General features: G+C 41.3%; 1 protein-coding gene across 1 annotated transcript; it reads left to right on the top strand.

Moving 5' to 3' along the window:
• Positions 1–50,664: 50,664 nt before the first annotated feature.
• On the top strand, positions 50,665–106,287 carry LOC120514906. The gene is made up of 7 exons (XM_039735545.1): positions 50,665–50,785; positions 51,170–51,490; positions 86,157–86,177; positions 92,533–92,568; positions 94,865–94,951; positions 98,966–99,027; positions 104,838–106,287. The coding sequence occupies exons 1-7, from the start codon at positions 50,749–50,751 to the stop codon at positions 104,937–104,939; spliced, it is 666 nt and encodes a 221-aa protein (XP_039591479.1). The 5' UTR covers positions 50,665–50,748; the 3' UTR covers positions 104,940–106,287.
• Positions 106,288–141,448: the final 35,161 nt, after the last annotated feature.

Here is a 141,448-nt window from a genome sequence, read left to right as displayed (position 1 = left end):
AGTTCACACAGTGAGACACACAAACACACTCACTATGCATACACACTACAGGTGCCATCATTGGCTTTCCTGTGGATTGGACTGTTGAATCTTCACAATGGCTGTGCATGCTGGGGTCTTTGGCACATGTCGTCCCAGTAGCATGTGAGGCGTCACCAATGATTTACCCTGCTCCTCTCCTTCTCCCTGTTCCAGTCTCGGTTCAAGAATGTCGAGATGACAAAAGTATTTTTTTCTGAGATGTTCGATATGTTGAAAAAAATTGCCTGTGGCCAGCATCCAGCATAATTTTTTGTCTAAATTCTCCACTCATCTTTTTGTAGCATTATAGTCCATTATCATTTTTAGCCATGGAGTCTCCTCTCCCTGTGCAGGTCACATTGTGCACCAAGGATGTGTCATTTGTTTAGACAAACTTTAATGTCTTCACTGGCCTATTCTGTGTGGCCAGCAGTTGAGATGGGAGCTCTGGCTTGTTTTTCCTTATTGTGCTAAGCATTGTTACCTTCCTCTTGAGGAGCTGCTGTCCCAGTTTGTGTAAAAGTAAGTTATTGCATATGGTGTTGTGGCCATGCAGCTTATGTCATGCCCAGGGTAAGCCTCATGTCTTAATTTCTCACAGCAGTTCCTCCATCTGACTTCCCTTTGTTAAGGAAATGACATCCTCTGCTCTTCTGTATCTCTGTGCTTCCCCTTGAGCAAGTTATTCATAGCTTTGGACTGGTTTATCATTTTTATGCAGATGATGCTTAGATTTGTTACAGTGTTAAAAGTGACAGTTCATCACAGCTTTCTCAGCTCACAACCTACCTCAGTGAAATTAAATTAAAATTAAAACCTGACCAGAGCAAAACTCTTTAAAATTAAATTGCAACATAACTGAACTCCTGCAAAGCGGCACTAAAGTGTAACTTAAGAAAACAAACTCCTCTTCAGCCATTCTGGGTGATGATCTAATCACACCTTCTTTTACTGCAAAGAATCTCGGTGTCACTTTGATTCCTCCTTTTCTTATTTCACCCATGTAAGTGTGGACGAAGGTTCAAGACAACAGCAGGCAGACCCCAATTCAAACAAACAGAATTCTTTTATTTCTTACACTTGGTGAGTAGAGGGTCTTTGCCTTACAGAGCTCTAAGTGCAAAAAGCCCCCTCAAGGGGGGGTGACTTGCATTTTATAACAGAGATCTTCAAAGCAACGGTTAGCAAAATAAGCTCAGTTTCATCCAAGGTCACAGAACATTCTTGCACAATTTGTTGATTACAACGGAAAGCAGAAATTCTAGTCTTTTCTTATATTTTTAATTAAGCTTATCAGAAAACTTGTCATACGTTTGGCATTTTAATTAGACGATAATCTAGACACTGCTAAGGCAAGCCGGGAAGAAGCCAAAAACTGCATTCCATACTGGCAGCCCTACTCTATGTAAGCCCGCTTATTTATCTGTTATAATAATACCTAGCCGCGCAGAGAACATACAGATTTTCATACAGAAGCTAGCAATAGACTTTAACTTCCATTCCACATTAGTCACGTTAATAAACTTCCACCTGTGTCACATTTCTTCTGTTTGCTCCTTCCTCTCCTTTTCTAATGCTGAGATTCTTGTCCCTGCTTTTATCACATCCCACATTGATTATTTTAAGTCACTACTGGCAGGTGCCCCTTCTTATCTTATATTACAGGTCCAGCTGATTCAAAACTCAACTGCAAGAGTCCTGACACGGACCACCAACAGCGAGCACATCACAGCCATCCTGCTGCACCTTCACTGCTCCCTGTGTCTTACAGGACTGAATATCAAATTCTGTTCTTGACCTGCCCACTAAGGTCCTCTCATTCTGTGCCCCCCACTAACCTGCACTCTGTGGGTGACCCTAACCCTAACCCTAACCCTAACTCCATTCATTTGCTTTAACTCATTTGTTTGGGAAGACATTAAACAGACCTGACATTCTGCCCCTTCTTTCAGTTCACCCCCTCTGTCCAGATTCTTAGGGTTTGAATTTTTGTCACAATTTATGTTATTTGTTCAAGACTTTTTTGTAGCATTATATGTTGTATTTTAGTCTGCATTATTGTATTTTATTCTATTTGAATGTTCTGTATATCCTGTATTTATTTTTATTTAGTGAGATATTATTTGTAGCCAATGTTATATCGGTCCTGTTGTTGCTTTTGAATTTTGGGCATAGGAAGGGTGCTATATAAATAAATTGTGTTCTTATTAGTATTTTTTTTTTTTTTTCGATGGCCCATCGTTTATAATAATAAGTGACAAACATTAGAGTAGTTCTTCAGTGTAGAATATGTATTGCCGTTTTCTTCACATACATGTTTAAACATATTAGATTGGCTTAAATGTTAATTCTAAATTGGTTTAGAACAATATTGCACACATGCATAATACATTTTAAAAAAACGTAATCACATTTATTATTAACGTTTTACTAAACTCTAACGTGGTGTAAACATTATAATTATATTGTATACATCTTTTCATGAATGTAAATGAAAAACTATTTTCAATTAACACAGATCGTGATGATTATAATTTTGTCAACAAGTTAAATGGTTCCCACAGACCTGAACACAACATAAATGTTAATATTAATATTAATATTTCACATAAATGATCCGCATTGTTTAGTTTGATGTGTGACACGACGTGATGGCAGAAACTCTCTGAACTTCACAATGATGTGTATTATTTGGTTTGATGTACTTTTTTTCCTGCTCATTTTTATCGCTTAATTTCTGAACGGGTCCTTGACCGACGTTACTTTCCGGGCTTTGCCGAGACCTGCCAAAACCTTCAAAAAGTAATTTTACGAAGTCAGTCCTAAAATGACAGAGATGTCACTTCCAGGTCTGTAACTGCGGTGACGTATGGTGCTGTGGCTCTGCAAGTGGATAATATTGAAGCTTGTTGCAAATGCACCCGTCACGTGAGGCACTATAGCTTGATGACGTCATTGATATCAACGTAGTCAGCAGCCGATTTGGTCAGCTACTTACCATCCGAGCCTCTTTGCTTCAAAGCGTAAAAGCAGTTGTCCCAGCTGAATCGGTAAGGTGTGCTGACATGAGTTCGAATCCTAATTGGGGTTCACGTATGGTCCTTGCCCAAAGCTAAAAAATGGACTGTTTAAAAAACAGTTACGTAGTACTTGTCTGTAAGTTTACAAATACGTTTAGGATACATTATGAACGTGGGGCACCTCGTTCCTTGGTGTGGAATTGTGTCCACCTGTCCACCTGTAAGAAACTGATGAGCATATTTTGTGTAAGGCAGCACTTATTATAACAATCCAGCATCTATTCTGTCCCATGTCGATCATATCAGAGAGGCTAAGAAACACTTCACTAAAGTATCACCAGTATATGCACAAGACACTCTTCATTAAACGTTTTTAGTATTCGGTGATTCCCAGATCTGTTGCTGATTTGTATTATTGATTTCTAAAAAGCAATGTGAGTAAAAGCGTGTGCTGCATAACTAATCACAACTGTCTTTACATTAATAAGACAAAAATTTTGTAAAGAAACTTTGCAAATTCATCCAGAGGTGGACATAAAGGTCACTCAAGTACTGACAAGAAGGAGCAGCTGGATAAGCACATCTGGAGCTAAACTTTCAAAAAAGCGCTTGACTTTGTCGGCAACATGCTTTCCTTGTGAATGCTTTTTGTCAATGGCTGTGATAAGTCTTTCAAAGTGCAGCACAACAAAGTAAATCATTGATGTAAATAGAATTATTGAAAGACTAAGCTTTTGTTGTTTCTGTATTCTTAAACCGTCTTCCAGTTACACAATCCGCCACAGTCACTGTCACGTTTAACGTTCCCTACTCCTTACCTGTCTCGTTACCCAAAGAAACAACAGTGAGATCCTTTCAAGGCTTTACCGTCCTTCCTTTAATACACATAAAATAAGATACACATTTCCTCTATGTGATCAATAATAATAATAATAAACTGGCAGGAATGAGAAAAAGCACAAGATAGGGATATTTATGAGAAGAGCCTGCATGGCAACAGGGTGATCGGGTGTCTTGTCCCCATTTAAGTGAGCAAATCAGTTACATTGACACGCGTTACAGGGGCAAATGCAATGGAGAATACTGACAATGTACACCATCAGAAGTGGAATAAATTGACTAGAAAACTAAATGAAGCATTCCATAGCCAAACGTAAGAATAGAAAGTAGAACATTTCAGACATACGATGAGTTCTGTAAATTATAAACAATCTAACATAACTATACTATATGTGTTGTTACTTTTTTATTTATTCGCACCAAACGTTACATATCTACATGGGAAATAAATATGGGTAATGTGTTTATAATAATTCTGATTAAAGTACACTGTCAAAATATATTAATGAGCAAACTGAGACACATTGGCCTTTAGAAAATATAAAAAGCGTGTGCGCTGTCATTTAGAACAGTTTGTATTGTTAACGTCACGCACTCTCTACTGACACGATGTCACGATAAAAAAAAAGAAACAGCACAGTCCATGCAAAGTCATAGCCTTCCTGTTTTTTGAATATCATATAAATAAAGTCATTTTAAGAAGATGACAATTCTTATCTGAGGTCGGGTTCGGGGGCAGCAGCTTAAGCAGAGAGGCCCAGACTTCCCTCTCCTCGGCCACTTCTTCCAGCTCTTCCGGGAGAATCCCAAGGCATTCCCAGGCCAGCCGGGAGACATAGTCCCTCCAGCGTGTCCTGGGTCTTCCCCGGGGCCTCCTCCCGGTTGGACGTGCCCAGAACACCTCACCAGGGAGACATCCAGGAGGCATCCTGATCAGATGCCCGAGCCACCTCATCTGATTCCTCTTGATGCGGAGGAGCAGCGGCTCTACTATGAGCCCCTCCCGGATGACTGAGCTTCTCACCCTATCTTTAAAGGAAAGCCCAGACACCCTGCGGAGGAAACTCATTTCAGCCACTTGTATTCGCGATCTCGTTCTTTCGGTCACTACCCATAGCTCATGACCATAGGTGAGGGTAGGAAGGTAGATCGACTGGTAAATTGAGAGCTTTGCCTTACGGCTCAGCTCCTTTTTCACCACGACAGACCGATGCAGAGCCCGCATCACTGCGGATGCCGCACCGATCCGCCTGTCGATCTCACGCTCCATTCTTCCCTCACTCGTAAACAAGACCTCGAGATACTTGAACTCCTCCACTTGGGGCAGGATCTCTCCCCCAACCCTGAGAGGGCACTCCACCCTTTCCGGCTGAGGACCATGCTCTCGGATTTGAGGTGCTGATTCTCATCCCAGCCGCTTCACACTCAGCTGCGAACCGATCCAGAGAGAGCTGAAGATCACGGCCTGATGAAGCAAACAGGACAACATCATCTGCAAAAAGCAGTGACCCAATCCTGAGTCCACCAAACCGGACCACTTCAACACCCTGGCTGCGCCTAGAAATTCTGTCCATAAAAGTTATGAACAGAATCGGTGACAAAGGGCAGCCCTGGCGGAGTCCAACTCTCACTGGAAACGGGCTCGACTTACTGCCGGCAATGCGGATCAAGCTCTGACACCGGTTGTACAGAGACCGAACAGCTCTTATCAGGGGGTCCGGTACCCCATACTCCCGGAGCACCCCCCACAGAATTCCCCGAGGGACACGGTCAAACCCCTTTTCCAAGTCCACAAAACACATGTAGACCAGTCGAGCAAACTCCCATGCACCCTCCAGGACTCTGCTAAGGGTGAAGAGCTGGTCCACTGTTCCGCGACCAGGACGAAAACCACACTGTTCCTCCTGAATCCAAGGTTCGACTCTCCGACGGACCCTCCTCTCCAGAACCCCCGAATAGACATTTCCAGGGAGGCTGAGGAGTGTGATCCCTCTATAGTTGGAACACACCCTCCGGTCCCCCTTTAAAGAGGGGGACCACCACCCCGGTCTGCCAATCCAGAGGCACTGTCCCCGATGTCCATGCGATGTTGCAGAGACGTGTCAACCAAGGCAGTCCTACAACATCCAGAGCCTTAAGGAACTCCGGGCGTATCTCATCCACCCCCGTATCCCACCTGTCATATTCACAGGCTTCAAACCAAAAAATCATCTGTAAAATAAATTCAAAATTCAGAATGTCAGAATTGTAAGACCTCTGCAAAACCAATTGGCAAAGCGAAGATGGGTCAACAAAAAGTGCATTGGATACAATTTATTGTTGGCATCTGCCATGTTTGGAGAACTACAGTTTAAACAAGTAAATCCACAGTGAACCATCTTGTAAATCAGCATATATTTAGTGGAATTTCATTTTTTTTTAATATATCAGTGTTCTCATAGTGATACAATGTACAATAAAAATAGAGTTGAATTTACTGTAGCTTTTATGCCGAATTTTCACATGTGCCATGTTCAGAGGGCCAAGATAAAACAACTCCAAGGTAACCGTTCGTGTAAATCAGCGTATATGGACTGGAACACGTGTGCATTCATATCTCCAAGTCAGGATTGTTAGATAAAGGCATAGCTTAACAAAACATAAAGACATAGCAATCAAGGAGGATGTTGTCAGTTAAAATAATCTAAATGTTAAAATATTGTCAGTTCAAGAATGGGTTTTTAGTGGCATCTACAGGCTGAAAACACAAAATGGAGCAGAATTGTAGGTAGAAGGGAAAATCTGAACAAGCGGCTGGTGAATACTTCGCCACTTTCCGTCTCAGGAGGCACAAAGATGCACCCTTCAAAACTGTGAAATGTCAAAAGCAAGCTGTCTTAATTCTAAATGTATTTCTCTGTACTTGTAACAGTGTAAGAAATTTGTGAAATGAGAGGAGACCCTTCAGTCCATCAAGTCCCTTTGTTTAGCTAATAGCTAAGCTGTCCCAGAATCTCAACTCCACCTGCAGTGCTAAAACTGCTGATGTAGTAAAGACTCCTGCACAGATCACCCAAACAAAAATGAAATACTGTATGTGTAAAATGTATTTTTAAAAATATATTACCACCTATATGAAATGATTTTAAAATATGCTATAAATACTTCGAGGCTAAATATATTACAGTTCTTTGCACAATGCTGAAATGTATTGTAAAATATGTAATTTTTTGACATTTTCTATATTACAATATATTTTCCAAAATATAAAAATGTATTTCTTAATATATTTTGATATATTAGGAGTATCTTGATAGTTTGTAAAGCACTCTGAGCTACATTCTTTATATAGAAATGTGCTATAGAAATAAACGTTCTTGTTTTTCATTAATACAGTGATTCCTCGCTATATCACGCTTCGACTTTCGCGACTTCACTCTATCGCGATTTTTTCTCATACATGCTTACGTCACTACGCATGCGCTTTCTGAGAACTTTTATCTAAGCCCCACGATGGCTCCTAAACGTGCTGCTTTTTCTAAGCCTTCTGACAATAAAACTAAGCACCGGAGGAAGATGCTTACTATCCAGGAGAAGGTGAAACTCTTCGATATGATCAAAGATGGCAATACCCTACAAAAGCCTCCTCACGCATATGAAAAGACAGCGCCAGCAACTGCCTATCAAGATGTTCTTCAGTCGCGCACCCAGACACCCACTGCCTACTCCTAGTACTTCTTCACTGAAGACAACAACGCACCTGCTGAAGATACTGCACCACCTGAAGACTCTCCTACTGAGGTCGTGCCTTCATAGGTTAGTGGTTGTGTGTAAGAACTGTGTGTGTGTAATAAAATGTACAGTACAATAATCTACTATATAAAATAGTAGGATTGTCCTTCCGTCCCATGAGTGCAAAGCGTAGCAGTATTCCGCTTATCACAGACTTACTACTTGCGGATTGCGGTATGAAGCGACGCGATGTGAGCAGAGTTCTGGTGCTCCCATTGTTCCCTTGCTTTTGTGCGCGATGTGCTGGAAAAATAGACAAAATTATGTCTCTGGAAATAATTAATGTTGATGGAGTACAAATGCCTCACCGCATAGTAAATATCAGGGGAGATGGTGCTTGCTTATTCTCATCTATAGCTTATTTAGTGCATGAAACTCCGTCTTTAGTGGTACAGATTCGGGCTGACATTGTACGACTTTGGACAGGCACTCGAGGGGATAGAAAAACTTAGGTTTTTGGGAGATGTTATGAATGGGCACTTTAATGTTCTCATTCCCTACACTTACATGCCTGATGTACACATGGAGCTCACAAAAATTGAGGATAAAAGTCGGTCGCCTTAAAAGGCGGGTGAGCCTAGTAATGATATATTTGTAACGACTAATATGTCTTATTTTCTCTTATTTTGTCTAATATATTGGGTAATACGAGTGTAATGGTGACTAAAGGGTGTTATTTCATGTCTAGAGGGCTCTAATAATGTTAAAAAATGTATTTAGAAGGTCGTAAACAGGTTTTCTAAACTCTAACTGCAAAAATATTCAATTTATAAATAAAGAATCCTACTTCTTGGAAATTAATTTATCACGGTAGAGTCTGGAATGGATTAACCGTGATAAACGAGGGTTCACTGTATGCTGTTAAATACATTAGAACAATCTGGACGAGAACAGGCCATTCAGACCATCAAAGCTCTCTAGTCCTCTCCACTTATTACTTCCAAAAAAACATCAAGTCGAGTTTTGAAAGTCCCTAACGTCTTACTGTCCACCACACTACTTGGTCGCTTATTCCAAGTGTCTATCATTCTTTGTGTAAAGAAGAACTTCCTAATGTTTGTGCGAAATTTACCCTTAACAAGTTTCCAACTGTGTCCCCGTGTTCTTGATGAACTCATTTTAAAATACAAGTCTCGATCCACTGGACTAATTCCCTTCATAATTTTAAACACTTCAATCACTTCACCTCTTAATCTTCTTATGTTTAAACTGTAAAGGCTCAGCTCTTTTAATTCTTTTAATAACTCAACCTCTGTAGCCCTGGAATCAGCCTAGTCGCTCATTTCTTGACTTTTTCTTGTGCTGCTATGTCCTTTTTGCAGCATAGAGACCAAGGACTCCAGATGAGACCTCACAAGTGTGTTATAAAGCCTGAGCAGAACCTCCTGTGACTTGTTCTCCACACATCAAGGCGCTATATAACCTGAAATTCTGTTAGCCTCCTTAAAGGCTTCTGAACACTGTTGGGAAGTTGATAGCTTAGAGTCCACTGTGACTCCTAAATCCTTCTCATAAGGTGGACTCTCGATTTTCCGACTGCCCATTGTGTATTCAAACCTAACATTTTTACTTGCTATGTCTAATACTTTACATTTACTGACATTAAATGTCCATCTTCCACAAATCTGCCCAAGCCTGTCTGCTATCCAAGTACTTCTGTAATGATATAAAGGATTCCAAATTATCTGCTAATCCACTTATCTTGGTATCATCTGCAAACTTAACCAGCTTGTTCCTTATATTCCTATCTAAATCATTTATATATATTAAAAATAGCAGCAACCCTAGCACTGCACTGCCCCCTGCTGGTCACCACTCTTAACATCGGCCAGTTCTGATGAGGTTCCTCACACCATCACCCTCTGCTTCCTGTGTCTGAGCCAATTCTGCACCCAACTAAAAACATCACCCTGAACTCCCACTTCTTTTATTTTGATGCCCAACCTCTCATGTGGCAACTTTTCAAATTCATTTTAGAAAACTATTATAATATATTTTAAAATTTACTTTAAATGCTATGTATATATATTGTGATGTATGGCTGGCCGTTCATCCCGGCCAATACCCCCACGCCATCAGGTGGAGCCCTCCCTGCAGTATGGAGGTGCCCCGAAGACCAGCAGGGCATCATGGACATTGGAGTCTTTATGCACAGCCCTGCTGGATACCATGGGGGCCACTAGGAGACGCTGCAGGGAGGAACGACATTTATTTTCCTTACGCCCCGGAAGTACGTCCGAGTCACATGGACAAGAGGAATGACGTGTTTCCGGGGTGAAGAAAAGGACTTTTTATCTGACCCGGAAGTGATAAAGAATCACATGGACTGGGGATTGGGAACACTTCCGGGTCAGGGAATATAAAAGGACTCTGGGAGTTCCCAGACGGCGAGCTGAGCTGGGTGGAAGGGAGGCAACGCATCTGGGAGTGGTGGAGAATTTATTGTAGTGAATATTGGAGAATTTAATGAGTATTGTGGAGAAGAGGGTGCTTTGTGCACTGTGCAGTTTATATAAAGTCTACTTTTGGACTTTTATCTGGTGTCTGGCAAATTGGACAAGGGTTCAAGGCAGCGATAGTGCACCCTATCTGTCACAATATATATTGCTCAATGTATTGTTACACAAGCGTGTCAGAAGATTACCTTCAGGTGTTGTCTGAGATATGCCATACCCCACCAGGACAAATGGGAACACTGGCGCTTATCATGTCTTTTCTTTTTCTCTCCACAGTGCCGAGAAGATGCCTGCAGTAAGGACAAGTGACTCTACCCCTTCCACTCACCGGCCAATAAATTCCAAGCCAGCCAAAGGCGTCTTTTGTTGACCGAGCAGCCCAAAACACTGAACGCCAAGAAGGCAAGCTGAAGCTGAAAGCCCCAGAGAGGCTACCTTTGTTTTTCATTTGCTAATCGTGCCATAAAGCGCTCTTTCGTGTTTGTTTTTGTTAACTCACAGGTATTGAAGTAAACGGGGATGGCCAGGTTGGCTCTCCAACATTTCTCCTGGGTTCATTTTCAGTCTTTGCACAAGCACATTATTTTAAAGGTTACATTTCAAAGTGTTTGCAAGTTTTGTATGTAGCAGTATATTTTAAAAATAGGTTAACTTGGCATTGAAAATACTGTCCAGTGGGTCCCTCTGAGACATTCTCTAGACCAGACTGCACTGGTATAATGAACAATGAACAAATTCTGACTCTATTATTAACTGAGTACAAGAAAGTAGTAATAGTGAAGAACAATATTAAATTGGTTTCTTAAAAACCTCCATTTTCATGCACATGTCCACCTCTGGAGTTCTCCTTTGGCTAAATGCTCTGATGTCAGTAAACTGCGCAATAGACTAAAGAGCTGGTGGTGACCTCTGGTGTGCCAAGGAGCCTCTGAGACCTGTCACCGTGCCAGGGGTTGGGGATGTGGAAGTGGTGAAGAGGTACAAGGACCTGGGGGTTCCCATGAACATCAAACTCGACTGGCACCACATCACAAGAATGGTCAGAGCAGACTGGACTCAAGTCTGTTGATGTGTGAGGGAAACTGCTGGAAATATTCTGTCAGTCAGTAGCAGTCATTGTGGTGTTCATTACTACAACCTGAGCATGAAAGAAGCACAATGGCTGAACAGACTTATCAGGAAAGCCTGAGCCACACTGGAAGCCAAATTAGATGCTATCATGAAAAACCCCCATCCAGTAGATGGTCTCCATTTGAGCACTTTTAGCCAGGGGCTCATTCCACCACCGTGAGCTAAGAACTGTCTCTCGGGGTCTTTTCTGCCCACTGCTCTCAGGCAATTCACTTCCTTCACCTGTACTTGTTAAGTTCATTTTGAAATATGTACACAATATACATGGATTGATTGACTGGTTTATTGATTGATTGAATTATTAGCTGTATTACTTTCCCTGTGAATCTCTACTCTTGTTTTTATGTACAGTTAGGTCCATAAATAAATTAATAAATTGTTTTAATTTTGGTTCTGTACATCACCACAATGAATTTTAAATGAAACAACTCAGATGCAGTTGAAGTGCAGACTTTCAGCTTTAATTCAGTGGGGTGAACAAAACGATTTCATAAAGATGTGAGGCAACTAAAGCATTCTTTGAACACAATCCCTTCATTTCAGGGCTCAAAAGTAATTGGACAAATGAAATAACTGGAAATAAAACGTTCATTTCTAATACTTGTTTGAAAACCCTTTGCTGGCAATGCCAGCCTGAAGTCTTGAACTCCTGGACATCACCAGATGCTGGGTTTCCTCCTTTTTAATGCTCTGCCAGGCCTTTACTTTCAGTTGCTGTTTGTTTGTAGGCCTTTCTGTCTGAAGTTTAGTCTTCAACAAGTGAAATGCCTGCTCAGTTGGGTTAAGATCAGGTGACTGACTTGGCCATTCAAGAATTTTCCACTTCTTTGCTTTAATAAACTCCTGGGTTGCTTTGGCTGTATGTTTTGGGTCATTGTCCATCTGTATCATGAATCAATTTGACGTCATTTAGCTGGATTTGAGCAGACAGTATGTCTCTGAACACCTCACAATTCATTGGCTGCTTCTGTCCTGTGTCACATCATCAATAAACACTCGTGTCCCAGTGCCACTGGCAGCCATCACACTGCCTGACTCCACCGTGTTTTACAGATGATGTGCTATGCTTTGGATAATGAGCTGTTCCACGCCTTCTCCATACTTTTTTCTTGCCATCATTCTGGTAGAGGTTGATCTTGGTCTCATCTGTCCAAAGAATGTTTTTCCAGAACTGTGCTGGCTTTTTTAAATGTTCTTTAGCAAAGTCCAATCTAGCCTTTCTATTCTTGAGGCTTATGAGTGGCTTGCACCTTGCAGTGCACCCTCTGTATTTACTTTCATGCAGTCTTCTCTTTATGATAGACTTGGATATCGATATGCCGACCAAGCCCTGGAGAGTGTTGTTCACTTGGTGGGCTGTTGTGAAGGGGTTTCTCTTCACCATGGAAATGATTCTGCGATCATCCACCACTGTTGTCTTCCGTGGACGTCCAGGTCTTTTGCGTTGCTGAGTTCACCAGTGCTTGCTTTCTTTCTCAGGATGTACCAAACTGTAGATTTTGCCACTCGTAATATTGTAGCAGTTTCTCGGATGGGTTTGTTCTGTTTTCACAGCTTAAGGATGGCTTCTTTCACCTGCATGGAGAGCTCCTTTGACCGTATGTTGTCATCTTCCACATGCAAGCATCACACCTCAAATCAACTCCAGGCCTTTTATCTCCTTAATTGAAAAGACATAACGACGGACTTGAACACACCTGCCCATGAAATAGCCTTTGAGTCAATTGTCCAATTACTTTTGAGCCCCTGAAATGAAGGGATTGTGTTCAAAAGATGCTTTAGTTGCCTCACATTTTTATGCAATCGTTTTGTTCAACCCACTCTGCACTTCAACTACATCTGGGTTGTTTCAGTTAAAATTCATTGTGGTAATGTACAGAACCAAAATGAGAAAAAAATTGTCTCTATCCAAATATTTATGGACCTAACTATAAGAATCATATTTGCAAACGTATACCCTGATTCATAGTTTTGTAACCTCTTCAAGTCCACCCATAAAGCATTGTCTCCTTGTTAACAACCTTTGACCCACATTGTGTCTTCCTTCCTCTTTGGCTGTCATTAAGCATGCTGAACATACTAGTGCCTCAGAGAAGATTTCAAAAGGAAATGTTTTGGCTGATTCACATGCCCAACAAGTGGCCAAATCGTGTGCTGGGCCTGCTGTCCAAACACCCTCGAGTGTTCTCTCACAGGCTCTAAACAATTATCACTGTACTGCACCAGATTCTGACAGTCAGGCTCAATTTCAGTGGTGCACAAAGACCATCGCATGACCTGTGGGTTATACCAGATGGCCACATGGTGGCACCCTGGTCACATTTTTTGTGGTTGTCATTAACTTCCCATGGTCTCTCACATGTTTTGAAGAGGAGCATGATGGAACTGATTAAGCAACTTTGGCTCAGCAATTTTCTGCTCAATTCACAATATGTCAGCAAACACATTATGAATAAAGACAAACAGGATGTGATGAATGGCACGTTTGGACCGGGATGGGGCAAGGTTCATTACCTGGATGGGAGGCCAGCCCTTCAGTGGCCCAAGAAACAGGGCAAAGATCATCCTGCCTCAGCCAGAACACAGGCAGAAGAAGTCAATGCAGCAGTGGTTACACTGGCATCCTGGCAGGGTTAGACCAAGGAGCAATACCCAGCTGAAAAGTCAGTATTAGTGGTAAGGCAGGGGAAGACACGGCAGGATTACATGCCTCAAATGGGTGATGATACCTGTACGGATACTTACAAAGCATGCTGGGAACTATAGTTACATAGGGCAGCCTTGTCAGGGGTTGCTGCTGGGATTCATCATCCCTACTTTATGAGACTTCCAATTGAACTGGAAGTGCTTCAATCAGCCTTTGCCCCAGCACTGGAAGTACTCCAGGGTCTTAGGTAAAAGAAGCCGAGTCAGGGTAGGGAGGCCAAGGATGAAGCTTACCTGGAGGAGTGGAAGGAGAGAGGAAAAGAGAAGGAGGAGAACTGTTGTGTTTATTAAGGAAGCATTTTTGTAAGGGATTTGTAAAAATAAACCTTTCTGTATAACTGGTACTTGTGATGACCAGGGTGCTTTGCAACACCCCAAATCTGAGACACAACCTTACAGACACAAACCCAAGTGCAATAGAAAGGTTTATTTTTACAAATACCTTACCAAAAGGCTTCTTTGAGTTCCTTTGAGCTACAATTACAATTACCGTACACACAATCTCCTGGACTAGTGGAACAAACGAATGGAATTATTTAGAACAAGTTGGAAAAATCTACAGTGGGCTGGGGTTTGTTTCCTGCCTTGCGCTCTGTGTTGGTTGGGATTGGCTCCAGCAGACCCCCGTGACCCTTTAGTTAGGATATAGCGGGCTGGGTCATGGATAGGAAGTTGGAAAAATTTGTGCTGAAATAGGCCAAGACTGGCCAGAAGAACTTCTTCATGAACATTTAATTGGCTGGCCTATGAGAACAACCAGTATTAGCACATTTAATAGATCGTTTATTGTATGACTGAGCGAAAGTATAATTATTGCTGATTATTAACAGATATCCGGCTTAATCACATGTTAAACAAGTCCTTCCAGAACCTCCAAAAGAGGATATTCTCTTTATGTTAAATATTTTTTACAGAAAGGCTTCTCTGGGTCCAAGAAGGGAAGGGCCATATCAGAGTAAACACCATCCCAAACTCTTCAGCTGAGAGTCATAGTTACACGCATCTCACTCTAGTACAGCTCCCGTAATTAGGAATGGAGGCCTTTCTGTGAGTTCCTGGGACTGATCCTGCTCCGGATCCTCGATATAACAGGGGGTTGCCTGTGTAAGACTTCCACCTAAGTACCTAAACAACAATTCCCTCAACCTGGAGATAGTTAAGATGAACCATCTGTGATAAAGGCACCATATAGCTCCCAACCTGGCACAGGCTGACACAGAGGCACATGTAAAAAGACGCAGGCTTTTATTTTTCTTCAACTGGAGAGCACGTCTTTCCCGTGAACCCTCCAGCCACAACACAGTCCAAAGGCACTTAATATACATAGACCAAACACTCTTCCTCTGGCACAACCACTCCTCCCTGGCAACCTTGTCCTTTTCCTCCTGATTCTGGCCCAGAATGGTGGTTGCCAGTCCATTTAATAGCCAACCCGGAAGTGTTCCAGGTGCTTGACCACCTGGGTCCAATTTCACTTCTGGGTGGGGCTGAAGAGTTGTCCAGCGGGGCTGTGGAATCACTGCAGCAACCTCTGGCAACCACCCCAGCTCCCAATTGGGCTGTTGAAGACTCCATCTCTCATGGAGCCCTGAGGGAGGTTGAGGCATCATCGCTGGCCAGGGAGGCTGCCACCAAACGTCCCGGGAGATGTATTGGGCCGACCATACTTGCTCCCCGGGACATATGCAGCAGGGGCGTCCCGGCCGCCCGCCACACAGCTCAACGAATCCCTCAACCTGGAAGTGTCAGCAGAACCTGAAGGATGTCGTCACCCTAATGTGCTTCAGGGACATCACATCCATGTTATGGAGCATCTTGAAAATCAGCATGGGTTATTTGGTGCCAACCCTTTTTAACCCTTTCTCATTATTGGGATAAACATTCAGCTAACAGATCCTGTTGGGTCTGCATGGCCTTTCCACATTCATCACATTATGGTGTTCCCTTATTTCCCATTCCTCTTACCATGTCGGATTATTTAGGTATTAATTGCTTTGTTAATTTTTCAGCTTATCAAGTTATTTCTAAGCAAGATGACTATAATTATGTTTGTTTTCATATATCAAGTCCATGCATCCCAAAGGTGTTCTATCGGGTTGAGGTCTGTGCAGGCCACTCAAGTTCCTCCACACCAGACTCGCTCATCAATTTCTTTATAGACCTTGCTTAGTGCACTGGTGTGTGCGCAGTCATGTTGGAACAGGAAGAGGTCATCCCCAAACTGAAGTTGTCCAAAACGGCTTCATATGCTGAAACATTAAGAGTTCCTTTCACTGAAACTAAGGGGCCAACCGAACCCCACACCGTAATCCCCCCTCCAGCAAACTTTCCAGTTGGCACAATGGAGTCAGGTGAGTTCCATTCTTCTGGCCAGACTCGTCCATCGGATTGTGTGATCCTTCATTCCAGAGGACACGTCTGCACTGCACGAGAGTCCTGTGGCGGGTTGTTGGCTTTATACTGCTGCATCTGACGCTTTGCATGCACTTGGTGATGTAAGTCTTGGCTGCAGCTGCTCGGCCATGGAGACCCATTCATTCCATGAAGCTCTCTCTCTATGCTGCACTGTTCTTGAGCTTTTGGAGACCTGTAGCTATTGAGTCTGTAGAAAGTCGGCGACTTCTGCACACCTCAACATGCGCTGTCCCCGCTCTGTGATTTGTTGTTGCTGTTGTTCCCAATTGCTTCCACTTTGTTATAACACCACTAACAGTTGACTGTGGAATATTTAGTAGTGAGGGAATGTCACAAATGGACTTATTGCACAGGTTTCCTCCTATCAGGGTGCCAGGCTTGAATGAGCCCCTGAGAGCGACCTATTCTTTCACAAATGTTTGCAGCAGCCATCTGCATGCCCAGGGGCTCGATGTTATACACCTGTGGCCATGGGTGTGATTGGAACACTGGAATTCATTGATTTGGAGGGGGTCCCAATACTTTTGACAATATAGAGCTCTTATCATCACATGTAACATGCACTATTGTCGGCTCCCAATGTTGCACCTACATCTAAGATTCGGTCTCAAAAACTTTCTTCTTTGACTGAACTGATTTGGAAAGCTGCAGCTGAATTTAATCATCCTGTGGTTTGGCCTCCCTGATTCTGATTTGTCTGAATATCTGAATTTTGTTTACCTAACTGGGCACGTAAAAGCAGAAAAGTCTTCTTCTTCTTCTTCTTCTTCTTATTATTATTATTATTATTATTATTATTATTATTATTATCCACATTGTTGTATGCTGCGCTATGTCTTTCCCTTTTCTTTCTACATATATTCAACTCTTGATAATTTTGTCCCTATCTCTTCCTATGACCCTCTCCCTTTTTCTCCTCCTGACCCACTGCCTTTCCCTTCCCCTTCCCAGTTGTGATTTCAGATCATCCCACACTTCCCAGTTACCCACCACCTTTACCAATTCTGTCTAGACACCCCTTGCCTTTGTTCTCCTTCCATCCTGAGCTTACAGAAATGCATCCCATCCCCATCGGTTGTGAAGCTGGTCTTCTCAGTCCAAAAGAGAGGCATGTGGAGGAAAAATAACAATGCTTCTTGTTTTATTTATTTATTAATTTATTTATTTCTGTTACTGCAAAGCTGCAGACTTAATCCTCATCCTTTCATTGGCTTCATTCATAAGGCCTGTCCATGGAATAGTCAGTTTAAGCAGAACTACCTGCCTGTTTGATTCCATTCCAACATGACAGTAGATGCTGCGGTAACATCTGGGAGTCTAAGCTGCCACCCTACACTCATCTTCATCTGCCTGTCCTTTAATGTTTCTAGTCTTCTTCATATTACTAGCTATGTCTCTGATGAAGGTGATTGTCCGTGTTGCTGGGTCAAGATGCTTGGTTTGTACGATTCCACTGCAGATGGTTTCACTGATGGCATTAAGCCCCTGGTTATGGTGCTACTAGAAGTGGCCATCACCCAGAGTTCTCATGTGGGTACCGGTGATGTACTCTGGTTTTCCTCTTCCTTGATAGAGCAGGCACACTGGTGACTAAACCTTGGCCCAAAATAAAAGGATAGTATCTAATAGGGAAATGGGGTGAGTTACTAGAAAGTCTTGAATCTTTATTTGAAAAGTACTACTTGAAGAAATCTTTTCTTGGCTTGTAAATCTTATAGATAAATGTCTAAATAAAAGTGTGATTAGGAGGTCATGCTACTTTGCTTTTTGAACTACGATAGTAATGATATACACAAGATATTCAATAGTGTCAAGAAAAATCAAAAAGGTGTACAGCTACTATGTACATGAAAGAAAATTAAAATATGTGATGAATGAAAGTTTAGCGAGGATATATGAGCTCAGATGTAGAGTTCTGCTAAAGTACTTACCAAGTCCTGGGAGTGCTTTATCTGCAACAATGTAAATAACAGTAACAATAAATTACTTCACAACGATATCAGAAAACTTTACAGAAGCTCACGATAAAGAAATAAAAAGAATATATATATATATATATATATATATATATATATATATATATATATATATATATATATATATATAGTGATGTGTAACTCCCTGTCTTGCACCCCAAAACATGAGACTGAATCTCAGTACATTAGCAAAACCAGCTTTCTTCAGCTTGAAACAGGAACAGCAGAGTTACTTATTCTAGCAGGATCTGCCATTCTCCTATATACAGACACAGCGGTCAGGCAGGGTTATGGCCAAGTAATCCTGATCCCTGCATTTATAATGTTCCTTGGATCGCCCATTGATGGCAGCTGCTTATAGCATGAATGTTATTGGCTCGGATCTGCTTTTGAGATGAGCCGCTGCAGCTAGCGTGCTTCAGGACGCCATTTGGCGTTTCGTCCCATCGTGGGGAGTCCCAAAAGAATTTAGAAACCTTACTTATGTATAGTAAAGATAGAGACAGAGCGACAAAAAAGGTTTGGGGATCCACCCCTTATATTGTTGGGAACTTCTTCTTTTTCGGCTGCTACTGTTAGGGGTCGCCACAGCAGATCATCTTCTTCCATATCTTTCTGTCCTCGTCATTTTGCTCTGTCACACCCATCACCTTCATGTCCTCTCTCACTACATCCATAAACCTTCGCTTAGGCCTTCCTCTTCTCCTCTTACCTGTCAGCTCTATCCTTAGCAGCTTTCTCTCAGTATACTCAGCATGCATCTCTCCTCTGCATATGTCCAAACCAACACAATCTCGACTCTCTGACTTTGTCTTTCAACCGTCTGACCTTCCGGTGATGTGCAGAAAAGGGAGAAAAGACATTAAGGCACCTCGTCAATCCCTGTCCCTGCAGTTTACCATCAGTTAAGCCCTTTGACTGTCCCCCATTTGCACATGTGTGACAATATATACAGTATAATATATACAATATCTAATATATAAAATATCTATCTATCTATCTATCTATCTATCTATCTATCTATCTATCTATCTATCTATCTATCTATCTATCTATCTATCTATCCTGTCTGTTATTAGGGGACATTACTTCTACATGTGACTATTGCTTGCATCTACTTTTCAAGAGCTGTGTGTCCAGATGCTTAATTATTAAGTGAATTAACCACTGGATGGCACTGCTGTTCAAGTAATTAGATTAGAATAGAGATAGTGATGAGCGAGCATGCTCGGTCGAGCATGAGTTCGGCTCGAGCATCGCTATGCTCGGAGCATGGTGCTACTCGAACGAGCACCACATGTGCACGTGCTCCATGCTCGAGTCTCTGCCCCACACGTTTCGTGGGTTGGAGACAGCCAATCAAGGGGCAGGTAAGTACTGCCCTACTTGTAATGCCAGTAGCCATGTCAGGTGCTGGCATTACAGTGATTGGCTGGCCGGAACACGTCATCGGGTGCTACATAGCACCTGATGCCGCGTGTTCGGCTCAGACAGAGACAGGGAGAGACGCGGATAGGCAGGGACAGATTAGTGTGCGCAGACTTTCACAGCTGTCACATTCAGCAAAGACCCAAAAATCCTTTTAAGGACTCTAGTGTGTGTTTGACAGTCTGTATTTTAGATTACATTCATCTGGGTACAATATACTGTCCATATTCTGGTCTTCTTTTGTCACATATAGTGTCCTAAAACAGTGGCTGTAGTTCACATTACATTCATCTGGGCCTAATATACTGTCCATATTCTGGTGTTTTTTGTGACATATACAGTCCAGCATTAATATGAGGAAGGTGAGCAATAAGGGACAGGGAAGTGGGCGTGATGCTGATGGTGCACGCATAGGCCGTGGCCCTGGGTGTAAAGAAACTGTGCCTGCTGCCAGTGCACCAAAAAAAAAAAAAAACACTGTATCCAGCTTCATGTCCAAGTTAGCTGGGCGGCGCAGGACAACACTGTCCAAGTCGGGCCAGTTCGAACAGTTGGTCAGTTCGATTGCTGAAGATAATGGTTCCAGTCGTTTCAGCACCACCCTCTCTTCCACCAGGTCCAGTCTCTGTAGCCAAGAGCCTGGTCAACAAAATCCTCACTCTGATCATCCTTCCTCCCACCATGTAGAGGCTTGCCAAACGAGTGATCCCACACTCGGATATTCCGAGGAGCTCTTTACAGCGCCACAATTAGATTTGGCCCTCTCGCCCAGCACGCTGAAGGAGGGACCTGAGATGTTGTGCCCTGATTCCCAACGTCTTGACCCTTCACAGTCGCAAGAAGATGACGGTGGTGATCGGCAATCATTCGTTCACAAAGTGGATGATGATGAGACACAGTTGCCAAACACTCAGGTTATGTTTAGGTCAAGTCAGGAGGATGAGCAGAGTGAGGAAGTGGAAGAGGAGGTGGTGTACGATGAGGTCACTGACCCAACATGGGAAGGTGAAAAGCCGAGCGAGGACAGCAGTACAGAGGGGGAGGGATCCGCAGCACCGCAACAGGCTGGAAGAGGCAGTGGTGTTGCAAAAGGGAGAAGTCGGGCCACACCAAACAGGCCTGCAACCGTGACACCGAGCACCCCCATGCGGAAATCTACCTTGCCAAGGGGTAGGTGTTCCGCAGTATGGTGTTTTTTTAAAGAATGTGCAGACGACAAAAGAGTGGTAGTTTGCAACCTGTGCAGTACCAAAATGAGCCGGGGTGTGAACACTAGCAACCTCACCACCACCAGCATGATCCGCCACATGGCATCCAAGCACCCTAATAAGTGGGCTAAACGCCTGGGTCCACAATCTGTATCTGCGGGTCACACCACTGCCTCCTCCTCCCTTGTGTTACGCACTGCTGGCCAATCCCCTGTCAAAGACGCTGTCCCGGATGCCCCGCTCCCTGCACCTGGAACTTCACATCAACCAGCAGGATCTACATCCACTTCCCTGTCCCAGTACAGTGTCCAAATGTCGATAAAACAGGCATTTGAACGCAAGTGCGAATACCCACCAACCCACCCACAGGCCATAGCCCTAAATGCACAACTTTTAAAATTACTGGCCCTTGAAATGTTGCCATTTAGGCTTGTGGACACTGAGGCCTTCTGCAGCCTGATGTCGGAGGCCGTCCTTCGGTATGCAGTCCCCAGCCGCCACAATTTTTCACGGTGTGCCGTGCCCGCTTTACACCAGCATGTGTCCCAGAACATCACCCGTGCCCTGACCAATGCAGTAACTGTGAAGGCCCACCTCACCATGGACACATGGACAAGTGCTGGTGGCAAGGGACGCTACATTTCCCTGACCGCACACTGGGTGAATGTTGTGGAGGCCGGGAGTGAGTCGTACCCTGGGATGGCACAGGTGCTACCCACGCCCAGGATTGCGGGCCCTACGTCCATCAGGGTCTCCGCCAGCAGCTATGCTACTGCCTCCAACCTCCACTTCTCCTCCGCCACCTCCTCCTCCACTTCCACCTCAAACAGCAGTCAGCCATCAGTCCCTAGCTGGAAGCAGTGTAGCACTTCTGTGGGGAAAAGCCAACAGGCCGTGCTGAAGCTGATCTGCTTGGGGGACAAACAGCACACCGCCACAGAGCTGCGGCAGGGCATAAGGGACCAGACCGAGCTACAACCAGACTCAACCTACAACCAGGCATGGTTGTGTCTAACAATGGCCATAACTTGGTGGCGGCTTTGGAGCTCGGCAACCTGACACACATTCCATGCCTAGCCCATGTCTTAAACTTAGTTGTTCAGCGGTTTATCAAAACCTACCCCAATTTGCAAGAGCTACTAGTGAAGGCGCGCCGCTTGTGTGCCCATTTCAGAAAGTCGTCCACAGCTTCAGCCGGTCTGTCAACCCTGCAGCAGCGCTTGCGGCTTCCTGCTCACTGACTGTTGTGCGACCTGAGCACGCGCTGGAACTCTACGTTCTACATGTTGGCCAGGCTTTGTGAGCAGCAGAGGGCAATTGTGGAATACCAGCTGCAACATGGTCGTCGCCTTTCCAGTCAACTGCTACTATTCACATGAGAGGAGTGGGCATTGATGTCTAAACCTATGTGAAATTTTAAAAAACTTTGATGAATCTACAAAGATGGTTAATGGTGATAACGCTATCATCAGTGTAACCATCCCACTGCTGTGTCTACTTAAACGATCACTGCTCACAATTAAGGAGGACGCTCTGAATGTGGCGAGGTAATGGGGGAGGAGATGACACAAGGTGATAGCGAGACCACCCACAGTTTGGCTTCACAGCGCGACTTGGACCATGAAGAGGAGGAGGAGGAGCTGCTGGAGACTGTTGCCTCTACTACAGAGGGTAGTAGTACCCATGTAACTTTAATTACATCTGTTCAGCGTGGATGGGAAGAGGAGGAGGAGGAGGAGGAGGAGATGGAGAGTCATCCAGATGTCGACATCGATGTCTTGCCTGTTGGTACTCTGGCACACATGGCTGACTTCATGTTAGGCTGCCTTTCCCGTGACCCTCGCGTTATACGTATTTTAGATAACACGGATTACTGGGTGTTCACCCTTCTCGACCCCCGCTACAAAGAGAACTTCTCATCTCTCATTCCTGTGGCAGAGAGGATGAGTAAAATAGTGCAATACCAGAAGGTATTTGTGGAGAGATTACTCCAAAGTTTTCCATCTGACAACGCAGTCGACACAGTCTGTACTTTCTTAGGCAACCGAGGAAGGGAGACAAGGGGAACACACAGCAGTTCCAACAAAGGCAGGGCAACACTATCCAAGGCATGGGACACTTTCATGACACCCTGACAGCAACCTTACCCTGAAGCACGGCCTAGTGGTACAAGGAGGGAAAAGTTTTGGAAGATGGTGAAGGAATACATAGCAGACCTTGCCAGCGTCTCAAATGATCCCTCAGTGCCGTTTTTCACATTTAACGTTTTAGAGCGTCAGCTCACCTGCAGGCACTCACATATAATGTTTTAGAGCATCAGCTCACCTGCAGGCACTCGCATGTAATGTTTTAGAGCGTCAGCTCACCTGCAGGCACTGACATATAATGATTTAGAGCGTCAGCTCACCTGCAGACACTCGCATGTAATGTTTTAGAGCGTCAGCTCACCTGCAGGCACTCGCATGTAATGTTTTAGAGCGTCAGCTCACCTGCAGGCACTCACATGTAATGTTTTAGAGCATCAGCTCACCTGCAGGCACTCACATGTAATGTTTTAGAGCGTCAGCTCACCTGCAGGCACTATCATATAATGTTTTAGAGCAGGAGTTCCCAAACTTTTTTCGGCCGCAGACCCCTTTACCAAAAACTTTTAAAACCGTCGACCCCCTAGTCACATGCAACGGTTTTTCATGTCTGCACTTGCTTTGATACGTTCGATAAGACAATGCACAGACATGTTTATGCTACATGTATTTCATGCATTCTTACGTGTGACTCTTTTAATGACACATTTTACCTTTTCATTCGCAAGTTTGGTATGTAATGTGTTTTTATCAAAAAAGTGTTTTTTGAATTATTTTACTTCTTAATTTAGGTACCTATTGGAATCATAGATATTTTGAAGTAACAAACAAATAGCAGTAGTAAGGGGGTCTATTTTTGCTGTCGACCCCTAGGAAGTTCAAATCGACCCCAGGGGGTCAATATCGACCACTTTGGGAACCCTTGTTTTAGAGCGTCAGCTCACCTGCAGGCACTCCCATATCATGTTTTAGAGCGTCATTTTTCCTGTAAAATGGATTTTTTTGGGGGGGTTTAGGGCGTGTTTTTGTCAGTCTGTGAAAGTGGCATACAACTCGGATAAACTGGTTCCCAGCAGCGACTTGGGAGTCCAAGATGCATCCAGACATCGTCCCCATGCTTTTCCCGGTCCATTTGGGTGGTGTTTCTGTCACTTTCTGACCTTTTCCAATGGACCAGGCACCCTCCCCTCTTCAGAGCAGGGGGTGCCTTGTTGTCTCCCATTGACTTACATTATACTCGGGTGCTCGGTAGACCAAACACCCGAACACATTGGTGCTCGCTCATCACTAATAGAGACTTTTATTTGTCCCCAGGGGGAAATCTGGCTATTTATTATCAGAATATCTGAGGGGGTGAAGCTGTGGTGCTGCACAATTTTTTCCTGTCTTAGAAGAAGAACCCAACTAAGCAAAGACTTCTATGTTGGAATTGTTCTTGGGGTAACCCAGAATTGCTAAATGAGATCCATTATCTTATACACCCACACGTGCTTTTAAAATCTTCCTGGTAGTTAGGAAGAGGGAATATTGTATTCCATTCCATTGAGGACATGCAATTCGAAAGTGTGTGTGTGCGCGCTGTCAGGCCGGGTTGTCCATAATAACAATCACAGCTGATTTTAGAGGAGAGTGTGGAAGTGTAAAAGAACTGACAATGTTCCATTGGTTTCAGAACAGTAATGGCATTCAGATTGTTCTGCTTTTACACCTGTCCTTTAAAGCAGTGAGCCCTTCACTCAGGTGTTTGTGTAGTGTGCTTGTTCAATGAATGGTGTGGCAGAAGAGTGGGAGAGGTGTATGGGATGAGATGTCAGTTTTTATTTTATCTCTCTACCTATTAAGAAGGCTCCATGTCTAATAATGAGGCCCATAAGCAAAGCAGAAGTATCATTTTCTATAGATTTCTTTCCTTCACGTGTATTCTTTTAATAAAATTATTCATTGCTGCTATTATACAGTATATCTGTTGGAAGACCAGAATTTGTGAGACTCAAGGACTGTGAGAGCAACACTAGAGCGCCACACGAACAGTCCTGTCTGCTTTACTCTTCACACTTCAGACTAGAAATACAACAGCAGGTCAGGTCACTTGTAGAAAGTCGCAGACGATTCTTCACTTATGGGGTCTACTGATAAGGGGGATGAGGCAGAGGAGAGGCATCAGAGGGAGAAGTTTGAGAATTGTCTTCAACTTAACATCAGCCAAACCAAGGAACTGCTTAGTGACTTTTACTGCACCAAACAGCCTCTGTGTTCAGTCACCATTTAGGGAGTGGATGTCGAGGTGGTCCACTCCTACAAGTACTTGGGGGGGTCCTCATTAATGACAGGTTGGACTGGTCTCAGAACACAGTGGGACTGAAGATAAATGGCAGAGCAGGCTCTTTTTCCTTAGGATACTGTGATTCTTTAATGTGGGAAGTGACTTCCTTCACATTTTATACAACTCTGTGATGGCCGGTGTGGTGTGCTGGGCTAGTAACATCACTTCAAGAGAGGCCCACCAAATTAACAAGCTAATTAAAAGGGCAGGCTCAGTCTCAGATGATTCTGCACTTATGGAGGATATTGATAAAACGGATGAGACAGAGGAGAGGACATCAGCAAAACCAAGGAAGTGGCTATTGACTTTTTCCACACCAAGAAGCCTCTGTGTCCAGTCACTATTCAAGGAATGGATGTAGGGGTGGTCCACTCCTACAAGTTCTTGGGGTCCACATTAATGACAGGGTGGACTGTTCTTAGAACACAGAGGAAATAGAGAAGAAAGGGTAGAGCAGGCTCTTTTTCCTTAGGCCACTATGTTGGTTTAATGTGGGAAGTGACATCTTTCACGTTTTCTCTGCGGTGTGTAAGGCTGGTAACGCCACTTTTAAAACAGAACCACAGAATCAACAAGATGTTAAAAAGGGCAGGATGACTTGTGGGATGCACTCTGGACTCTCTGGAGGTCGTAGCGGAGGAAATAATGAAGACAAAACTGAGTGCCATTATGAACAAAGCTGCACATCCTCTATCTGTGACACACCGACACTTAAGGACTATCAGCCAACAAATTGTTTAGCCAATGGATTATTATTAACATCTGTAACACCAAGGAACTGGTGATTGACTTTCAGCACACCAAAGAGCTTCTGTGTCCGGTCACTATTCAAGGAGTGGATGTCGAGGTGGTCCACTCCTTACAAGTACTTAGGGATCCACATTAATGACAGGTTGGACTGGTCCTGTAACACAAAGGAACTAGAGAAGGAGGGCAAGTCAATAATTATCCACACTTCTGTGATTATTTTGGTTGCTTTGGCTGTACAGCTTTCCAAACACACATGAAGAAACATCACTCATCTGTGGCCATGGTGGTCAAGTTCTAAATTTGATCAGTCAGTATTTCTTGTTTTTTTTCCAAGAGTAAACATGGCCACTCCATTCTTCATTTGCACCAATGAAGAGTAGTTTGCAGTGATAGGCTTCTTATGGACTGAAGGTGTACCAGGATGGAGACAGCGTTTAACCACGACAGAATGTTCATGAATGAATTAAGAAGTTTAAAAATGATTCTGTGAGTGTTAAGCACAAGAAAATAGGACAGTCATCCACGTCCACTGCTGTGCACAACACTAAGCAATTCTGTACCATGATTCTGACAAACGAACAAGGCATTTGGCCTCTGGTGCACCTTCATCCCATAAAAATGGATCACTGCTTGCTGCTTTTCTTTGTAGCAAACAGAGAGTGGGACAGCTATGTTTACTCCAAGAAAATAAGAAGAATCTGATCAAGATCGAAAATTAACCACCGAGGCTACAGACACGTCATGTTTCTATATGTGCATGTGGGAAGCTATACAGGTAATGCAAACAGAGATCAGATAATAATTGACTAATTAGGAAACCATCCTCTTTTGATGTGGATGAGGGACCGGATGTGGGTCTGCACCTACCCTGGATCACTTGGGGGCCGCCATCCTGGTTGCTTTGGAGGCCACGGGTTGAGGGCATGGAAGCCCCACCCTGTAGGGGCCCGTGGTCACCGTCAGGAGGCACCCCAATGCCTTGGGGATCTGTTACCACAGCACTTCCGCCACACCAGGAATTGCTGAGGGGAAGATTAAGGAGGACACCAAGTGAGCTGCCGGGAGAACAGCTGGCATTTCCGACACGCTGGGGCGTGGCCAACGGGGGAGTGCCAGAAACCACTTGAAACTCATCCGGGGGCATATAAAAGGGGCCGTCTCCCTTCATTCAAGGCTGGAGTTGGGTGGAAGAAGGACGAGGCAGGAGCAGAGATTGTGGAGGCGGCCCGAAGAAAAGGCATTGAAAGGCCAGGACTGTGTGTTTGCCCCCATGTATTTTGCCCACCTGACCACACGTTAATACCCAAACTATTCCGAATCGACGTTTGCACTGATTTGTGCTTGTTGTATCTCACACCCTCATACACCTTTATCGTAAAAGCATCCCTTATCTACAATGGAGCATTCGATCAGAATAAAATATGAAGCTAGTTTTAAATGAAAAGTTGTTGATGTGGGAAAAGAAATTGGTAACTGTGCTGCTGCAACAAAATTCTATGTGAACAGGCTTATAAGTCGGAGTCTGATTTTATGATCGATTTTTTGGGTTTCAAGACCCCACTTATACATGAGTATATACGGTATTTCAAAAGTGTAGTTCAGAAAAAGTAGGAGAAACCCAATGACTTGCTCTTCTGGATGTAACGTTTCAACTTACTCTGAACAGAAGCATCCACTAGACATTCCCAGCACACCCTCAATACCCGCTTAGGTCTTCCGTGTCTGTTCTGTTATCACTCCATCCTTATGGTTCAGCTTGCCGCCCAAACAACTGGCAATTCTGCACCCGAGTGCAATACTTTAGTTGGGCTTGTTGCAGCGAATAGCCAGGCAGTCCTAGAAATATGAACATTAATAACCACCATGTAGAACCGTGCTATTTAGATGTCAGCAGATTGTTCTTTCAGTCCACTCATTGTGATTGGTGGATTGCAGCAGTGGGGATACACATGGCTTAAACAAGACGCTTTTCAAAACATCTCAGCCTTTTTTTAATTTGATATATAAACGTAAGTGTAAAAAAAGTTGCCAAAACCTTTAGCCAATCAGAGTGCCAGGAATGGCCATGGGACCCCTTTCTCACACTTCACAGAGTGAGGTGATGCAGCTCAGGAGAAAACACAGAGGAAAGACCACAATAAGGAGCAATCGACCTAAGAATTTGAAAGCAAAATTTGTCATTTAATTTCACATTGGGTAGTCCAGACTACTTCTGAGTCCTAAAAGAAGATTGCCTTTGCTTGACGCTTGAAGCCTCTATGACTGCTCCAAAGTCAACTGAACTGACCTTTCAAAGGTGTCATGTATGCCTAACACAAACCAGCAGACATATTGACATGTAATCATAGGGTGTAACTGGTAATTAAACCAAGAGCACCAGGACACTTCGAAGGTGTGAATGCAACTTCTGCTTGATTTACCCATTGAAGTGCAGCCATAAAATATAAAAGTTATTAAAGAAGTATTAAACGTAGTTGTAAGAGCCATTTTCCTAGTTATATAAGATTCATAAATATTTTACTAGATGACAAAGCATAATCTAACCCCCATAAGTAGAATTGTATTGGTACATTCTTGCCATTTCTAATAGCTTTGACTTAATGTTAATCTTCATTTAGTGACCAGCCTTGCCATGTGTAAGACGTAGAGAGCAAAAGGTTTTAAACCATGCCCGTGCCGACGGGCCTATGGAGCTTTTGAGTGTGTAAAGTAACTCTAAGAAAACATCCATCCATCCATCCATCCATCCACCCCACTTCGCTTATCCAAGGATCTGGTCGCGGGGGTAGCAGCTTAAGTAGAGAAGCCCAGACTTCCCTCTCCCCCTGGCCACTTCTTCCAGCTCTTCCGGGAGAATCCCAAGGCGTTCCCACCAGGGAGGCGTCCAGGAGGCATCCTGATCAGATGCCCGAGCCACCTCATCTGACTCCTCTGGATGCGGAGGAGCAGCGGCTCTACTCTGAGCACCGCCTGGATGACTGAACTCCTCACCCTATCCTTAAGGGAAAGCCCAGACACCCTGTGAAGGAAACTCATTTCAGCCGCTTGTATTCGCGATCTCGTTCTTTCGGTCACTACCCATAGCTCATGACCATAGGTGAGGGTAGGAGCGTCGATTGACTGGTAAATTGAGAGCTTTGCCTTACGACTCAGCTCTTTTTTCACCACGACAGACCGATGCAGAGCCTGCATCACTGCGGATGCCGCACCATCCGCCTGTCAATCTCACGATCCATTCTTCCCTCACTCGTGAACAAGACCCCGAAATACTTGAACTCCTCCACTTGGGGCAGGATCTCTCCCCCAACCCTGAGAGGGCACTCCATCCTTTTCTGGCTGAGGACCATGCTCGTATTTTTTGAAGGGCCACCTCAATTTGGGAAATTGAAAAGGTGTAAAAGGACATTTCCTAGTTTTAATGAAAATATTTTGCAGGCGGGGGTAGCTAATGGAAAGAAGGTGCTACGCCCGGATTTCAGCCTTAGTTAAACGGGCTTTGGCCAGCCTTGCCATATGCTAACAAAATTTTCCATGCCCCTCTCCACCCACCAGAGCTTTGATGTTAGTTTGAACATGACATTCCCCAATCCAACACCCCCTGGGATCCGGACGCCTGGGAGAGCTTAAAGGAGAAGCCAGACCCCCCCAACTCACCTTCCCAAACAGAGCTTGACCAGGAGGCGCCAAAGGGGCCTTTTTTGGCACCCACCCACATTCTGTAGCCATGTCTTAAAATTAGGCACGGTTTTTTTAAACCCCACCCCATTTCAGGAAGCCCGGGGGGCGCCTGTGGCCATTTCAAAGTTCAAGCAGCCGGTCTGTCCCTGCGCACGCCAAGCTTCCGCATGACGTTGCGACCTGGTTGGAACTTCCTTCTATTTTTGGCCTTTTTACCGTACGAGGGGTGGATCCGTCCATGTTCGGAGCCCCATCGCTCTTAATTCACCATATGGGATGAGCTAAAATTGAATTTAAAAGAGGGGAAACTCAAAATTTTAAGGGACCCCTTTCTCGGGGAACCATCCCATTGGTGTGATTTTCAACATCCGGGTCACATTAAAGGGGCCTCCAGGATGAAAAAACGGGTGTGGGAGGAAAGACACAATATGAGACCAACCACATTTGGTTCACACCAGGACCTTAAAGGGGGGAGCTAGAATTTGCCCTTTTAAAAGGGGTAGAGTACCCATGACCCTTTCACTCTTCACTGGAAAGGGGAAGGGGGGAAGATGGGACCAAGTCTACATGTCTGTTCTGGGACCTGCACTTATTGGGGTTTAGTACCCCTCTCCCGGCCGGCCCAGGGATTTTAGATAACCTGGGTTCCGTCCCCCCATTGCTGGTTGGGAAAATCACCTCCATTCCTGCTTGGGGGGGAGGTATGTTACAACCGAAATTTAAATTAATCCAAAATTTTCTAGACAACGCAGTCCAACTTTCTTTTTAGGGAGGGAGAGGGATCCCCAAGGGTTAACAACCCCCCCCCTACAAGGAGGGACACCCTCTGCCAACCCGACGCACCTGCCCAGCAGGGCGGGGTCGGGGGAAAAGTTTCCAAAATGGTAAGGAATTCAAGAAAACCGTGGTTTCAGTTAGCCATTTTTAATTTAACGGAAAAAGTTAAGCTACTAGGTAAAAGTAAAGTTTTTGGTGTTCTCAAAAAAATCAAGTCAATCTTTTCCTTTTCACGGTGATAAAATTTTTTTTTTTAGACAATCATTCATTTTAAATATTATGTTTTATGATCAGCTACTCTAATTGAAAATTTTGATTTGGACCTCAGCTACCTGCGGTTTAAATCTTAAAATTTTTTTTTCTCCACTCACCCCAGGCATTTTACAAAAGCCCCAAAAATTTAATCACTTTGGGGATAAAAGGGGGGAGGAAAATGGGAGACCAGTTCGATTAGTCTGTTCTGTTAAACCGGCACAATGGCTTCAGAGCGTCCTTCCGTGAACCAGGAATATTTTAGAAAACATGCCTTTCGGTCCCACCCCTTTCAACCCCTAGTAGAATTCTTCCATTAAACCCGAAAGACCGGTAAAGGCACCCGGGATTTAAAATTACTCAAAGTTTTCCCCGCAATGCGGCCAAGTCTGACCTTCTTAGGGTAAGGGGAAAAAGTTAAGGGGTTTCCCAAAAAACGGGCAACCCCTCAGCATGGGACCCCTAGGGACACGGCAGAACCTTTCCCCAAGCAAAGCCTGGGAAGGTGGGAAAAAGGGGTGTGAAGGATAAAGCGACCTTCTACGCCCAAACCCCAGTTCCACCTAATTACGGTTTTGGCTACTACCGCAGGCCTCACTAATGTTTTGGGGGCTAATGACTCCATTAAGTTAAACACCCGCCCCCCAGGGACCACACCGTTTTAAAGCACGTCCCCGTGCCCTCGTTGGGGTTTAGGGCAGCCCTCAAATTCGAATTTAAGAAACTTTACTTATGAGGCCCTGGTATGTTAACGAGATTAGAAATTTTAAAATAAGTTTTAGGTCAGAATTCCAAGAAAATAAGTTTACAGAGTACTTTCTCCCTTTTGTTTATCACGTACATTTTAGACAATGTTTTAGATTCTGCTCACCCGAGCATTCATTATGTTTAAGTATCAGCTACCGACTGACTTATGTTTGGCGTCTAACCCTTGTATTTTAAAGGCCCACCTACCTCGGACTATTTTGGTATCACTCACTTCAGGGATTACAGAAAGTTTTACCGAGGGTCACCTGCAGCCTACATGAAACAATGTTCAGGTAACAACTGACAAATGTTTTGGGGGCTCAAAGGCAGTACATATGTGTTTTTAAATTAGTCTTGGAAATCCTTAGTGTTAAAAACGTAATTCTAGCTTATTGCCCAAATGGATAAAGTAAGTTGGGCGTTGGGTATTTACAATCTGTTATTGCTAATTTTTTGAGCTCTTTTTCCAAATTTTAATTTTTAATATGCAATTTTTTTCCTAACCCCGGCGAATGACTTTTAATTGCTAGCCCTGGAGCATAATTAAGGGTTTAGAGTTAACTTTTGGCATATGGGTAAGGTTTTTGGGGTCTGCCTCAGGGAACACACAAAATTATAATTATTTCAGCTTCAAATAATGAAAAGTCACCCTGGGCCTTCACAATAAGGTTTTTAGGGTTGCTAAACCCGCAGGCACTACATATAGTGTTTGGTAGTAACCACCACTAGTTTGGTATATTCAGCCAGGGATTTTATATTATTATAATTTTTAAAATATTTAATAATATTTTTTGGGTCAAGTACCCGATTTAGTTTTGTTTAAAAGGGTTTTTGGGTTAGTTTCACACATACATTTCATTTTTGGGTGTCGCACTTTGCACCCACATGATTAATCAGGGCCCTTTAAACCTGACTGTGCCACCCCCCTGGAGGGGTTTGTAACTCAACGTTCCTGTTTTTAAAGGCCCTACCTGCCGGCACTTGTGAATGTTTTGGAAAAACCACCGCACTCACATTATTTTTGGAAACAATTACACAATTTTTTTAAAGCATTTCCAGCTCATACAGAACCTAATTTTGGGTGTTAGCTACTTAGGCATTCATGTATTGTTTAAGCAGTATGTTTAACTATAGTTGGAGTGGTATAAAATCCTTGACATAAGTTTTGGATTAAACCCCCAATGATTGATGTTTATAAGGCATGCTTGCAGGACTCCCTGATTCGGTGTTTAGCTACCTTGAGGACTCTGTTTTTTTTTATACTTTTACCCAAAAATTGGTTTAGCTACCACCTGAGGCACTTAAGGTTAGCCCAGCATATCGCTTTAATAAGGTTGAGGTTGCTCTTTTCAGTGGCATTTTAAAGTTTAATGCAGCTCAAGGCACAAACCCAAACTAAATATGCAGCAATACATATAAATTTTAACGTGTCCCTCCCCTTCAATAAAGCATTTTGAGGATGCTTGGGGACTCACTGTAAGTTTTCCGCAGCTACCTGCAGGCACTGACAAAAATGTTTAGGTCAGCTACCGCAGGTAAATAATTATTTTTTATTATTAAAATTTATATAATTTTTAAGGGATACCTGGAGGCTGATTTTTTTTGGTGTTTACCCCAGTCACCTGTTTTCACATTAATGTTTGTGGTTCCCTTTTGACCCCACATGGGTTTCAGCGCCCGCACCTCAGGGTAAGTTTGGACGGGCTTTCACACTTTATGGGTGTTTTGGGGCATAACTTACCCCATGGCAGATAATAATTCTTTGGCAAGCCACAACCTCACATTTAATGAAGTTCCGCCCCCTCAGGAAATCATTTTTAAACAGGTTCCTGGTTTTGACAATATAATTTTCTTCTCAGTCCCCCCCAGCTACCTTTTTTTAGTTCCCGTACTTGAGCAAATACTGACTTTTGGCCAGTACCAAGCAATAAATGTTTAAGAATCTACAGCCGCAACCAAAATTAACAGTTCCAAACTTTTGGGGCAGCCCCCCACTAAACTAAACTTTTGATAGAAGGACGGTTTTAGGTGTGAATTTTTTGTTTGTAGCCAAAGACGTTTAATGATTTTTTTAATAAATAAATAAAAAAGAGTAAACCCTTTTAGACAACATTACCCTTTATTGGGAAGTTTTTTTTATTTTAATTTTAATTTTAACCAGAATCAGAATTTTGGGACCCAAAAATTTTTTTAGGCAAAGCTTTTACTAGGAATTCAATCCACTGGCAATACAAACTTGGAACCCTGTTTAGGGCCCATGTTTAGAGGCTTTTCCCAAAATGATTGAAACTTTTATTCAAATCGCTTTTAAAAAACACTGGCGAAAACCGGTTTTCCCCGGACTTAGCCAATGTCCGACATTCCCCTCGTTTTCGTCTAGGGGTTCCAAGCTTTTGACCTTTTTGGGACCAATTTTTTGGAGCGGGTTTTAATTACTCCATTACTTTTTATAGTGTTGCTCGGTAGAACTCGAAAAATTAAAAGGTTCCGGGAAAACCAACAATTTCCTAACTCACTAATAGAAATTTTATTTCCCTTTAATCTTCTTTTATTTCTTCTTCTTTGCTGCAATTTTCCCTGCTTAGGGAAGAAGAACAACTTTTCAAAACTTTTATGGGTTGTCTTGGGTAACAATTTCATAATGAGTAATCTTACACCACATGCATGAAAATTTCTGGTATCAGAGGAATATTTTCACCTAAGTAACCTTTAAAGTGTGTGTTGCGCCATGTCGCAGGTTTTCCCAAAACTTTTAAATGATTTAGGGTGGAAGTTTTAAAAGACAATTTCCATTGGGAAAAAATGTAATTATTTCTTTAAACCTTCACTTTTAAAGCGATTTCTATTGGGGGTTTTTTAGTGGTTTAGAATGGGGTTTTAAAAAAAATATATAAATTAATTTTATTTTTCTCCTTTTTTGGGAAAGGTATGTCAATAATAGAAGAATTTCAAAGCAAATAACTTTTGAAAATTTCTCTTAATGTTTAACTTTAAAATTTTTTTTGCATCGTTATCTTTGGGAAAAAAAGAATTTGGGGGCAAGGAAAATTTTAAAAACAGAGAAAAAAACAACCCGCTTACTTTACTGGACTAAATAAACGCAGGAAGGCTTTGAAAGCAATTTTTAACTTGGGTCTATACAAGAAATGAGCAAGGAGACATCAAGAAGTTTAGAACTGCAATACATCAAAAACCGAGGAACTGTTAGGAATTTTCACCCAAAAGCCCTCGGTAAAATCAAATAAGATTTAGGTCATCTTTAAATTTCTTGTTTTGAGAACTTTAATTAAAGGGTTTTATGGTTAGAAAAATACTAAATAAAGGCAAGCACTCTCCTAATACTTATCCTAATATACTACTTCCCATTTATACAATTTTAAACCGTGTGGGTGGGGCTGAAATTTCAGGCTCCCCTTCCAAAACCATTAAAAAGGGCAGGTTCTTATTCAAAGGGTTCTAACTAAGGGGTTTTTAAAAGATTTGGCGGGGGGAATGCAAAGCGGAAGTTTCTTTGACTTCCACCCCCGAAAAACATGACAGGGAAAACCAAGGGGTGGAGAAAGGCCATTTCCAATTTTAGAGGCCCCAAAAACAGGTGACAATTGAAACAAGCAAAAAGAAAGGGGGAGCTTTTCAGGCCACCTGTTATTTAATATTAAGTAATTTCATTAGGTGTTTTGGCTGGCCATTTAAAACCGAACCACAGAATCAACAAATGAAAAAGGAAAGGTTACGGGTGAAGGACTTCTGAGGGGAAAGGAGGAGGGTGGCAAAACTTCCATTAAACAAGGACATTTCCCACACACTTAGGATGCCCAGCACAAAAAGTTGAATGATAAAACATCGCCCAAAAGGGGGTGATGACTTCAAAGTTCCAAAGAGTTGTGCAATTCAAATGGATGGAGGAGTCATCAGCAAGTCTTAATCAATAATTAAGGAGTTTGAACGTCCGTAAAAAAGGGAAACCCAAAAAGAGGAAAACAATAAAAAAAAACGTGATGGTTTGCATGCACAGTAAAAAGGAAACTTTTAAAGCAGTTAAGATCAATGTGATAAACCTTTTCTTTTTTCAAGAAATGGCACATCTTATTTAAACCCTAAAAGAAGTTTAAGATAGTTCAAAACCCGATGACCCGGAAATTAAAACCTACAAACAATATGTTTTACAAAATTAAAAGTTTAAAATGTTCCTTTTTTTCACCATACGCATCCCCGATAATTTAAAAAAGATTCTATACATATTTACATAACAACCAACCCCTTTTGGGCCCTGGACTTCTCCTAAATGGCACTTTGTTCCTTGACCAGAGGGGAAACTGTTTATCTCCAAGAAAATTCAATCTGATCCCTTTTTTAACGAAAAAGTTAAATGCATGTTAAGCTATTTTAAAATTTCCCTTAAATGACATAGAAACCTTCTTTGATGTGGTCTGCATGACGGCCAAGTTCGTAAATATCCATTTCAAGGCCCGGGAACCCCGGCGGGCCTGGAACCTTTGGGTCACCCCACCTACAAAATTGGGCGCATGGTTGCTGACCAGTTGAATTGGGCCCACCGTAAAGGGGGTGTCACCGAGAGGGAATGCCTTTGGGAAGGTTTTGCTCCACTTGGGACATGGAATTCTGAAGTTAGGAACCCAAAAACTCAAACAGGTTCAATTTTCCTGTTTGGGCCAATGCCAAAAAATTTGGCTATGGGACCCGGGAAAGGGAAAAAAAATGTCCTGCTAAAGGAAGACGTGAAAAAAAAAAAAAAAAGGCATGGGGTTTGTCACTCCAGATAAAAGGAAAGGCAAGGTTTTTATTGATGCAGTAAGAAACTAATCGGAAGAAACCTCTTATCTTTAAAAATTTGAAAAACCCGAATTAACGAAAAATCCTACAAATAGACCTGATTGAAAGAAATAATGATAATCAAATCCTTGATGACAGCAACATTCAATAACACTCACAAAAAAATTTTGTATATTGACAATCTTTTCGTTTTTTTTAAAATTTCCTTTTTTTTTTTAAAACTTCTACTTCCACTGCATACAGGGGTATATATAAATGTATACTATAGGTGGATCTACAATACATATTTTTTAGCATAGACAAGCCACACACTGGGGCCCCAATTGTAAGTCTTTGCCTCAAAACCCAATTGGGTTGCCCCCAGAGGGTTTTTTACTGATTTTGGGCGCTCCTGATTCATTTACCTTATCCCCTTTGGGTTTTTGGGACTATAAAAAAATATTGGGTTAGAGAATCATGTTACGTTTTTTTTAAAACCCTTTTTACCAAAACGCTGAGAAAGCCGATGCATGTCCCCAAAAGCAGGTTAAAAAAAAAACATTTTACACTTTCAATTCCGCAAAGGGGAACTTTTGTCAATGCATTTTTTTGGTAATCCATTCGGATGCACACATCCAGCTAAAAAAATGTTAGAGTCAAAAAAGGGGTTTTAGACTGATCATTTCACTACCGAAACCTTGATAAAGAGGGTTTTTGTCCCCCTGAAAAGCAAGAAAAATTAGATGCTTACAAGCGGATTTGGGGCTCAGGGGGATCATTGGATTTCCCGTGACCTTTAGAAATTTAAAAACATCTAATTACAAAATGTTCAATGATTACACTGTTTTACCAATGTACAAAATAATTTTGGTAATGTTACTCAGAGTTTAAAGATTGTTGGTCAAATTACCCTTTTTTCTTTCTGACTTATTTTTTTAAAAAGAAAAAATGCCTTTATGTTGACATTTTGGTTTTATTTTTAAAAAAAAATACTATTCTGAAAATGTCAAAAATACTTAAACTACCCTTTATTTTTTAAATCTGCCCAATTTTTAAACCCGGGATGATATTTTTTTTTTTGTTTGAATTCAAATGCAGTTTAAAAGGGTTTTTTTTTTAGAAATTAAACAGCCCCGTTTAAAAAATTCATGTCCATGTCTATTATTTGATTCTTGCCACAAACCGTTTTAAATAAAAAAAAAAAAAAAATTTCGATTTGGGGGCAAATTCGGGGCTTATTACATCATTAATCAAGATGAATTCTTACACACCCATTTAATTGGATTAATTTTTTAATCGGTCCCCCCCCAAAAAATATATATATATATGTAGATATATATTCATTTAATATATGTGTATATACAGTATATATGTAGATATGTATATGTTTATATACAGTATTATATATGTGTGTGTGTGTATATGTGTATATATATATAACTGTATATATGTATTTTATGATGTGTATATATATATATATATATATTTATATATATGTTTATATGTATATATATGTTTATATATGTGTTTGGTGTTTATATATATATATATATATATATATAAATATATATATATATATATATATATATATATATTTTTAAAAACCTCATGACAATTACAAAACTTAATTGTCAATCATGTTACGTTATTTTTAAAATGTTTTTTTTTTTTTACTTCCCCCCAATTATTTTGCTATATATATATATATATATATAAAATATAAATAGATAGATATGACAACAACACTCTATCAATGAAAAAACAATTACATTAACAATCTTTCGTTATTATTAAAATTTTTCCCTTTTCTTTTCATTCTTCTTTAACACACTACTTCTCCCTTTTGGGGCGGGTATTTTTTATATATTTTATGATACCTCCAAACCCTAACTTTATACGAGCGGTCTGCAAAACTGGGGTCTCCTCCCCCTGAAAAATTCGACAGAGCGGGCGTGCGTGTCCGGGCCTTTGGGGCTGACTCCCTTCTGCTTTGCCCCAAAGTGACATTTTTAAATTTTTTTTTCATATGCCCCTGAGCTATAGCCCAAAAAAGTAAACACAGGCCCCCTTTTCTACACCATGGCAAAATAATTTTAAAAAGGATTCACACTTTCGTTTCCTTTACGATTATGGGTCCTCACCGGATTATGGCACCCTTTTGGGGGGACTGACATGCCATCACACCGTTTAATGGGGGGGCGTTCCCAGTCTACAAAGACCCCCCCAAACTGCCCCAAAAAAGGCACCCCTCGCGAACACATCTCTTTACTATAAAAAAAAAAGGCAACTTTCCTTTCTTTACCCTTTTTTTTTATCCCAAACCAAAAAGCCTTTCTCTTTAACCCCAGAGGACACAAAACTTATTTTCTTTAAATCCGGTAAAGACATTATCTGAGGCCAAATTTGAGCCATAAAAATGTAATTTCTATACCAACCCGTGGCCCTTTAAAAAGGGGGACTCCCAAAAGAGATGTCCATATACATTTTAGCTGATGTTGTTACACCTGTTTTTTTTCAGTCTTTAAAATGTAGTTCAAAACCCCAGTAGTGCTCAATGTACCTGTCCTTTAAAACGTTAATGTTTTACTGTTTAAAACTTATAGACTATTTTTTTTTTTCCCCTTTCACTCAGGAAAAAACTATACACAATTAAAAACAAACAACACAAGTATATTATGTGATATATATAAATTATTTAATATTTTATATATATAAAACACTATCTACATTATATATATATATATATATATATATACACACACACACACCTATCTAATTATATATATATATATATATAAAACACACCCTATCTAATTATATATATATATATATATATATATATATATATATATATATATATATATTATTTGGCCCCGGGGAAACCCCCCGGGGCCCAGAGGGCGTGAGGGGCTTGTGCCCCCTCCCCGACCCGGGCGTCCGTCCTGGGCTTTGGGGGCCCGGTTGAGGGCCGGGCCCTTCCTGAGGGGGGTGGTCCCCCCGGCGGCGCCCGATGCCGGTTTTTCCCCGGCGGGTTTCGGGGGGCAGGCCCGGGGGGCGCCGGGACGGAGGAGGCGAGTGCCTCCTCCGCAAAAGGGGGCGTCCGCCTGGAGCCCAGGGCCCCAGGTACAGGGCTTTAAAACCCCGCCCTGGGAACCCGTGGCCACCGCCAGGGGGCGCCCGGTGATTTTGGGAACCCGAAATTCCGCCACACCCGGAAGTGGGAAGGTGTGTGGCGCCGGGGGCGGCCAGGAAGGCAGCGAACTTCCGCCCGCTGGGGGGGGGCAAAGGGTGGGGAAGCACCTGGGGCTCATCCGGGGGATTATTTAAGGGCGCCCCTCCGTCATTGGTGGATGTGGGTGGGGTGGGCAGAGCTGGGGAGGGGGGAGGGGCCGGCAAACCCAAAACTGGGGCCTGGACTTTGGGAAATGTGCAGAGGCACGGGGGGTGGAGTGTCCACTGGACTTTTATATTTTAAATAGTCTGTAAATAAACAGTGGGGGGGGGAAAAAATATGCTGTCCGCTGTTTGCGGGGGGTTTCACAATATATATATATATAAACATACAATACAACAAAATATATATAATTTGTGTGTGTTTTATGTTTATGTTGTGTATATATAATGAATAGGTATTATATATATATATATGTGTATATGTAAAATTGTATATAGATATGAAGATATGTAAGTATATATATATGTATATATATATGTATGAAATTTATGTGTGTGTGTGTGTATATATATGGGAACCAAGCTGTGAAAAAACAAAAAAGGGTTGGGACGTTGTTACTTTTTTCTGAGGGTCCCAAAAACAACTTGGGCGCTCCAAATACAAAAAAAATTTACTTGACAACGTTACATTATTTTAAAATGTTTTTTTTTCTTTCTTTTTAAAAATGACATCGCTGGGGGGTATATATATATATATATAGATAGATATGAGAACAAACATATATATATATATAGATAGATAGATAGAGATATATATATATAGATAGATATGAGAACAACACTCATATCAATGACAAAACAATTACATTAACAATCATGTATGTTTACTTTTTAAAATTTTTCCTTTTCTTTTTCAGTACCTTCTTTAACACACTACTTCTCCGCTGCGAAGCGCGGGTATTCTGCTAGTGTTCTACTAAATGACAAAATAAACTACATTGATTAAAAGTGGAAATGTCGAGATTGAAGTTGACATTTAGTGCTTTTTCCCCACCGTGTGCCTTTTTTTCTCTGTACCCTAATAAACTTTCATATGACACTCAGACAGTGGGCTTACAACTCGACTTTTCCGCGGCGACTTTGATATGTGACTTCTTTTTATTTCCGGCACTGTGCGATTTGTGAATGTGAGCTTTCAAGTTTCTCCAACACGCTATGTCACTCGATCAACTTCCTTTTGTTGATTATCCCACAGTTTATTTGAACAAATAGTATGTTTTTCCTTTGCCTCCACTTGGTATTCGCTGAAATTCTTATGTTTTCCCCCGTGCTTTTCCCATTGTCTTTTCACAGAAGGCTGCGCTTAAGGGCGATTTATATTGATTTGCATATTCAAATAGGCGTAATTCTGGGAGGATTTGGGCGTTACAAATGCTTGCGCGTACAGCGTAGTTTTTTATTTATTTATTTATTTATTAATTTTATTACAATCAATACATAGCAATCAAGTTTTACAAAAAAAAAAAAGAATTATGCTAAGAACAGATCGATCCCCACCCTTGAGAGAGAGAGCAAGCCAAACGGTGTAAAATTTAAGGCTTTTAAAAATACCTAAATCAACAAATTCTCTGTGCTTTATAAATCATTTCAAAATATTACTGATTAGATCCTGCCATGTTTTGAAAAAGTCTGCACAGATCCTCTAACTGAGTATTTGATTTTTTCCAATTTTAAATAATATAACACATCAGTTTCCCACTGACTTAAAGAGAGAGAGTTTGGGTTCTTCCAGTTTATCAGAATAAGTCTGCGTGCCAACAGTGTAGTGAATGCAATCACAATTTGTTTGTCTTTCTCCACTTTAAGACCCTCTGGAAGAACCCCAAACACAGCTGTTAATGGGTTAGGAGGGATTGTGAGTCCAAGACTGTCTGAGAGGTAATTAAAAATTTTTGTCCAGAATAATGTTAATTTGGAGCAGGCCCAGAACATGTGACCTAGTGAGGCTGGGGCTTGGTTGCAACGTTCGCAGGTTGGATCATGCCCTGGAAACATTTTGAGAGTTTTAGTCGAGACAGATGTGCTCGATATATAATTTTGAGTTGTATAATTGTATGCTTCGCATATGGAGCTTGAGTGAATTCTCTGCATTGCTACTTTCCACTCCTTTTCTGATATATTAATTGAGAGGTCATTTTCCCAGTGTCCTCTTGGATCTTTGAAAGGAAGGGATTGTAAAAGGATTTTATATATTGTAGAGATGGAGTCTAACTCCTTGAAATTGAGCAATAATTTTTCCAGCGTGGATGAGGGTGCAAGATGAGGAAAATCTGGAAGGTTCTGTTTAACAAAGTTCCTGATTTGAAGATAGTGAAAGAAATTTGTAGCTGGAATGTTAAATTTGGAACGTAATTGTTCATAGGATGCAAAGACGTTGTCTATATAAAGATCTCTAAGCAAGTTAATTCCAAATTTTTCCAGATATTAAAAACTGCATATGTTTGTGAGGGTTGAAAGAGGTGGTTCTTTTGCAGGGGTGCCACAGAAAGAAGCTTCTCCGTCTTAAAATGCTTTCTACATTGGTTCCAGATTCTAAGTGAGTGGAGCACAATTGGGTTATTAGTGTATTGCCGATAACGTGTGTTTATTGGAGCACAAAGCAAGGAATACAAAGAAGTACTGCAGGATTTTACTTCTATTGCGGTCCATGCCTGTGTATGTTCTTCTATTTGTGTCCAGGTTCTTATCGACTGTATATTTGCCCCAGTAATAAAACTGGAAGTTAGGTAGAGCCATGCCGCCTTCTGCCTTTTGTCTTTGTAGGGTCGCTCTTTTGATGCGTGGATGTTTAGAATTCCAAATAAATGAGGTTATTGTTGAATCTAATTGCTTAAAGAACGATTTATTAATGTATATTGGTATGTTTTGAAATAAAAAGGAGCTTAGGAAGAATATTCATCTTAACAGTGTTAATTCTTCCAGCTAGTGTGAGATGAAGGGTTGACCATCTATGCAAGTCTTGTTTAATTTTTTCCATACAGACGACGAAATTTTTTGATAAAGAGCTTTATGTTTACTTGTGATGTTTACCCGAGGTATTTAAACTGTTCTGCAATGATAAAAGGAAGGGTGTCTAATCTAATATTATATGCTTGCGAATTCACGGAAAGAGTACACTTTTATTCAGATTAATTCTGAGACCAGAGAGCTTTTGAAATTCTGTGAGTGCTGCTAAGACTGCAGGCACAGAATTTTCTGGGTCCGATATATACAGTACCATGTCATCTGCATATAATGAGATTTTCTGTTCCAGTCCTTCTCTGCTAATCCCCTTTATCTGATCAGTATTTCGACAATGTATTGCCAGTGGTTCAATGGCAATTGCAAACAGCAGTGGTGACAAAGGGCATCCTTGTCTTGTGCCACGTTCTAGTTTAAAGTAGTCTGAGCAAATGTTATTGATGCAAACTGAAGCTTCTGGGTTAGTATACAGTAATTTAATCCATGCACAAATGTTCGGGCCAAACCCAAACTTCTCCAAAATAGTAAAAGGTATTTCCATTCAATCATGTCGAATGCTTTTTCTGCATCCAATGATAATAATATTTCTGGGGTGTTTGATTTAGTTGGTGAGTATATTACATTAAACAGGCGTCGAAGATTTGAAGATAAGTGTCGGCCCCTAATAAATCCAGTTTGGTCTTGTGATATTATTGAGGGAGCACTTTCTCCATCCTTCTAGCTATGATTTTAGAGAGTATTTTAACGTCGTTATTCAGAAGTGAAATTGGTCTGTATGATGCACATTGTAATAAGTCCTTATTTTGTTTTGGAAAGACAGTGATTAGTGCTTGGCGAAAGGTTTGTGGAAGAGATTGGTTATCTCTGGCTTCTGTAAATGTTGCTAATAGGAGGGAGCTAGCTGAGCGGAGAATTTCTTGTAAAACTCTGCAGGGTAGCCATCAGGGCCTGCTGCTTTTCCACCTTGGAGTGACTTTATAGCATCCAGTAATTCTGATAATGACAGAGGTTTATCGAGCTCCTCCACACTAATAGCGTCAATTTGTGGTATCTGTAATTTATCCAGAAATGCATTAGATTGTATATTGTCTTCTTTAAACTCAGTAGTATATAGGGATTTATAGTAGTCTCTAAAAGTGTACATTATATTTTTGTGTTCGATGATTTTATCTCCATTCGTGTTAGTAATTACCGAGATTGCGTTGCGCACTTCTTGCTTGTGAATTTGTTGCGCTAAAAGCTTATTAGCTTTCTCTCCATGTTCATAATAATGATGTCTGGATTTGTAAATTAGTTGTTCGGTTTCTTTAGTTGTCAAGAGGTTTAATTCTGAATGTAGAGCCTGCCTCCTCTTATGTAGAGTCTCGCTTGGTAGTCTGGCATGTTCTTCATCTATTTTAGTAATTTCGCTTTTTATCTCTGCTACTTTCTTCGCTTCGGATTTATTTCTGTGGGAAAGATATGAGATAATCTGTCCTCTTAAGAAGGCCTTAAGAGTTTCCCAGAGTATTCCTGCAGAGATCTCAGGGGATGTATTTGTCTCTAGAAAGAATTCAATTTGTTTGGATATAAATTCAGTACAATTCTCGTCAGCTAATAGAAGCGGATTGAGACGCCATCTGCGGGGTGAGTGTATGGGGCTTAGTAATTTCAGCTCCAAGATCATCGGAGCATGGTCTGAAATAACAATAGCATCGTATTTACAAGATTTAATCTTAGGCAAGAAGTTATTATCTATAAAGAAGTAATCAATCCTTGAGTAGCAATGATGTACTGGTGAGTAGAAAGAATATGTTCTTGAATTTGGGTTTAAAAACCTCCAGGGATCTGATAAGTTGTGATCAGTTATAAACTTTGTAATTATCTTTGCGGTGTTAGTTGCCGTTCCCCCTGTGGAGGAAGTCTTATCTAAAAGTGGATTTAGAACACAATTAAAGTCCCCAGCCATTATAAGTTTATGAGTGTTCAGATTGGGAATGGATGCAAATAAATTTTGTATAAATTCCTTATCATCAACATTAGGTGCATAAACATTTATCAAAATCATTTTACAGTTAGATAAGTCTCCCATGACCATCACATATCTCCCTTCAGGATCCAATACTACATCTGATGCTACAAATGGTACTGTTCTATGTATGAGAATTCCCACCCCTCTAGTTTTCTTTGTAAAACTAGAATGGAACATTTGGCCAGTCCAGTCTTTTGCAGCCGGAACTGATCCTTACTTAGTAAGTGGGTTTCCTGTAAAAATACTATTTTAGCATTTAGACCTGTTAGGTGAGAAAGTACTTTCTTTCTCTTTAATTCGTGATTCAGGCCTTTAACATTCCAGCTTACGAAGTTAACTGTCCCATCATGGAGACACTGATTCTGAGTTTTTGGTGTCATATTATAGTCTTAACTGGAAGTGAAATAGTTTAGGTCTTAATTTCCTATTCCCCCAAGAGTTGTTGCCATGCAGCTTATTATTACGTTGATAGTTATAATTATAAAGATTGAGATGAGAGATTAGATATAGATCAAGCCTGCTCTCTTTCTCTTCCCCTTAACCCCCACCCTCCCTTTTTGCCTCCCCAGGTGAGGCTAAAACCCACTTCATGCAGTCCCAGTCCTCTGACATACCCAGAGACAGAGCACGTCCAAAGCACATCAAGCCCCCATGCAGTGGCGCTTTAAGGTTAAAAGATAGAGATATCTGTTACCAATATAGTCTTTAAAAGAGGAAAAAGAAAAAAAAAAAAGAAAAGAATTTTGCACTTAATATATATACATATATATATATATACATATATATATATATATATATATATATATATATATATATATATATATATATACATACATATAATCTTCATCAATTTTAGTGCATTAAGATGATATCCCCAGATAATAAACCCAGGTGATGGTGTTAAAGATGTGTCCAAAACAAGCATAACAAGTCTTAATGCAGTAATAGCAATAACAGCAAACCAAGGGTATGATATTGAACAGTCTCATTTAGGGTACACATGAAATAATTAGAAAAGAAAAAAAGAGGAGGAAAACGTAATTAAGCACAATAAAACACAAACATTTAGCCCTAGTAATACTAAGTAATGATAAGTAATAAGTAAGTAATAATAATATAAGAATATGAGAATATATGCTGATAAAAACCCGTATTTTAAAACAAATAGATCAGACAGTAGATTATTAATCCTAGCTTTATCATTTACCGCCATGACTCACAATTATGTATCAGAATAGTCCCGGATCAGCTTTCTTAACTCATTTTCTGCCTCCTCCTTGCTAGCGAAAACATAGAAATGACCCTGCCATTCCACTTTCAGTTTTGCCGGATACAGGAGGCCGATTTGACATTGGCTTGCCGTAGCCGCTGTTTAATATTATAGAAGGCGTTTTGATAGCTGTTGCTGGAGAGAAGTCAGGGAAGACGCGAATGTGGCAATCTTCATATATAATATCTTCCTTTTTTTTCCTGAGGAGTTCCATCACCTCTAACTTAAATGATAATCGTTCAAAACGGACTATAAAAGATCTTGGTCGGGTCTGACGGTGTTTGATCAGCGACGTGTAAGCCGCTGCTATCTCAGATTCTGCTTTAAAGTCGCCCCCGATTATTTTAGAAAAAAGTTCAGTTGCGAATTTCACCGGGTTTAAACTTTCTCGATTCTCCGGCAAGCCTTCAATTCTGACATTATACCTTCTATTCCCATCTTCTAAAGCAGCCAGTCTGTCTCCAAGTTTTTCTCCGAGTTTTTTACATTCGAACTGACATTTACTGCTCTTTCCTCGGCACTGGCAGCTAGATGTTCGCTATTTCGATCCGATTCGTGAATGTCTCACTAAGATGCTCCAATCGATCAGCAAGCGTGCTCAGTTTAGCCGAGTTTTTCTCAATGCGCTCTTCAATTTTACCCAGCACCTGTCGAAGTTCAGCTTGTACCTCTTGACAGCCTTTCATTTGCCTGTTGGATTTCCTGTCGCAGACATTCATTGGCCTGTTTCATCTCCTGTTTCAGTCTCTCATGTGCCTTTGCCGTTGCTTTCTCATTAGCCTTCTCGCTTTTCTTTATATCTTGCCTGAGGTCAGCGAGCAACACTTTCAGTTCAGATAGCTCAAATGTGCCTTCTTGTACCGTAGATGAAGCAGCAGACTCTGCTGAAGCCGGTGTCCCCGCTGCTCCAGTCCCGCGTGATTGCGTAACTGAAGCCGCGGACCTCCCGGCCTTTTCCAGTTTCAGGTAATCCTCTCCAATCGGCGAGCTATCCACATCTGCACTCACGATCGCACCTTCGCTCCCCTTTTCGCTCTCAGCAGGCGACGATGTAGCGGACCGTGGTCCCGAGGAGTCTGTACTTTCGCCCATCTGATCCAGGTCTGTCTCTGAGAGGCCGTATCTCGACTAGGGCTTGCTGATCGCAGCTTGGATGTAGCTTTAGTCTTCGATTCTTTCGGACCCCCCTTCTTGTTGGCCATGTTTATATGTGTTTACCTATACTGTAGCGGTCCCTCTCGGGTTGAATAAATACAGGATATCTCAGAATAATAAGCAAATAATATGAAAAATAGCACCACTGCTAGCGGAGCTCCACTTCAGACGTCCATCTCTCGCATCGGACGAGACCAACTCACGAGCGTTAGTTTTCACGCTGATCGGGATTTATGTAGCGGAAGAACGTGGAAGTTGGAGACGCGCTACAGATTCCTGCATCTGGATTTTTCTGTGCGTAAGCACATTTCGGCTTTTGTGCTTACGCCATGTTATAGTGTGAGTTCTACACACGGCGTTATACATGAGGCCCCTGGAGAGGAACTGATGTCATCAAAATGGCCGGAACCGGAAGTGACGTCAGCAAAGGGGCCTGCTTCGGAGGTGACGCCAGCAAAGGGGCCGGCTTTGGAAGTGATGTCAGCAAAGGGGCCGGCTTTGGAGGTGACGTCTTCTGAGGCACCAGAACCTTGCAGGATTTCCCGGGAATGGTCTGTAGAGAACTGAGAAAGACAGTCAGCGCACTCCGCCACCCCCTGGTCAGATGTTTCATTACACTTACTCAGGCCCTTTAGCTGCCTTCTACTCACATATGTGTGACAATTTGTACCAAATTTCAGGTCAATAGATTCTGAAACATTAGATTTAGCATAAATTAGAATGTCAAGCAAATAAGATATGTCAAGTCAATAGTTAAATAAAAGATATTAGTCATACTGCATTATTTTTAAGCTTGAAGCAAAATTACCAATATTGAAAATAATAGAATAGAAAGGGACTGACGCCCAGAAACTATCAGAAGAAGGGGAAACATCGACACCTGTGTTCGAAGGTTAGACAGCAAGGAACATATCAATGACATAATATAGAAAGGAAGCAAAATGGTCATGATAGGCGTATGAGAAGCCAGCTGGAATAGTGAATCAGCAGAAACAGCAAAAGGCATTGCTACCAACAAGGTCAAGATGATGTAATGTATGGAAAATAAAAAATAGTGTACTCATGTACTAACATAAATAAATATAGAAACATACATTAGCACTATCTATAGCAAAGAATTAAATAAAGGTACATGACATTTATTTTTTATTAAAGCTTATCTTCAGCCACTAAATATAAAATAGCTTAAAGCCAAGGGAAAGGAAATGATAAGAGAGTGCCCAAAAATGGAACAAGGGAACATCTGATCAGCCTAGACCAATCATAATAAGCAAAACAGAAACTAAAGATGGACAATAGACAGTAAAAATAGGGAGAAGTCAGGAGATAATAATGGTTCCTATGAAAACTAGAGGTGTCGGCCGGATAGGTATAGAGGGGAGTCGGAGAAAAACAGCAAATTAGCTAATTGAGCGAGGTTGGAGTGATAAGAAATTACTATATAAGTTTTGAGTTCTGAACTGTTCGGGTCTCAATCTGATTTGGCCGAATTGGGTTGAGTCTGTGTTGTTGTTTTATTTTATTGCAATAAAGCTATAAACACTGTTTGCCTATCCTGAGTCCTAATAGCCTTCATTTCAGGTAAAAGCCTTGTGGCGACAAATTTTTCTCCACAACAGCTGCAGCACCCCCTGGTGGCACCTGCGGGACCCAACAGGGCTGCACCCATCTCCAACTCTGATGGAGCCCTGTGGGAAACCGAGACACTGCTTCAACCCAGGGGGGCGGCAATCTAGCATCCAGGGGGAGGTATTGCACTGTCCATGGCTGTTCTCCCTGAATATACAGTGAAGTGGTTCTGTCCGTCACAATATACAGTATATATATACAGTATATATATATATATATATATATATATATATATATATATATATAGTGGGTTGGCACCCTGCCCAGGATTGGTTCCTGCCTTGTGCCCTGTGTTGGCTGGGATTGGCTCCGCAGACCCCGTGACCCTGTATTCGGATTCAGCGGTTAGAAATGGATGGATATATATATATATATATATATATATATATATATATATATATATTGTGGCATCCAGCTGGGACGCCCAGGAGGACCGGAGGAGGGCTTGTACCTCCTCCAGACAGCAAGGGGGCGACCGCCCTGGTTATGTTGGAAGCCCAGCCCTGTAGGAACCCGTGGCCACCGCCAGGCGGTGCCCCGGTGCCTGAACAACCCTGGAGCCCAGCACTTCCGCCACACCAGGAAGTGCTGGGGGGAAGAAGACAGGGGACACCTGGACGATTTCCGGGTGCGCAGCCGGCACTTCCGCCACACTGGGGCGTGTCTGCCGAGGAGTGCCAGGAAGCAGCTGGAGCCTATCCGGGTTCCTATTTAAGGGTCCGCCTCCCTTCAGTCGAGAGCGGAAGTTGGGTGGAAGAGAGACGGAGCTGGAGAGAGGACTGGAGGCGGCCAGGAGAAAGGCATTTGGACTGTGTGGCCTGGACATAGGGGGGTCGGTGCTGGAGGCACTGGGGGTGCACGTAGAGAACTTTGTAAATATTGTAAATAATAAAGGGTGTGTTGGGTGAACTAATGATGTCCGTCTGTCTGTGTCCAGGTTCAAGTTCACAATATATATATAATTATATATAATATGGTCTGAACACACATCAGAATGACTAAAAAGAAAGAAAAATTCTGCCTTTGATAGTCCCAGTCCCAGTGATGCACTATACTGACATATTGATCTCGGTATGAAGGATCTCCAGTCACACTCCTCCTGAATGATTTGTTGGTTGAAAGTCCTCAGTGTTAGTTTGTCACGGAGATGATGTGTGGCATTGTTCATAATGGCACTCGGTTTTGTTTAATTCTGTCTTTCTCTATTACTTCAAAGGGGGTCCACAACGTGCCCCATAACTGAGCCTGTCCTTTTAATTAGATTCTTAATTCAGTGGTCCTCTCTTGAAGCAATATTATAAGCCCAGCTCACCACACTGGTCATCACAGAGTTGTAGAATAGGTAAAGGATGTCCCTTCCCATAAAGGAGTGTAGCCTTCTAAGGAAAAAGAGTCTACTCTGCCCTTTCCTCTATAGTTCCTCTGTGTTATGAGGCCAGTCTAACCTGTCACTGATATGGACCCTTATGTACTTATGTACCACCTCTATATCCACTCCCTGAAAAGTGACCAGTCCTAATGGCTCTTTGGTGTGATGAAAGTCAATAAGTGGTTTTGCTGATGTTGAGTTGCAGACAATTCTTAACGTTCTCCGCCCGACTCCTCTCCTCTGTCTCATCCCCCATAAGTGCAGATTCATCTGAGGATTTCTACAAGTGACCTGACCTGCTGTTATATTTCTAGTCTGAGGTGTACACAGTGAAGAGCAGAGGAGACAGTACTCTTCCAGTTGTGCCACAGTCAGATTTTATTACAAGTTCTGGTGAAACTGAGACTTTTTTGTTTAAAATTCTGCACCATTTATTTTTTTTTTATGACTCACTTAACTTCTATATAAGTGGAATGAAGGAGATGACTTTATGCTTCCATTCTCTGTTAGGTGGGAACTCTGTTATTTCAAAATACCACCACAAAGGTTATGTTCACAGTGAGCGTCAGCCACTTTTGAAAAGACGTCCTTTAAACGAGTAATTTCGACAAAAGGAAGTGAAGCTACAGTATATGGGTCACATGGCACTTCCCTCTTTGTCTGGTGTGACTGAGGCAGATGACAGATGCTCAGCTAATTTTGTCAAGTGACATGCTGTGGGACGGCTAGGCTCATGGATATCGCCTGACTCCTCACGAATGAAATGACATTTACTTTGATATTTCAAGTCTGTCTAATATGTGAGTACTAATTCAGAATTCAATAGAGAGCAGGAAAAAAGGGATGACTGGGTGCCCTTTCTTTCTTTCTTTCTTTCTTTCTTTCTTTCTTTCTTTCTTTCTTTCTTTCTTTCTTTCTTTCTTTCTTTCTCTTTCTTCTGCTGCCTCCACTCCTCCCGACTCTGGCTCTCGGAGTAGTGTATGCTGGCCCCTTATATAAGGCACCTGGAAGTGTTCTAGCTCTTCAGGTTTTTAGAAAAGTGTTGGTCTTTTTTAATCTTATCATAGTTCACAATGTGTATGCTCTTGGTGCCTGCTCTGAACAACGCTATAAAAAATTAAAGCTTGACTAATAAAGCTATGCTTACACTCTTTATAACTTCTGATGGTTTCCTTTGTCATTAGGTGTCTGCAGCCTCTGCCTCTGTGCTCAGGGTGGCATGATAAAAGCACAGCCTGGTCAGAATGTGTCCATTCATTGTGAACTCAACAATTCAGAAACCTACTGGTTTGTAGAACATGCAGGGCACCCCCTGCTGGCAGTAATGCGCACCGTTGACAGTATGCCTGTATATTCTAATGGATTTGAAGAGAGGCATGTCATCAGAGAAAACAACTCTTTATGGATTCTTAATGTGACCTCTGCAGATTCGGCTCACTACCACTGTGCTGGAAGACAGGAGGGGACATTCGTTTTCAGCAATGCCATACAGTTAGCTATACAAGGTAAGACAAGCACTATGAAATGCCAATGTATTGGGAATGATTCTATTAGTGAGGGGGTTGTGCCCTCATTTTTTAAACATGCTGCAGTCCGTCCCCGTCTAAAAAAGGCAGGATTCGATTCTGGAGTTTTAGCCAATTTTTGGCCAGTTTCCCAACTGCCATTTCTGGCTAAAATTCTAGAAAGAATTATTTATAATCAATTGGTTGATCACCTTAACTCCAATAATTTATTTGAGATTTACCAGTCTGGCTTTAGGTGTTATCATGGTGTTGAGACGGCCCTCCTGAAAGTGTTCATCTCTATTATCACTGACTCAGGTGTCCTCCTTGACCTGTCCGCTGCCTTTGACACTACTGACCATGAGATATTGCTGATGCGGCTTGAACATCTCGTTAGGCTTAAAGGGCCGCTCTTAACTGGTTCAGGTCATATGTAACTGGTAGACACTTTTCAGTCACTTTAAATTCCTCTTTTTCGTCTACTGCTCTTCTTAAATGTGGTGTTCCATTTTGGGTCCTATCTTATTCTCTATATACCTTCACCCTATTGAACCTATTTTTAGGAAATTGAACATTTCTTTTTACTGCTATGCTGATGATACTCAGGTTTATATTCCTGTCTGCAACTCTGCTGGAATCAACTGCACTGTCTGTCTGAATTAAGATCTTGGATGGCTAATGATTTTCTTGATCTGAATCAAAATAAAACGGAGGTGCTTATAGTTGGTCCATCAGCTAAAACCCAAATTGGTCTTGGACTTCTCAGCTCTTTCTCTGTCTTTTACAAACCCTAAAGTCTGCAATCTTGGTGTTATCTTTAACCTCTCCTTTGAGAAATAAGTAAACTCTGTAGTCAAGAGTTGCTTTTTCCAGCTTCATCTTTTAGGTAAGATCAAACCTTTTTAATCTTCTAGGGATCTTGAGAAAGCTACTCATGCTTTTATCTTTTCTCACCTTGTATTCTGGGATTAGCAAATCTTTGATACGCAGGTTACAGTTGGTCCAAAATGCTGCCGCTCGCTTTCTGGTGGGGCAAGAAAGTCTGACTCTGTTTCTCCAATATTAGATTCTTTACACTGGCTGCTGCCTGTCAGTTTTCAAATTGATTTTAAAATCTTGCTGCTAGTTTTTAAATCTTTACATGGGCTCGCTCCTGACTATTTATCTGAATTGTGTGCTTTACAGCAGCCATCCAGAGTGCTTAGATCTTCTGGTCAGTTGTCTCTGGTTGTCCCTCATACCAAATGTCAAACTAAGGGGGACACACAGGGCTTGTGCTGCTGCTGCTCCTCGCCTGTGGAAGTCTTTACCTCGTCACATAAAGGAGTCGTCGACAATTCAAAACGAGATTAAAGACTCATTTCTATTCACTTGCTTTCCGTGACCTTCAGTAATACTGATGGTTCCCTCATTGTGATTATATAACATTAATTCTATTTATTTTGTATTTTATTTACATTTGTATATTTTATTTCTATTTATTTTATTTATGTTATTTGTTTGTTTCATTTATTCTACAGTATTATTGTAAAGCACTTTGGCCACAGCATTCCTATGCTGTTTTAAATGTGTTATATAAATACATTGACATTGAATAATGGCGTTAGATTGTATTGTTTTTCTTTTAAAAAAAGGCCAAATTTAAATAATGAGGCTCAATGGAAACAGCAGGCTTCATCATATCCCAGTAATGCTGTCTGAGATGGTTGCTCACGCTGACCATGTGCTGTGCGACTTGACCTGATGGCTGACTGCTTTTTAGATGCTTTGCAAAAAGCTTTGTAATTAAATGGCGGTGCTGTGAAAGTCACATACATTAAATAATTATATAAGATTAAACATTGCTTCAAATATAAGCTCAACATATCCCCTTTTTGATAACTAATCATGCTTTTCAGATGCATTTATGCACAATTAAAAGAGCTTTAATTGTAGTTCAGCAGCATAATCAGCTTTCATGGCCCAGCCATCATGTACTCTGTCATTACCTGTGTGGAGTTTTCATGCTCTCCTTGTGTCTCTCTGAGGTTTTTCTTCCATATCCCCTAAAATTCTAAATGCATACGCAACAATTAGAAAAGGACTTGAAATGAAACGGGAGTTGCTTTGCTTTTCAATTAGCCAAAAAAAAAAAAATGAAAAGAAAAGAAAAAAACCTGCCAGTGAACAGATAAAAAAACATAAAGAAAATAACGTTAAATGTCAACTTCTTGACACGTCAATAAATCTTACAATAAGAAAATCAAAATGTAATGCCTTGATTGAACAATGTTTTACTCGCTTAGATTTTATTTATTGTAGTGCAGAAGCTTTGTATTGTATTTAAAGTCAACTAGCCGACCAGCGGCGTAGCATACACCGCACAATTATTCATTAATGGGTGAACACTTCCTGAAAGACACAGTTCAGCAATCCTCTATTCAGCATTGAGATAGGGCGGCGGCCATCACTCCGGGTTCGGTGTCGGTCTAACAAAGGATAAAAAGAAGGGGCACAGAAACAACAGGGAGAACAGAAGCTTGCGGGAACAAACAACGACGGCAACAATGAGAGAGACCTGTTAGCAAAGCAAAGCAGCCCGAACCGAGAAGAACAATGAAGAGCCAACGTGGCTCAGAGGTGCATGTAGACTGTAGCAGAGACCAAAGCGACTGAGGATGTGTTGGGTGCGGGCACATGAGCAGGCAGTGCACATGCCTCGAGAGCAAGAGTGGGCGCGGGAGCAGGGCTAGAGTTGGCGGGCAGGGCTCCATCGTGCTTACCCCATGGTCGGGCAACTTGGTCGATTATATATATAGATGCTCCACCTGCGTAGAAGTGGAATAGGACAGTGAGGAGGACCCGGCCCAGCTTCCCACTCCTGACGTCACGCTTCCACCTCCCCTCTCAGATTAGTGCAAATATTTGCAAACGAACTATGATTCTTAGCAGGATGAGAGAAGTCGCAAAATCAACCAGAATATTCAAGAAAATTCCAGAAAAGAAAAAGATCTAAATCCGTTAAGTGTTCTGTCATTCACTAGCTAAGTGGATGTAAGATACGCCCGCGGCCACACCCTTCTCCCCACCAGCCTGCTGCTTCTCTCTCAGATTCTCACAAATAAATCGGTACCACAAGTGAACTGTGATACTTAGCGTGATGAGAGAAGTCGCAAAGTCAACCGGAATGTTCAAGAAAATTATAGAAAAAAAAATCCGTTAAGTAGTCCTCCCGTGAAAAGCGGAGAGACAGACAGACAGAGAGACGTTGGATTTTATATATATAGAGATGACTGAGGCTTATTCAGTTTAACGTGATTTGTGTGTTTTGGGCGTCAATAAGGTGAACTTTTCTATTTTACTCTGACTGTTTCAAAGCTGTGAATATGTCAAGGAAATCTGAGCTCAAAAGCAAAAAGAATGTCAGTACATGGGGGAGACGCTTTGACAAATTAACCAAAATCCACATCAAATTCAGCTCCATAGCCCAGAAGATCACCAGATGTTCCATTAATGACAATGATTTCTTGTTTTTGTGTTTTCTTTTGCATGGTGTATTTGTTCACTTTTTTCAGCCCATGGTGATGTTTTTAAAAACGGAAACTGTAAAAATGAATACAATCATGAAAACTGTTTAGCAGAAAGAATGAATGGACAAAACTACTGATGACCACAGGAGAAGGGAATATCCTGAGTGTGAGCAAATGTTTGAGTAAACGTCAGAAAGAGCCTTCAAAAGAATTGGGAGAATAAACCACAGCCATTACTGGATTTATGCAGGCTGATGATGAAGAATTACACGGAAAAATGACTAATGAATGCAGAAGTTCATGGCCTTTTAAGGGGAAGAATTGTTACTGTGAAAAAAAGAAGAGCGAGGACAGAGACGCACTGTCTCCTATTCCTCTCTGTCGATTTTATAGCCATTGCTTGGGTTTCTCAGGTTTGCCAGTAGCTTTATTATAATGAGGTATTGGAGCAAAATTGTGTATGTAGAGATTCACTTCTTCATGCTGTCCTCCTTTAGCAGCTTTGTCGTGATGCGTAACCGTATCCTAATTTTAGTTTAAGTTGGTAAACCCCAAGTCATAGGGTTGGAGACATTCAAAAGGAGGACGAGACTAGAAACATGAATTCAAATGTTCGGGGACACAAGAAATTTCATTTGAAAATCTAAAGCCTATTATAGGACATGACAAAGAAAAGAGGGGAAGTGGTAATTTTACCAGAGTAGTATAAAAAAAATAAAATAAGAAGGGGAGAAAACTGAAGGTCTGCTTGAAGTTCTAGAATCATTAACTAATAGCAAGAAGAATATGTAAAAATTATCCAAACAAAGCAAAAGATGAAGAAGTGCTTGAGGTTGGCGGGTACTCACCTGTACCAACACTTTGCTCTTTTGGAATATCACTAAAACTTTAGAACAATCTAGATGAGAACAGGCCATTCAGCCCAACAAAACTCGGCAGTCCTATTCACTTATTTCTTCTAAAATAACATCAAGTTGAGTTTTGAAAGTCCCTAACGTCTTACTGTCTACCACACTACTTGGTCACTTATTCCAAGTGTCTATCGTTCTTTGTGTAAAGAAAAACTTCCTAATGTTTGTGCGAAATTTACCCTTAACAAGTTTCCAACTGTGTCCCCGTGTTCTTGATGAACTCATTTTAAAGTCACCATCTCGATCCACTGGACTAATCCCCTTCATAATTTTCAACACTTCAATCAGGTCACCTCTTAATCTTCTTTTGCTTAAACTGTAAAGGCTCAGCTCTTTTAATCTTTCCTCATAATTCAACCCCTGTAGACCTGGAATCAGCCTAGTCGCTCTTCTCTGGACCTTTTCTTGTGCTGCTATGTCCTTTTTGTAGCCAGGAGACCAAAACTGCACACAGGACTCAATAACACCAGTGTGTTATAAAGCTTGATCAGAACCTCCTGTGACTTGTACTCCACACATCAAGGCGCTATATAAACTGACATTCTGTTAGCCTTCTTAATGGCTTCTGAACACTGTCTGACAGTTGATAGCTTAGAGTCCACTACGACTCCTAAATCTTTCTCATAAGGTGGACTCTCGATTTTCTGACCGCCCATTGTGTGTTAAAAACGTAACATTTTAACTTCTTATTTGTAATACTTTACATTTACTGACATTAAATTTCATCTGCCACAAATCTGCCCAAGCCTCTCTGCTGTCCAAGTCCTTGTGTAATAATATAACAGATTCTAAATTATCTGCTAATCCACCTATCTTGGTATCACCAAATCACTTATATATGTTATTAGCAATGTGTGAAAAGCTGGTATTGTATAGAATGCCTAGGAAATCTACAGAATGTGAGAATTTTTTAGGCAAAGCATGAAATGTCTGTGTTACTTTAATATACTATAGACCTTCTCTAGGCATTACATAAAACACCTAGGCATTATACAGAATAACTTGCCATTTGCCTCTTGGCATTACATAGAATGCCCTGGAAATGTCTGAAATTTTAATCATTTCAAACTTTGATGTCCTGTTTTCGGCATTCTATAGAATTTCTAAGCATTCTACGTAATGCCTAATTTCACACGTTGACGGTAACACATATACTAAAAATAGCAGCGGCCCTAGCACTGTCCCCTGCTGGTCACCACTGTTAACATCAGCCAATTCTGATGAGGTTCTTCACACCATCAACTTCTGCTTCCTGGGTCTGAGCCAATTCTGCACCCACCTACACAGCACACCCTGAACTTCCACTTCACTTCCACTATCAGCACATTTTCTTACATGCCAGCAGTTCTTCCAAGCTCCTAACACTCTTAGATCCGACATGCTGACCAAGCACTATCTCAAAGAACTGTAAACTACTGAAAGCAGTCCTTACTAAAGTTCATTACTGAGTTATGTAGGTTGAGTCACATTTTCTTATTCTGTCTTTCCGGCTTCACTAGAAACACAACTGCATTAGCAAGCAAGAGCCAATTTGATCAGTGATGTCAGTAAAGAGCCTGCTGATGAGGCTAATGAGAGCGACAACATCAGAACGAACGTCAAAGGAGCAGAGGCTGAAGTGCAGTCAGTTTTAATGCGGCCACACACCAAAGTTGTAGACAGATTTTCATTTGAATAAATGGATTGTGTGCATCTCCATTAAAGGAAAAAAAAACGTTATAAGCACTAGCGGCAACTCCTTGTATTTTTTATTCATAGTAGACATTCATAATGTATGTAGTATGGTATTAATTAGGTGGTGTCAACTGACATGAATGCTTATCATGTGAACTTTTTTTTTTCTTTTACCTTGAACTTTACTGCAATAGTTGATAGAAAATATTTATTTATGTATTTATTTCCTTATTTATTTATAGTTTAGGGGAATGCACAAATTCCTTTCTGTTCTATGTCCCATTTGGGTACTTCTTTCAATATGTGCATATAATAATAATAATAACTAGCTGAAGCCCGCCGTAGCATATGGTGGTGCAAGAACAGGAACGGAAAACGGTGAGAAAGGAATTCTGTAAAACAAAGGCTTAGGAAACCACCGTCACAGTATAACGAAAATAGCAAGGAGCGAAACCAATGCCAATGGTCAAGAGAGTACCTTCCTGTAGCAGGCTATTAAAAACATAGACATATATAGATAGACGCCGCATTCACTGTGCTGCCCAGTCGACACGATACGTCAGCACGTCCACCCTATTGCGAGTGGTAAAAGTGCCATTTAAACTAATACAGGTAGACGTGGAAACCAGGTGTTCTGATGAAAAAACAATAATGTTTAAAACTGTATCGTTTACATACAACAGATTTTGGCAAATCTTTACATGCAATTATTTATATCCATTTATACACTAAATGCGTGCATATCCTATGGTCTTAGAGTTGGTGGGCGGGCTCTTTGATTGGCTTATCGTGGGCTTTCTGTCTTGCTTGCCCTTAGTTGGAGTTGGCGGGCGGGGCGGGGTTTCTGTCTTGTGTGCGCTCTCTGTCTTGCTTGCCCTTAGTTAGAGTTGGCGGGTGGGGCTCTGTGAGTTGGCGATCGTAGCTCTCTGTCTTGCATGCGGTATAAAGTCAAAGTGGCTCAGAGGTGCATGTGGACTTTTACACAGATGAAAGCGACTGAGGCAGTGTTTGGTGAGTTGTTGCATGCGGGCACATGAGCAGACAATGCACATGCCTCGAGAGTGACGCTGGACTCGGGAGGACGGTTAAAGTTGGCATGCGTGACTCTGTCGTGTGTATCCCATGATGCCGTAGGAGGGTTAGAATTGGCATGGGCTCTGTTTGCTTGCCACTGTCTTGTGTGCCCTCAGTGTCTTATGTGTTCTTAGTGATTATATATATATATATATATATATATACATATATAATAATAATAATAATAATAATAAAAAAATCTAAGAGGTACTTGCCCCATTAAGCCAGTGGTGGCAAGAAAGACGACGGTAGAAGTTAACAAAGCGACCACCGCATAAGGGAAACCAATGCCAATGGTCAAGTACCTCTGTAGCAGGCTATTAAACATAGACAGGAGATCCTTGTTCAGACGCCCACTTGGTAGTGCAACTAGAAAAACTATTTGCCCCTTCCTGATTTCTTATTCTTTTGCATGTTTGTCAACAAAATGTTTCTGATCATCAAACACATTTAACCATTAGTCAAATATAACACAAGTAAACACAAAATGCACTTTTTAAATGATGGTTTTATTATTTAGGGAGAAAAAATCAAACCTACATGGCCCTGTGTGAAAAAGTAATTGCCCCTTGTTCAAAAATCACCTAACTGTGGTGTATCACACCTGACTTCAACTCGAAGCCCCCCAGGCCTGATTACTGCCACACCTGTTCTCAATCAAGAAATCCCTTCAATAGGAGCTGCCTGACACACATAAGTAGACCAAAAGCACCTCAAAAGCTAGACATCATGCCAAGATCCAAAGAAATTCAGGAACAAATGAGAACAGAAGTAATTGAGATCTATCAGTCTGGTAAAGGTTATAAAGCCATTTCTAAAGCTTTGGGACTCCAGTGAACTACAGTGAGAGCCATTATCCACAAATGGCAAAACATGGAACAGTGGTGAACCTTCCCAGGAGTGGCCGGTCACCCAAATGACCCTAAGAGCAGAGACTCACTCATCGAGAGGTCACAAAGACCCTAGGACAACGTCTAAAGAACTGCAGGCCTCACTTGCCTAATTAAGGTCAGTGTTCATGACTCCATAAGAAGAAAGAGACTGGGCAAAACGCCTGCATGGTAGATTTCCAAGACGCAAAACCCCTGTTAAGCAAAAGAACATTAGGGCTCGTCTCAATTTTGCTAAGAAACATCTCAATGATTGCTAAGACTTTTGGGGAAAATACCTTGTGGACTGATGAGACAAAAGTTGAACTTTTGGAAGGCAAATGTCCTGTTACATCTGGCGTAAAAGGAACACAGCATTTCAGAAAAAGAACATCATACCAACAGTAAAATATGGTGGTGGTAGTGTGATGGTCTGGGGTTGATTTGCTGCTTCCAGGACCTGGAAGGTTTGCTGTGATAGATGAAACCATGAATTCTACTGTCTACCAAAAATCCTGAAGGAGAATGTCCAATATCTGTTCATTAACTCAAGTTGAAGCGATCTTGGTGCTGCAACAGGACAATGACCCAAAACACACCAGCAAATCCACCTCTGAATGGCTGAAGAAAAACAAAATGAAGACTTTGGAGTGGCCTAGTCAAAGTCCTGACCTGAATCAATTGAGATGCTATGGCATGACCTTAAAAAGGCGCTTCATGCTAGAAAATAAAGCTGAATTACAACAATTCTGCAAAGATGAGTGGGCCAAAATTCCTCCAGAGCGCAGTAAAAGACTCATTGCAAGTTATCGCAAACGCTTGATTGCAGTTATTGCTGCTAATGGGTGGTCCAACCGTTATTAGGCTCAGGGGCAATTACTTTTTCACACAGGGCCATGTAGGTTTGGATTTTTTTTCTCCCTAAATAATAAAACCATCATTTAAAAACTGCATTTTGTGTTTACTTGTGTTATATTTGACTAATGGTTAAATGTGTTTGATGATCAGAAACATTTTGTGTGACAAACATGCAAAAGAATAAGAAATCAGGAAGGGGCAAATAGTTTTTCACACCACTGTAATACAGGTAGACGTGGAAACCAGGTGTTCTGATGAAAAAACAATAATGTTTAAAACTGTATCGTTTACATACAACAGATTTTGGCAAATCTTTACATGCAATTATTTATATCCATTTATACACTAAATGCATATCCCATGGTCTTAGAGTTGTGGGCGGGCTCTTGAGTTGAGCGATCGTGGCTCTCTGTCTTGCTTGCCCTTAGTTGGAGTTGGCGGGCGGGCGTGGCTCTCTGTCTTGTGTGCGCCTCTGTCTTGTTCTTGCCCTTAGTTAGAGTTGGCGGGTGGGGCTCTGTGAGTTGGCGATCGTGCTCTCTGTCTTGCATGCGTATAAAGTCAAAGTGGCTCAGAGGTGCATGTGGACTTTGCACAGATGAAAGCGACTGAGGCAGTGTTTGGTGAGTTGTTGCATGCGGGCACATGAGCAGACAATGCACATGCCTCGAGAGTGACGCTGGACTCGGGAGGACGGTTAAAGTTGGCATGCGTGACTCTGTCGTGGTGTATCCCATGATGCCGTAGGGAGGGTTAGAATTGGCATGGGCTCTGTTCTGCTTGGCCACTGTCTTGTGTGCCCTCAGTGTCTTGCGTGTCTTAGTGAATTATATATATATATATATATATATATACATATAATATAATAATAATAATAATAATAATAATAATAATAATAATAAAATGTTATTTTATGTTGCACCAGAGGGCTCTGCCTCCTGCTCACTTCATTCTGCGGGCGCTTAGGTGCTAGCCACTTTGCATTTCTGATGCTCGCAAATTGGGAGGCAGATGTACAATTTAAACAGATTGTTATTTTCATGGGACTTGTTACGTATGCCTAATAGAACTAACTATTTTACATTACAGCCAGTAATTAACCATAGTTAAAATAGTAAACGAAAGAAAATGATGCCTCATGTTTGCTAGAGGTATTCATTACGCTTTATGCTTTTTGTTCTGTTTGGCTTTGAAATTAACACACTAATACTTTTTAAACTTACACTTTGGAGGCAGATGACCAGGGACCTTTTCCCACTGAGATACCTTGAGAAGGGAAGGACCGGCAGAGGGGTACTATCTTCCCTGGGGCACAAGAGGGCAGCACCCCTGGATAGTATCCAGGCCACGGATACAGAGCAGGGAAGCTCAACACTGTGAGGGTCTGTGGCCATCGCCAGGGGGCACCTAGACAGCTCCAGAGCCTTGGCATACAGGAAGTGGTGCCGGATGTTAATCAGGCAGCACCTGGAGCACTTCTGGGTGCAGTATAAAGAAGGCCACCTCACTCTACTCGGGGAGCCGGAGTCGGGTGGAAGAAGATGGAGCTTGCAAAAGAGGAGTGAAGGTGGTAGAAGAAAAGTAAAGGACTGAGTTTGCTGGTGGTTTGAGTATTGTTGTTGTGTGCACAGAAAGAAAAATAAATAGCGTTGCGTTTGGACATTCGCCTGTCTGTGTCCGGCATCTTTCACAACTTTACTGTAAAACTTCAGCAAAACAGAATTTGGAATGAACTTTTTCATCAATATCGCATTGAATTTAGACTCTGTGTTTGACTAATATCGTGGAAAATACAACGTATAACTTCCGTGAGTGAATATCGCCTTTTCTCTAATAAATAAAATGTTGAATGTTTGCCCCTGTGATTTGTTAATTGTCATAGCAAAAACTATTCTAACGGAAACTGTTAACGCTTTTAATACGAATGGCCTTAGTTGTGTAATGTTATCCATGGAAGATGTACTTGCTGCTACCTTTCTTGGATACAGCCTTCTTTCAACAGTAATTCGATGTGTGGAAGACCAGATGGTATTAATGGTTGTAGGTATTCTTCGTGATATTGTAAGTTGATGTTTTCATATTCTGCACCATCACCACCAACTGTTTCAGCAGAGTCTATTGATATGGATTTAACCAATTTGCCGTGTAACCAATTGACAATTTTCGCGTTAATTCATTTGACTTCATCAAGCTCGGTGCTAGGATTTCTTCTGTTCATAACCCTTCAGGATGAAATTCTTCAATAAGGATTTGGACATAATAAGTCTTCTTTTATTGGGAACTTAAAGTGAGGAAAACATTAAAATTTATAAAAGCTGAGAGCAAAGGATCTGTGCCTGACAAAAAGCATTCACACAAATGAGAGGTGAGAGGACATGGTGTGGGCCGTGAACGAAATGGTGGAGAGGAGGTGGGACTTGAAAAATCTCTTGGCAATAATCTTGTCTCATCTCAGGTTTTCTTTTATAATACAGAGACCTTTTGCCATACATGGCCTATAAAATGTATTCACCCCTTGGACGCTTCCATATTTCATTGTTGTACATCATTGAATGACTGTGGTTTTTCATTTTGATTTTTACAATGATAAACAGACAAAAATAACCTTTACAGTGCACAAAAAATGGTCTAAATTAATTACAAATATGAAACAGTACACAATTCACCCTCTTCAAGTTATTAGACGGCAGCCATGACAGTCTTGGGTTTGTGTGCTCAGGTCTGTCTTTATCATCTCTGCCATTTTTGTAAATCTGCTCAGGCTCTGTCAGGTGTCATGGTGGTGATGGTGAGTGAAAGAAACATTTTGTGTGACAAACATGCAAAAGAATAAGAAATCAGGAAGGGGCAAATAGTTTTCACACCACTGTAATACAGGTAGACGTGGAAACCAGGTGTTCTGATGAAAAACAATAATGTTTAAAACTGTATCGTTTACATACAACAGATTTTGGCAAATCTTTACATGCAATTATTTATATCCATTTATACACTAAATGCGTGCATATCCCATGGTCTTAGAGTTGGTGGGCGGGGCTCTTTGATTGGCGATCGTGGCTCTCTGTCTTGCTTGCCCTTAGTTGGAGTTGGCGGGCGGGCGTGGCTCTCTGTCTTGTGTGCGCTCTCTGTCTTGCTTGCCCTTAGTTAGAGTTGGCGGGTGGGGCTCTGTGAGTTGGCGATCGTAGCTCTCTGTCTTGCATGCGGTATAAAGTCAAAGTGGCTCAGAGGTGCATGTGGACTTTTACACAGATGAAAGCGACTGAGGCAGTGTTTGGTGAGTTGTTGCATGCGGGCACATGAGCAGACAATGCACATGCCTCGAGAGTGACGCTGGACTCGGGAGGACGGTTAAAGTTGGCATGCGTGACTCTGTCGTGTGTATCCCATGATGCCGTAGGAGGGTTAGAATTGGCAGGCGGGGCTCTGTCTTGCTTGCGCTCACTGTCTTGTGTGCCCTCAGTGTCTTGCGTGCCCTTAGTGAATTATATATATATATATATATATATACATATATATATAATAATAATAATAATAATAATAATAATAATAATAATAATAAATCTTATTTATGTTGCACCAGAGGGCTCTGCCTCCTGCTCACTTCATTCTGGGCGGGCGCTAGGTGCTAGCCACTTTGCATTTCTGATGCTCGCAAATTGGGAGGCAGATGTACAATTTAAACAGATTGTTATTTTCATGGGACTTGTTACATATGCCTAATAGAACTAACTATTTTACATTACAGCGAGTAATTAACCATAGTTAAAAATAGTAAAACGTAAAGAAAATGATGCCTCATGTTGCGTTAGAGGTATTCATTACGTTTTACGTTTTTGTTCTGTTTGGCTTTGAAATTAACACACTAATACTTTTTAAACTTACACTTTGAGGCAGATGACCAGGGACCTTTTCCCACTGAGATACCTTGAGAAGGGAAGGACCGGCAGAGGGGTACTATCTTCCCTGGGGCACAAGAGGGCAGCACCCCTGGATAGTATCCAGGCCACGGATACAGAGCAGGGAAGCTCAACACTGTGAGGGTCTGTGGCCATCGCCAGGGGGCACCTAGACAGCTCCAGAGCCTTGGCATACAGGAAGTGGTGCCGGATGTTAATCAGGCAGCACCTGGAGCACTTCTGGGTGCAGTATAAAGAAGGCCACCTCACTCTACTCGGGGAGCCGGAGTCGGGTGGAAGAAGATGGAGCTTGCAAAAGAGGAGTGAAGGTGGTAGAAGAAAAGTAAAGGACTGAGTTTGCTGGTGGTTTGAGTATTGTTGTTGTGTGCACAGAAAAGAAAATAAATAGCGTGCGTTTGGACATTCGGCTGTCTGTGTCCGGGCATCTTTCACAACTTTTACTGTAAAACTTCAGCAAAAACAGAATTTGGAATGAACTTTTCATCAATATCGCATTGAATTTAGACTCTGTGTTTGACTAATATCGTGAAAATACAACGTATAACTTCCCGTGAGTGAATATCGCTTCTTTCTCTCTAATAAATAAAATGTTGAATGTTTGCCCCTGTGATTTGTTAATTGTCATAGCAAAAACTATTCTAACGGGAAACTGTTAACGTTTTAATACGAATGGCCTTAGTTGTGTAATGTTATCCATGGAAGATGTACTTCGTTACCTTTCTTGGATACAGCCTTCTTTCAACAGTAATTCGTGCGGTGGAAGACCAGATGGTATTAATGGTTGTAGGTATTCTTCGTGATATTGTAAGTTGATGTTTTCATATTCTGCACCATCACCACCAACTGTTTCAGCAGAGTCTATTGATATGGATTTAACCAATTTGCCGTGTAACCAATTGACAATTTTCGCGTTAATTCATTTGACTTCATCGTTTCTCGGTGCTAGGATTGCCCGTGTACTCGTTTCTTCTGTTCATAACCCTTCAGGATGAAATTCTTCAATAAGGATTTGGACATAATAAGTCTTCTTTTATTGGGAACTTAAAGTGAGGAAAACATTAAAATTTATAAAAGCTGAGAGCAAAGGATCTGTGCCTGACAAAAGCATTCACACAAATGAGAGGTGAGAGGACCGCGGGTGTGGGCCGTGAACCGGAAATGGTGGAGAGGAGGGTGGGACTTGAAAAAATCTCTTGGCAATAATCTTGTCTCATCTCAGGTTTTTCTTTTATAATACAGAGACCTTTTGCCATACATGGCCTATAAAATGTATTCACCCCCTTGGACGTTTCCATATTTCATTGTTGTACATCATTGAATGACTGTGGTTTTTCATTTGGATTTTTTACAATGATAAACAGACAAAAATAACCTTTACAGTGCACAAAAAATGGTCTAAATTAATTACAAATATGAAACAGTACACAATTCACCCTCTTCAAGTTATTAGACGGCAGCCATGACAGTCTTGGGTTTGTGTGCTCAGGTCTGTCTTTATCATCTCTGCCATTTTTGTAAATCTGCTCAGGCTCTGTCAGGTGTCATGGTGGTGATGGTGAGTGAACAGCCTTTGTCAAGTCCGGCTACAGATCCTCCACTGGACTGTGACCTAAACTCTGACTTGGCCACTCCAGAACATTCCCATTGTTGTTTAGAAGCCATTCATGTGAAGCTTTGGCTTTATGCTTGATCTCATTGTCTTCTCAAGAGGTGCAGGTTTCTTGTAGACTTCATCTGGTTTTCCTCCAGGGTTTTCCAATATTTTGTTTAATTTCCTTCCCCCTCACAAGCCTTCCAGGTCAGTATCCTTACAGCCTGAAGCTTCCACCACCATGTTTGACAGCGGGGTTTGACATGGCATTTAGTCTGATGGCCTAAAAGCTCAATGTTGGTCTCATCAGACCATAGAATCTTCTTGCAGCTGACTTCAGAGTTCATTCTGCCGAGATCTCCTGTGTTTTTTTTTCTCTCTATGCCACTCTCCAATAAATCTGTGACTGGTGAAGCTCCCAGGTGTAGTTGTTGTTTTGCCCAGTCTCTTCAATGTTGTGCTTGTGACTCCTTTAGAGTTCTCCCAATTCTCTTGGTGACCTTACTTACTTGTCATCTTTGGTTTTGTGGATGGTGTTCTCTAACAGATTTACAGCTGTGCTCTACTCTGTCCATTTCTTCATGACTGATTTGACTAGATGTTCATTGACTTGAATGTGTTCTCATCTCCATCGACTGACTTGTGCTTTTCATGGAGTAGCTTGTTTTGTTTTTTTTGGTCTTCATTATGTAGGTTAGGCCACCATGCTGACCATCACGCTCAAGTTGGAGCTTCAGATACAATGAAGTGGAACCCCAGACAGGTCCCCTCCATTGAAATAATGATGCGACTTCCAAACCCAGTGGGCTGCACAAGTGATGTGTCACAGTAAAAGGGCAAATACTTATGACAGCAATTATTTGTTGTTTTAAAATTGTCATTAATTTAGTCCACTTTGCAGAGGTCTGGTGACAGTTTGCCATTAAAGAGTCGTTTTCTGTTGTTGTAAAACAAGTAATGTGAAGATATCCAAGGAGACGAATATTTTATAGTATTTTTTAGTACTTGTTTATTTGGTTTGATTAATTTTTATACCTCTTTATGGGCACAGCCACATTGTTTGCTGGGACTTGGGTCTCCATATGTGTCCTTTGACTATTGCCAGACACCCTTTAGGATGGCTGCACTCTGTTCCCATTAACTTTTGGGATACAACTCACTTTGCATTAAATTTAAGGATTCCGGTGTGTCTCAGTTAATATTGATTTAGATTTTTTGATATTTGCAATGACTTTAGACCACTTTACAGAGATCCGTGTTCAGTTTTTCAATGGATCAGTGTCAAAAAAAAAAAACAAAAAAACGAATTTACTGGCAATTAGCACGGCATAATGTAAAAAATGAGAGATCTTCCAAGGGTAAATACTTTTAATCAAGCATTGTCACTCTCCCTGTGCGGCCAAATGGGGGCAAATTATGTAATTACTAGCCTAGAGAAACAAACAGTCTTAATAAAGGTGAGTCCATCAGTTTCGATATTGGCGTGCATTTACAAACCTTTATTGAGTGAATATGCTTGCCCTTACATTCCTCTTTCTTTGGACATCTCATTGCCTTTGTTTGACAGTTTAGTCCTCATAGCTGTTTTTCTTTGTGCTTCTTGTTTCTTCTGTCCATCAGATAAATGCTACTCTCTCTCATGTAAGCTGGGTGTCATTGTGTCGATGCATGTTTGCCACAAGTTTTATCATTTTGTATGCCATATACAGTGCATCGGAAAGTATTCACAGCGCATCACTTTTTCCACATTTTGTTATGTTACAGCCTTATTCCAAAGTGGATTAAATTCATTTTTTTCCTCAGAATTCTACACACAACACCCCATAATGACAACATGAAAAAAGTTTACTTGAGGTTTTTGCAAATTTATTAAAAATAAAAAAACTGAGAAATCACACATACATAAGTATTCACAGCCTTTGCTCAATACTTTGTCGATGCACCTTTGGCAGCAATTCCAGCCTCAAGTCTTTTTGAATATGATGCCACAAGCTTGGCACACCTATCCTTGGCCAGTTTCGCCCATTCCTCTTTGCAGCACCTCTCAAGCTCCATCAGGTTAGATGGGAAGCATCGGTGCACAGCCATTTTAAGATCTCTCCAGAGATGTTCAATCAGATTCAAGTCTGGGCTCTGGCTGGGCCACTCAAGGACATTCACAGAGTTGTCCTGAAGCCACTCTTTTGATATCTTGGCTGTGTGCTTAGGGTCGTTGTCCTGCTGAAAGATGAACCGTCGCCCCAGTCTGAGGTCAAGAGCGCTCTAGTTTTCATCCAGGATGTCTCTGTACATTGCTGCAGTCATCTTTCACTTTATCCTGACTAGTTTCCCAGTTCCTGCCCCCCACAGCATGATGCTGCCACCACCATGCTTCACTGTAGGGATGGTATTGGCCTGGTGATAAGTGGTGCCTGGTTTCCTCCAAACGTGATGCCTGGCATTCACACCAAAGAGTTCAATCTTTGTCTCATCAGACCAGAGAATTTTGTTTCTCATGGTCTGAGAGTCCTTCATGTGCCTTTTGGCAAACTCCAAGTGGGCTGCCATGTACCTTTTACTAAGGAGTGGCTTCCGTCTGGCCACTCTACCATACAGGCCTGATTGGTGGATTGCTGCAGAGATGGTTTTCCTTCTGGGAGGTTCTCCTCTCTCCACAGAAGACCTCTGGAGCTCTGACAGAGTGACCATCGGGTTCTTGGTCACCTCCCTGACTAAGGCCCTTCTCCCTCAATTGCTCAGTTTAGATGACTCTAGGAAGAGTCCTGGTGGTTTCAAACTTCTTCCACTTACGGATGATGGAGGCCACTGTGCTCATTGGGACCTTCAAAGCAGCAGACATTTTTCTGTAACCTTCCCCAGATTTGTGCCTCGAGACAATCCTGTCTCGGTGGTCTACAGACAATTTCTTTGACTTCATGCTTGGTTTGTGCTCTGACATGAACTGTCAACTGTGGGACCTTCTACTGACAGGTGTGTGCCTTTCCAAATCATGTCACATCAACTGAATTTACCACAGGTGGACTCCAATGAAGCTGCAGAAACATCTCAAGGATGATCAGGGGAAACACGATGGACCTGAGCTCAATTTGGAGCTTCATGGCAAAGGCTGTGAATACTTATGTACATGTGATTTCTCAATTTTTTTTATTTTTAATAAATTAGCAAGAACCTCAATTAAACTTTTTTCACATTGTCATTATGGGGTGTTGTGTGTAGAATTCTGAGGAAAAAAATGAATTTACTCCATTTTGGAATAAGGCTTTAACATAACAAAATGTGGAAAAAGTGATGCGCTGTGAATACTTTCCGGATGCACTGTATATCAAGATTTATATCTCTCATGCTCTCTCTCATATATATATATATATATTTAGTGCAAGATCAGCCCTGACACAGACAGACACTGAGAAACAAGTCCCAAAAGCATTCGCTTTTATTTTTCTTTTGCCACCCTTTACAGTACAGTGCACAAATCAGCAACCACACCACTATTCTTCACAATAAAGTTCAGTCCCATTTCCTCTCTTTTCTTTCTTTCTTTCTTTCTTTCTTTCTTTCTTTCTTTCTTTCTTTCTTTCTTTCTTTCTTCTGCTGTCTCCACTCCTACATGAAAGCTTCATCTCCCTCCTCCCAACTCTGGCTTCCCGATTAGTGGCTGCTGGCCCCTTATATAAGGCACTAGAAGTGCTCCAGGTGTTTAATAAATAAGTTCCAGCAGCACTTTTGTGACGGAAGAACTGCCCATGAGGGCTCAACAGTTGCTGCATGGACCCTAACAGGGCTGTACCCCTGTTGGGTGTGTGTGTGTCTGTGTAGGGGTGTGTCTATGTGTGTGACAGGGTGTGTCTGTGTGTAGGGGTGTGTCTATGTGTGTGACAGGGTGTGTCTGTGTGTAGGAGGTGTGTCTGTGCATGTGGGGGTGTGTCTATTCTGTGTGTGTTTGTGTGTTTCCCCTGGCACCCTGTTCAGGGTTCATTCCTGCCTTGCTTCCTATGCTAGCTGGGATAGGCTCTGGCACCCTCAACAACTTCATGGGTTAGAAATTGACTGACTAAGTGATAACTTCTTGAGTAGCACCACTTATGGTGCTAATTTCCATTTTGTAAGTCATAGTGAAGAAACAGAAAATGGTTGCAAAGACAGTAGAAACGGTTCTCAACAATTGAAGAATGTCACCCATGTTTGTACAATAAAATGGCACTATAAATAATTTTTCATTATCGAAGATACAAACAGAATATCACCCAAGTTTATTTTTTCCATTTTTGAACATAAAAGTGGCCTGACATCTTCTGGAAGTTTCAAAGTCACAAAAGTTGCTGTGACCCTAATTAAAATTTTTTTAAGTCTCACCAAAGAACATAAAAATGTCGACGAAGACACTAGAAATAATGCTTGAATATTGAAGACAGCAAAGAGAATGACACCCCAAGTTTGTTTTTCTGGTTTTGAACATTACAATGGCCGACTTCTTCAGAGACTTTGCACACAAAATTGTATTTCTCATAAGATGCACCTGAATTACTAAATAATATTCTGTCTATGAAAATCACGAAAAGGAGAGAAGAGGAGATGTGCCCTTGTTGGAGTCTAAAACCCACATCGAAAGCATTTTGCTTTAAAGTAATTTGAGGGGGACAATGTTGATTTCATCAATAGACCCACCTTTCCTGTCTACTCATTTAAATGTTTGAACTGTTCAATCGTTGCCTTGAAAATGTAGCATTTAATTCACACCACTGCTCTTCTCCTTGAATGTCTGCTCTCGTTTATTGAAAAATTATTAACTTATTGGCAGGACGGCCTGATTTGCTCACTCTCTTGTCCAAGTCCACAAATAACACACAACACACTTACTTCTCACTGTATGTTGAGTGCATCTTGATTAAGAAGCACGTCTTACATAAACGTATCAAATGCTTTAAACGCTTTCAGACATTAAGTGTGTGGTAATATACAAAAAAAAAATCATGCATATATGCTACATGATAAAACACAACGACTCATGTTACCAGAAACCATATATGTCTTCCTGCCAGCGCTGTCATCTGACCTCTTATTTAAGATGGGTCCTTGTGCAGACCAGCATATGTATCTGAGATGAGGAGGAAGTGGTGTTGGAGGTGGCGGTGGTGACATGCAAGATATGAGAGCATCCATTTCCTTTAGTTGGAGAAAGCAATGCAAAGCCGCATCCTACAAAAGAATGTCCAGAGCTGTTGTGTTAGATGTGTACAGGGTTGAAAGGGATGAAGACTGAATAATTCAATTATAACAGAAAGTAAGGTGAGCGCTTGAACTTGGCACAATCATTGCCATTCCGCTGATCCAAAAGTCTGAGTCCTCAGCGCAGTGACATGCGGTGAGGTTCATGGCTGGTGAGGCACTGATTCAGATTTACAGATATATAAACCCAAAAGAGTCGCTGATTCACTATTCAATTGGAAGCCATCATGCACATTGACTACAGTTTATGTTTCATATCTCATCAGCATTCTTTACACACATATATATAAGGTGTGTATATATACTGTAAGAAAGAACGTTACATTTATAGCGACGGGAGAGCGGACAGAGCACATTTGCTCCTCACCCTCCATGTGTTCTAAATTTGCTGTTGTAATTCCACAATTCATACTCATTCAATACAAATGAAAATATAGAGTGGTGAACTAAAACAAATGTATTTCAGTTTTGACCTTAATTGAAATATTTAGTTGTTTTTAAAAGCTTTTGATTCTGATGCTTTTATCAATTTTAATACAGACTGATCAACAAAAGCATAAGAAGAAAAACAAGAGAATATTTTATTTAAGGTCAAAAGGTAGTTGTCTCTTAGTTTGAAACAAACATTTTAGCATTGGTGTTCCGCTATTTATCACCTCGTGTTATGCCTAAAAGTCCAGTTTTGAGAAATATTTAAGCTTAGATATATAATCTTCCATTTTGGCAGTCAGTCAGAACAAAAATAAAAATAAAAGGCCCGCTGCAGTGCACCTGACTTTCTGATATCGCTAACTTATTGGCACCTCTGTGTAGAAGAACAGCAGCAACAAGCACCTGTTGGGCTCACATGCGCCCCCTTCAGGGAGGCAGCGTACTGTCTGCCTCACTCATCTTGTGCCTTCTTACTGCGGTTTAATGTCCGATTAGAAAGATTCAATACAGTGCATCCAGAAAGTATTCACAGCACATCACTTTTTCCACATTTTGTTATGTTACAGCCTTATTCCAAAATGGATTAAATTCATTTTTTTCCTCAGAATTCTACACACAACACCCCATAATGACAACATGAAAAAAGTTTACTTGAGGTTTTTGCAAATTTATTAAAAATTTTAAAACTGAGAAAGCACATGTACATAAGTATTCACAGACTTTGCCATGAAGCTCCAAATTGAGCTCAGGTCCATCGTGTTTCCCCTGATCATCCTTGAGATGTTTCTGCAGCTTAATTGGAGTCCACCTGTGGTCAATTCAGTTGATTGGACATGATTTGGAAAGGCACACACCTGTCTATAGAAGGTCCCACAGTTGACAGTTCATGTCAGAGCACAAACCAAGCATGAAGTCAAAGGAATTGTCTGTAGACCTCCGAGACAGGATTGTCTCGAGGCACAAATCTGGGGAAGGTTACAGAAAAATGTCTGCTGCTTTGAAGATCCCAATGAGCGCAGTGGCCTCCATCATCCATAAGTGGAAGAAGTTCAAAACCACCAGGGCTCTTCCTAGAGCTGGCCGGCCATCTAAACTGAGCGATCGGGGGAGAAGGGCCTTAGTCAGGGAGGTGACCAAGAACCTGATGGTCACTCTGTCAGAGCTCCAGAGGTCCTCTGTGGAGAGAGGGGAACCTTCCAGAAGGACAGCCATCTCTGCAGCAATCTGCCAATCAGGCATGCATGGTAGAGTGGCCAGACGGAAGCCACTCCTTAGTTAAAGGCACATGGCAGCCCACCTGGTGTTTGCCAAAAGGCACCTGAAGGACTCTCAGATCATGAGAAACAAAATTCTCTGGTCTGATGAGACAAAGATTGAACTCTTTGGTGTGAATGCCAGGCATCACGTTTGGAGGAAACCAGGCACCGCTCATTATCAGGCCAATACCATCCCTACAGTGAAGCATGGTGGTGGCAGCATCACGCTGAGGGGGGCAGGAACTGGGAGACTAGTCAGGACAAAGGGAAAGATGACTGCAGCAATGTACAGAGACATCCTGGATGAAAACCTGCTCCAGAGCGCTCTTGACCTCAGACTGGGGCGACGGTTCATCTTTCAGCAGGACAACGACCCTAAGCATACAGCCAAAATGTGTGCGGCAGTTGCCAGCAGGGCGGCGCATATGTACGGGCACCAATCTCATCCCTACCACATCTCTCTTCATATCTTATATCATTCTTGAGGCAGACTGAAGACTTAAGTGCCAGCTTAAGTGAAAGATTAAAGAAAACATACTAAGTAATTGCAACACAAACACTGACTTAATCAGTTTTATCGTGAAAAGATGCTGACGAAAGAAGAGATGAAGCAGGCCGCTAGGGTGGAGATAAGAAGAGCTGCTCAGGAAGCGCATCAACATCTGAGCATATGCTAAACGTTCAGAGAAAGAGCATGTAAACTATAAGTCGCTACTGGTTTTTAATAACCATTGTTTTTTGAGATTACTGTTGATTTCCACGAAACAAGAGTTTGACTAAAAATTCCCAAAACCTGTTGCACACAGAAGTTCTCTAAACCATTTCTGCTTAAAACGCTTACAGTAGGTGTGAACAATAACAAATAACTTTACAAGTGTTTTAGGAACATTCTTGTCTAGCACTAAAATGACCCTAAATGTTTCTTTTTGGCCTAATCTGCACCCAAAGAATAATGAGATTAGAAATGAGCCAACCGATAACCAGTTGACTCAAGAGTCTTAAACCCAGTTTGTGCAGATCCCCCATAATCTCTATAACGATTTTTAAAATCAGAAACCAGTATGAATGAAATGTCTGCCATGACAAAACCTGTCCATTTTTATTTATCGTTTTTTTTTTCTCTGAATAAAATTAAAATAATTTGTGGAACCAGACCAGGTCAGTATTTATCAGACCTCTGACTTTTTTTGTTTCAAATATTTGATTGGAACAGACATTGCATGATGAGGTCAGGTCAGCTGTCTTGTTGGCTCGTTGCTAATTAAGACAATGGCTTGACTGGAAACCTGAAACCAGTGCAGCCCACTGAGATCGGATCCCTGCTAATGCCACCAATTTCTGATATTACAATTTCTGCAAAGTTCTGTAGGGGTCTGACTATGGTTGTCAGCTTGTTTCTTATTAAATATAGTGCAAGATCTTTCCAATTCCCCTTATTTTTCATTTGAATGCAAAACTTAAACACAGAAAAAAAGCATTTTGACCGTTGTCTAATTCAATCTGCCTACACCTCCGTTTTGAGCCGAGCTGGCTTTCTCTTCTCACTGTGACTCATACATCCTTTCTGACACATCTAGAGCAGGCTGCTTATCTTCTAAAACCTCATCTTTTGAATTCAGACTCTCATTTCCATCTTTAAATAACCTCAGCCTCAAAGCTGGTGGTGAGATAAACCACTGAGATGTGGACCTCATGTCTTCATTCACCTGTGCAGATTCAACTTCCTGCCACTGGAACACGCTGTTAAAATTATCTTAGTCTTTGACCCTGGGCATGATATTGCAGTTTATTAAACTACTTTAAGATCATAAAGAACAAAGATTTCCTGTTTTATAGCACTACAGTTTTCGTCAATGTCTTTCATGCAATTGGCACATCAGAATTATCACTCTTATCACTCTTACAGTTTTTTTCAGTTGCTAAAGTGGATTCTGCAATACTGAGGTGTAACAAAGGCGCTATATAGGCGCCTGACCCGACACAGATGGACACGGAGGCACATATAAAAATAAACAAACTTTTATTTTTCTTCACCCGTGGGCGCACGTCTTCTCCGTGACCCACAGGCAGTACACAGTCCCACAAAACACCAGTCCAACACACAGCAACACCACCTTTCTTCCTTTACCACCACTCCTTCTCAAGCTTCGTCTCCTTCCTCCCAACTCTGGCTCCTCGAGTGGTGGTGGCTGGACCCTTTTATAGCCCACCCGAAAGCGTTCCAGGTGATTGACCACCAGGTCCTAATTGCACTTCCGGGTGGGGCTGAAGACTCGTCCAGCCGGGCTTTTGGAAGCAGACAGACCCCCATCCCGACACTAGTGGCCACCCTGGGCACCAACAAAGCTGTGGAGGACTCCATCTCCCATGGAGCCATGCGGGTGGTTGGGGAATCACCGTCGGCCAGGGAGGCTGCCACCAAGTGTCCCAGGGGAGATATTGGACTGCCCGTGGTGGCTCCCCCGGAACATAAGCAGCAGGGGCGTCTCTGCCAGGCATGGGACCCTGCTGTCCTTCACAGAGGTCACTTTATCAAAACTCATCATAGAGTCTGCAATACCAACACACAGCCTGAGCAAACAGTAAAGCCCTCCGCCAAAATGCACTACAGCACCAAAACATTAGCGCTTTATGTCCTTCTGGAAGAACACTACATCATACACAAAACACTAACAACAGACAGCATTACTACAGTGTAATATGGATCTTCATGAAAGTATCGTCTTAAAGTAACTGACATTATTTGTCGTAAACATTGAATTACAAAACAGAACAATTTTGTACTTTATAAAATATCCAGGAATGAACAAACCACACAGCAGTATATGTCAATGGAGTTTATTCCAATCTGTGGTCTACTGTAAGTACAGAATATTCATTCACATTAATACAGTAAAAAAAGTATATACCCAACACAAAATGTAGCATTGCAGAAAATACCATAGACGCAAAACATTTGGGGGTATATATATATATATAAAGACACACACACTTGCAGCTCGTCCACAACTGTAACAATACCACACTGTAATGCTAAGCCATCCTCTCCTCTGGATTGGGCCACAAGTTCTCATCAGCATCACATGTGATATCTTCTTTGCCAAGACATCAAGGGTAATATCTCTTCACATGCCTAATGCATCCTTGGCATTACTCTGGAGAAATATCTTGGCATCCAGTAATGACCGCTGATCATGTGGCCGGTGGTCATTAACCTTACACCTCTACGCAGAAAAAGAATTCCTCAATGGGCTTCAGGAAGGGGGAGTATGGTGGCAGAAACAATGAGGACATCCTTGGGTGAGCTGCAAATCATTCTGTGACTGCAGTGGAGTGGTGGAATGCCACGTTATCGCACACCACAATAAATACCTGTAATAACACACTTGTGCTAGGTCTTGATAGTAATTTAGCAAATTGTGACGTGTGTTTTGAATGTCTTCTTAGCAGTTTTGGTGACAGTATGTAGGCCTGTGTAAAATGGCCTCTGAAAATGTAATGTTGTGATGTTGATGGATTGTGAGCGAGACAAGAATCCATGAATATTGAAGTGTTTAGTCACTGAATGCATTTTCTGTGAAAGCAGAGAGAAATGCTTAACATTTTGGCCCACATAAGCTGATGTTGAGATAACTGTATGAAGAGTTTTGAGAAAGCGACTTCAGTATTGCAGAATCTGTCATAGCAATTGAAAAAAAAACTGTAATGAAGACCTTACTGCTGTAATTGAGAGTAAAAAAAAATATTAAGACACAAAAATGAAATGTGAATGAATTAATTGTAAGCTTCCACAAGGTGCGGTTTTTCTCAGATGCTTTAACTAAATTGGTCAAAACAATAATCCCATTCTCTGACCAGCCAATACAGCCTGCGTAACCTTAAACTCCCCACCTCCTCTGCAAAACGCTCTTTGTCAATCAAAATAATTAATACATGCTACAAGATGGCACAACTCACTCAAACAGTAACACACAACATTAGTTCAACAACAACAACAACATTTATTTCTATAGCACATTTACATACAAAAAGTAGCTCAAAGTGCTTTACATAATGAAGATAAGAAAAATAGAAGACAAAATAAGAAATCCGATGGCCAGGGTGGACAGGAAAAACAAAGAAAAAAGCAGACGGTTGGAGAACAAAAATAAAATCTGCAGGGGTTCCAGGCCACGAGACCGCCCAGTCCCCTCTGGGCATTCTACCTAACATAAATGAAACAGTCCTCTTTGTAGTTAGGGTTCTCACGGAGTCACTTGATGTTAATGGTCAAGCAGACTTCTGGTTTTTAATCCATCCATCATTGTTGGAACATCACGGTACTTGCACCACCACCAAAAGGACACCGGAAAAGGAAACAGAAAAGAGAGTAGGGGTCAGTACCGATTTTAGAGCCACCATGAATAGTTATTATAATGAGTTGGATATACAGAGTATCAGGATTAAATTACAATGAAGTTATGAGAAGGCCATGTTAAAGTAATGTGTTTTCAGCAGTGTTTTAAAGTGCTCCACTGTATTTGCCTGGTGAATTCCTACTGGCAGGCTATTCCAGATTTTAGGTGCATAGCAGCAGAAGGCCGCCCGCCTCACCACTTCTTTTAAGCTTTGTTCTTGGAATTCTAAGGAGACACTCATTTGAAGATCTGAGGTTATGATTTGGAATATAAGGTGTCAGACATTCTGATATATAAAATGGGGCAGATTATTTAAGGCTTTATAAACCATAAGCAGAATTTTAAAGTCAATCCTGAATGACACAGGTAGCCAGTGTAGTGACATCAAAACTGGAGAAATGTGCTCAGATTTTCTTTTTCTAGTTTGGATTCTGGCAGCTCCATTCTGCACTCGTTGCAAATGATTTATGTCTTTTTTGGGTAGTCCAATAAACATATACAAGCAATCAGGGAACATTAGTAGGCAAAACGCTCAGTCACGGCAGTAAAACCAACTGTAAAACACACACAGAGGGATCATCAAAGTGACACGAGAATGAGATACAACATCTTCACTGTGGGTACATTCATTTTATCATACTTTATACAGACCCAGTAACGGCGTACTGCCCGATAACATGCTGTGAATACACTTGACTTGAGCGTTCCTAGGTTTCCTCCTCTTTCTCTGTAAGTTTATCATTCGTTTGCTCAGAGGTTGATGCGCTTGCTGAGCAGCTCTCGTATTCTCCACCCTACTGGCCCGCTTCATCTCTTCTTTCGTTGGCATCTTTTCATGTTAAAACTGATTAAGTCAGTGTTTGTGTTTCAATTACGTAGTACGTTTTCTGAAATTTTTCACTTAAGCTGACACTTAAGTCTTCACTCTGCCTCAAGAATGATTTAAGATATGAAGAGGAAGAGGAAGTGATGGTGAAGGTGGTAGGGAGGAGAATGGCACCCATACGCATGCACCGCATCGCCGCCCTGCTGGCCACGGCTAAGAGTTGATTCTACAATAAAATAAAATATAAAAAGAGGAATAACCTTGGAGATCAATCATCACCCCAAAAGTGGATAGTAGACACCACATAGTATATGTGTACCACATTTCAGGTCAATCGGTTTGCGAGCTGCAGGTGATTCAAAATCCTGGACAGACAAAAGAACAGCTATGGTAGCGTATTATATAAGAAGATAGTAAAATAATATAATATGGGAATGTATGCAGACACAAATATTGAGAAACCAAAAATAACCTAATAAAAAACAGAAAAAAACAAGTATGGCATTTGCTTTACTCTGCTCTCTGATATTGGACACATGTGTTCCTCCATATCACAAATAATACTTTCCTTGGCAATACAATCACTGAGTATGTCTGATCCACCCTAGCAGTCGAATGCTTAGACTCTGTCAGGGCATCTAAAAGTTGGTATCTCCTTCTAGGGATGACGATCATCCACTTTCCATCTGCAGGCAGAAAAGAATTCCTCAACAGAATATGAAGGTTTCAAATTCCATCGACAGATCTGAAGGAGTCCCTCACTATGGCTATCTCACATGAACGCATGACACTGGACAGTGACCCTAGCATCCTCTCTCCATTCAGACACTAGTAGTACTCTATGAAGGTCATCCAGGAATACAGTAAGCCTCGCAGAGCTATATGGCCCAACAAGTATGGGTATGTATGCTACAGGACCAGCTTCTGATAGAGCTTCACACATAGTTATGTTTGCACCTCTCTGCCCTGGTATCTGTACTGGTGCTTTGGGCCCAATGACATTCCTCCCTTGCCTCCTGGTCTTGACCAAAGTGAAGTCAGCTTCATCCACATAAAGGAATGTAGGTTGGTTCAGCACTGGACTCCAGCTCCATGACCCTCTGAGATCACAACAACCATCCAAAAGGGAAACACATCAAAGAGTATGAAACGAAACAGGTCCTGCATCAAGTTACAGCAGACATACAGTAAATGTACAACTCTGGCACATTACATTACAGACTGATATCTCGGCTCTTTTATCTGGTCTCTGTCCCTTTCGAATGGCACTCTGTAGATTTGTTTCATGCTTAGGTTGTGACGTTTCAAGACCCTATCAGTAGTCGTTATACTGACTGAAGGAATGTTGTGGAATGTTGAGAGATCTGCAATTCCAGCAGCCTGTATTTCTCGTAAATGAACTGGTCCTCCGTACCATCTGAACAATCTCTACTTCTTGCTCAGGAGTGAACATCTTGCCTTGTCCACCATCTGCAGGGCTTCTTTTAATTCTATGATGGCAGATATGCAATGTAGGACACAAAAGACCATATTTATTTTTGCTGTGGTAAATATAAACCTGTATTTATTTTAGGCTACGTATGCAAATACAGCAAGTGACCGTTTTTGCACCTGCCAGTTGTCACACAGGAACGTTCAAATAATCGATGCCACACAAGACCGTGATATTGTTGGCTGCACCCTTAGACCAGCCTCATGCATAGAGAGACCACGATTAATGACATGGTCTACAATAGTGGATCTAATTTCATAGCTGACCTCCGTTCTTTGTCGTCTTTGTCCTCATCAACTCTTTCGTGTTCTTCTAGTACATCCTCTCTGGCCTTGTTCCTGTTTGTCTTGTTCCATTTTGTGTTTAAACAGCATATCCACCACAACATTTTATATTGTTTTAGCATCTTTTGCATGGTTTAGAGTTATATCTGCAGGAATTGGTTAACCAATTGGAAGTTTGGCCCAATTTTAGGAAGTGTTTTGTGATTGGGCCTTAGCAGATGCTGCCATTTTGAAGTGAATAGCTTGACCAGACAATCCAATGTGATTTTGTTCTTACCAAATGATCACTGTAACCAGAGTTTTGCAAAACCTTCTTAAGCAATGAAAATTGATATGCAAGCCATATTAAGGTCTTTGCTGTTTTACAAGAATGGCTGATGTTTTGCTCATACTGTATGTACTTGGAATTGACAACTCACATTAATGACTTGGTCACTGGTGTTTAGAGACCCCTAGAAAAACTGTAGTTGCTGTAACTGAGAAAAGCAAAATGATAAATGAGGAACTATGCATGAAAAAGTAGACAAATTTGCAATCAAACTTAGAAAATACCACAAGTTATAGTAAAATAAATTCACAACAATATATACGTTGTGGTGCCCCAGCCAGGATGCCCCGATTATGGAAGGACTGGGGGAGAGAGTATTTTCAAGCTTGTTTCTCCCCTGGACCGACAGATGGCAGTCCCCTTGGTTTCCATAGGAGCGCAACCTGACTGGGGCCCATGGGCACTGCCAGGGGGCACCTGGACTTTAACAGAGCACAATTTGACAGCACGTCGGCCAAACCCGGAAGTGCTGCCGGAAGAATCTCGTTGGGCACTTGGAGAGCCCATCCAATAACTTGCAAGAGATGGTGTGTTGCAGGGCCCAATGGTTGCTGCATTGTGAATGACCCCGTGTTCAGCAATAACAGTACACCCGCATGAAACCTGCTTCCTGGTCCATTTTCAGCACTGAGCACTGGATGAAACCTGGGCATCCATATAAGCTTGTGTGTAATTACTGCAGTGCCGTGACATGCACTTGTGATACAAGACTGAGAAGACAAGTCTTTTGTTTCAACTGAATTTGTTCTGAAAGCTGGGGATTATATTTGATGTCTATTCAAGGGTATTCCTACTATGACCACTGACAGTGTGTGACTGGCCTCGCTTCTTCATCTTCTTCATTTGGCTGCTCCTGTTTGGGGTTGCCACAGCAGATCATCTTCTTCCATATCCTTCTGTCTTCGTCATCTTACTCTGTCACACCCATCACCTGCATGTCCTCTCTCACCACATCCATAAACCTTCTCTTAGGCCTTCCTCTTTTTCTCTTGCCCGGCAGCTCTATCCTTAACATCCTTCTCCCAATATACCCAGTATCTCTCCTCTGCACATGTCCAAACCAACGCAATCTCGCCTCTCTGACTTAGTCTCCCAACCGTCCAACTTGAGCTGACCCTCTAATGCCCTCATTTCTAATCCTGTCCATCCTCATCACACCCAATGCAAATCTTAGCATCTTTAACTCTGCCACCTCCAGCTCTGTCTCCTGTGCCACCGTCTCCAACCCATATAACACAGCTGGTCTCACTACCGTCCTGTAGACCTTCCCTTTTGCTGATACCCATCTGTAACAAATCACTCCTGACACTCTTCTCCACCCATTCCACCCTGCCTGCATTCTCTTCTTCATCTCTCTTCCACAATCCCCATTACTCTGTACTGTTGATCCTAAGAATTAAAACTCATCCAACTTGGCCAGCTCTACTCCCCTCATCCTCACCATTCCACTGACCTCCCTCTCATTCACACACATGTATTCTGTCTTGTTCCTACTGACCTTCATTCCTCTCCTCTCTAGAGCATATCTCCACCTCTCCAGGGTCTCCTCAACCTGCTACCTACTATTGCTACAGATCACAATGTCATCAACTAACATCATAGTCCACGGGGACTCCTGTCTAATCTCGTCTGTCAACCTGTCCATCACCACTGCAAATAAGAAAGGGCTCAGAGCTGATCCTTGATGTAATCCCTCCTCCGTCACTCCCACCGCAGACCTCACCACGGTCACACTTCCCTCATACATATCCTGTACATCTCTTACGTACTTCTCTGCCACTGTGACTGGCCTTGCTGTTTCATGCATATCTGAAGAAAGTATAAAGTGATTTGATTGAAAGCGCTAACGATCATTAGGAATTTTACAAACGAGAGACCATTCAGTCCATCAAGTCCGTGTGTTTAGCTCATAGCTAAGCTATCCCAGTAGCTCCTTTAGATTCTTCTTAACGGTTGCTGAGGTTTCTGCTTCAACTCCGTGTCTCTGTAGTTTTTTCAAAGTCCCACAACTCTTTGTGTAAAGAAGTGCTCTTTACTTTTAGTTTTAAATGTGCTTCTCTTTGATTTCCTCTGATGTCTTTGAGTGTAATTCATCCTTAAGATGAGAGAATGTTCTTGGATCTACATTGTGATTTTCTTTCAGGATTTTAAATACCTGGATTAGGTACCCACACAATACACAATGGCGTCAAGGTGTGTGAGAGCTCTGTAATTCTGACTGACGAACGTAAAAAACATTTTCATGAGTTGTCATAGTCAGATAAGAAATGCATCAACTCAACGACAAGATGTCTGTAGTTGTGAAATAATCAAAAGACACAATTGCCGTTTGTACAAACACAATGAGAAATACTAATGTGTGTGGGAGAACACGTTACTGATGTTACAACTGCATTAAGACTGAGGGGAAGGATTCTAATTTGTGAATTGCATCAAAGCAATCTGAAAATACCGTATTAACAACGGACACTGACTTGTCGTAAACGCACAGTTGGGTTAATAAAGGCGAGGCTACAACATAAACTGGAAAAATTCAGTTTGACCGCATTTGACAGCCCACCACTGACAATTGTTATTGCTTAAATTCAGAGATTTGTCATTGGTATTGACAGGTTCACCTGCAGAAAACCACAGTAAAGCTGTGACTTATACACATTATTAAAACATCTTTCAGCAGGGTCTTTGAAGAGATTTCGTTTTCTCATAGAGAAAATGTGCACTCTGTGGAATAACAAGAACAAAGTGAATGATTTACTTGAAACTTGACAGACAGACAGACAGACAGACAGACAGATAGATAGATAGATACTGTAGATATGAAAAGCATTATATAATAATAGATAGATAGATAGATAGATAGATAGATAGATAGATAGATAGATAGATAGATAGATAGATAGATAGATAGATAGATAGATAGATAGGAAAGGCACTATATGATAGATAGATAGATAGATAGATAGATAGATAGATAGATAGATAGATAGATAGATAGATAGATATGAAAAGCATTATATAATAATAGATAGATAGATAGATAGATAGATAGATAGATAGATAGATAGATAGATAGATAGATAGATAGATAGATAGATATTATAACTTCTGCTAAGTGATTCATTTGCTGTTTGTGTGTCGCGGAGACTGGATGTCCAGCATTTTCCATAATGGCACTCAGTTTTGTTTTACTTTTCACCTCCAATACGACCCCTGGGGGGATCCCGAGTGTGTCCCATAACTGAGCCTGTCCTTTTTATCTGCTTGTTCATTTGGTGGACTTCTCCTGAAGTGATTTTACCAGCCCAGCACATCACACTGGCTATCACAGATTCGTAGAATGCTGCTTTGGAATCTGAACGCCCAGCACGTTGTTCGTGTGTGTTTATGCGTATGCTTCCCCAGCGTTCGGGACACCCATACACTTTGTCATTTCGTTGTCAGAAGTTGTAGTGAAAGCATCTTGTGTGATTTTCGCTGCTAGTTTCGCTGCTAATTTTAATGTTTTTATGTCTATTTTGTGTTTATTTTTTTATATAATAACAACTTGGTATATTCGCCAGGGCCCTAAAAAGTATAGTGAGGAAAATAAGAGTAAGGGAATAACTATTAGAGCTACAATTGAAGTTAAGAAAGATCTTATTGCTAAGCATGAAAGCGGTACACGTGTGGCTGTTATGTTCAGGATGTCTAAATCAACTGTTTGTACGATTTTGAAAAATAAAGAAGCTAGCAAAGCAGCTGATGTGGCGAAAGGGGTTACGACACTGACCTCTAGGACATCAAAAAATATGGAAGAGACAGATAATCTTCACTTAGTTTGGAGCAATGAAAAACAGCTGGCTGGTGAAGTGATTTCTGAGACAATAATTTGTGAGATGATTTAGGAAAGGCATGCCCGATACTAGTGCTCAAAAAGAAAGAGTTTAAAGCCAGTGGGGGTGGTTCGAGAACTTTAAGAAAAGGACTGGGATCCATAGTGTTGTTAAAATCCAGTGTATTTACTGTTAAAATCATTTTGAAGATTCGAGTTTGTGGGACCCAGGAACGGATTAATCCAGTTTCTATTATTTTAAAGGGGAAAAAATGGGATTCTGGAACGGATTAAATTCGGATTCCAAGGTATGAAACTGTAGTAATAAAATGCTTTGAATTAGTCATTCCAACAGGTGGCACAACACAAACATAAGAAAATGCATTATGACAAATGTTTGTGATGTGCCACCTGCTGGAATGACAAACACAATGCATTTTATTACTACGTGCATTACGATTAAATGATGGTGCACTGAAAACATTAATGCAGAATAATGCTGAATGCCTCTGATATGTGCGATTTGGTATGGAATTCGTAAAAGCAGAGTTAATGTTTGTGATGTGTCATTTGTTAAAGCAGTGGTTCTCAACCTGTGGGGCGGGCCCCCTTAGGGTGGTGCGAAATAACAAAAGGGGGGGGCTCGAAGATTTTAAAAAAAGAAAACAAGAATCGAAAACATGAAAAATACATCTATTGAAACCAAAACAAATTAACTTAAACTACATTCTGATACTAGAACAAAAAATATAGAGTTCGATAAATGTCGATAAAAGTTAAGTAGTGAGGGCTTGTGCCTCCTCCAGACCGCGAGGGGGCGTTCGTCCTGGTTATGTTGGAGGCCTCGGGTAGGGGGCTTGGAAGCCCAGCCCTGTAGGGACCCGTGGCCACCGCCAGGCGGCGCCCCGATGCTGGTTTATACCGCGTGGTCCTCGGCCGGGACGCCTTGGAGGACCAGAGGAGGGCGTGTGCCTCCTCCAGACCGAGAGGGGGCGTCCGTCCTGGTTTTGCAGGAGGCCTCGGGTAGGAGGCTTGGAAGCCCAGCCCTGTAAGGACCCGTGGTGCCCTAGTGCCTATTTATCCCGGGAGCCAGGCACTTCCGCCAACCAGGAAGTGCCGGGGGGAAGACGACCGGGGACACCCGGACGGCTTCCGGGTGAGCAGCCGGCACTTCCGCCACACAGGGGTGTGGCCAAGTTTAATTGCCGGGAATCAGCTGGAGCCCATCCGGGTTCCTATAAGAGGGGCCGCCTCCCTCCAGTCATTGGTGGATGTCGGGAGGTAGTTGGCAGAGCTGGAAAGAGGACAGGAGGCGGACAGAGGAAAGGCACAAGGACTGTGAACCCTGGACTTTGGGGGAATCGGTGCAAGAGGCACTGGGATTGCACGTGAACAAAACTTGTAAATAATTGTAAATAAACAGTGTGTTGGGTTAACTTAAGATGTCCGTCTGTGTGCGTCCGGGCCAGCGTTCACAGTAGCTATTATAAAATATGCATCTATTATATATCATTAATTAAAAAAGAACAAATTGGTATTAGTGGGCTCCTTTCAAAAAAACGTTGGCCAATTAAAACTGCTATGAAAACTCGGGTCAAGAAACGCTGTGTAAAAGTGAGAGGAACACAGAGACTGGATGGTCACACAGACATACACACAGACACTTATTCTTTTTTAAGGTGGATATTAACAGGATTATTATTCGCCATTGTACATGAGACCAAGTTAGATGGAGAGTTTGTGGTTTGCTTGCATTTGGTTATTAACTGTGGCTTGTGAAGAACACAGGATACAATCAAAAGTCAAAATGCAGCTGCTAAAAACTAAAATAGCCAATTAAGTGTGTTGAATCATAAGAACGGATGGTTTAGCCACAAATCGATGGATTCTAATTAAGAAACTGGCTGAGGTGAAAACCATCAAGTGCTGTGGCCGTCCAAGACTGTGAGTGAGGACCTCCGCTCACTCAGTTCAGTACGACGTCTCATCTCCTAATTAGGGACTCGCTGCAGCCACTGTGACCCTCCAGGCCTGTGAGTGGGGACCCCTGGTGTACGGTATAAGCCAAGCATTGTGCATTATGAGAATGCAGAGTCAGAAACAACGTTAAAATTAGAATTTAACAAACAACGTAACCTTCTTTTTTCTTCTTTTTTAAATGGATATTTTGTTTCAAAAAATAAAATAAAAATATTTGATTCTGCTCTTTTTTAGATTCAACAGACACCACCACAGGTATGTTTGTATATGATTTATTTCTTTATTTATTAAATAATCTAACTGAATAAACAGATCACATTGCTCTTTTTGGAATCATATCATAAAAAATAATCACATAATAAGTTTAATTGCTTTCTGATTTTTATGAAGTTTGTAACACCCGTTGTGTGGCTGTTTCCATTCATATTGAAATGTTGAATCTTTTGTTAAAGTTTTCATTTTCAGTGACAGCCCCCTAAAATCCCACACAATTACACAAATCTCCAAGTTTCCGTTGTGAATAGTTCTCTTTATTTGCATACATGAACGCAATAAAAAATGCATTACAATGTTTCCATCACATCATATTTAAGTACAAAATAGAAAAAAAACAATAAGTGCACTTTTTTCATGCCTACAATATTATTCTAAATCAATCTAACGTGAAAATATTTAGTCAACCTAATATGTTCAAACATACAGCATATGTAAGAAGACAGCAATTCCCGTGCACTCTCTAGTTTTTGCTACTCTTTGTTACTTTTGTTTGGTGCCCCGACATTCTGTAGTCCGTTTTTAGGGATCAATTCAGCAGTCTGCCATCCAGCTAACATGTCAGGCACCTTCTTTCCAGGTCCTTGATCCCCTGCTGGAATCTTTCACCTATTCTTCACTCACTGCTCCAACGTTTTCATGAAAAAATTCCAAGTGGAAGCCCAAAAAGCAAACTCTATTGCAACCCAATTCATTAAACTTAACTACCGTATATACTCGTGTATAAGTCGGGTCTTGAACCCGATCATAAAATCAGACCCCGACTTATACGCTCGTTCAAAAATGCGACACTTAATTTTTTTTTTTTTAACATCTTCTTACCTCCTCCAATCTCACATCAGTTTCTCATACACATAGAAATTTGTTATAGCATTGCAGTTACCAATTTCTTTCGCTACTTCAACAACGTTTAATGTAAAACCATATTTTCTTCTGATTGAATGGTCTGTGCAGATAAGGGATGCTCTTACGATAAAGGTGTATGAGGATGTGAGATACAGAAAACACAAATCAGTGCAAATGTCGCTTTGCAATAGTTTGGGTATTACCGTGTGGTCACGTAGGCACAATACATAGAGAAAGAAAAAGGCCGTGTGCTCCGCGGTGACTCTCTCAGGTGGGCGTTAGCATATCGTAGTCTCTTGGACCAATAGCGTAAGTTTTCTGCATTCAACCTATACGACCAACATTATAAAATATCAGAAATTATACGGCACAATCAATATACACAGGAGAACATAAACTCGAGTACATTCGCTAATAGGTTTTTTCAAAATGTATTTAGAATTTGGATCTTTATTAGATCATTAAAACAGTCCAGACGAGAGCAGACCATTCAGCCCAACATAGCTATTTTGAACATTTAGCTATTATAACATGTAGCTCTTGTTAGCTAAACACGCAGAAATGACATCTTTGAATGACACCCAAGCCTCACATTCCTGGTCATTCATCACACATTCTGCAGAACTCGGGAATCAGTTTTATAAAATCAGGTCCTTCTTTCAGTTTAGCCTTAGACAGACCTGAAAACTTTGGGCACAAATCCATCAAACAGGCTTCATCTTTTGCTTCATTAAACCAACCTCAATACTACATGAAGTGGCCATAGCAGCACTTGATCTGGGGGCTTGCTTGGCAGCAAGCTGTAGCTTTTTCCTAGCTGGCCATTCCTTCTGAACCCAATGTTAATTCTTGGTTTTTTGCTCCCTCTCAGAGATGAGAATTTTTTTCTACCCTGACTGCTGACCCAGTGATATAAGCAGAACTTTCATGTCTCCACTGTGAAATAAACAGCCAGACACACACAACGGAGGTTTGGGGCAGCCACCCGTGTACTTTCCCTGGCTCCAAAAGCATTGAGGTTGAAGTACAAATGTGTACAAGATCGAGTACAACACAGGACTGACTAATGTAGGGAAGATGGCGGGTTTTTAACGTCAGTCAGAGGAAGTGACGTCCTCGGGGCTGGGAGTGGAAGTGATGTCCTTGGATTTAGAATTTCCCATGTCTGGTTTGTGGAGAGAGAAGAGGGAGGTGTAGTGAACCCCACTGTCCCCTGGTCTGGCGTGGAATTACTGTGTTTTGGTCCCTTTGGCTGACACCCATACGCACATGTGTGACACCACATTTAAACCAAAAGCACTCACTGGAGTTCTCATAGGTTTCTTTTATGTATATTCTAATGTATATTCATTACATTAAATAGAAAAATTGTGATTGCCTTGGTGAATCGCAAAGCTGCAAAGGGCATTCAATAATTTATTTACCTTTGTAAGAAATAAAAAATAGATATGAAAGGCACTATATGATAGATAGATATGAAAGGCACTATATAATAGATAGATAGATAGATATGAAAGGCACTATATGATAGATAGATATGAAAGGCACTATATAATAGATAGATAGATAGATAGATACATAGATACATAGATAGATATGAAAGGCGCTATAAAATAGATAGATATGAAAGGCACTATATGATAGATAGCTAGCTAGATAGATATGAAAGGTGCTATATAATAGATAGATATGAAAGGCGCTATATGATAGATAGCTATGAAAGGCACTATATAATAGATAGATAGATAGATAGATAGATAGATAGATAGATAGATAGATGTGAAAGGCACTATATAATAGATAGATTGATAAAGGATTACATTTAAAGGTATCAGTATTTGAATAAAGGAGGTTAAGAAGCAGGGAGTTATGAAAGACGTCTGATAGTGTCTTGCTCTTGAAGACAGGACTTCTGAGTAACCAACATGCTCAAGAAAGGATTGTAATGGCCACTTAGTCATCTTACTTGGCCACAAGTCATCAGGCACACATTGAAGAATGGCCAACAAATATTGTGACTGGGCAAGGTAGAGGATGAGGTGAATCGTACCTTCTTGTGATGTTTAAGGTATATTTTTTTGGTTTTAGAGCTGTTCCAAGTGGCACCTAACAGTGATACTACAATTGTGCTAGGGTTCAACATTTTGTCTGCTATGTTGTGAGGTAAAGCAGTAAATCCATCCATTTCTCCAAGGATGCAAACTCTTTATCACACATGGTGTCTGTGTTTGTTTCACTTTCTGGTGATTGTTAAGTTATAAATGATTGACTACATATCAATGACTGTAGTTGGAGGAGTAGATCTTCAGCCTCAGCCTTCATTAACCTCACAGTGGTGCCTTTGAGGAAGAAGCAATAGAAACGTAAGCCCCATCAGTCACTACACATACACCACCACAATGATTTGTTCTGAAGGGCCATTAAATAAAATATGAAGTACAGTATTTGCAGTCAATATGGTGTCAAAGCAGACAAACCCGGCATGGGTTTTCATGTGAATTCATACACTTTTGGTTTTGTTCTATATTATGATTTATGTAATAGATCTATGATGGATTAATAGGTTTAGAATGCTCCTACTACTACTTGCATTTCTGGTAGGATGCATTTAAAGTGTGTTTAATTTATTTCTGCCCCTGTGATTTGTGCAGATGAAGGGTGGTATGTCTTTGAGGTGGCGACCCTTGAAGAACCAAAGGCCCTGTGCTGTCAAACTAAACAACCTCAAAGTCCTACCATCCATTCCTACACAAACAGAAATCATCAGGTTGGCCGGATTGAGCTATAAGGAAGTGATGCTCTGACGTTATCTTCATCGTCAGGAGTGATAATATCGTGATGGCTTTTGGCTGCCTATTGCTCTAATACACCAATCCCCTTTGCAGCTCTAGATTATTTATTTGACGTTTTTACAGCAATTCAACTCAGACAAAGAACTCTGAACTTCATCACTCCCTGCATCAGTGCCTCCTCAAGCTTTTGAATCTCTTTCTGTCACTTCATATCTGAAGTGAAGCTGCCTGTTCCTGCTGCCTTATTCACACCTTTTCATCCATAAACGAGGATGTTTAATCTCTAGCCGCATATGACTAACAGAACGTATTACTTTTGCTATGGCTTGATGTGGTATATTTTGTGGCTACTGTTTTGCCTTCATGTGCAGATTAATTTTGCTTTTGTTTCTTATGGATGAGCAGATGCAAATTAATTGAAATGAACCAGCAATTGTAGCAGCCGCGAGGCACTCGGATTGTAATTGTCTTTAAAACAGCGACTTATGCATTGTAATTCAGGGATGCCAGGGATGCACCAAGCGTTGACTCGCCTCACGCCCTCACAAATGTAGACTGACAAATGTCAGTGTAACCAAAATGAAAAAAAAATATAATGAATAAATAATGAAGCAAATAAAACAAAATAAACATTGCACACACAGAAATCTATTAAAAGCTCTGATGGCGACAATAAATATGTAACTACACACAGCACAAAACGATAAAAGAGTTACGAAGCAGTCCAAAAACAGTCCAGTTCAACAGATGCAGATGATGATGAAAAATGACCTGAGGTCCCAAGAGACCAGCTTCCTAAATATAATGAAAAGTTTTGCCCACCATGATCTAGTTGAAGATTTGTAGAAGTTCAGAGCACTCACCCGACAAAGAGATGAAACCGCACAGACAACCAGGCACAGGACAAGGATCCTAACCCTAACCCTAACCCTAACCCTAAATCCAGTGAAACTGTCATTCCAATGGGTGTAATTGTGCAGTAAAGTGTAGAAACAAAAAGGCAACAGACGATCACGATCCTGTCGGCTTCTTATGGCTCTGCACCATAACTTGCTGCCCAAAGATATTGTACCCCCAGGGCTGCTGGTACTTGCAGTCCATTTAATACCCTTGGTGTTAACTCCAAGCATGACTCGGGCTGGGAATTCCATGGAACAACAACAATGTATTTCTTGTATAACCCAAAATCACACAAGGAATGGCACCATGGGTTTTAACACACCCCTTTATTCTGTCAGCCTTCTAACCTTCCAACTATCCAGAGATACTCCCTTCCTGGTAGGTCGGCCATGCAACGGGTGTAAAAAAAAAAAAAACGGGGTAAATACAACAGACAAAACAGAACACAAGTCATCCTCTTCACAGAATTAAGATGGCCAATCTGTCATGGCCACCTCAGGAAAACGACAGAACAGTACAAAGGACTTTGTTCTTGCATTGCAGTCCTCAACCAAGTGCCAAAATGACAACTCCCAAGGCAAAATGCAAGAATAGATGATATCACTCAATAAATACAGAACTATCACATATGTGGATACAGATTTATTAAAAAAATGTTTTCAGGGTAATGTATAATGATCCTGTTTACACTATTTAGGCCCGAATAATGCGCGGGACAGTATTCTGCTTCCATCTTGTAGATGAAATGAATTAATGCTGCAAAATATTACGAATATTTCAATGCATTTTTCCACTTTAAGGTAACTCATCAATATTTATGAGTTTTGTAGAGCATTCAATCACTACATAATCAAGTCAGGTTAGGTCATGTTGGGGAGCATGCACTGGTATAGCGCACCCACCACGCGACAAAACAGCTCAGGATCCTGGTTGGCAACCCCTCATGCAGACATGCGGTCCAATCCCACCTTCCAGAAATGACTCCTCTATCTGCCATAGCCAGGTGTTACGTGGGAGTCCCCTTGGCCTGGTCCAGCCACTCGGGTCCTCAACAATGAGGGTCTTGCGAGCCACATCACCCTCGGGGTATGACCTTAAACTGTATCTGGCTCTGCAAGTGGTCCTCCAACTCCACAGATTCATATAGTTCTGTATTTTTGAACCACCATGATATCCCAGCTTACTTCAGTGGCATAATTTTGCAGCGGGGTGCATGTAGGCAAAAAGACAAAATGATTATAAGGACAAGAAAGACACCTCAGCACTGATCATAATGCAGCAGCTGTCAAAGTTTATGGCAGGACAGTGTGGGAGTCGCTAAGCCTTGCACTGTAGCAGCCCACAATAACACAAGGGGTGTATTAATCTTGTGGATCAGGCACTGATATCGACCCTCGCACGTGCAACAAACAGCAAAAATATTATAAGAAAAGTGTACAAAGAAACACATTCGCTTTTGCTGTCCCCATTGCAACAATGAGCTGTGCATTGCTGACTGTTTCAAAACATTTTTCATGAAGGACGTCTAGTAAATCTTCATTAGTACAGCACTGGGCACCAGACAGTCCTTCCCTACTATATTTATGTTGAAGTTTTCCACATTTCTGTTACATGTAATTGCATTTTTTATCGTTCAGAACATTTCAACATTTTTAAGTAATTTATTTAGGAGTAAACATAGCACAAAGTATGCTACACAGTGCTGCTACAAAGTGGCTGGTTGGCTGAATAGCATTGTCTGTTGTTTTAAGAGATGTTTTCTTAGATTAGATTAAGTGAATATATAATTTTTCTTTTAGATTCCCCAGGAATTAACACTACCTCGTTAAGCAAAGGTGAGTAGACCACTTTAATTTGATACGGTATATGCTGCGGATTTCACCAGTTGTGATGAAAGAAATGAAAGATATCACTTTTAAGGCATATCTGAGCAGGAACTTGAGAAGTTACAAATGTAAGTTCAATCTACACAAAGGGAGGCAAAATACATTACAGATCAATAAGCGGATCAGGGACCTGTGATAGTTGATAAAAGCAAAGCATACAGCTGAATTTCCATTGACTTTCAAAGAAAAAGTGATCCATGTGAATGAAATCTAGATAGATAGATAGATAGATAGATAGATAGATAGATAGATAGATAGATAGATAGATAGATAGATAGATAGATACTTTATTAATCCCAAGGGGAAATTCACATAATCCAGCAGCAGTATACTGATACAAAGAAACAATATTAAATTAAATAGTAATAAAAATGAAAAGAATTAAAATAAAATTAATGTTCGCATTTACTCCCCCGGGTGGAATTGAAGAGTCAAATTCTACAAGAGAATAAAGTGGTTAGAAAGGAGAAGGGTCCAAGTACAAGGTCTTGTTGATATTTTTAATATAAACTGTTCAAAAAAATTAAAGGAATGCTTTGAAAACATGTCAGATCTCAATGGGCAAAAAAATCCTGCTGGCTATCTCTACTGATCTGGACTGATATGGTGATGTGTTATGAATGAAAGAATGCAACATCGTTTGATGGACATAAAAATGATCGAACTACAGAGGGCTGAATTCAAAGACACCCCGAAAATCAAAGTGATAGAATGATGTGGCAGGCAGGCAGGCGAGTCCATTATGCAGAACTTTCATTGCAGCAACTCCAAATCATACTCAGTAGTTTGTATCCCCCAATGTGCTTGTATGCATGCTTGACAATGTCCTAATGAGACGATGGATGGTGTCCTGGGGGATCTGCACCCAGATCTGGATGAGGACATCACTGAACTCCTGGACAGTCTGAGGCGTTGGATGGACTGAAACACAATGTCCCACCCAGAGGTGTTCTATTGGATTGAGGTCAGGCGAGTGAGCGTGGGGGCCAGTCAATGGTATCAATTCCTTAATCATCTCGCCACATGAGGCCAGGCATTGTCATGCACCAGGAGGAACGAAGGAGTCACTGCACCAGCATAGGGTCTGGCAATGGGTCCAAGGATTTCATCCTGATAACTAATGGCAGTCAGGGTGCATTTCACTTGCCTGTGTCCCTCCATGGATATGCCTCTTCAGATATACCATCACTGACCCCTCACAGGCAGAATAACATTCTCCACGGCTTCTCCAGACCCTTTCACATCTGTCACATGTGCTCAAGGTGAACCTGCTCTCATCTGTGAAAAGCACAGGGCACCAGGGGTGGACCTGCCAATTCTGGTATTCTATGGCAAATGCCAATCAAGCTCCATGGTGCCCACTAGAGGATGTCGGGCCCTCAGGCCACCCTCATGAAGTCTGTTTCTGAGTGTTTGGTTAAAGACATTCACACCAGTGTCCTGCCTGCTGGATGTCATTTTGCAGGCTCTGCCAGGGCTCATACTGTTCCTCCTTGGCCAAAGAAGCAGATACCAGTGGGTCTTGCTGATGGTTTAAGGACCTTCTACGAGGGGACCTGTCGAGCTCTGCTAGAGTAACTGCCTGTCTGTCTCCTAGAATCTCCTCCATGCCGTTGAGACTGTGCTGGGAGACACAGCAAACCTTCTGGCAATGACACGTATTGATGTGCCATCCTGGAGAAGTTGGACTACCTGTGCCACTTCTGTAGGTTCCAGGTATGGCCTCATGCTACCAGTAGTGACACTGACCGTAGCCAAATGCAAAACGAGTGACAAAACAGATGAGGAGGGAAAAATGTCAGTGGCCTCCCTCCACCTGTTAACCCATTCATTCCTGTTTTGGGGGTCGTCTCTCTCAGTGTGCACCAAAGCAGCTGAAACTGAAGAGCAAGCCCCTCTGCTACTTAACTGAGCAGATCAATAGCCCACCAGTACCACTGACTTGATGCTATACTCTCATTCAAAGGGTTCTTTTCATTTTATTGAGCAGTATACATTCACTTTATTAATCCCCAAGGGGGAAATTGTCTTTTTTCATATCATTTAGAGGTCAGAGTCAGCCGGAGCAACTTTCAGGTTAAAGGTCCTCGCTCAAGGGACCAACAAACAGAGTAGGGTCTCTTCTGACAGTAATGGGATTTGAGCTGGTAGCCTTCCAGATACCAACACAGATCCTCAGACGCCACACACCTTTTATTTTCAGTTTTTTCAGGTATCTTACTTTATTTCCCTTTTATTTTTTCAGCCAAAGAATATGACTGGACCACTGTTGCTTATATCTCTGCTCTAGCCATATCCCTCCTGATTAATGCGGTTTTGGCAGTATGTACTGGTAAGTGCTTTTTGAGTTATTTTTTTAAAAAAACATTCTTTCTTTGGTGTTTCACTCTACATTTTTGAAATAAGTCTGTGACTATGTTAGCTCTTTTCTTTCCTATGGCTCACAATCTCCTCTTGTAGTTCTGGTTATTTATTTATGTATTTTTTATTCGAAGTCATTTCCGAGCATTTCTGAATATGGGTATTTAATTTCAAGCAGAATTTCTTCGGAACACTTTGAAGTCACTTCAGTTTTTATCGTCCGGTGCCTACTCACTCACCCCTCATATGATATACCATTTGGCTTGTCTTAATGTTCAGGGTAACCCTATCCCAGGCTGGGCACACTATTTCTTAGTTAGCATCTTCATGAAGATCATTGTGAACCTTAATTTGTCAGCACAAAACTGTTCACCAAGGGGGCACAAAACTCCAGAAAACCTAACCCTGAGCATCACTAAGGGGCATAAACCTCACCACCACATCATGGTGGCAGTTCAGGATGGAGAACATGAAACTAATAAATATAATTAATGCTATTTATAAAGAGAACATTAAGTTAATGTTAGCATTTGTGGTAGTTCTTAGATATTGTGACAGGCGCCTGGCGTCCATGCCCAGCTGGGACGCCCCTGCACACTGTATTCAGGGGGAGCAGCCCTGGACAGTGCAATACCTCCCCCTGGACGCTAGATGGTCACCCCGCTGGGCTGGTGTAGTGCATCGGTTTCCAACAGGGCTCCCTGGGAATTGGAATTGGGGGCAGCACTGTTGGGTCCCAGGTACCGCCAGGGGGTGCTGTGTTCGGGACTCCTGAGCCCGTGTGGGCAACAGATTCGTCACACCTGGATCTTGGTGATCAAATGCCTGGAGCACTTCCAGGTGACCTATAAAAGGGAGCCAGCAACCACCACTCATCGGCCAGAGTCGGGAGGAGGAGGACAAGGTTGCGAGGGAGGAGTGGTGGTGCCAAGGAAGAGAGGAAAAGAGTGCTTGTGCTGTACTGTACTGGTGTTTGGGACTGTGTTGTGGCTGGGGGGAGTACGGGGAAGACGTGCCCCCCCAGCTGAAGAATAATAAAAGTCTTTTCTTTTACACATGCCTCCCGTGTCCAATCTGTGTCGGGTCAGGCGCTATACTGTATAGCGTCTTATCACAATATAAAAAATCCTAACCAAAAAGTGCTCTCTGACATTTGAATAGAGCACCAGAGTAAGACGTGTTGCAGTGTCTGCTATCAAATGCTCTTAGCAAACTAAGAAATGGAAAAATAAAATCCATAGGATTGATTTAGCTATAAAAGTATAGAATAGAAGGTCCCACAATTCACACTGCCATTTCAGAACAAAAACCAAGTCGTGAAGTCCAAGATGAGGACAAAGGGCACACAACCTTTTCTATATCGTTGAAGAATACAGCAGCTTCAATAATTGTGAAATGGAAGAACTTTGGAACAACTAGGACTCTTCTTAGAGTTGTCTGTCTGGCAAAACTGATAAACAGGACAGAAAGGGCCTTAGTTAGAAGGGGGTGACCAAGAACATAATGGCCACTCTAACAGAGCCTCCGATGTCCTTGCTGATATGTGACACCCTGTAGGAAAGACGGTCATCTCAACAGTACTCCACTAATCAGACATTGCTAAATGGAAGCCACTCTTGAATAAAAGGCATGTGACAACATTTAAAGGAGATAACAGAATAATTTAATTGCGATCTTGAGAAAACAAAACTAAACCTTTGCTCCTGACATCAGGCTCGCTTAGATTGTGACACCTATACAGCTGAAGCCCTGCTAACCATCTTCTTAAATGACGGACACTAATGTTATTATTTTCTAAACTAAGGCATAAACATATTTCAGCCTGCGTCAGCTCTTGATTGAACAAAAATGTGACGCGCTGATCAATACAGTTCTGCTCTTCTGCCATTTTAAACAGGACGTGGTTTCAATAAGCTAAACATTAAACATTAGATAAAATTATTTCATTCATTTTTCATTAAATTTTAAAAATAGCTATAAATTTAATTAATTTAGTAATTTATGTAATAAATTCGGCCATGAAAAATTTGTGTGGTGCCCCCTTTACCCTTGATGCCTTAAGCATGTGCTTCCTTTGCTCAGGATTTGATACCTTAGTACGATGTAGTTTGGTGTACCCCACAGGAAAATATTTCTGCTCAAAGGTTGATCTTTGATGGCTCATAAGACTTTCAAGAGATTCTCATTTATGTTTCATTTCAGAATCAACTTTGCCACAGATGTTTCACCTAAAATTGCTTAGGAGAAATTGTTACAAACAGAAAGGAGACAAGTGAGGCAAAAGGAGTCCAAATTGAGAATTTGATTTGAAAAGCGCGGTATACTTTGTGAGGTCTCTTTCTCTCTCTTTTAAGACTTAATACTTTTTACTTGATACTGAACTGGTAAGTTTATCTAAGGAGACATACAACATTTGAGATATTATTAGTTACATTTCTTCTGTTTTCCCAATTGGAGCAAAAGTAGTCGAGGCGAGTGGCTTGTGGCACATGGTGTCAGAAGTGGGACTTGAAGGCCAAAGTCTTAACCATTATCTCACCCTACCTGACGTTTCTTCCAGAATGAGTAGGATCTAATTGGAGTGCAGCAATTTAAATTTAAACAACTAATACAATTATTCAGAATTAATGATTATAATTTTATAATCATAGTAAAGAGAAGTGGAAAAGAGAGTGCAGGCAGGGTGGAATGGGTGGAGAAGAGTGTCAGGAGTGATTTGTGACAGACGGGTATCAGTAAGAGTAAAAGGGAAGGTCTACAGGACGGTAGTGAGACCAGCTATGTTATAAGGGCTGGAGATGGTGGCACAGGAGACAGAGCTGGAGATGGCAGAGTTAAAGATGTTAAGATTTGCATTGAGTATGACGAGGATGGACAGGATTAGAAATGAGGACATTAGAGGGTCAGCTCAAGTTGGACGGTTGGGAGACAAATTCAGAGAGGCGAGATTGTGTTGGTCTGGACATGTGCAGAGGAGAGATGCTGGGTATATTGGGAGAAGGATGCTAAGGATAGAGCTGCCAGGGAAGAGGAAAAGAGGAAGGCCTAAGAGAAGGTTTATGGATGTGGTGAGGGAGGACATGCAGGTGATGGGTGTGACAGAACAAGATGACAAAGACAGAAATATATGGAAGAAAATGATCCGCTGTGGCAACCCCTAACAGGAGCAGCCGAATGAAGAAGAAGAAGTAAAGTGCTTTATAACCACAAACAACCGTCCATATATTTCATCACATATTACTGAGCACAGTACAAATGCAGTCATGCCTGTGGCTCATGAACACCCCTGTTCATTAACAAATCGGTTCACAACCAAAAATGTTGTCAAAAAATTGCTGCGGTTAACGAACAAATATTGGTTGACGAACAAAATCCCGGTAACACAAGAGCGTGCCTCTAGCCGAGCACCCTATCCACTCTCTCCCAGTCTTCGGTCGTGATCAGACGTGCGCGCAGTACTGTACATACTAGTTCTTACTGTACATGTGTTGTGTTCTTTGTAACTCCAGTTACTATTTCAGCATATCCCTAGATAGATAGAGATTGATAGATATTTTATTAATCCCAAGGGGAAATTCACAAGCAGCAGTATGCTGAAAGAAAGTGAAGAGGGACAGTGGTGTTGAAAAGGAGAAGAAGGTGGTTAGGAAGATCACCGTTCATGTGAAGAAAGAAACCATTGAAAAGCATGAATGTGGTGTTCGCGTGTCGGATATTGCATCCGAGTACAAGAAGGCAAAGTCCGCCGCCTCGACGATTTTGAAAAATAAAGAGGCCATCAAAGCAGCTAATCTGGCAAAAGGGGTAACAGCTTTAAATAAGCACAGCTGTGAAACTGCTCTTCTTCGGGTAACCAACAATTTACTTATGGCAGCAGATGGTGTTCTTCATACTTAACCATCAAATTTCTAATTGTGAATTTTGTGAATTTTGATTTGAACCAAAATAAGCCTTTCTGGATGCCTAACTCCATTTTATTTTGCAGTGTTAGCATGCAAACGAAGACGGTCACCTTGCATCACGCGACCGCAAGCAGAAGACCAAGAGGTAATTGAGTACAGATTACCTTTAAAGATTGAACCTTGTGTCATGTGTGTATTCTGAATGTTGTGCTGGACTGAAGCTCCCCTGTGCTCATCCTTTACTTCTGATGCATTACCTGTGCAAAAAAGTTACACTGTGATCTTTGGTGAGATCCTCCTGTTATTAGTGTAACATTTTTAGCTATGGCACATCATCTGTTTTATAGGTTGCATTTCTCTTTCTAGACTTAGCAAATGACCCACTTCATTGACGTCAATGTGCCAGTCAGAATGCACTTTTACAACATGGCATACATTATTCTAAATTACATATTACCTAACAATTAAAAACAAACTTGGTGGTGTTAACACTAGAATTACCAAAACCTATGAAAAAACTCGCAATCCCGGACAACCTTAAATCTGTTCGCACTTCTCCATCACCGTCTTTTGTGTTGTAAATGTGTCGATCAGCACAAGCAGCAAGTAGCCTGCTACCCCATCAACCCCACCAATGCAGAAAGAGCAGAAAGTTCTCTCAGCTCAAGCCTTGTTTATCTGGGAGTGAGTTGTTTAGAGTTGTATATCGTTATTTAGAACACATGCATTTCTTGTGTGTTCCGCGTCTACAAAGATCTATGTAAACACATTGTTAAAACAGAAACGTTTTTCATGTTTTAGTAATCATTGACAAAATGTAGACATGAAGTGTATAATGTGTGAAGACTGAAATCCAAATATCAAATAAACACTTTCACAAAAGGTACAAGTATAACAAAACAAGTGCGCTTTTATTCAACAATATAACTGAAGAAAAAGAACTTGCGTTAGGGTGCAACATTGACGCCCTATAATACAGCCGCTTTGGTGGTGCAGTGGTAAGAACTGCTGACTCAAAATCAAAACATTTGCGGTTCGATCCCAGACCCTTCCATTTTGAGTAATGAGCTGCTCTTATTGTTACTATTTTACATTAAAAACCTATTTTTGATTTGAGTCTATAGCAGTCACTGTAAATGTATGGTACTTGTAAGGGTTAGCGGGTTTTTAATTCACTTTTATTCTCTCAGTCACGTTCATGCTTGCCCTGATCTGACAATCTTAGTTTTCAAATAAAGACGTGCTATAACAAAGGTGAACTCAGATGAGGACGAGGGTTCTACATCGGAGAAAGAGAACAGAAGCCCTCCCCGCAAGAAACATCCACTCACACATAAGAACAACGCAGCTGCACAAGGTGTAAAGCAAATGATGGCACCTTTTGGATGCCGCAACAGGTCGGGCGTCATCCTGCCAGTCAGTCTGCCCCACACCTGTCCTTCAAAGAAACAGCACGGCTTACAGAGCTCACCAACGTATCATGCAAAGTCCTGTTTGTGATTATGTTTTGTGATGGTCTTTACATAAGAAATATTTATATGTTACTTATATAAAAGCCAGGTCGAATGTTACTTATCTTGATTTATTTACTTATATTCCTACAGCTTAAAGTCACAAGTAGACTGCAGAGCTCCCTCTGTTTGAATGACATGGGCATGCTAACAAACTACATGTGTACTGAAGTGACTTCAGCTGCAGATGGAAGCTCCTGTCACACCCTATGCAACTGTGTTGGATCTTATTCAAGAAAAGATCCAAGTCGCCCCATGGGAGAAAGATTTTCTGAGACTGAGGTCATAAAGCTTATGAAACCGTTTCTGGACAAAGGCAGAACTGTAACAACAGTTGCATGGAGCTTCCACCTGCAGCTAAAGTCACTTTGGTGCACATGTAGTTTGTGAGCATGCCCATGTCGATCAAACAGAGGAAGGTCTGCAGTCTACTTGTGACTTTACACTGTAGGAAGATACGTAAATAAATCAAGGTTTACACCATTCAATCTGGCTTTTATATAAGCAACATATAAATATTTCTTATGTAAAGACCATCACAAAACATAATCACAAGCAGGACTTTGCACAATACGATGGCGAGCTCTGTAAGCTGTGCTGCTTCGTTTAAGGACAGGTGTGGGGCAGACTGACTGGCAGGATGATGCCGGACCTTGTCCTGCATCCAAACGGTGCCATCTTTTGCTTTATGCCAGATGCAGCTGCATTGTTCTTATATGTGAGTGGACATTTCTTGCGGGGAGGGCTTCTGTTCTCTTTCTCCGATGAAGAGCCCTTCATCCTCATCTGAGTTCACCTCTGTTATAGCACGACTTTACAAGTACCATACATTTACACCAGACTCAAATCAAATGTGTGTTTTTATTCTGTAATAGTAAGAATAAGAGCAGCTCACTTCTCAAAACGCAGGCATCCAAGATTAAACTGCGAATGTCTTGATTACGAGTCTGCAGTTCTTACCGCTGCACCACCAAAGTGGTCGTATTAAAGGCGTGTCAATGTCACACCCTAATGCAAATTTTTTTTTCTTCAGTTATATTCTTGAATAAAAGTGCACTTGTCTTGTCATACTTGTACGTTTTGTGAAAGTGTTTATTTGATATTTGGACTTCTGTCTTCACATTATACATTTCATGCCTACATTTTGTCAATTATTACTAAAACATGAAAAACGTTTCTGTTTTAACATTGTGTTTACATAGATTGTTGCAAAGACGGAACACACATGAAATGCATGTGTTCCAAATAACGATATATTATTAACCCTCTACAACTCCAGGTACCTCACTAACACATAAACAAGGCTTGAGTTGAGATAGCTTTTTGCCGTTTTTGCAGCGGTGGGAGGATGAGATAGCAGGCCACTTGCTGCTTGTGCTGATCGACACATTTACAAAACAAAAGACGCTGACTGAGAGGTGCGAATGGATTTAAGGTGGGCCAGGATTATGAGTTGTTTTGTAGACATTGGTAAGTCTAGCGTTAAATCCATAACTGTGATTTTCACGACACTGCCGTGGTCTCTAAGACTCTCACCTCTCTACGAATCATCTAATGGGCAAAAATAAAGTGAAGAGCCGGGATTTCATTATTAGTATGTTACTTATTTAGCATATGTCTTACAAAGAAAGTTATAATACAAGAATGTGTTAAGAACTAGAAAGTTCTAAAGACGATACCTCCCAGAAAATGCCTAAAATGCCCACTAGATGGAGAACAACCATCAGACCCCCAACTAGTCATAAAAAGGGCAATGGAGAATATTTATAAATTAAAGATTTATTATTTCAAAAATGCTTTGCGGCATAAAATAAGGTCTAAGGAGCACAAGAGGCTAAATGAGTGTTTCCTTTTAGGGGGCAATATAGCGGAATATATTCTTTTATAATTGCGGCGTTTTAAGTAACCGAAAACTATATAGATATTATATTAAAAGGCGATATCCCTCCCATAGTGATACGGTGGAAAAAATCACATAAAAGAAAATAATTTAGTTTTCTTTAATGACGATTTACGCAGCGTAACAGGCGAGGAAGCCATGACAACACTTTGTGTATAGTTTGTCATCTTCATCACGGTGCTGAAAGGATTTTCAGGATGGATGACATTATCACTCATCCGTCCATCGGCTTTGAAAGTATTTGGCTGCTGTCCAAGTCTTTATATACTGGTTCCTCCACATGCAGGCCCCCAAGTCGGCAAATAGTCCATTTCCAAACAAGGAAAGAAGATCCCGTGCTCACTTCCAACAGAGGACAAAATAGTATACACCTAATAATAATTCATTACATTTATATAGCGCTTTTCTCAATACGCAAATCGCTATCCACACAGGGAAGAACCGGGAAGCAAACCCACAATCTTCCACAGTCTCCTTTCAGCAAAGCAGCAGCAGCACTACCACTGCGCCACCTGTGACCTGCCTTTAGGCTGACTGCACATTCCTCAAGCTGTCTCCGTCCATCTTGTCCTATGCTTGGTTAAGCACTTCTAAATGCTGAGAGCCCCTTTTGGCCTGGCCTGTACATGTGAAAGGATTTATAAAATAATTTCTTGTACAGAGCACAGTGACATTAAACTTACATTCTTATTACAATGAGTCTCTTAAAACTGCAATGGAATACAAGGCAAGCAATGTTCCCTTGGCATTGGCAATTTAACCCTAGTCCGGGATAGAACCTTGGCTGAAGCATAACAGAACAAGTAGAGTGTGTCAGCATCTAAAGCAACATACAACAAGTCATAAAAAAAGTGAGCATGATGGAGTCCTACTATACTACCATATACAGTAATTACTAGTTGTGCTATCCATCTAATAAGATGGGATGAAATCTAATTAATCAACGTAGACCTCAGTGTTACCACAAAGGTAATTTACTGGAATGACAAATGCAATATATTTTATTATGAAAAATGTTTCGGAACTATGGAGACAGGGCAACCGGATGGACAAACACACAGACACTTCTCCTTTTATTAAGATGGATACCTGCAACTCAACAAAGACACCGTGGTCAAGTAAGGTATGACATGAATTCCAAAATAAATTTTGGGGGTGCCAAATATCCTGCCTCATTTAAAAATGGCACCAGCAATAACAGAAATAGCACTTGGACCAAACCACTGAGCTGCAGTGCCTCTCTTGAGCAGCCAGGTCTGTTGTAGAGCTCTGGCCTACGCCAACTCTATAGCCAAATGAGATGCCACCTTCTGGGAGCGTTTTGAATTTATAGTTCTCCAACCTAAAGTTAGACAGTTGCCCTCATTGGGCATCTTCTTGGAGCTGTGGGTAGCGAAAGAGACAATACAATTAGCGACAGCGCCCCCTCTCATCCTGGGATGGTATTGCTTACCCCAGATGAGCCCAGAAGGTGATCCTCTGATGAGCATGTGTGACATAAATCAGTATCCTAAACTCTTTGTCAAAATAATAGCAGCTATCCTGCACAAGAGACATTACACAATTCCACAATATTTGATGAACAGATGCATTTTCAAAAGATGCCTACACTTCTGTAAAATGGGTGCGGTTTAAATAGACAAAAGGAGATCATTCCATGGGTTTGGATCAAGAATCATTGTCTCGTCCTGGCTAGAGGAGGAACGGTGAGCAGACAGACAAAATGGAGATTCCTTGAAAGGACATATGGAGAGAGACCAAAGGATATACTGAGAAGAAGAACCATTCACAGAACTGTATGTCAAGACAGTGGTTTTGAACTGGATTATTGCAGCAACAGGAATTCCGAGACAGAGCAGAGGAGACATATGAGTTAAAGCAGAGAAGGAGTAGAAGTAGGAGTGATGTCTTTGTATGATAAGATGCTTGGATAGTCATGGCTACTGTGATAGATTAGGGGCTCTCTCGCTACCTTGAACCCTCAGTCACCACGTCAGACACCAGATAAAAAGTCCAATAATTATTTATTATAATAATAATGTGTACAAAGCACCCTCCACTCCACAATACTCAATAAATCAATCCAATAACCTATAATTAAATCACAATCCTCCACTCCCAGACGCTTAGCCACCCTGCCTCACAACTCAGCTCATCTGTCTGGGATCTCCCAGAGTCCTTTATAGTCCTCGACCCGAAATGCTTCTAAGCCCTCAGGCCATGTGATTATCCAGCACTTCCGGGTCAGGTAAAAACTTCTCTTTTTCTTCATCCTGGAAGTATATCATTTCTTCCGTTCCCGTGACCTGGAAATACTCCCGGGCTATACGGGAAATATAAATCCCTGGGCCTCCCTGCAGCGACTCCTGGTGGCCCACTTGGTATCCAGCAGGGTAGTACATTATAATTCCACTGTCCATAATTCCCTGCTGGCATTCGGGGCACCTCTATGCTGCAAGGAGGGCTCCATCTGGCGGCCTGGGGGTATTGGCCGGGATGAATGGCCGGCCATATCTCACACTACATATTTCTTTTCTCTTATAGGATGACCATACATATGCTGCTGTTAAGACAGACAACAATGAGCTGGAGATGAACAATGGACCAATCAGTTCAACTTATGCTATGATAAGTATGATAAATTAAGAGCAGAGAAGGAACATCAAATTTCTGTTAGGAGAAGAAAATAAGAGAACAATGGCCCTGACCTGACGTGATGTTTCCTGGACAGTGTCGTTCATGTTTTTTGCACTTTAGCTTCAGACTGCTGAACTTTATTCATTATAAGATTCCCTTTGAAGGTAACGTAACCAGCACGAAAATGATTTCTCACTGGGAAACACAAAACTGAGCATCCCTTTCTTATTTAGTAGTAAAGACTCTCGCTCATGTGCAGAACAACATATATTTTAGGCAACAGACCGAGGGGATTTCATGTAAATATATTTTATTTTATACATTATGCAATATAATGAGATGTATTTGTCACAGCCTGCCACCATTTTATTCAATATTGTGTGAAACAGAATTTAATCTTCGATGCAATTGTGTATTGGACTTCATTTTTCATTGATTAAACTTCACCATTTGAACAGTGAGATACCCTACTGGTGTTCTCGTAGAGGACACATGTTGTCCGGCGTTCCTACTAGGATGGACGGTTTCTTACCCAGTCAGGAATTGTTTATTATGGAAGGAAGCAGCATCCTGGGACCATGTGTTTCCCGAGTTTGATGGGCGACAGGATCCCTCTGGTGAATCACATGGGAACTGCAGACCCAATGGGTGTCCCTGCTGAGTTTCTTCGGTTCTGCCAAGTGATGAGAATTCCTTGTTTAAATAAAGATCTTTCTGATCTGAAAGTGCTTCCCGGTTACAATATGTTTGCACCAGAACTATAAAGGAAGCTTCTTCTCCTCACCCCAAAGAGTTGGAGCTGGGAGATAAGAAGGACTAGGCTCAACTGAAGAGATGTGGAGGAGAAAGGAAAATAAGCAAAATTATGCAGTGTGGAAGACGGAAAACTATTTGAAACTGGGACAGATGCCTGTGTGGTTGTACGTGGGCAATGGATCAATGAGATGTACCCTGGCAGCCAGTTTGTCCTCTGAAGATGTGTTTTTATCTTTTCTTATACCTCTTATGTCCATAGCTCTAGCCCTTGAAACACAAACATGAAAGTGAAGTTGTGTTTAGATGCTCTCCTGTCTCATTTCCCCTTTGTCAATGATAAACCACTTTTTGGTAGACATCTTATCTCAGCCGATATATCTGGGACCTCTAAATTTTTTTTATTGCTGCAGTAAAACAAATCAATGGTCAATGAAAAAAAAAAGAATAGTTTCTGTCTGAAGGGTGAAATGATCTGAATCTGAAGATGTGTGCTTTAAAATGTTCTATTGAGTATGGTTTCTGAGTGACGTGAAAAATCCATCCATCCATTATCCAACCTGCTACAGTATATCCTAACTACAGGGTCACGGGTGTCTGCTGGAGCCAATCCCAGCCAACACAGGGCGCAAGGGTGGAAACAAACCCCGGGCAGGGCGCCAGTCCACCGCAGGGTATGACATGAAATATTGTATATTTATATACTTATTAAATTGACAAATGTATAATTTAACACGTAGTCGTTTTTGCTTTTCTGCTTTGCTTCACATACATCTCTCTTACGACTGCAGCATATAAATAAAAAAGATAAAGTTGGGGTACCAGACCAGTAACACCGTATAATTCAACTGCATTCAAAAAAGAAATTCACGCACTAATTGCAGAGATGTCTTTCCAGATGTTAGTTCAAGATCAAACAGACAAATATGGTGGAGCTTCCGGTTTTCACTCCTTCTAGCAGGAAGAGAAGGATCCATGTGGAGGGACAGCAGAAGTGATATCAGAGGTGCTATAGCTACCAATCATCCGTCCTCCAGAAGAAGGAAGAGAAAAGCACCAACTCCTGGTGTGGAGGTAGAATTAGAGTCACTAGAGACTTTCAGTTGCCCCCTATGTGTACACTTGTGACAAGAAGTAGTCAGCCACCATACTGGGATTCTACTTGACTTGGTAATGCTTTTCCATGTTGGAAATGTTATGATGAAATTGCTCACAGTGTTCATCACTGACCAAACTGGGTTTTCAGGGGGAAAAGTTCAAGTGAAGGTCCAGGAAATGAATCTTAATTGACATATTGCACCCCACTGTGTTGGTCACACACTACTTCAGGATTGTTCATTCAAGTCCTCTTCAAATCTCCGATCTCTTGACACTTCACCTACAAAAGTGTCCTCCTTAATGGTGGCATCGCTAAATTTATTTCCCAAGTACATCAATCCCGTTTGCACTTTATTCATTGCTTTAACAAAGTTTTACATAAGTCCAAGTTTGATATGCACAGCAGGAAGGCAAACTTTTTTAGGGTCAACAAGCAGATTCTTCATCGCATTTTGATTTCCTGAAACAAGTGAACTTCATTTTCATCACTCTTTCTCAGCATGATAGTTCTTCTTATCCAAACATGAATTTATATATATATATATATATATATATATATATATATATATATATATATATATATATATATATATATATACAGTAAATGATTTGGTAAAGAACTTAAATAACAAGCTGGTTAAGTCTGTAGATGACACCAGGATGGATTGATTGGCAGATAATCGAGAATCTGTTAAATCATCACTGAGGGACTTGGACAGCAGACAGATTGGGCAGATTTGTGGATGATGAAATTTAATGTCAGTAAATGTAAAATATTACATGTAGCAAGAAAAAACATGAGGTTTGAATACACAATGGGCGGTCAGAAAATCGAAAGTACACCTTATGAGAAGGATTTAGGAGTCATAGTGGACTCTACGCTATCAACTTCCCGACAGTGTTCAGAAGCCATTAAGAAGGCTAACAGAACATCAGGTTATATAGCGCCTTGATGTGTGGAGTACAAGTCACAGGAGGTTCTGCTGAAGCTTTATAACACACTGGTGAGGCCTCATCTGGAGTCCTGGGTGCAGCTTTGGTCTCCAGGCTACAAAAAAGACACAGCAGCACTAGAGAAGGTCCAGAGAAGAGCGAGTAGGGTGATCCCAGGGCTACAGGGGATAAGCAGTGGTAGAGCTCCATTTTTTGGGCACTGGATCTTGAACTATTATGGGTAATCACTGTTTTTGGGATTATTCCTCAACCAATCACCACAAATTTTAAAGAAAATGTAACCATTAATCCTCTGATTTTAAGCAGATAGAATTACACTATATTATTAATATCAAAAATGAAATCTTTAAGCAATGTAGGCTAAAGTGACTTCTGGGACCCCTCCATGATTAGAGACCCTGAAGCTTAAGCTTCATTAGTTTCATAGTAGATCCAACCCTGGGTATGATTTATGGGGAAAGATTAAAAGAGCAGAGCCTTTACAATTTAAGCAAAAGAAGATTAAGAGGAGACCTGATTGAAGTGTTTAAAATTATCAAGGGAATTAGTACAGTGGATTGAGACTTGTATTTTAAAATGAGTTCATCAAGAACACGGGGACACAGTTGGAAATTTGTTTAGGGTAAATTTCACACAAACATTAGGGAGTTTTTCTTTACACAAAGAATGATAGACACTTGGAATAAGCGACTAAGTAGTGTGGTAGACAGTAAGATGTTAGGGACTTTCAAAAATCAACTTGATGTTATTTTAGAAGAATTAATTAGATAGGAGTTCTCTGGACTTTGTTGGGCTGAATGACCTGTTCTCATCTAGATGTTTCTAATGTTCTAATAGAGAAATAACAAACTTACACTTTTACACTTTTATATAAACTCCTTGCTTAGAAATCAGAACTTTGAATACTAAAGCTGATATTTTAGAGTACACGTAGAAAAGAAAACACATTTTGTAATAAGATCTGTGCTTTATTCCAACGTTTATCCCCCAAGTCACTGAACTCTCAGTGATACCCCAGTTAAAGCGGATGGAACCTGAAGGTAGGGACCGGAACCAGAAGTCACTTGATGTATCACTATGTCAGCAATGAGTCTACCATTTGATGATGTTCATGTCCGCTTAGACAAAGAAGTTACACACATTAGGTCTCTTAGCCAATTTCTTTAATATGTTTTGACGTGTAGGGGGCACCTTAGGACCATAAACCTTCAACAAAGCAGCAGTTATTATCAGTCCAGGTTCAAATAACCCTTTATTTACAGTAATATCTTCAGAGATTTTCATCAAGGAACAACTACCCTTCCTTTTTTTAGCATTCTCTTCCTCCATTCCTTCCAACAACAACCTCAACAACATTTATTTATATAGCACATTTTCATACAAAAAATGTAGCTCAAAGTGCTTTACATAATGAAGAAATGAAAAATAAAAGACATAGTAAGAAAATAAAATAAGTCAACATTAATTAACATAGAATAAGAGTAAGGTCCGATGGCCAGGGAGGACAGAAAAAACAAAAAAACTCCAGATGGCTTGAGATAAAAAATAAAATCTGTGGGGGTTCCAAGACCACAAGACCACCCTGACCCCTCTGGGCAATCTACCTAACATAAATGAAACAGTCCTCTTTGTATTTAGGGTTCTCACGGAAGGACTCGATGATGATGGTCACGTAGACTTCTTGCTTTTAGTCCATCACTGTTGGAGCATCATGAAGCTTTGAGTAGGTGGAGGTGGCGCAGGCCACCACCACAAAGAAACCGGAAAAAGAAACAGAAGAGAGAGTGGAGGTCAGTTTGGATTTTAGAGCCACCATGAAAAGTTATTATAATGAATTGAACATACAGAGTATCAGGATTAAATTAAAGTGAAGTTATGAGAAGTTCCAGGCAGGTGTTGTCCTCCTCCTCCCAATTCCAACTCCTCAAATGGAGTAAGAATACCGTTTAATCCAGAACCCAGAATTACTTCATCACATGAAGGTCAGGTGGAAGCCCCATAAAGCTGGGATACCCTTCCCCCTGCCAGCACTCAGAGGGGCTGCCCACTGGGCCTACAGTTCCTAATGTACCCTATGGGTGTATGCATGGGTGCACTGTTCCAGGAGCGCTGCCACCTAATATACTGGTGAAGGGATGGCTGTCTCCCATTCACCCATTGCATAGTCCCATCCAACAACAGGAGCACCATCCATCCCAGCCAAGACATCAGTCTAATGCCATCTCCCATTGCAATGTGAAAAAAAACAAGCCTCATTCTGGTGTCTCCAAATTTGATGCTACAATGTGGAAGCTCTGCTTACAACTGCCTAAAGTAAGCTTATTCATGACAATACTGGAAACTACGGTAAACTCATTGCTTTATTCATTTTCCAAGTCTACTCAGAAGTTAAGGATGTAAAGCATGAACCCACCCTCAATAGGATGCCAGTCTGTTGTAAACTCACTCATGCATTAGGCCGATTTACAAATCAGCTATCAATAATATCTGCATCACTGGGATAGAGATAAAGGACATGAAGATAATCTAAAATATCCTCACTAACAGTGACCATGCCAGAATTTGAAGCCATAATGCCATCCTCTGTGATGATTTCCTGATCATCTGTGAATGAATTCTCTGAGAAATACATGATAGAGAGAAGAAGCCAAATGGAACAAGGCAAACATATCATAGTATTGTTAGCTTAGTTTAACTTCTGAGGTGAATCATAAGGGGAGAACCTTCAGAAAAGCAAAAGTTGCCAAATCTGATGTTATTCACCCACATTAGGGCACTCGATATCTCTGTGGTCGGATGACTCATTTCTCTACTTTGAGACTTAGTCAGATGGCACATGAATAGTCCTGTGTGCAGATGATCAAAGGCTCTGCTTCACCTTGCTTCTCCTCTTCTTTCACTGGCAGAATTTTAATTTTACTATCATGTGTTACCACTCTTGGTAGAAAACAGAGTTGCCAATAATAAAAAATTAAATCTCTGTCCAGGGTTTAAATTTTTTGCACATATAGATAGAACTTTATTTGTCCCCAGGGGGAAATTTGACTTTTAACAGAAGCTCATTAAATAAATACATACATACATACATACATACATACATACATACATACATACATACATACATACATACATACATACATACATACATACATACATAAATAAATAAATTTAAACAACAGAATGGCTAAAAAAAAAAACCAAAGAAAACTTTTTTGACTTGGCAGTCCCAGTCCAGTGAGGTGCTATACAGGGGTATTGTTCTTGCTATAAATGAGCCCCGGTTGCATTTCTTGACACACTTCTGCTGAATAATTCGTTGGCTGAAAGTCCCCAGTGTTAGCATGTCAGATAGAGGATGTGCAGCATTGCAGTGCTGTTCAAAGCCCATAAGGAGTCCTAGGTGGGTGAGAAAGGTAGGTGCCACTCGTTGTCCATTGCAAGGATGGAGGTGGAGGGGACTGAAAGATCATAACATAAACAAAACCCATAATGTCCATAATGCTCATTCAATACTATCAGACTTTGAGGATGGGGTGGGTGGCAATGCCCACCTTATTGTCTGGACTGTGCTCCCTTGATTTGACAAAATGGGACCCCTACCCCCCACCAACTGTCCATAGTACGCTTTCAGCATTATTACACAAGGATGATCAGGTTGGAAAATTTCATTCTGACAGGTTCTTTCATCTCAGCAGAGGATTTCCAAAGCTTTGTTAAAGTGTCCTTTCGGTTCTTGACCAAGTCCGTTCTCGCTCTGTTACTCAGTGTGGTCAGATGGCCAATTCTAGGAAAAGTCCTGGTGGTTCCTGACATTTCCATTTCACAGTTCTTGAGGTAACTGTGCTCCTGGGAAGACTGAAAGCATTAGACTTAATCCCCTTGACCTGCCCCATGATCTGTGCCTAAATGTTATTTGAACCACCACACGTGATTTGATCGTGGAGGTCTATAGAGAGTTCCTTGGCTTTTTTTTTTTTTGCTGGCATGCAGTGTGAATTGTGGATCCTCTATAGACAGGTACACATATGCCTTTTCCACACAATGTCCAATCAGTTAATTTTGCCACCAATCTATTACAGTCAAGTTCTAGGAACATCTCAAGGAGAATTAAAGCAAAACAGGAGGCCCCTGGCCACAATTTGTAGTCCCACAACAAAGGATCTGAATACTTCTATGAATGAAGGATTTCAGTTTTTGATTTTTAATACATTTGCAAACCTTTCTTAAGACATATTTTCATTTTGTCATTATGGGCCATTGAGTGCAGATACTGTAGATCCATTTAAATTGACACCTCCTACTAAATAAAGTGGTATCACATGATACCAAGTGGGCATAGGACAAGAACGTCGAATGAGTGTAATTGTAATCCAGTTGTGCAGCGAAGCACAAGTGAAATCATCTTGATTCACCTGGCAGCCCTCATGGCAACCACCGAAGCTGCCCAATGGCACAATACTCCAATGGCTGCTTGGATTTGCAGTCCATTTAGGTAGCGCTGCCACAGTGTTTTCTGCAATAGGTCACAAAACTTACAAAATGATTTATGTTTAATTATTGCTGATAAGCCAACAAATAGGAGGATCTGCGAATTGTAATCTCAAGAGCTGACCTGTATATCTTGTTATACAGGGTGCGCACAAAGTCCATATACTCCTATCTTTTGGAGGATTTTGAAAGCTAAAGGTTACCTCTTAGGAATCCAAAACATCTGTATGGCTCCCTCCATGATCTCTGCATAGCCGAATGCGCCGCCAGGTTCTCCTGCTCATGTTCTGAAACATTTGCGGGGTGACTTTCTGGAATGCTGCGCGAACCGCATGTTTTAGTTCATCGTTCGATGAATAACTGCACTTCCACACGTCTTCTTTGATAAACCCCCAGAGTGCATTATCTGGAGTTGTGAGATCAGGGCTTCTCAGAGGCCACAGCAGAGGAGCAAGATTGTTGTTTGATCCTCGTCTTATCCAACGATTCCCAAAAACTTCGTTGAGGCGATCACGCACGGTGATTGCAAAATGGGCAGGTGCCCCGTCTTGTTGAAACCAAACACAGTCAGTTGCGGGATAAGCCAACCATTCAGCTTTTCCAGATAACTGATTTAGTTAACAGAACCATCAAAAAAATAAGGGCCAAACAAACGCTGTTCTGTCATTCCTGCCCAGATCTTCACGTGTGGTGGGTTATGCTCAATTTCTTCAAAGAAATGTGGATTTTCTTTTCCCCAGAAAAACACGTTTCAATTGTAATAAATCGCACAATCGTCAGAGAACATAACCTTTTCCTTCTCAGCAATTGTTGGAAATCGGTGCAGCATCAGATCACATGATCGTGCAGCTCCGTGATCGTGAAAACACTTGTGTCACCCATTGCTTCGTCTTGGAACGACCGCCACGTTGTTGCGATTTCTTGAGCGGCAGCAGGTGGCAGCACCAGACAGGATATCAGAAACACACCTCGAAATACCAGGAAGACTTGGGCTTATGTCCACAGGAACAAACAATATTGTCATGGTTATTCCTGGAAATGCTCCTAAAGATAGGGGTATATTGACTTTGTGCGCACCCTGTATAATATGATCCCATGGCTGTCCAGTATTTTAAAATCACCTGTAGCTCACAAACTGTTGAACTATTGACCTAAAATTTGGTGCACATGTACTACGTGATGTCTACTATCTTCCTCTTTTTATTTTTATTTTATTGTAGAATCAACTGTCGGCATAGGGTAGCAGGGCGGCTGTGCGGATCATATGTACTGGCACCGTTCTCATCCCTAAACCTTCGCCATCACTTCCTCTACCACTTCATATATTCAATCATTCTTGAGGCAGACTGAAAAGTTAAGTGGCAGCTTAAGTGAAAAATTAAGAAAAACATACTAAGTAATTGCAACACAAAAACCGACTTAATCAGTTTTAACTCGAAAATATGCCAACGAATGAAGAGAAGAAGCGGGCCGCTAGGGTGGAAAAAAGAAGAGCTGCTGAGGAAACATCAAGCGCATCAACCTCTGAGCAAACGAATGCTAAATGTACAGAGAAAGAGTCTGAAAACTAGGAATGCTCAAGACAAGTGGATTCACTGCACTTTATCATGTAATGTGTTGTAACTGGTATTTAATGACAGATGTTTGTCATGTTTGTGAATTGCTGTTGTCAGACATGTGTGAGTAGCAAACATCTTCAAAGCTTCTGCAATACTCATTTTACCTGCAACTCCATCCTGGACCACTTACACCTTTTCTCTTTATGCCTTCGCTTTTGAGGAACTCCAAGAGGAGCTCTGATGTTATGCTCACGTCTTGTCTGTAATGTAATGAATCCATGTGATTCTAAACTTCTGTTCTTGGCTTTTCATCAACCAATTAAACAGAGATCTCCTCTGGTGTGCCATACCTTTAGGCTTTCTTGTTTATCTCCTCACATGGTTTATTTTAAAAGGTCACTGAAAATGAAATCCAGTCGATACTCCCTAGTTATTTATTTATTTATTTTTGCTCTCCAACACAGCACAAATTCTAAACTTTTTTTTTTTTTAAATTGAGTACACCTAAGAAGTGAGGTAGAAAATTGAAGCCTATGTATGATGGCGGGCCTACCAACTTGAACAAATTATTTGGGGAGTTAAAAAAATAAATTACAATTATTGAAACATAGAAACATTCTTAAGACCACCTGTACACCTACTAATCCATTCAGTAGTCTAATCAGCCAATCCTGTGGAAGCAGGACAATGCATATTTGTGAAATCCTGCAGATACAGGCCAGGAGCTTCAAGCACCTGAATTGAGAAAAATGTGATCTCAGTGATTTGGACTGTGGCATGATTGTTAGTGCCAGATGTTTTGGTTTGAGCCATTCTGTAAGTTCTGATCTCCTTCGTCTTTCACACACAAAAGTCTCTAAACTTTACTCAGAATGGTGAGACAAAGAAAAGACATCCATTGAGTGGAAGTTCTGTGGACTGAAAGACCTTGTTGTTGAAATAGGCCACAGCAGAATGGCCATACTGATTTGAGCTGACGGAAGGATAAACAACTGTGGTGAACAGAAAGCATCTCAGAATACACAACATGTTGAGCTTCAAGGCAGATGAGCAACAGCCACAGAAGATCGCATTGGTTTCCATTCCTGTCAGCTAAGCACAGAAAGCTGAAGCTGTAGCAAGCATGGACTCACCAAAACAGCACAGTTGAAGACTGGAAAACTGTAGCCTGGTTGGTTTCTGTTGATGTATACAGATGATAAGGTCAGAATTGTGAATCCATGCACCCAACCCGCCTTGTGTCAGCAGTCCAGGCTGGTGGTATTGGTAGTGTAATGGTGCAGAGAATTGTTGTTTTGGCAAATTTTGGACCCATTAATTCTACTCCATGATTGCGTGAATGCTTCATCCCTTTTTGAGCATTGTTACTGAGCTTGTATATCCTTTCATGGCCACAATTTGGCCATCTTCTAATGGCTACGTTCAGCATTCTAATTTACCATGTCACAAAGCAACTGGATTCATGAACTTGACAATGAGTTCAGTGTTCTTCAGTGGTCTTCCCAGTCACGAGATCTGAGATGTGGCAGAACGACAGATGAATAGCATTAATGTTCAGCTGACAAACCTGCAGAAACTGCATGATGCAATCATATTAACATGAACTAGAATCTCAAAGGAAGGTTTCCAATATCTTCTGGAATCTATGCCAGGAAGAACTGATGACCTTTGAAGAGCAAAGGGAGGCCCTACCCAGCATTACTTTGGTGGTCCAATGAATTTGCTCACTCAGTGTAAGTTTGTTAGAGTACATTAAGGGAAATACATGTTTCATTATATTTTAGCTATATTAAAATATATATTGTAACAATGTTGTTATGAGCTAGGAATCCCAAAGCACATAGGTCACAAAAAACACTTCCAAAACTGCCCATTAAGATTAAGATTTAATGCCAAACCCCAGCTAGATGTAAAGGTCTTCATAAAATACAAATTTTCTTTTCACAAAAATGCTCTGTTAAACAGTGAAGCTCTGTAGAGCACAATAGGTATGAAGGATATGTGTGGACAACAAGGTACACTAAAGCAAACCCAGTGCCAAAAATCACAAATCCAAAGGAAGGGGCATCCATCCATCCATTATCCAACCCGCTGAATCCGAACACAGGGTCCCGGGGGTCTGCTGGAGCCAATCCCAGCCAACACAGGGCACAAAGCAGGAACCAATCCCGGGCAGGGTGCCAACCCACCACAGGACAACACAAACACACCCACACACCAAGGCCAATTTAGAATTGCAAATCCACCTAACCTGCATGTCTTTGGACTGTGAGAGGAAACCCACGCAGACATGGGGAGAACATGCAAACTCCCCGATCCCGGAAGCGAACCGGTCTCCTAACTGTGAGGCAGCAGCGCTACCCACTGTGCCACCGTGCCGAAGGAACGGGCAGAAGGTCAAAAATCCAGAAATATCAAAAGTCATAGCAGAAGCTCAGAAAGTCACCCAAACATTCAAAATGAACTGCAAGAACCATGGGAGTCTTTATAGGACAGAGGTCAGTTTCTGGCAGTGTTTTGGGGGCCTCTTGAGGGACCACCCACAAAAACATATGGAATATAACACAGGTAGTTCATAGGCAAGATCAAAAACATAGAGTACAGTAATACACATAATCGACAAGCAATGTTAACATAAATAAATGGAACAAAAATGACATGAAACAAGATTTTGAATTCCAGCCTGAAACGTGGCGTACAGTATATACAGTATGTTATGTTATATTGAAATATATGTCCACATATTTTTTGGTGTGTTGCAAAATATTTTATTTCCACAAGGGAGGTGGTCTGTGGACCTGACATTTTCCAGCGGGAGGAAGTGGGCAGCAGATTGTTAAGATAAAAAGTGTCATCACCCACAGAGCTTCTGCAGAGAGATAGAAAAGCAATGACAGCATGTCCACCTGCAGCATAGTCACAAAACAGGAAAGTGGGTGGCCGAGAAATAAATAGCATTTACTGTGGTCACTGGCACAACAACATTTCTTTCTTTACCACATTTCTGTACATGCACAAGTGTGGCTCAAAAGAGCAGTGAAAACAAAAAAATTAAATTAAAGAAGAGAATCCCTACGATGTTCTAATGGTTAAAATGTGTCCAATTTGATATCATTAGCTCCAGAAAGATGGCCAGAGAGAAGAAGAAAACAAAAAGAAAAAATAAGCCTCTAGGGCAGGGGTGTCGAACTCCAGTCCTGGAGGGCCGTAGTGTCTGCAGGTTTTCATTCTAACCATCTTCTTATTTAGTAACCAGTTTTCGATGCTAATTAACTTCTTTAGCCTTAGCTTTAATTAGCTTGACTCAGGCCCCTTAGTTGTTTTTTCCTTACTTATCAGCCGGACAGTAATGAGACATAAAACAAGCAGGACATGACCAGCTCACCTGTACTCATCAAACAAAATCTGAAAATAAAGATGAAGGTCTCAGTAAGGTTGATCCCTCAGGTTACCAAAACATTTTAGGAGTTCTTAGAAAAAAAATGAATATTAAAAGTTTTGGAAATGTCTGCTGTGGCAGAAAGAGAGCAGCAACAAGCCATGGAATTGAATAATGAGTTTAATTAACAGCAAGATTCAGTTTCTCATTAAAGAACTGGTTGGAGTTTGAAGCCCCAATGTAGCTGGTCATCTGTTGGCTCGTTTCATGTCTCATTTCTGTTTGGTTGTCATTTAATGAAGAAAATAATCAATTCAGAAGACTTAATCCTTAAAATCAGGGCTATTAAAATAGTGGGAAGTTAATTAGCAGTGAAAACTGGACACTGATTAGGAAAAGGGTTAGAAAGAAAACCTGCACCCACTGCGGCACTCCAGGCCTGGAGTTTGACACCCGTACTCTAGGGGTTCTAACCAAGGTGGAAAATGGGGTCTAAAAGTGATCACTAACCCCAATGCTAACCCTCACAGAGTCCTGAATGAGGCACATTACCTGCATTGTGAGGGAGTGTCAGTTACGGCACTACGGCCATGTGGCACGATTCCCCAAGTTGTGATCTGGCTTGCAGGACCCTCATTGTTGATGAAACGAGTGGCTGGATGAGGCCAAAGGGATTCCTATGTAACACCTGGCTTCAGCAGATAGAGGGTCATTTCCAGAGGGTGGGACTGGATCGCATGTCTGTCCAGGGGGCTTCCAATCAGGATCCCAAGCTGTTTCGTTATGTGGTGGGTAAGGTAACACACGGTACCAGTGCATGCTCTCCAACTTGACCTGACCTGAGTCTCAATCCACTGGACTAATTCCCTTCCTAATTTTAAACACTTCAATCATGTCACCTCTTAATCTTCTTCTGCTTAAATTTAAATGTCTCAGCTCTTTTCTCAAAGCACATCCCTTGTGGATGTGGAATCAGCCTAGTCGCTCGTCTCTGGACGTTTTCTGCTATGTCCTTTCGGTAGCCTGGTGACCTAAACTGCACAAAGTGCTCTGTGAGATATTGAGTCTATGGCAAGTGCAATATGATGAAATGGATAATGTGCTTGTGTTTTTGGGTGGTGTGTATGTACCATGGCAGGGTGACTCTGGAGACAGATGTGAGGACAAGTGATCCCACATTAATGTTTGCACGTGTGGGATTGACCTGTTCCCTCATTAGTGCTGGAGCTACGATTGCTGTACAGGATTTAAAAAGAGAACCAGGGCATGAGAGAACAAAATGAAAGACAAACATAACCATGAAGGAGCATAGTATGTGGTGCCTGAGCTAAGCCCGTTTCATAGTGAGCAGTCAGAGCGGTCAGGGGTGGATCGTTACATGCTGATTTACTGAAGTAGCGGAATGATAGTCGTGGAGTCCTCCAGAGGGACCCATTGGATGTCAGGAGAGCGTGAGAGAGGACAGCTGACTCTGACTGGTCTGACACAGAAGGAGGCAACCAAGACGGGAGTTGGAAATGAGGGCCACAGCTGCTGGTGTCTCTGTCAGCTATGCAATTCGTTGGGTAAGCTGGAGAGACAGGAGAGAGGAAGTTGTACTGGACTCAGTGAAAACGAGAAAGAGTAAAGACCAGATGACTATTGTTTTTGTTCTGGTTTTATCCTTGGATTATCTTTGGACTGTCACTGATTTTATTGAACTATTTATTTCTATAAGTAGGTGTTTTGCACTGCACTTTGGGCATTTTGTTTGATTTTAAATAAAAACACTTCAACCCTTTTGCACCAACCCCTTGCTAACTGTGTGTGTCCTCATCCACTCGGCTCATCCTCAAGTACATTATCTATGTTTACGAGTTCAAGAATTCAGGGAGTCTGGCATCAACCTAAACCATCACATACTCCAGACGAGGCCTTGTCAGTATATTATACAGTAAAGCTTGAGCATAACGTCCGTTGACTTGTATGTAACCTTTATTGACTCTCCATTTTACCCTCAGACCTGAAGATCATCAATACAAGGAGCTGTGATGTCACTTCCAGCTCCAAGGACTTGGACCCCCATTTTCATTTAGAAGTCTTTAGGTGGAGTACCATTGCTGCAACAGAGAGGCTCACATCTGCAAAGATCAATTTTATTCTGATAACCCTGTTAAAATTGATATATTTCCATCCAATTATATGAGGTTCACCTTTAAGGTGACCCAAATCTTTATCTTCTTTTGTCTTCTATATTTATATATTTTTTTTATTTACACACATGTATTCTGTCTTGTTCCTACTGACCTTCATTCACTACTTCACTAGTCTTTCTCATAACTTCATGCTGTGGCTCATCAATTATATCCCCTTAGTTACTACAGTCCTGCACATCCCCCTTATTCTTAAATATCAGCACCAGTACACTTCTTCTCCATTCCTCAGGCATCCTCTCACTTTCCAAGGATTCCATTAAACAATCTGGTTATAAACTCCACTGCCATCTCTCCTAAACACCTCCATGCTTCCACAGGTATGTCACCTGGACCAACAGCCTTTCCATTCTTCACCCTCTGTCCATACTGTTCCATCAGAATAACCCCTACCCCATTTCTCCTCCCATCCACGCCATGATAGAACAATTTGAATCCATCTCCGATCCACCTGGCCTTACTCCCCTTCCATTTAGTCTCTTGTACACACAATATATCAACCTTCCTTCTTTCCATCATATCGGCTAACTCTCTTCTCTTACCAGTCATACTGCCAACATTCAAAGTTCCTACCCTCAGTTCCACTCTCTTTACTTTCCTCCTCTCCTTCTTCCTCCAGACACGTTTCCCCCCCTCTTCTTCCCCTTTTTCTTCTTCGGTCAACAGTAGCCCACTTTCCACCAGCACCCTGTTGGCTAACAGTACTGGTGGCAGTCGTTGTTAACCCGGGGCTCGACCGATCCGGCATGGAAATCTGTATTGCTGTCTGCATACTGATTTGGCAAAATTTTATACCGGATGCTCCTTCCTGATGTAACCCTCCCTATTTATCTGGGCTTGGGACCGAAACGAAGAAACACACTGGTTTGTGCATCCCCTGTGACTGAGTTGTTCAATGTAACTTAATATCTTAGCTAATATTGCAACTTATATTTATTTTAAATTTACAAATATACAAATGCACTATTATGGCTATGTTTACTGTTTACGAATGAACATATTGTTAAATTTGTGCACTGTTGACCTTTAGGGAGAGATGTGCTGTAATTTACTTTGCTCTAAGACATTAAAATATGTTGATTTTTGTAGTATAAATGTAAAGTTTTTTTTTGTAAATGAATGCCATCTTGTCCATTATGCTGTACCTTTATTCTGGGTAATAGTGCCACCTATTGGTTTGCTTAAAGAATACGTAAAGTTTGAGGAGTTGATGGAGGAGCGCTCTGTCTGAATACTATGTAATAATGTTCTAGTCTGACATTTAATCAGTTATGTTTATATATGTATTCCATTTGTATTTATGTACTTATTGTATTTATGTATTTCTGTTTAGATACCACACACACTTACATATATACATCTGTTAAAGTACTTGAGGGGATTTGTCATGATGATATTCAACAGCTTCCATTGCATTATTATAGTTTTGCCTTTTTATATTAGTTTTTATTTCTATATTTTTTTCTGATCTTACTTGGAAATTAAGATAAACTACTGTGGAAACCCCTAATGGGAGCCGCCAAAAGACAAAGAAGAAGACTTGGAAATTCAATTTAGTTTTGGTTTTCCTTCATCATGTATTTTTAGTTTTAATTTAGTTTTTATTTCACAAAGACGTTTCTATTTTATTTTTATATCTATTAGTTTCAGTTTTAGTTTTAATAATTATAGTACTGTTAAAGAACTGTTATGGAATTTTAGTGTTTGTGACACAATCAGACAGAGCTGTACGCTTAACGGGTTTGGATATAATTTAGAGTTTATGTTAGTGGAAGCTTACTACACTACATGGATTACTATCTGGTTTGTTTTTGTCTGATAAGCATCTCTAAAGCATGTCTTTGTGAAGCACACGAGACTGCTGCATTTGTATTCCGCTTGGCTCCTGACCAGCATTGAGAGCTCATCCATTGTATTCACAAGCGATCTTATATTTCTTATTCACAGCAAAGCATTATGCTGGTGTATTGTTGTTGGTATAAAGGAACCCCAGGAGCTCTTCAAGGGTGTAGCTCAGAAGGAATTCTGGGTCAGATGGAGCACCAACAAGCTAGCAGGGGAGCCTCTCATCCCATGAGAAGGTCCAGAGTACCCCAACAGGACTACATGCTAGGACTTTACAGATTAACACTGTAAAAATGTAATGCACTGAGGTCAACACCAGACATTAAAACCAATCAAAATGACTTCACTGAAATCACAAACCAAAAATTAATGACCAAACAACAGAAAAAGAAAATCTATATGCAATAATTCTTGTAGATTCCATTCCCATGGATTAGTTTATCGGTAATTATAAAAGTGAAGCCCATTTCACAACATCCGTGGTATAACTATGCCTATTCATAGATAAGGTCCTCATTGGAGGCTCTAGGTTAGGGTGAGGATGAACATTCACGGTCATGCGTAGTAAAAACAACACTCCAAAAAGCCAATTGTGCTTGACCAACATGTAAAACTGAACAATGATGGGTCTGTAATGCCCTTAGATTTCCAGGGCTGCACAAACGCTACACTGAATGGATCAACGTAGGTCTGCCTGGTGCCATTGTCATTGAACCCCATTGGTGTTGGGGACTGAAGCCTACAATTGTATTTCACAAAAAGAGGAATTCCCAGTAAGTGTGGGTCATAAGCTCACACTCATTAATTCCCTGCACTTTGTACACATCGCCCATTGCTACTAGTTGAACAAAGATGGCTCTGTGATGCCCTTAGATTTCCAGGGCTGCACACACGTTACACTGAATGGATCAATGTGGGTCTGCCTGGTGCAGAGAGACATGGGTAAATCATTGAACTCCATCGGCATTGGGGTCTCCAGCTTACAATTCTTCTTCACAAAAAGAGAAATTCCCAGTAAGTGTGGGTCATAAGCTCACACTCATTAAATTCCTGCACTTTGTACACACCGCCCATTGCTACTTCTGATTGAATGGCTAAGTGAGGTCCTTGGATCAGCTTGGCTGCGGTCACTCACGGCCCCTGGCTGACCACCTAGAAGACACTTGAACTTGACTACAGAGTAAGTCAAAGTTGTATCAAGGTTTCTGTTGGTGAACCTGTGGAATGATCATTACCAAGCCTCGAAGAGTGAGAGTGGCTGGGCTGGCATGTCCACCGATCCTCTCACTGGTCTCAAAGTTCCAGCTGAATCAAAGCCCATTTTTCTCATAGAATCAATGCTTCAGGATCTGTGTTTTCTGTATCTGCTCAGTTTTTCACAAACATAACTCTCGTGGATTAACTGGAATTGACTGTAGCAGGAGGACAGAAAAGGATTTTTCATGCATGCATTTATATTGACAGGTTTATATCAGTCAATCTAGACTATCTAGAATAGATCTAAATATAGTCAAGTTAGTGAAGTCGCATCTTCTAGGAAGCGATCGCCAAGGTACCTTAGACAGAAGTTCCAGAAAGATGTTGACTAAAGCAAATTAAAAATGGTGTCACAGCATAAACCTAACAATTTTGTACTTATTTATATCATCCTCAAATGGGAAACTAATGTCATTACCAGAATCCTTGACTCTATATCTTGAACTCCTCACATAGACATAGACTTTGTTCAAGTCCAACTTTGTCTTATACCTTATGTTCAAAGGAACCCACAAAAAGTGAATAAAAAACTACAAATGATAAGGCGACTGCATATCCCATACAGTCCAGTGGGTGTCTAAATTAGAGTACAGCTAGAGGTTTGCTGCCACCTAGTGTGTTGGCAGAACAAACTTGCTCTGGAAGGAAGTCTGCCACTGTCCCAGTATTTTTATTACCTCACTCATGGTGAAGGCACCACTGTCCATGTTAGCCAAAATCCGGTCACATCCATGCAGAGTCACCGCCAGGGGGAGGCAACCATGACAGCTGTCAGGGCCCCCCGAGGAGTAGGAGGCTAAAGCTGTGGCAGATGAAATGCAGCATTCAAATCACTTCAGCGTCGCAAAAGACCAAGATGTCTTATTGAGTCAGACAGATCTGACGCAGAAGCAGGAATCCCAAGATCCAGAAGTAAAATTCAGAAGAGGCCCGTTTCGCGTTACGACGGATTCCTTAATTTCAGAATTGTCCGGGCGTTTTGAAAGCCTAAACAACAAATCTCGCCTTTATTTTGTCCAATTTTAAACTTTACGAGCGTGAGCACGGAGGAGATGTCAGCCTCTTGTGCAAATTTAGATGTAAAATATTCAACGGACCTGTCACATCATTTGAAAGATGAGGGGATTTACATCAAGAACGTGTGTGAAGCAAACGTTAAGGTCTGAAGGTGGGCACTGTGATCATTGATATCGCATCATGAGATAACACATACAGAAATAAAAATTTTAAAAGATACATCGGCTCTGTTAGTAGTTTTAATTCAGAGCTACCAGACCTTCCACGCAACATGAGACACGACATGCGATACAATATTATATAAATTTAATTATGGTTGTGCGAAATATCAATGTGACTTGCGTTAAGCTTGAGTGTAGCACAGGCACGTCACTCGAGCAGCTAGGGGAGGCAACATTATCGTTGTACGGAGCCAGGGGGCCCAGCCATAATTGTCAGGGGCCCAAGATTTTCTGGCGGCGGGGCTGATCCATGCCATCCATTATAGAGGACAGAATGAGAGAAATAGAGAGAGTGAGAAAGAGAAAGATGGTAGAAATAAGATAAAAATGAGAAAAATAGAAACAGAAATAAATTACAGCATAAGGGTCCAACTTGTCATTGCTATTGGGAAAATTCTCATCTTCTCACTGGTACTACCCAGCTAGCACAAAAACACAATCAGGAAGAACAAAAACTTTCCACTAAGTCAACTTAAGTGTTTCAGTGACATGAAAATGGAATTTTCTGAATGCTTAGCATTCCCAAGAGTCCCTAATGAACTCCAGAAAAGCATCTAATGACAAGGACGATATGGCACACAATGAAGTGTTCAGGAGGTCACACAGTCTCTTAAGCATCAGAATCATAAACCATTCTTAGAGGATCGACAAAAAAGGTGACAGAATCATTGGCACAGTAGATTTACAACGGAATCTCCCTTAATCTTTCAACAAATGAAAGAAAATGAACAAATGAACGTAATATTCATTAGAAATGTCCCATCTTCACATATCACAATTTTCTCCTTAGATTCTGAGAAGGCAGAACCGAATGTTCTTGTGGAATTTCTTGAACCTAATAGGGTTTCATCTAATCTCATCTCATTATTTCCCACCATTTTTAATGTTGAAGGTCACAGTGGAAGCAGGACAAGCAGATCACTCCTGACTTTCCTGTACCCCACTTCAGATTCAATCTCCTCCTGGGGAATTCCAAGGTGTTTTCAAGCCAGCAGAGAAATCTAAAGCTCTCCAGCATGTTTTGGGGCTGCCACCCATTAGGATTTTCGATCCTTTTGACATACCAAGACCATCTCAACTGACTCCTCTGGGGGAGACCCTGCTCTGAGGTTATCAGGAATCGTTGAGTTTCTTGTCCTTCCAAGGAGTGTCAGCCTGGTGGCCCTGCACAGAAACCTCATTTCTTGCTGCTTGTACTCGGTAATCTTATTCTATCAGTCATGACATTTTGAAACATTCTCAACGTAAGGTTATTAATAACGTTACAAAGATAGCTAAAATACTGCTTTGCTCTTCGCAGCTGATAAGTAACATATTTCCGCATATAAACCAATGGATTCACTTGACGAAGTCACACTGGAAATATTAAAAGGTAAGTTTCTAATTGACATTTACTGTTGCTGCAGTGCATTCTGTTTTTATGAATCCACAAGAATTCACCTGTCCACGTTGATACTTATAATCATTACGACACAAAACAGAAGTAGTGGGGCAAGCTAGTTTTGTGTAACCATTACATAAAATTGAAAAAATAAATGCAGGTGTTTATGTTGTAAATGTTTATTTTTTCATTTCTGCTTTTCTCCTTTGCAATTTATCCAGCAAACGCTGGCCTGAATTCTAACTTCCACCGCACGCAGTTCTTGCATTTGAACATATTGGTACATTTGGCGCATCTCTTGCCATTTTAGTCATTAATGAATGGTTTGAGGATACACAGCAACACCAGACTCTTTTTTATCGAGCGCCATCATTGTTAGATTTCATATATACAGAGAGTTATTATGAAATAAATGTTAGTTAAATGCCGTTGATTTATTTGTTAAAATGATTTATTAAAAAAGTTGTTAAAGACGTTCTGATACAGACTTCCGCTTGCTTAAAAATAAATTGAAATGTATCTTTTAAAAATGTGCCAAGTTCTAACTGCATTGCACGCACCTCATGTTACTACCGGTAGTAAAAACGAACACAACCCAAGTCGCTTCTATTTGAGATACATTTAAAGAAAAACTTTAAAATTTAAAGGCCAATATTTTAAAATTATTATCGATTTTGAGGTATCCACAATTATAAGCTCATTGCTGGAATATAAAAAGATCGCTGCACTTGAAACTGCAAGAGGGGCGCCCATCTCCCTTAACTTCGTTATCAATACCATACAGTGTGTAATATAAATATACTGTATATATATATTCTAGAGCCAGCCCTGAGTGAGACAGTGTGCTTTATTACTTTAATGGCACAGGTGAAGGCCCCAGTCTGAGTGAAATGTTAACACCCTGCTAATGTTATACACTCACAAATTAGTTAGTAAGTCGTGTGTATCGTGTCCTTGATGAGGCAACACAGTAAATACACCTCTGTTGGATATCTCTACTTGCCTAAAACCTCAGTATGATATACTTGTTCAGAAAGGAAACAAAATGGAAAACATTTATAAAAAGGTATCATGATTTGCACTTGTACCATCTTTCAAGAAACTCTTAAACTTATAAAAATTTGTAAATTTAGCACTTAAAGCCTAAAACCTGAGTTGGAAATGACTGCCGGTAATTGTGCAGATGACGTCCAAATATGAATGAATTCCTGGTCTTCTCTGTTGCTTTCAAGTTGCAAATGTTACAGAAGATCTTCTAGGGACTCTTTCACGTGAAGATCTGAACATTTCCTTATAAGAAAACCTCATGGCCAGCAGTACATCAAGAGGTCAGCATTATTTATTTATTTATTTTTTAGAAATATTGTTGAGCAAACAATGTAGTTATTATCACGTTTGCTATGTTCTTTTGTTGAGATTAAAGGCTTCTGTAGCAACTTTTATGTTAGAAGTGTCCATGTCCTGATATTTGAGATCAAGCAGGGTAAGAAATATAAATGATAATAGGAAAAGGAGAATGTTTATGATATGAAAGTGATGACAACATAAATATATATTTATAGATGTGGAAATTTGAAGAGTACAAACTTGGGTTTGGTCCTTTTCAATTCAAATTTTCCATAATTCAATAAAAGCAGTTTGAAATGTCACACCTGAGCACAGGACAGCTCATGGATCCATCAAGGCTGTTGTCCCAACATGTTCACCTCACCATGTGAATATTTGTGTGAGCACATATTTATGTATGTTTGTCATTTATACAAAGTCTATATTAATTTACAAATGTTTTGATAAACGTGATCATGGCACCAGAGAATGACAGCGTGTTACATGTTAATTAGCACACACAAGTAAGAATTTCACAGGACTCATGTAGCACTTATTTAGTTCAATACAACATATTGTGAAAATACTCCATATCAATAGATAACTGAGCACATATTGTTTCTGTGTTTTATTAGGAAGTAAAGATGATGACTACTATCTTGTTTTTAGTTACCTAAAAATTTAACAATGAAAATATAAGCGGTCAGATATCTGAGCAATGCTGTCTTTGATTACTAATTTCATTTACGTTACATAAAAGTAAATATTTCCATTTATGTCAGACTTCATCAAATTTCATAATTCATAAAGATTATTGATAACTGCTGACTATTTTCAATGCCCTTTTCCTGTATTTTTTTAACAGGAGTTGCATTTTTCTGTGCAGCAAGATAACTTACAAAAGAGCTGCACATCTCCCTCCTCTTCTGAATGCCATACTTTACAAAATGCCAGTCTTTCATCTGCCCCTCAATCCAGTGGGCAAGGATGTTCTAGAAAACTTTTAAGAGAAGCCAGCCCCTCTAACATCATTCAACTACCAAGCCCTGAATACATCCTTCATAGTGACAGTGAGTTGGAGCAGCACAGAAAACACTGCAGCGCATAGAGAAAGAGGAGCATTGTATTCTTTTACAGGATTAATTAGAAATACAACATGGTGCCCATACTGAGGACAACAACAAAGGAAGACAAATATACCTCCAAACATGAGGTTTCTTCAATGGCAAAACGTACAGTCGAGTATTATCCAAAGCTATGTGCAGCTGAAGATCAAAATTCATGGGTGAGTGTAAGTAACTCGTTTTTATAGGGGTTTAGACTGAGCAGTCACACCTTGTATTCACTTGCACATTTTTTTAAAAGAGTGTAATCTCATTACAGGAACCTGCATTTAAACAATTCCTGAAAAGGCTACAGAATATCCGCACACCTCAGAAGCGACAGGACTGTATGCCTCAAATAAATAAAGAGATGTCTCGGCGTCACCACTGATAAGGCTGATGCTGCTGAAGTCGAGAATTCAGGTGAGGCCGACTCCACTGCATCTTCTGGGAATTCTATTGCTTCAGCGACTGCTTGTTAACGTGTCACCTTCTAGTCGTACCCAAGAAGTTACAGCAGAGAGAATGTGAACCATCTGGTAAGTGCACAGTAGAGATGGTCGTATCCCATCTTAGTTCAGACTGTTTAGAAAACACAACTGATTTTATTATTCATTTATTTATTTTTACAGCTGTTGACACAATAGTTGACGGCCACCAAATACAGGCCAGGCACTACAGAACACTACAGGACCTTTACAAGAAGCCAAAGCCAAATAAATTACAGTTACTCAGCTCCTTGATCATGAATTTAATGCACAGAGGTCATTTATAGATTCTATGGGAGGCTTACCCAGGCTTTAAAGAACTGGATCATGTAAGTACATAAAACACAGACATTTGACTGAAATATTTTTGAAAATGGTTTCTTAAAACAAAATATGTGCTGACTTTGAAGAGTGTTTTTATTTTATAGGTAATGGATCAAATGTGTTGTATTCTTAGTTGGAATAATCTTAACTACATCACAGAAGTCAAGAGCAGATGGACTCGTTTTTATGGAAAAGCACAGCTGTATGGAGTGATGAAGAAGATCCTGAAGCGTCCACATATGCACGATGAGGGTAACATTTGTCATGCGTATTTTATTCAAACTCATTTTATAGTTAGTTATGCACTTTACTCAGTGTTACAGCATGATAGGCCTAAATGAAAATCAAACTGAAGTTGTTTAAAGTTATGATATTTTGCAGTTGATGCTCAAAGGGTTGCACTTTTTTATGCCATTTTTTCCATAAAGACCAAGTTTATATTATAGTAAGACAAACTTTGAGAAATTTTCATGCAAAATATTATTACTGCTGTCTTTGCCAGTAACTGTTGATTTGTGAATTCCAGTTTCCTTTTACTTCATTGTATTAGAAAGTTGTACTGTGCTATTGTGAAATACATTTTTGCCTTTAATTATGTTTTTAAAAAGCCGTTTATTAGCATTGTAAATAGTTTTGTCTAGCATCTTTATAAGACACAACAGAATAATAAACTGACTGACACTATCCTGTATTAGGTATACATAATGAAGGAATATCTTAAAGAATACTTAAAATCTAAAACTTTAAATATGATCTGTGTAAGGTTCATTTCAATTGTTCATTCATGTTCTAGCATATTAGTAGGTAAAAATAATACCAGACATCATATCATTTTTGTTATAAATCATTCTTAATTTAAAGCTTGCTGTATGTTGTTGTTTTTATTAAAAAGAGAATGTTTGAGTTATATTAGAACATAATGCGAAAGATATTTAATAAGAATTGTGTTTTGTTTTTTTTCATTAGTGAAGAATTCTATCGCCATGTTTAGAGCTCTGCCATCCACGTTTCCTTCACTTTCTCTACCCCCAAAAAAGCTGGGAAACAAAACATGAAGCATAAGTTCATGGCCTTAAGGTAAAACTTTGCATGTTCACATTTTCTAAAGGAAAAATAAAGACAGTTATTGCAATTCTGTCCATCTGTGACTGGCAGCCATTTTCAGTGTTGTTTTTAATGTTAGCTACAGGAACGACATTCTACATTAAACAGTTTGATTAAAAGGGCTCAACAGAATAGAACAATCTTCAATTTTTAGTGATTTCTTTGCTATTTCAATTACAAGCTGTGTATAACTGCTTCTGTTAAAATCAGCACATTAATTCAGTATTATAAATAAGTAAATGTATAATAAATCTGTATAGGACTACAGAGGATAAAATCAATTCAACCTGTTTATCTTTGTTGGTTTTTGTTTGTGTTGAAGACCTCCGAGAATCCTGATGCCTTTCTACAGCAAAGACCGACCACAGACTAGCGCTGTCCTTATTGTGGGCCAAGATAACTGCATGCTGGCTGTTGGAAGTGAGCCCAAGACAACTGTCCCTCAAGAAACGTTGCAGAAACGTATCCTGTACCTTATGGCGTACTATTATGCACAACATCTAACATGTCCTAAGTGCACTGCCGCTGTCCTCTCTGCAATTCAAGCTGAAATATTACTGGACACAATTTGAAGGGAAAATACAAATATGCTAGAAGAAAAATTGTGTGAGCCAAATGTAGAACAGGAAATGCATGTCTATGATGTACTGCATATAATTACCATAATATCTGAAAATCAATTAGATACGCGTAAATTATAAATTAGATTTTTTGTGGATTTTAACATGTTAGGTTGTATTTTCTTTGGCCAAGTTACCACTGTTAAAATTTTGTTCATGTAATTAAGTTTATTATGCATTTCTGACTGTGACAAGATGAGACAGTCCTGAACTACAATGTACAATAACGATATGGATATGACTTCTGTGTCAACTCATTTTCATGTGCTTATGTTTTTCTCTGTTTCTGTATTGTAAACACAGCAGTAGTGCTGTTGGATACTGATGTAATACTTAAGTAAAGAACAGTGCTAAATTATGTCTTTATTGTAAGTTATTTTATGTATTCAGGAAGCCAACATATATCAGGGTATTATATCTTAATTATGTGTCTTGAATGTAGGAATGAATTCCTAATTCAAACCTCTGCTAAAATATTTTATTTGTTCAAATGATCACAACACTTACACTCACACAGGCCTTTCTCAATGAACATTTGTGGGGTGTGGGAGGAAATTGGAATATTCAGAGGAAATCAAGGAAAACATCATTGAGACAAAAGCAGGCCTATGGACTATGAGAGCTAGTAGGGAGCAGCAATGAACATGGCAACCCCACTCCACCATTACATTCAATTTGATAGCACTGTGGAATCTCATATTTATTCTACAGAGGACTTTGGGCTCTGGATCACTGAATTCTATCTATCATCAGGCATGCTAATTGATAATATTCTTGACATAGTAAACTATCTATCTATCTATCTATCTATCGGGGTCTTCTATCTATCAGGCGTGACTGTCTTCTTGACTGCTGTCATTAAACGGGGTCTTCCCTACTCAAGCTGTAATAATCTACTCAAGAAGAATAATCTCCTCTGCTTTTGAAAATTTTAGACCCATCTCTAACCTGCCTTTCTTAAGTAAAATTTTAGAGAAGGCAGTCATTATGCAGCTAAATGACCACCTCAATAAACCTGCTATTCTTGATAAATTTCAGTCGGGTTTTAGAACAAATCACAGCACAGAAACTGCACTCGTTAAAGTAGTAAATGATTTGCAGGTGAATGCAGACAGAGGCCATTTATCTGTTCTCATCCTCTTAGATCTGAGTGCCGCATTTGACACCATTGATCATAATATTCTTAGAAATCACCTTAGTCAATGGGTGGGCCTCCCTGGCAGTGTCTTAAATTGGTTTGAATCCTACCTGGCAGGGAGAAAATTCTTTGTTAGTTGTGTAATTATACTTTGAAGACCGCTGATATTCTATATGGTGTTTCACAAGGCTCTATCCTGGGTCCATTGCTCTTTTCAATCTACATGCTTCCGTTAGGTCAGATTATCTCGAGGCACAACGTAAGCTACCATAGCTATGCCGATGACACACAGCTGTACTTATCAATAGCACCTGATGACTCCGACTCTCTCAATTCACTAACGCAATGTCTGACTTGTGTTTCTAATTGGATGAATAGTAATTTTCTCAAGCTAAATAAAGAGAAAATAGAAATTTTAGTGATTGGCAATGATGGAGACAATGAGATTATTAGAAATAAACTTGATGTATTAGGATTAAAAGTCAAGACGGTAAAGAATTTAGGGGTAACTGTTGACTGTAATCTGAATTTTAAATCGCATATTAATCAGATCACTAGGACAGCATGTTTTCACCTAAGAAACATAGCAAAAGTTAGACCTCTTATATCACTGAAAGATGCTGAGAAATTAGTTCACGCGTTTGTTTTCAGTCGACTAGATTACTGTAACGCACTCCTCTCAGGACTACCCAAAAAAGACATAAATCGTTTGCAACGAGTGCAGAATGAAGCTTCTAGAATCCTAACTAGGAAAAGAAAATCCGAACACATTTCTCCAGTTTTGATGTCACTACACTGGTTACCTGTGTCATTCAGAATTGACTTTAAAATACTGCTTATGGTTTACAAAGCCTTAAATAATCTCGCTCCATCTTATATATCGGAATGTCTGACACCTTATATTCCAAATCGTAACCTCAGATCTTCAAATGAGTGTCTCCTTAGAATTCCAAAAGCTAAACTTAAAAGAAGTGGTGAGGCGGCCTTCTGCTGTTATGCACCTAAAATCTGGAATAGCCTGCCAATAGGAATTCGCCAGGCTGATATGGTGGAGCACTTTAAAAAACTGCTGAAAACACATTACTTTAACATGGCTTTCTGATAACTTCACCTTCATTTAATCCTGATAGTCTGTATATTCAATTCATTATAATAACTATTCATGGTGGCTTTAAAATCCGTACTAATCCCTACTCTCTCTTCAGTTTCTTTTCCCGGTTTTCTGTGGTGGCGATCTGCGCCATTCACCACCTAATCAAAGCACTGTGATGTCCCTACATTGATGGATTAAAGGCCAGAAGTCTACATGACCATCATCATCAAGTCCTTCCAAGAGAACCCTAAATCCAAAGAGGACTGTTTCATTTATGTTAGGTAGAATGCCCAGAGGGGACTGGGTGGTCTCATGGTCTGGAATCCCTGCAGACTTTATTTTTTCTCTCCAGTCATCTGGAGTCTTTTTTTTTGTTTTTTCTGTCCTCCCTGGCCATCGGACCTTACTCTTATTCTATGTTAATTAGTGTTGTCTTATTCTAATTCTTACTTTGTCTTTTATTTCTCTTCATCATGTAAAGCACTTTGAGCTACATTATTTGTACAAAAATATGCTATATAAATAAATGTTGTTGTTGTTATCTATCTATCTATCTATCTATCTATCTATCTATCTATCTATCTATCTATCTATCTATCTATCTATCTATCTATCTATCTATCTATCATTATTATATTGCACCTTTCAAGTCTCTCTCTCTTGTGACTGATCAGTCTGTGCTTTCATTCAGCCACACAGTAAACTCTCTTTCAAACAGAAATCAGATACAACAGAAGCAGACTGTCAAACAACTCAAAGTGTCTCATGCAGGACCAGCTGCTAATAAACAGCGTTGAGGTCAAACATCACACTGCATCATGGGGTCTGCTCACTTACATGATAGTTTGTTCTCTGTCTTGTCCAGACCACCTGCAGCTCTGCTTCTGTTCCTCATCAACTGAACACTCACAAGGATGGCATCTTTGAGTTCTTTAAATATGAAGGATCCACCACTGGAGCAAAACAATTAACAGGATGCCAAGTTTGCTGTGTATTGACTAAAGCTCCAGTACTGCTCCTTCAAGTGCCAGAATAAAAGACTCTTTGCTCAGATATCTCCAGGCTATCTTTTAGTTCAGTTCAGAGGCCCAAACTCAACAATATGTATATATATTGTGATTGATGGCTAGGATGGAATGGCAACCTGACTGAGTGGCCAATGTAATAGGGGATCAGAAGCAGACATTACCTGTCTCTGCCAGGAAGCTGCCATGGTATGCCAGTCCATGTCAAGTGGGCTGCATTAGGGCCACAGTCATGGGACTCCAGAGCTCTGCCCTATTGGGCTCCGTGGCTACCACCAGGGGGAGCTGCATGGCTTCCTGAGCCCGTCTGGGCACAACAGTGCAGCCAGATGCAGATTATCAAGCACCTGCAGTACTTCTGGGTGGGCTTTTAAAGGAGCCAGCAGCCACCACTCCGGGAGGACAATACTTGCCGGGAGGAGGAGTGGTGGTAAAGACCAGTGCATTTTGTTTTATTTACTGTGTGCTTTTGGGACTGTGCTGTGGCTGGGAGACATGGGGAAGATGTGTCCCCCAGCTGAAGAAAAATAAAGTTCTTTTATTTTTACATGTGCCTCCGGGTCTCTGTGTGCCGGGTCGGACGCCTATATAGCGCCTTTCACAATTGATGTAGTTGGCAGGATTCCTGTCCATCCTTGAGACAGGGACCTGCACATTTTTTTTATGTGGCAACCCGGCACAGCCGCGCGAAGAGCGCATCCCAGAGACAGCGCACTGAAGCGCGTACATGCAGTGGAAGACCATTGAGTTGCTACTAGGGACACCGCACTGATGGGGAGAAGAAAAGGGCCCAAAGGTCGGCAGCCAGATGCGCAAATGCCATCCAGGACAAAAGGATCCACAGGGATGTAGGTGCTGGGTCCAGGGGTAATCAACCCTGGGCCTGTTATAGAGCATTTCTGTCCACCTACCTCCTAGATGTCGATGCACTGGATTCCCATTGCTGGCCTGGAAACGCCTGTCTTTGGCGCAATGGCAGGGTGAGTCTGGGCAAGATCGACGACGACCCGGGCCCCCTTTTGAACCCCAGACAGCAGTCAGAAGAGGAGAGCCCAAACGAGCTCCCCGGCGCAGCTATACCCGAGGAGGAGCAGGGAATCCTCTCTGTAGCAGGTAAGGAGGTGGGGGATGTTTGTCAGCTACCTGCCGATAAAAGAATACAGGCGGGGGGCAACGAATCTCCAACCCGATCTCGAGAAAAACTCAAAGGGTCCTCTGAAGATAGCGCATGGCCTGGATGGCTCGCGGTTGGCGGGGAGAGGCGCGGTGAGTCTGAGTCTACCGCCAGCCGACTTAACTGCCTGATTTTGGCTGTATGGGAGCTTATTCCAGGTTTTTGGACTTCTCCATGAGACACTGGAGAGACTGGAGAAGAAGGTCGGTGTGCTATTAGGAGCCATTCTGGGTTGGCTGAAGCGGTGCAACGTTGGATTCCCAAGCCTGCGTGATGCGGCAGTATAGGTAAGTGATCCCTGTACCATAAAGCAAGGAATAGGAAGGTTGTGCGAAAAGGCAGCGGTATATGTCAGTTCCGCTTGCCAAGTAGCCGCACCTCCTACAAGGGATGCAGCTGCGATCGCACAGCAGAAGTGTGTGCAAGGAGGCCACTGGTAAATGCTGGCTGCCAAACAACCTTGCGCCAACTGCCGGCATCATTCTCGCAGGAATCTACCATGGCGCAGACAGCAAGGGGTCTGTCTTCTTCTCATAAGGGGACCCAGATAGTCGTTGTGCCCCAGAGGAAGAGAAGGGCTCGGAAAAGGAAGCCAGGGACTCCTAACAGTGTGCAGTCAAGGGCTGCGCTGCTGAGTGGTGGAGACACCAGGTTCCCTCAGCTGTGTGGACGTCGGGACAGGAATTTCCACTCTGCTTCCTATCCTGCAGGGATTGAAATGGAGGGGAGCAGTGTTGCTATGAATGTGGCCGCTGTAGTTACGGCTGGAGGTGTTGTCCGTAGAGGACGTCCAGAGTGCGTGGACACCGGAACAACACCTCCAGACCTGTTAGTTATGTCTTTACAGGACTGAGCTGTAGATCCCAATCCTGGAGAAGACCAGCCCTCGTGTGATGTGCCGCTGTGCCCCGCAGGGCTCAAATGAGGAAGGGGCACTATGTCAGACAGCCAGGGCCCATGCCCGGCTGGGATGCCCCTTCGATACCTGGTCTGGAGGAACAGCCATAGGTGGCATTCTACTTCCCCTGGAATGCTTGGTGGTGAAGGGGTGTCTGCCACAATATATATATACAGTATATATATATATATATATATATATATACACTCACCTAAAGGATTATTAGGACCACCATACTAATACGGCTACGTGGCATTGATTCAACAAGGTGCTGAAAGCATTCTTTAGAAATGTTGGCCCATATTGATAGGATAGCATCTTGCAGTTGATGGAGATTTGTGGAATGCACATCCAGGGCACGAAGCTCCCGTTCCACCACATCCCAAAGATGCTCTATTGGGTTGAGATCTGGTGACTGTGGGGGCCATTTTAGTACAGTGAACTCATTGTCATGTTCAAGAAACCAATTTGAAATGATTCAAGCTTTGTGACATGGTGCATTATCCTGCTGGAAGTAGCCATCAGAGGATGGGTACATGGTGGTCATGAAGGGATGGACATGGTCAGAAACAATGCTCAGGTAGCCCGTGGCATTTAAACGATGCCCAGTTGGCACTAAGGGGCCTAAAGTGTGCCAAGAAAACATCCCCCACACCATTACACCATCACCACCACCAGCCTGCACAGTGGTAACAAGGCATGATGGATCCATGTTCTCATTCTGTTTACGCCAAATTCTGACTCCACCATTTGAATGTCTCAACAGAAATCGAGACTCAACAGACCAGGCAACATTTTTCCAGTCTTCAACTGTCCAATTTTGGTGAGCTTGTGCAAATTGTAGCCTCTTTTCCTATTTGTAGTGGAGATGAGTGGTACCGGTGGGGTCTTCTGCGGTTGTAGCCCATCCGCCTCAAGGTTGTGCGTGTTGTGGCTTCACAAATGCTTTGCTGCATACCTCGGTTGTAACGAGTGGTTATTTCAGTCAAAGTTGCTCTTCTATCAGCTTGAATCAGTCGGCCCATTCTCCTCTGACCTCTAGCATCAACAAGGCATTATCGCCCACAGGACTGCCACATACTGGATGTTTTTCCTTTTCACACCATTCTTTGTAAACCCTAGAAATGGTTGTGCGTGAAAATCCCAGTAACTGAGCAGATTGTGAAATACTCAGACCGCCCGTCTGGCACCAACAACCATGCCACGCTCCAAATTGCTTAAATCACCTTTCTTTGCCATTCTGACATTCAGTTTGGAGTACAGGAGATTGTCTTGACCAGGACCACACCCTAAATGCATTGAAGCAACTGCCATGTGATTGGTTGATTAGATAATTGCATTAATGAAAATTGAACAGGTGTTCCTAATAATCCTTTAGGTGAGTATATATATATATATATATATATATATATATATATATATATATATATATATATAGTCACAGACAACTGGGGTTCTGACCCGGCAGGGACCCTAAATGGACCGGAAGGTCATAAGAATAGCTTCCGGGCAACAAGGGGGCAACAGCCCTGGAGCAGGAGAGGACCACGGGAAAGGAGAAAAAGGGTTCTGGACTGTTTGGACCCGTGGCCTCCACCAGGGGGCATCTTAAGCCTCGAGGAACCTGGAGACAGTTACTTCTGCCACACTCTGCAAGATGGCGGAGGAACCTGCCAGGGATGCCCGGAGTGCTTCTGGTACAAAGGGCAGCACTTCTGCCACACCAGGAAGTGCTGCCGGAAGTTCGTCATCAGCCACCTGGAGCACATCCGGGCAGGAATAAAAGGCGCCGCCTCCCAGCAATCTAGGAGCTAGAGTCGGGAGAGGAAGCAGGACGAAGCTCCCAGGAAGAGATTGGCGGCCAAGGACAGAGATTTCAAGTCTAATTGTGGTGATTATTGCTGTGTGCATTGTGTGGTGTTTTGGGACTGTGTTTATTTATGGAAAATAAACATGTGACTTTTATAAAGATGTGGTTTCCGACTGGTGGTGTCTGGGCAAGTCTCACAATATATATATATATTATTGTCACGCACGCGCGCATCGGGAGCAACTGAAGGACCCGACGCGCACTGTGATAAAGCTGCCCAGGGGACGAAGGCAGTATACTAACCTCTCTCTCTCTTGTTCCGTTGAAAAGACAAAGCGACGCCGGCATAAACCAACCCGGAATAAACAAAGGACTGCACTTCCAGGTTCCTTTCTTCCCTCTGGTCCCCCAATGATGACGTCAAACTCCCATACACCACCACACCTTCCCAGCATCCATTACATCTGATTTCCGGTCCGCTCCTTTATATTGTCCCACCAAACCCTCCATTTTGTCTTTTGTTTTCATGTTATTTGTGTCTGAAGGAAAGACCTCTTTTTTGTTACAGTATACGGGGCTCAAAACCCCAAACCCTTTATGCTGTGTTTTGTGCTTTATTCACAACTAGCAGACCTTGTGCGCTTCGCTGCAGTCACTTTAGTTGGAATAATTATGTATCTACATGCGACTTATAGAGCTTCTTTATATACAACATATATATAGGCAAAATATCAAAATTTTCTCTATGACTAATTCGTGAACATGCTACATAAAAAATAGAAACGGGGAACACCGGCACACCGCGTCTACTAAACACTAAGAAACACTAAGTAGAAACACTAAAGGAAAAAATACTATTCAGCAAATACTGCATCTAGTAAACAGTAAATCAGTAAAGGAGAGAGGACTAAACACTAAGGAAAAAGAACGGCAAGACCGCGTCAGCTGCGGAGCTCAGCTCGGAGCAAAATGACGTGAATGGGAGGGGAGATGATCACTTGACTCCCCACCCGCCTTAACTCTCCGTCCCTCCACAAACACAGACTCTCGGATCCCAACTCTCCTTTATATGTATAGATATATATGTATATACATGTATATGTACTGTATATATACAATATATTATACCTGCCAAATAATACAAAGAGTACACGACACATGTTTAGCCCTAATTGGGGTTTATCAAATGTTTGCACCTTTGCTTCCCCTCCTGGGGATTGAATATCAGCACCTGAGGCAATGGCTCAGATGTTGCACCACGGCAGCTGATTCACTTACGTGACAGGGTGTATATCTATATCGGGGATTCCCAAACTGAATCCCACTGTGGCTGCAGGTTTTTGTTCCAACCAGATTCCTAATCAGTGACAACACCTGTTACAGCTGAGCTCATTTAATTAGCTGAGATTTTTTTTCCCTTTTAGTTGTACATCAGTGCCATCTGCTGGCTCAGAATAAGTGAAACATAATGATAATAATAATAATTCATTTTATTTTTAAGGCACTTTACATTTGTAGTAAACCTCAAAGTACTACATAAAAAAATGTAAACAAAGACAAAAACAAGATAAAAGCAAAGATAAAACAATAATTAGAGGCAATTTTCTTAATATGCTTTTCTAAATAGAAAAGTCTTTAACTGTTTTTTTAAAACAGCCCACAATCTGCTGTGTTCTCAGAGTCTCTATTAGGTTATTTCAGAGCCATGGAGCAGCAACTGCAAAGGCTCGGTCACCCATTGTACGAAGTTTGGTCACTGGAGGGCGAAGGCTTTGGGTATTTGAAAGACGAAGGTTTCTTGTAGTGGATTGTAATATAAGAAGTTCCTTAAGGTATTGTGGAGCATTTCCATGGATATACTGGTGAGTGAGCAAACAAAGTTTGTATTCAATACGGAGAAAAATAGGGAGCCAATGAAGTGACCGAAGGATTGGTGAAATGTGTTCATATTTCCACACCCTCATTAGGATCCTTGCAGCACCTTTTTGAATTTGTTGGAGCTTTTGAAGGATCTTGCTGGGGATCCCGATGAGGAGTGTATTACAATAGGCCAGCCTGGAGGAGACAAAGGCATGAACCAGCTTTTCAGCATCACAAAGGGAAAGACAGGAACGGAGTTTGGCTATGTTTCGAAGATAAAGGAATGCAATTTTACAGAGGTGATGGACATGTGTATCAATTGACAAATGGGAGTCTAATTTGACACCCAGATTTGTAACAGAAGGGGCGAAAGTAATGGTATGACCAGAAAAGGAAATACAATTTAAAGAGGAATGAAGTTGATGGAGGTACCAATTAAAAGAGCTTCAGATTTGGTGCTGTTCAGCTTAAGAAAGTTCTTGGACATCTAAGCCTTACTCTCATGCAAGCAGGAGGAAAGAGTTGATGGAGGTGTAAAAGAAGTCGAATCCAGTCTCACATAGAGCTGCATATCTGAACAGGCTGAAGTCAAACTAGCAGACCAAGGTTCAAGGTCAAGGTTCTCTTTCAGAAAAGTGAGGACTGATCTTTACAGGTGAGAGGGGAGCTGTGTCTCAAGAAAAATGGCTTGATTTACAGGATGGACTTCATCCCTCTCCTCACCTAAGGTCATGACTGAAAGAATAAGATTACTAAGTACAAGCAGCAGAAATGTGGTTTCTTTGCAGGGCCACCAGGCTGACACTCCCTTGAAGGACAAGAAACTCACTGATTCCTAATAGCCTCAGAGCAGGGTCTCTGCTTCCCCAGAGGAGTCAGTTGAGATGGTCTTGGTATGTCAAAAGGATGGAAAATCTTAATCTTAATGTTGGGGAGATTTACATTTTTCTGCTGGCTTGGGAACACATTGAAATTCCCCAGAAGGGGATAAAATCTGAAGTGGGTTACATGAAGTCATGCGTGATCTTCTTGTCCTGCTGCCACTTTGACCTTTACCATTAATAATTGTGGGAAAAGATTAAATGAGATAAGATGAAACCCTATTAGGTCCAAGAACTTCCACAAGAATATTCGATTCTTCTTCTTCTTCATCTTCATATTATGTGCATCCTCTTTCATTTGTTGAAAGATTAAGGGAAATTCCATTGTAAATCTACTGTGCCAATTATTCTGTCACCTCTTTTGTTAATCTTCTAAGAATGGTTTACAATTCTGATGCTCAAGGAACTGTGTGGCCTCCTGAACCCTTCAGTGTGTGCCATATCATCCTTCTCATTAGGTGCTTTTCTGGAGTTCATCAGGGACTTTTAGGAATGCTAAGCGTTCAGAATATTCCATTTTCATGTCACTGCAACACTTAAAGTGATGTAGTGGAAAGGTCCTCCTGATTATGATTTTCTGCCTGCTGGGTATTACCAGTGAGAAGTTGAGAACTTTCCCCATAGCAATAACAATATGGAAGGTAAGCACCCTGAAAAGTAACAATTCCATACAGGTCAAACTCTGAATGTATTGATTCTGTTTTCAGAATACGAAGCTGACCCTTGAGGAAGAAATCCACTGAAATAAGAATAAGCCAATCAAAGTCTAGAAAGAAGGTAAATCAGTAGGGCACCAAAATGGGAAGAATGAATGTGGTAACACTTAGCACTTGGCACTTTTTCTTTTCTCTTAAATATTACAAATTTCAGCACTGGGACCCCTGCTGGTCACATGGCATCTTTCAGCTTTTCATTCTTTTTACAAACTTGCTTATTCCAGTATAAGGTTACAGGGGTCCTGCTCCTCCACTTCCCACATTAGAACCAATACAAATTCTGGAGCTTTCAAATGAATGTAATGTTTGTTCACGATGTGGAGGACACCATCCATCCATCCATCCATCCATCCTCTTCCACTTATCCGAGATCGGGTCGCGGGGGCAGCAGCTTGAGCAGAAATGCCCAGACTTCCCTCTCCCCGGCCACTTCTTCTAGCTCTTCTGGGGGAATCCCGAGGCGTTCCCAGGCCAGCCGAGAGACATAGTCCTTCCATCATTTCCTGGGTCTTCCCCGGTGCCTCCTCCCGGTTAGAAGTGCCCGGAACACCTCACCAGGGAGGCGTCCAGGAGGCATCCTGAACAATGCCCGAGCCACCTCATCTGACTCCTCTCGATGCGGAGGAGCAGCGTCTCTACTCTGAGCTCCTCCCAGGTGACTGAACTTCTCACCCTATCTTTAAGGGAAAGCCCAGACACCCTGCGGAGGAAACTCATTTCAGCAGCTTGTATCCGTGATCTTGTTCTTTCGGTCACTACCCACAGCTCATGACCATAGGTGAGGGTAGGAACGTAGATCGACTGGTAAATTGAG

The sequence above is a fragment of the Polypterus senegalus genome, chromosome 1 (assembly GCF_016835505.1).
Source record: "Polypterus senegalus isolate Bchr_013 chromosome 1, ASM1683550v1, whole genome shotgun sequence".
Classification (NCBI taxonomy): domain Eukaryota; kingdom Metazoa; phylum Chordata; class Cladistia; order Polypteriformes; family Polypteridae; genus Polypterus; species Polypterus senegalus.
This window is presented reverse-complemented; position numbering and strand designations above follow the sequence as displayed.

What these genes read in the sequence shown, in the direction of transcription:
- LOC120514906 (XM_039735545.1), top strand. Translation starts at nt 50,749, where the DNA reads ATGACATTTACTTTGATATTTCAAGTCTGTCTAATAT. An exon ending in CATACAGTTAGCTATACAAG is followed by an intron (nt 51,491 to 86,156) that starts GTAAGACAAGCA and finishes GCTCTTTTTTAG; the next exon opens with ATTCAACAGACACCACCACA. An exon ending in CACTACCTCGTTAAGCAAAG is followed by an intron (nt 92,569 to 94,864) that starts GTGAGTAGACCA and finishes TTATTTTTTCAG; the next exon opens with CCAAAGAATATGACTGGACC.